At 35.2% G+C, this 144,179-nt stretch overlaps 1 protein-coding gene across 3 annotated transcripts; it reads right to left on the bottom strand.

Annotated features, from left to right (window-relative positions):
- Window positions 1–29,812: 29,812 nt before the first annotated feature.
- NCKAP1 (NCK associated protein 1) lies at window positions 29,813–124,669 on the bottom strand. Of its 3 annotated transcripts, XM_082397510.1 has the most exons (32): window positions 123,913–124,651; window positions 109,545–109,562; window positions 108,385–108,495; window positions 89,835–89,927; window positions 89,578–89,634; window positions 88,705–88,847; window positions 88,527–88,617; window positions 85,802–85,939; window positions 84,928–84,976; window positions 80,934–81,090; window positions 78,236–78,292; window positions 75,366–75,462; window positions 74,874–74,980; window positions 73,994–74,126; window positions 71,468–71,549; window positions 69,771–69,829; window positions 63,773–63,918; window positions 61,579–61,711; window positions 56,971–57,090; window positions 56,186–56,325; window positions 55,188–55,319; window positions 52,648–52,866; window positions 52,328–52,458; window positions 52,001–52,098; window positions 44,454–44,547; window positions 38,877–38,959; window positions 38,344–38,424; window positions 36,241–36,334; window positions 33,652–33,768; window positions 32,952–33,061; window positions 31,771–31,860; window positions 29,813–30,736 (listed from the first exon to the last, which is right to left on the bottom strand). In XM_082397510.1, exons 1-32 carry the CDS (start codon window positions 124,018–124,020, stop codon window positions 30,620–30,622), a joined length of 3,405 nt encoding a protein of 1,134 aa, XP_082253636.1. In that variant the 5' UTR covers window positions 124,021–124,651; the 3' UTR covers window positions 29,813–30,619. The 3 variants fall into 3 exon arrangements, with proteins under 3 accessions (XP_082253636.1, XP_082253638.1, XP_082253637.1); XM_082397512.1 differs by lacking the exon at window positions 55,188–55,319 and having other exon boundaries at window positions 123,913–124,669; XM_082397511.1 differs by lacking the exon at window positions 109,545–109,562 and having other exon boundaries at window positions 123,913–124,644.
- Window positions 124,670–144,179: the final 19,510 nt, after the last annotated feature.

Genomic DNA, 144,179 nt, shown 5'->3' with positions numbered 1-144,179 from the left:
AAAAAAAAAAAAAAAGTGAGCAGATATCTGATGCCCTTCCACTCCCAGACCTACTCTCTCCACAGTGAAAACTGAGTAAATTCATAGCAGGCCCTAGAATCCCTCCACAACATACCTCTTTCCCTTCCTTCTTCCTTGTTTTCCTCCTTGTCTCCTTTCCTCCCTTCTTCCCTTCTTTTCATGTTCTCTCCTTGACTTTCCTCCTCATCAGTGCTGTTTTTTGCTCTACCTTACTAAACACCACACTAATAACTTTAATAACTTGCCCCTCATTCTACTTTTTTTCCAGCCAGTTCTAAATGGAACAGACTTTTTCAGCTCTAGTGTAAATACCTGAGCTGATGAGCTCTGCCCAGGTAGGGTGTAGGTGGCATGGGGTGGGGCTGCCCTTGCATCCTAGAGATGTTGGTCTTCAATAAACACTATGAGATTACAGTTTACTAAGTTAATAAATATCATTCATTTTCCTCCTTCCTTTCAACGAAGGTGAAATACAGCAATATCTCAGGCAACATCAGGAAAAGAAGAAGAGGTGTCAAATCCCTGGTTTTTGCAGATGATAAAGATTAATCTTTGAGTTCTAAGAATTATGTAAATGTCCTCTTTCATATAAAATGTCCTAAACTGTGTTAGGCCTGAGGTTGATAGGGTACTTACAAGATTTTTTAAATGCCAAAGGCATCCAAAGCTGTCCAAAAACGGCTCAGCTGGACACAAGGATGAAAAGAGAACCACCCCCCACCCCGCCTCCTCAACACCCATCCAGCCCCCTGCTGCTGCACATCGCATACAGATACACCCATCCACACAGACTCACACAACCAGACATGTGCACACACACTGCAAACCTTGTAGACCACTTGTTCCCACACAGGTCTCTTTAGCACCTATACTGCTGGGAGCTGAGCCGCAGTGAGGCATTCGCAGAATGCCCTCTGCAGGTGGGCTCAGCGAGGGCAGACTGGTGGTCTCTCTGCATAATCATCTTCACCTCTTCCACTCCTTCTGTGAGAGAAGGATTAAATTAAAACTCTCCACGCTACCTTTAAAAAAATTGCTGGGGGCTTCCCTGGTGGCACAGTGGTTAAGAATCCACCTGCCAATGCACGGAACACGGGTTCGAGCCCTGGTTTGGGAAGATCCCACATGCCGCGGAGCAACGAAGCCTGTGCGCCACAACTACAGAGCCTGCGCTCTAGAGCCCGCGAGCCACAACTACTGAAGCCCAAGCGCCTAGAGCCCATGCTCCACAGCAGGAGAAGCCACAGCAATAAGAAGCCTGCACACTGCAAAGAAGAGTAGCCCCAGCTCGCCACAACTAGAGAAAGCCTGCGCGCAGCAACAAGGACCCAATGCAGCCAAAAAAAAAAAAAAAAAAAATAGAAACAAAAAAAATTGCTGGCTCTTTTTAAAAATACTTTTCTTGGGCTTCTCTGGTGGCGCAGTGGTTAAGAATCCGCCTGCCAATGCAGGGGACACGGGTTCGACCCCTGGTCCGGGAAGATCCCACATGCCACGGAGCAACTGGGCCCATGGGCCACAATTACTGAGCCTGCGAGCCACAACTACTGAGCTCGTGTGCCACAACTACTGAAGCCCGTGCACTGCAATAAGAGAAGCCACTGCAATGAGAAGCCCGCGCACCGCAACAGAGACTCAGTGCAGCCAAAAATAAATTAAAAATAAATAAATTAAAAAAATACTTTTCTTCCTTGGAATTGAATATACTCAATATTGTTCCATCTATTATTCAATCAGCTATCGTTTTTAAAACAAAAGGTCTCACATATTTATTGCTGAACCAACCTATTAGTGCAGAAGCATAAAGAAAAAAAATATTTTCCCAATAAAATATGTCCAACTGGACAGGTAGTGGCAATTTTTCAGCTTGATAGGGTAAAATGCTAGTGACCTTTATACAGCATAAATGTGAGCCTCGGATGTGCGATTCCTTATAGACACAGCCTGGTTCCTTGCCAGTGTCTCCTCTTGGAGCTGTACCTGACTGTTTTGTGAATTTTCATTTGAAGTCTTTGGGGAATGAAACGACTGCTTTTGTTTCTTAGCCAGAAATCACCTGATCCTGAAAGTCTTGTAGAAGACATGACAAGGAAAGGAGTCAACCGCACATAACACGATGGTGGAGAAAGGAGTCGATCAGTTATTATTTATTACACCCACTACATGAAAGTCTCTGGGTCAAATCAAAATGTGTCAGACACAATCTTGCCATCAAAGACTATACACTCTTGTACAAAGATAAGAAACACTATTGGGTCAATAAATAAACCGGGTAGTTCGTAGGTATAAATTGTTTAAAGAAACAGGGATTAATCTGATCTCAGTATGAGATACATCTGCAACCTACCTCCCTAAATAAATTTATATGCTTAAAATATATAAGCAGTAGGGGAAAAAGCTGCCAACACGTTTTATCTTAACAGCTAGCAGCAGAATTCTCCTTAGAAAGGAAACTATCTCAGTTTAGGAAATGTTTTCATAAACACCTTGGATGAATGCCAGAGCTAAAGGTCAGCAGCCGCCAAGACAACAAACAGAAATGTGGGTGGCAGAAGAAAGAGAAGAGATAAAGAAGGGAGGGGAGCACCAGGTCACATAGCAGCAGGGCAGATAACAATAAGAGCGATAATGATAGTAAGAGTAGACGGAATGGCTAACCACTTCATGCCAGGCATTGTTCTAAGTGTTTTTCATGGTTTACATTATTCAACCCTCACAACAATCCTATGACTTAGGTATTGCTATTTATCATCATTTTATAGAAACTAGAGCCCTCTTTTCAAAAATAGCCAAGGCACTTTCAAAATCAAGAATATCCAACATTTAATTTGTAAGTTAACATGTCTGTAAAATAAATTCCTCTACCTGAAACTTCAGTCAAGTTTTCTACATACAAATAAATATCTTTTGTGAGTACTTTTTGTGTATGTATGCAAAATAAAATCACTGGGTGACATGCCAGGGTCAAAGTGGCACAAAACATGGACACATTCATGGCATGGTGAGACAGTCCCTTAACAAATAATTTGGCAGAAGCAGGAGACGGGAGCCATAGGTGACCATGACCATAAGCTCCTCAGGAATTCATGGATATTTGTTGGGAAAACACTGGATTTTCTGCAGTTAGTGGAATGGTGTTCAACACTTAAGAGGGCAAAGTAACCCCCAGTAACACCTAGTGGAGCCAACATACTTTAATAGAGTCCCAAATGATTGTTTATCTCACCTCCTAAAAAATGTTTTTCTGTAGGCCAAGCTTGTGCTAAATGCTGGAGCTACGTTATCTCATTTAATCCTAAGACACTGTGAGTTTTTAGGTCAGTCCAATAGCAAAGAGCTGGTGAGTAGTAGATTTGGATTTGAACCCAGGGCTTTCAGACCCCTGACCCAGTGCATTTAATATCACCAATTCCAGGACAGTATTCTCTTTTTACCACCTATAGCTGAAGGATGATGCTGCAGGCTAAATGGTACTAAGGGTCCATTCCATTATATGTTTACCTGTTTTATATTAGAGAAACACGCAGGGATGTTCCATTGGAGATAAAGGGAGTCAATATAAAGAATCACAATTAGAAGCAGATTCTCTCTTTTTCCTCTACTGGACAAGGCTATGGAAACCTTGATAACATAAAATAAAAGGAGAATATAAAAGAGCAAGAAAAGATTGAAATATATAGAAAAGGGGAAATAAAAGAAAGAAGTCAGAGATGAGTGTGAAAGAAGACAAAGTGAATAGAGATAGGTGCATATGGGAAAATGGCAGATGCTACACAGGGGCAGTAGAGTCTTGGGACACCTACCTCTACCCAGACCGTGCCTACCTCTATCATTAAATACTTTCTTCCCAAACTGCATTTTCATGTGTTTTTGTTGATATTCTACATGAATCCAATGCAGATTATCCCATTTTACAGTAACTCCTAGAGTACATTTATCCTTAAGTATGCAGCATTGGTATTATACATTTTATATAGCAGCCCCTTAGAGCTAGTTCCTCTTAGTTTGTGAAGATGCTCTTAAATGTCACAGGTTAATATTTGAAAATGCAACAAAAACTAGGGTTGAATAAATTCTGACATATTGTAGACTTCGCAAAATCTTCTTTTTCAAATATTTTGTTTTAGCAAAATGTATTTTCCAACCAGTATAATTTTCTTAAGTCAATGAGTATTGTCAGAAATTTAATCTATTTTTTAAATTTATACTTTACTCACCAATTCTATTTAAAGGATATTTTGATATCCAGGAATTTTAGTTTCTTTTTACAAGTCTCTTTTGTTTTTTAGGAACCCTAAACACATTTTATTAATTGTTTTTTTAACATTTTTATTGGAGTATAATTGCTTTACAATGTTGTGTTAGTTTCTGCTGTATAAGAAAGTGAATCAGCTATATGTATACATATATCCCCATATCCCTCCCTCCTGCGTCTCCCTCCCACCCTCCCTATCCCACCCCTCTAGGTGGTCACAAAGCACAGAGCTGATCTCCCTTTTACAGATCTCTTTAAAACCTATTTTGTCCTGAAGTTGCCCTGAATTAAACTCTCACATATTAGAATTCATTTTGAAACTCTGAACTGAAAAAAATTTATTACTATTACAAAATGAACCATGCCACTCAACTAAAATAACAGTTCTTTGAACATATAGTTAAATGAAATTCTGGCAATATATCTAAAAAAAAGAAATATAACTGGGAACTCAGCTGACCAGGAGTCTGTTCTTGGTCTTTGCTTGACCTAATCTTAGTTTCCTACTTCAGCCAAATATTGAATGTTTTTCACTAAACCAAGTATAACAACCCTTTTCACTCCCCTGCCTAGTAGAGAAGAAATTGTTAAGTGGATGTCTGCGTGACACTTTGAGCTGTTCTGATAAAGAATACCCTATAAGAGTTTAAAGTAATGTTTGGTAATGAGGCAGGGAAGCAGGCCCTCTCAAACCCTGCAGGTGGAAGTAGAAATAGGAACAGACCATCTGGAAGACAGTGATGTTGAATAGCAGAAGCCTTACAATTTTGGCTCATAATTCTACTTCTACGAATGTATCTTAATAAACAATAGGGGACTGGTAAAAGTATGGCACATGGAATACTATGCATTAAACCATTAAAAAATGATTTAGTAGACTATACTGTAGTAGAAGAAAATGACACGGAAAAATGCTCATGATATACGTTAAGTTTTAAAAAGTTATCAAACAGTGGGTACTGTATGATCTCAAGTAAGTGTATATAGATATAGATGCTGAAATAGATAAGTAGATCAATAGATCAATAGACAGATGTACGGGGTAGATGTAGATATAAATGTAAATATAGAAATGCATATAGCTCTAGAATGTATATATGTATGTATGTATACATATCTATATTTATAGATATATCTAGATATATATCTTTTTTTGTTTTGATTGTTTTTCAAAGAATGATTTTTTTTTTCAAGATTTACAAGAACTGGTATTTATTACCATGAGGTTCAAAGTATATACCTTTATAACTCATTAGTTATCTCTTTTATACATAGTATCAATAGTGTATGTATGTCAATCTCAATCTCTATAGATACCTTTTTACCTGTATCTAGATAAAATGTTAATAAAGATGGGATTTGGGGTGATTTAACATTTGTGTTTTTTCCTTGTCTGTATTTTTCCTGAAAAAACATGGATTTTCTTCAGTAAATATATGTTTCCTTCAATAAACAAGTATTACTTTATAAAATGGAAAAATTATTTAAGTGGATGACACTAGAAGAAAAAATCATATATTAACCAATTAAAAGACTACATCATACTCAAAGAAAAAAAAATGCATATTTTTATGTGTTTACACTTTCCAAGCCCAAATTCTATCAATGTAGTCTCATGCCCTTTAGGCTTTGTGGCAGGCAGAGCTGATCTCCTGTGCTGTAGGGCCTGGTGACATGGGAACCAAGTCACAGTTGCCATCCCAGGCCTTGGGTTGGGAACACTTGCACTGACAGCTTTTGAACTCCTAGGACCTCCTGAGGCAACTGACTTTTCACACAAATTTGAGGGCAGTGAGCCTCCCATAATCTGAAACATGATAAAAGGGCATTTAATGGTTGCTTAATGTACTCTAAATTCATCTGGGAAACATCTTCAGATTTTTGAAGTGAAGATGAACCTAATTCCACACAGTACCTTTACATGGCAAGCAAAATGGTAGCTAACCTGTCAACCTAAGTACTGATGGCTGGCGAATACAGGGAAAATTGTTTCAGCATCCAATTCCTTCTTGGTTTATCCATCTAAGACTGCCTCCCCAGTTTAATAACAAAGGAAGAAATGTGGTTACCTCCACAAGGAAATATCACCTTAGAGTCGAGTAGTCCTAGTATAATATCCTCTCTGTAGAATGCCGGCTCTTAAGATGAATGCATTAAAGAAATAAATATGGAAATGTTATTTTTCAGCTACAGAAGATTGGGATTCAATCTGATGATGACAGAGGCCTAGGTGTTGTACACGTAAAATATGGGAATCATTAGTGAATCCATTTTTGCATTATTATTTAAGCTATGGTACACTCCAGAAAATAGCACATAGAGTAGAAATGAATTTATCCTAAAAGGTTCAGTGTAAAGGTCTCATGGAAGGAGATTCTTTATTTTTTAATTTTCTTGAATGTGGTTTATAGGTTTTCCCCCCTCTTTTATGGGGCCCTCTTTAATCTATTCCTAATGTATCTAGCCACAAGGTAGCACTTCTTCGACACTCAGGAGAAATGCATTTCACTTAAGTCTGAAGCCTTTAGTTAATAGTCCTGCAGCTTCTGTACTTTGTAGTCTGTTCTCTGACTCACAAACATGCCTTGCTAGAATTGTAGCCACAATCACAATATTCAGAACAAGGACCATGAATAAAAACAGATGCAGATTGTTAAAAGGTTGAATCTGAGTTTCAATGCATTTGATACTGAAATTCTGAATTTCCACTTGCCCGTCAACCCCTTTTCAGATGAATGCATCCTATGACAGAATTAGTCTTCTATTTGTATGAAGAAATGTCTCTTTTCCTTCAGAAAAAGTCTGGTGGCAGTGAGACTGATTACTACTACCACTATGAAACCTTACACTCGAGATACACGGAGCCCAGACACCTCAAGAATTCAAAGGAGTTAAACTGGAATCTTGCACCTTACAAGTCTCATCTCAATTACATCCACTCTTGCTGAGGTCACAGGTTGGAGATGCAAAGTCAGTCGGGAGTGGTGCTGCAGGTATCCTGGAACACCACCAAATTTGGATCTGAGGTGCATAGACTTACTTGAACAAAAAGTTTGGTTCAAACCCACATATATGGTGACTCCAGCATAGGCTTTCCAAATGAACTGGACTCAAAAAAATACAATTGTTTCTCCTTTTCTTTCTTTTTTAAAGGTTAGTTTTCTGGTGACAGTAATTAAAGAATAACTATGTTGAACTTCTCTTGAATGGGCTAAAAGAAAGGGCGTGGGTATCATTCAGGTTCATAAATAATGACTCCTTGAAAAAATATATTGAGCCAATAAACCATGTGCTTGACATATTTCCTAGTTTTTAAGTCACCTTTTTTCTATTCAAACTAATAAAATGTAGTATAACTTTTTTGGTCTAATTTTTAAAATTAATTAATTATTTATTTTTGTCTGCGTTGAGTCTTCACTGCTGCACACGGGCTTCCTCTAGTTGCGGCGAGTCGGGGCTACTCTTCATTGCGGTGCGCAGGCTTCTCATTGCGGTGGCTTCTCTTGTTGCGGAGCACAGGCTCTAGGCGCGGGGGTTTCAGTAGTTGTGGCTCGCAGGCTTAGCTGCTCTGTGGCATATGGGATCTTCCCGGACCAGGGCTCAAACCTGTGTCCCTTGCACTGGCAGGCGGATTCTTAACCATTGTGCCGCCAGGGAAGTCCTTGGTCTAATTTGCTCATGGGAAATGCCATTACATATAACCTTTCACAAACCCAGCGTCAAATGCCTCTTTTCTCTTCATTTCAATATCACAGTTGATTATGTGCTACCTACAGTGAAGACACAAGCTACTATTACAAAGAGGTGGCAAATATACAAAACAGGTTATTATTCAGCAGAGGCTATTTAGCAATACATAACTTACAATGTAATTTACTTGTTTCGCCCACAAAGTTACATGACTATTGCGAACACCATAAACTATGTTCAAGTCAGTCATAAAAGGAGGATTTATTGTATGTTTTCCGCTTCAGCTGAGATCTTATTATACCTCCCACAGGTAGTCAAAACACAAGAGAATTTTAACTTCCTTCAATAATTGCTCAAACTTGAATGTAGCTAATATGGAAGGAAATAAGAATGGGCTATAAGTCTATCGTATCCTCTGGGTATTTGAGAATCTCTGGTTTGTATTTCTAAATTGATATGTACTCATTTTGTCTTTTTAAAAAATTAATTTTAAGAGTTTTTTCCTTAAGAAAAAAAGTCAACTAGCTTGTTAAATTTTACATAGTATATTAGACTATATCATCAATGCTAGATTTCCTCAGCCACATTTTAGGCGCTTCCTCAGCAATATACACTTGCTTCTTAAAAAATAATAAATAATAAAAATCATTTTCCCAAGCACCTCAGTCTAAAGTTACAGCTGTATCTGGTTACTCTTTGGATGGGAAATAGGCCGGTTGCTTTTCTTCTTGGTCCTCCAAGCCTTGCTCCTGAATCCTTTCCACACACACGACTCTTATTTCAAAGAGAAACCCCACTGGGAGGGTGGAAGACCTGACTGTGAGAGAAGGAAGTTATGCTAATTTCCCACCCCAAAGACGCCACTGAGCATTTCAAATACTTGCAGTTTAGGAGGGAAAAAAGGTTTCATTCTAGATCAATTCAAAGTTAGGTGATCACAACTGCACGTTTTCAGGCTATGCCATCTCCTCCCCTACCTCTCACCAGTGCCGTCCTCAGCCCAAGAAACAGCGTTGCAGCCTGAGGAACTGAGCCAGGCAGAATGGGATGCGGTGTCCCCATGAGAGCCGGGCCCTGTGCTAATTGAAGACATGGACGGCTGTGTTGTTTCTGGCTGCACCACAGCCAGGACTTTATATTTGGAGGAACAAATGGCTCCCAAGTGTTTGGGCCACAACTTGTCTGTGTAGCTTCTCTGACATTCAGGAGTACTTTGCCTCTCAACTATGAAAGATTCCAGAAAAGGGGAGCAGGGAACTCTGGGAAAGGAAACAATTTTTTTTAAATGTTTACTCATTTACCTTTGTTAGTTGAGGAGTTTCTAAAGGAGATACTGTTCAAGAAGAAATGGTACATATTAAAAGAAATCTTTCAAGAAGAAATACAGTCCAATGCAAGCATTCATGTAACAAATATTTTATATATGTCATATGGTGCAATTATTCTTAACCTTTTCCCTAGCCTCTTTGAAAATCTGATGAACAATATGAATTATTTCCCTAGGAAAAAGCATACACATACGTAAGTACAGAGCCTTTGTCACAAACTCCCTGAAGTGGAGGCAGGAGTGATATTACCAAAACAGTGATGGAGAAAACCCTGCCCTCCATCCCCCAGTAAAGATCAGCAATTAGACAGCTCTCCATGAATAAGAACAACTCTGGAGAGCTCTCGAGTCCACTTAAGAAACTTCAGCAACACAGTGGAACAAAAATCTGAGAATAACCTCATGAGAAGAGAAGGAAGAAAGCTTCATTTTGCCTGCATTATCCCATTCCTCAAGCCAGCACTGCTCAGGGTCAAGAGAGAACTTCCCAGCTAGAAAGAGCTCCCCTAGCCAGGAAAGGAGGAGTGGATGGAGTGAGCAACCAGCTTCCCCAGCCTTTGGGGCACCATATGAAGGTCCCATTACAGTTTCACCCCACCCAGAGACTGGCAAAGCTGAGACACATAGAGACAGAAACAAGGAAGAAAAGCAGGAGTTACCAATAACAATCATGGTTTGTAGTGACTTGTGACTTGCTCTGCAGACAAATCCAGAAGATTTTGCCACTGAAAAAACTAACACCAGCACAGCTGCCAAAGACCCCCTGGGGATTTCACCAGCTTTTGCCCCACAGGTATTTGTATTTACTGACACCAGCCACCTGAGTCCTTCCCTGCTACCTCCTTCTTCACCCATGCCACAGCCCAGGAACTGCACTGGTGGCCAGCCCAGTCCTCTGTGGCTACATGAGTGCTAGATGCCAGCCTAGACCCCCACAGCTGACATCCACTTCCTAGTGTGTACTTGACATAACCCCTCCAGATGTGCATTTGCATGCCGCTAGCCTGATACCTGCCACCAGTGTCCACTGCAGTGTGCACACCCAGGGGAAGATAATACAGCCACTGAAGAGCATGCTGACAGCCAAGGTCTCCATAACTGCCTGTGGGCTTGGATCAGGCCTTGTCTTCTGTCACTGGCTTGCACCACTGCACCACACTACCTGCAATTAAGCCCTCCAGCTGTGCACCTGCATACTCCTGGCCTGACCCCCATTACTGGCCTCCCCTGCAGTGCGCACACAGAGGGAGATGATGCAGTCATAGGAGAGCACACCAACAGCCAGGGCCCCCACAGCTGCCTGTGAGCCCACAACTGGCCCAGCCCTTACTGCCTACCCTGGCCCCCACCACTGTGTATGTGTCTGCAGCTGATCCAAGCTACCACACAGGCACCTGCAGCAGGCCCCATGGCCAAGTGTATGTACACTACTGGCTCTAGCCACCATCATTGTCTGGCCTGGTCACTAGTTGCTGGACTTAGAGGCATAACTGAGGACCCCAATAGCCCTTACAGCCACTGTAGACCCCCACAGTGCTCCCAAGGACCACACAGTTGTTGATGTTGTGGACCTCAGCAGCATGAGCCAAAGAGACATCATGCACCCCTGGACCCAGTGCCACCACATGTCCCCACACTTGGTACCTTCCTCCACTAGAACCAGGGTCACAGCACATTCCAGCATGTCCCAAACCACAGGTGAAAGTCTTTCCTTGCTGAGATCAGTCCATGAAGTCCAGAAGAGGTGACTAGTTATTTAAATGTAGAGACATCTATGCAAGGCTACAAGGGATCATGAAGAACCAGGGAATCATGACTCTCCTGAAGGAATACAGTAAGCCTTCAGTAATGATCCCCAAAGAAATGGAGATGCAGGAATTGCCCAACAAAGTGTTCAAAATAATTGTTCTAAAGATGCTCAGAGAACTACAAAGAACACAGATAAATAATTTAACAATATTAGGAACACAACAGAAAAACAAAATGAGAAGTTCAACAGAAAGATAGAAAACATAAAAATGAACCAAACAAATTCTGGAGCTGAGGAATATACTGAGTGAACTGAAGAATTCAATAGAGAAATACATAACAAAGAAACCTCCATAAGGCTAAGAGCAAATTCTCAGCACAGACCTTACAGATCAGGAGAGAATGAAATGATATATCCAAAGTACTAAAAGAAACAAACTGCCAATCAAGAATAATTTACCCAGAAAAACTGCCCTTCAGAAGTGAAGGTGAGACAGTTTCCCTAACAAACAAAAGCTGAGGGTGTTCTTCACCACTATACCTACTTTACAAGATATGCTGAAAGGAATTCTTCAAGCTGAAATGAAAGGATGATAATTAGTAACATGAAACATATGAAAATATATATCACACTGGTTAAATTTGGCATATAGTCAAATTCAGAATACTCTAATACTGTAATATAGTGGTATGTTAACTACTTAACCTTAGTATAAAAGTTAAAGGACAAAAGTATTTTTAAAAAGCTATAGCTACAATAATTTCTTAATGGATACACAAAATAAAAAGATGTAAATTGTGACATCAAAAATATAAAAGGGGGAGTAAAAGGTAGAGTTTTTGTAGGTAATCGAAGTTAAATTGTTATCAATGTAAAGTAGATTGTTGTATGTATAAGATGTTTTATGTAAGCCTCATGATAGCCACAAAGCAAAAACCCACAGCAGATTCACAAAAGATAGAGGGGGGAGTTCCCTGGTGGCCTAGTGGTTAGGATTCTGGGCTTTCACTGCCGTGGCCTGGGTTAAATCCCTGGTCAGGGAACTGAGATCCTGCAAACCACATGGTGCAGCCAAAAAAAAAAAAAGAAAAAGAAAAAGAAGGGAATCAAAGCATACCCACTATGGAAAATAGCTAATTTACAACAGAAGACAGCAAGAGAGAGGAAGAAAGGAACAAGGGAACTACAAAACAGCCAGAAAACAATTCATAAGGTAGCATTAGTAAAGCCTTACAATAATTAATCTAAATGTAAACAGATTGAACTCTCCAATCAAAAGACATGGAGTGGCTGGATGGATTAAAAAAAAATAAGACCTGACTACATGCTGCCTACAAGAGGTTCACTTCAGCTTTAAGGACACAGGAAGGCTCAAAGTGAAGGGATGAAAAAATATATTCCATGCAAGGTAGAAACCAAAAGAGAGAAAGGGTAGCTATACTTGTATCAGATAAAATAGACTTTAAGCCAAAAATGGTAACAAGAGAAAAATAAGGTCATTATATAATGATAAAGCAGTAGATTCATCAAAAAGATATAACAGGGGCTTCCCTGGTGGCGCAGTGGTTGAGAATCTGCCTGCCAATGCAGGGGACACGGGTTCGAGCCCTGGTCTGGGAAGATCCCACATGCTGTGGAGCAGCTGGGCCCGTGAGCCACAATTACTGAGCCTGCGCATCTGGAGCCTGTGCTCTGCAACAAGAGAGGCCGCGATAGTTAGAGGCCCGCGCACCGCGATGAAGAGTGGCCCCCGCTTGCCACAACTAGAGAAAGCCCTCGCACAGAAACGAAGACCCAACACAGCCATAAATAAATAAATAAATAATAAATTAAAAAAAAAAAGAAAGGCCATGAAAGTGAGAGGCCCGCGCACTGTGATGAAGAGTGGTCCCCACTTGCCACAATTAGAGAAAGCCCTCGCACAGAAACGAAGACCCAACACAGCCATAAATAAATAAATAAATATTAAAAAAAAAAAGATATAACAGTTATAAATATATATGCACCCAACACTGAGGCACTTATAGTAAGCAAATACTAACAGATGTAAAGGGAGAAATAGACAATACAGTAAGTCCCTTACATACGAACCTTCAAGTTGCGAACTTTCAAAGATTCGAACTTGCTTTTGCATGTCCAATCACATAAGTTAGTTCACGTGTCTGGCATATATTGTCACGTGTGTGCATCCTCTACAAGTGGTTGTGCAGGAAATGGCAAGGGGATTTTCTTTATTTGAGGACGCAGTGTTAGTTTTTGAGGCACAGGACCCAAATGCAGAATGGTACACAAAGGGTGCAGCAGCAATTCAGAATGCAATCTAGTGCTACCATGTCATCTATGATGAGAAAAGAAGAGCTACTACCCAGACATCACTGGATCCTTTTTTTAAGAGGGTAGATAGAATTGAATCCAGTAAGGAACCAGAACCTGTGCCATCAATGTCAGGTGTGAGTGAAATTGCAGCTTGCCTTCCATCGCCTATCGCTGACAATCCTTCGGCTCTACTATCTCCCACCTCCTTTCCCTCCTCCAGTCAGTAACTCTTCTTGCCTGTTCACTCAATGCCAGCCCCTGTATGCCAGCTGTTGTACTGTACTACTGTACTTTTCAAAGTACTGTACTGTAAGTTAAAAAATGTTTTATTTTTTGTTGTTTGTTTTTTATGTATTACTTGTGTGAAAAGTATTATAAACCTATTACAGTACAGTACTATATAGCCGATTGTGTTAGTTGGATACCTAGGCTAACTCTGACTTATGAACAAATTGGACTTACGAACGCACACTCAGAACCGAACTTGTTTGTTTGTAGGGGACTTACTGTACAATACTAGACTTCAAAACCCTACTTTCAACAATAGATCATCCAGACAGAAAATTAACAAGGAAACGTGGGATTTGGCACATACTTCAAACCAAATGGACCTAACAGACATGCAGAAAAGATTCCATCCAACATCAACAGAATATATATTATTCTCAAGTGCACAGAAAGCATTCTCCAGGACAGATCATATGATAGGTCATGAAACAAGTCTTAGCAAATGTAAGAAGACTGAAATCATACCAAGTATCTTTTCTAACCACAATGGTATGAAACTAGAAATCAATAATAGGAGGAAAGCTGGAAATTTCACAAATAGCGGAAATTAAACAACACACTTCAGAACAACCAGTGGGTCACAGAATTAATCAAAAGGGAAAAAATTATCTTGAAACAAATGAAAATGGAAACACAACAATATAAAAGCCATGGGATGCTGCAAAAGCAGTTCTAAGAGGGAAGTGTATAGTGATAAACACCTACACTAAGAAAAAAGATTTCAAATAACCAGCTTTATACCTAAAGAAACTAGAAAAAGAAGAACAAACTAAGCCCAAAATTAGGAGAAGAAAGGAAATAACAAAGATCAGAGCAGAAATACATGAAATAGAGTCCAGAAAAACACTAGAAAAGATTAATGTAAATAAGAGCTAGTTTTTTGGAAAGATAAACAAAATTGACAAAACTTTAGCTAGACTAAGAAAAAAGAGAGAAGACTCAAATAAGAGATTACTGTGAATAATTATATGCCAACAAATTGACTAACCTAGAAGAAATGGATAAATTTTTAGAAACATACGTCTACCAAGACTGAATTGTAAAAAAATAGAAAATCTAAACAGACCCATAATTGCTAAGAAGATTGAACCAGTAGTCATACACCTCCCAATAAAGAAAAGCCTAGGACCAGATGGTTTCACTGTGAATTCTACCAAACATTTAAAGAAGGCTTAAGACCAAGCTTTCTCTCAAATTCTTCTAAAACACTGAAGAGGACGGGAGACTCCTAAACTCATTTTACAAGTCCAGCATTACTCTGACACCAAAGCCAGATAAGGATACTATAATAAAAGAAAACTACAGACCATATCCCCAATGAATGTAGATGCAAAAATCCTCAACAAAATACTAGCAAACCGAATTGAACACATTAAAAGCATCATACACCATAATCAAGTGGGATTTACCCCTTGGATGCAAGGATGGTTCACATATGAAAGTCAATAAATGTGATACACATTAATAGAATAAAAGATAAAAATCATATGATCATCTCAATAGATGCAGAAAAAGAATTTGACAAAATACTATAATCCTTTCACAATAAAAATGCTCAACGAATTGGATACAGAAGGAAAATACCTCAACATAGTAAAGGCCATATGTAGCAAGCACACAGCTAACAGCAGACTCAGTGGTGAAAGTTTGAAAGCTTTTTCTCTAAGATCAAGAACAAGACAAGGATGCCCACTCTTGCAATATATTTGACACAGATAGTACTGGAAGTCTTAGCCAGAGTAATCAGGCAAGAAAAAAAAGTAAAAGACATCCAAATTGGCAAGAAAAAAATTAAAATTGCCTCTGTTTGCTGATGTAGAAAATCCCAAAGACTCTACCAAAAAACTTCCAGAATTAATCAATGGATTCAGTACAATTGCAGGATACAAAATCAACACACAGAAATCAGCTACATTTCTGTATACTAACAATGAAAAACAAAGAAAACAATATCATTCACAATAGAATCAAAACCAATAAAATACTTAGGAATAAATTTAACCAAGAAGGTGAAAGATCTGTACACTGAAAACCATAAGACATTGATGAAATTAAAGAAAATGCAAATAAATGGAAAGATATCCTGTGTTTATGCATTGGAAGAATTAAAATTAACTTGTTCATACCACCCACGGTCATCTATAGATTCAATGCAATCCTTATTAAACTTCCAATGGCATTTTTCACAGAAATAGAAAAACAATCCTAAAATTTGAATGGAACTACAAAAGATGTCAAATGGCCAAAGCACCAATTAAAAGAAGAACAAAGCTGGAGGCATCACACTTCCTGATTTCAAACTATACTACAAAGCTATTATAATCAAAACAGTATGTATTGACATAAATTCCAATGGAACAGATTCCACTGGAATCTGTTCCAATGGAACAGAAGAGCACAAAAATAAACCCATGTGTATATGGTCAGCTAATATTTGACAAGGGAGCCAAAAACACTCAATGAGGAAAAAATAGTCTCTTCAATAATGGTGCTGGGAAGACTGCATAACCACACGAAGAATGGAACTGGACCCCTATCTTATGCCATTCACAAATACAGGAGACCTGAAACCATAAAAGTTCTGGAAGAAAACAAGGAGAAAGCTCCTTGACATTGATCTTTGCAATGATTTTTTTGGATATGATACCTAAAGCACAATCAACAAAAATAAAAATTAGTAAGTGGGACTATATCAAGCTAAAAAGCTTCTGCACAGCAAAAGAGACAATCAACAAAATGAAAAAGCAATCTACAGAATGGGAGAAAATATTTGCAAATCTTATATCTGATATGTAATTAATATCCAAAATATATAAAGAACTCATACAACTCAACAGCAAAAAAAAAAAAAAACCAAAACCAAAACCAAAACCAAAACCCCACACAATCCAATTAAAAATGAGCTAAGAAAATGACATTTTTCTAAAGAAGACAGACAAATGGCCAACAGGTGCATGAAAAAGTGCTCTACACTACTAATCATCAGGGAAATGCAAATCAAAATGACAATGACATATTACCTCATACCTGTTGGAAGGGCTATTGTCAAAAAGATGAGGGAAACAAGTGTAGGTGAGGATGTAGAGAAAAGGGAACTTTTGTGCACTGTTGTTGGGAATAGATATGGGTACAGCCACTATGGAACAGTATGAAGGTATCTTAAAACTTAAAAATAGAACTACCATATGATCCAGCAATCCCACTTCTGGATATATATCCAAAGGAAATGAAAACAGGATCTGGAAGCGATATCTGCACTCCCATGTTCACTGCAGCATATTCACAATAGCCAAGATAGGGAAACAACTAAATGTCCATCAACAGATAAATAGATGTGGTATATGTGTACAATGGAATATTATTCAGCCCTGAGAAAGAAGAAAGTTCTGCCATTTGTGACAACATGGATGAAGTTTGAGGGCATTATGCTAAGTAAAACACGTCAGACAAAGAAAGACAAATACTGTACATAACTTACATGTGGAATCTAAAAAAGCCAAAGTCATAGACACAGAGACTAGAATAGTGATTACCAGGCAATGGTGGGGGTGGGGGAAATGGGAGATGTTGATCAAATGGTACAAACTTGCAGTTATAAGATGAATAAATTCTGGGGATCAAATGATTATAGTTAATAATGCTGTATTACATACTTGGAAGTTGCTAAGAGAGTAGGTCTTAAATGTTCTCGCCACAAAAAAGAAGTAGTAATTATGTGACATGATGGAGGTGTTAGCTAATGTGCTGGTGGTAATCATTTTGCAATATATATATTTGCAATATATAAGTGTATCAAACCAATACTTTGTATACCTTAAACTTACATGTTATGTCAACTATACCTCAATAAAGCTGGGGAAAAAGACTTCATTAAATTAAAAAAACATTTTAGGGGAAACCTTCCCTTATGTACTCTTTTATAACTGCCTTGACAAATTTGAGATGGTTATACTTTTTTCAATTTAAGTTTTTCATAATTGTATTAGAAAGCAATAACTGCTTTTGTACCCTTTCTGATAGCCCACCTGAGGATGACTTTTGCGATATTTATGTATTTTTCACAATAGACTTTTCATGTCTTTGAATTCTTTTAGCTGGAGTAGGAAATGCAAACAAATCAACAAATGCATTTAGCCCTTGAAAGCTGGAGTCCAGCTGAGTAGTTACAATATCAATTACATCATGAACAATTCCTTTTACCTAAAAAACTGCTAAAACTCAGAGGGTTGCAGTATTATTTCTCAACATAGGACCAACTGGAAAAGAAAATGTAGACCTCTTTTAAATATCTCTGAATGTTGGCAAACCTGGGGAATTTTTTGATATGAGAAAAATATGCATTTGCTTTTAAGGCAACATATTGCCTATTATGTATTAATCAACTGACTTCAACAAAGACTATCTTATCTGTTGCTAAAAATCGACCAACAGCCACTAGAGTGCTATCATTGCCAGTGCCAAAAAGATTTCCAAATCTTTTCAGCTAAAAAGCCAGCAAAGATCAAAAAGAAGTTTCACATGAGCTCTCTACGTGCCAATGAGATACAAGTGCCATTTTTAGCACATTATAATAATCCTGTTGTACAGCATTCTTTTCCAGTGACCTGTAAAAATTATATATTTGAGAGAGGTACTTTTTTTTCAGCATAAGAAAGTATGAATTAGGAAAGGTACATTTAATAAGTTCAATGATCTATTGCTACAAGTCAATACACTTTTTCCCCATTCTATGGAGTTACAAATTCTTGGCCAATTAGCCATAACAGAGATGAAACTTGACTGCTACAGTGCAACTTGACAAAATGATTTATTACTCCTTAGTCACTGGAATAAATACGTGCTCTCTAACATTTATAGCTTTTCACTTATTTTGTTATGCACGCCTTCCACCAAATTAAAATATGTGCACTAGCATAATATTGTAGCCAGATTTCAAAAAGAAAGGAAGAGAGAGAGAAAGGAAAGAAGGAAGAAAGGAAGGAAGGAAAGAAGGGAGGGAAGGAGGGAGGGAGGGAGAGACGGAAGCCCAGTCCAGGTTGAATTCTAGTTAAGTGCAATTTATTTTATTTGCTAATGATATCACACTAATTTTCTAATGCATTCACATATCCATAATCACAGAAGAAGGGAGCCCCCATTAGGAATATCTCTCCAAGATGAAGCTGTGAGTAGGACAAGTCACCATAGACTAGTTAAACTGTATTTTTAGTTTTATCATTCTGCCCCTAGTATCTGGCACATAGTAGGTAAAGAACATTTGTTGAACTGCTGCTAGGATATGACATAATACACTGTTTCTTTTAATTTTAGAATTATGTGGCATTGAGAAGGAAAATGGAGGGAGATGAAATAATAGTTGCTGAGGTTTGGGACTCTGGAAAGATATATAATGCTCCAAGGAGGAGTAGAATTAAAGCTGGAAATTTGTTTCTTTAATTTCCTGACTCAAGCATTACTTTTAAAATGAAAACTCTTATCAAATTAATCTTTGAAAAATCAATTAAAACAGCTAACACAGAAAACGAGACTCTCAGAAACCCGTTGTCCACAATAACCATTGTTGACGATACTGCACATTTAAAAAGTGCCACAGTATTCTCTCTTTTCTGATTCTCTTTAGAACTTAAGCTACTTAGAATTACAAGAAGGGCTCTATTAATTTCAAGATTGAAAAGATAAGGAAACAAACCCCTCTAATAAATTTCTCTCTCAGAAAATACGCTGTGAGGCGGAAAAGGCTGATGGCTAGACAAATGTTACGGAAATCCGCTGGTAAAGATGCCCTTTGCTTCATGTTGGGAGCAAGTAGTTATGTCAGAGCATGTGCTGAGCACCTCTACCTGGGTGCTCCCCAAGAACACAGGTGCTCTCACGGTGTCCTCCTTCTCACACGCAGAGAGAGTTAAACTCATTATTTTAACAGGGTTCACCCTGTGTACACTTTTTTAGGAATCTCTACCTCAATGGTACAATGAGGTTAATATATGAAGCAAAGCAAAATTCCTATGATAGGTTTACATAGGGTGGCCTGAGGGATTCATAAGCTGTTCTTGAAACACCACACCTATCTATCTTCCAACTGTCACAGGCTGTATAGAATCAATATGCAGACTGCTTTTCTAGAAGCCTGGATGGCTTAGGGCTGAAGAGAATATAGTTGAGTTGTGTGGTCTTTCAGACGGAAGTCATGGTATTGGTCCACTTGCCAGCAACCCTTGGACTTGGGCTTGGATATGACAGGAATAGCAGAACTCACTAGAGAGGTCATCAGCTGCTTCCTCTAATCACTTTCTGGGTGCCGTGACCTCCAGTGGCAGAGGCATTTATTCTTCAAGGGTGTTCGGCTGTCTTGGAAGCCTATGAGCCTGGTCGGTCCTCACTGTGTGATCAGCTGCCAAGGGAAGTAATTGCCAGTGCAATCTTGAGAATAAATGTGAAGTTATACTGATAGGATAACATTTCAAAGTCTGCTAATCCTTGTGCCTAGTGACATGAGAAGACCATCAAACCTGCTTGAGTATGGGAGGTATTTCTGCAAAGGGATAAGATTACAATTAAGTGTCTCAAAGCTCCTGCCTCTTTTATGAAGTACAGACTCTAGCTAGAGGTAAGTCACCAGAATGAAAGGATCATTCCTCTATTTCAGAACAGTGACCTGAGCAGTCACTCTGCAATTTCTCTGATGGTCCTTCTTCTTTGCCCTTGGCATTTCACTTAATTTCCAAATTAAAAAAATCATTTTCCTATAACATGGAATACCTTTTTGATCTCCTGCCAATGCTCCCATCCTTATGCCTATTTATCGATATATAAGAAGCTCAGATCCCTCATCTTTTCCCCCAAATACTCCAGACATGTGAATCACCTCATCAGGAGAAATCACAGAAACCACTTCTTTGTATCACCAATGAGCTACGCCCATTCCAGGTGCTAGAAACCCCACCTACCTGTAACTAATAATGCCCTGCTCCTCTACAAGAACAAAGAGAAAAATAACCACTTGTTCCCATCATGAAGCAATGGGTATCATTAGCAATGGAGTTCTATAGTATCTGTCTAGCCATCAGTCTTTTCCACCTCACAGCATATTTTCTGAGGGCTGTGCAGGGTTGGGGGGATGACTAAACTGAAAGGCAAAATAAACATGAACCCTGACCTTAAGGCATTCCCAGACTTGAAGAAGACACAGACACGTAACAAATACACTGTGCTTCAGTAAGTACTATAATAAAGCTACCTAAAAGGTTCAAAAGAAACAGGATGATGTGCTAAGGAAAAGGGAGGTGATGATTTGCCAGCCAGAATATAAAAGAACATTCTATTTCCAGAGGTAGGAAACAAGAGGAAAAGTACAGAGGCTTCCAATGAGGAATTGTTGAAACTGTTCTGGATGTTGCAATGATATCTGAAAATACAAGCTTTACCTCTGTTGTATGTAGTATATAAAAATCAGTATAAAGTAATACAGTATAGAGCAGTCTTTAAAAAAAAAACTTCCACATTTAAGACAACGTAATGACTTTCAAACCAGAGCTAGAATATAGACTGACACGAAGATGTTCCATTCTCACGAATGTAAACTGTGATGTTATACTATTCATAAAAACATGATGGAACTCTCAGAAGGCAATTTTATAAGCAAAACCAAATAGCTGAATAATATCAGAAAAACAACCACCATTAACTGAATGCCATGTGGCAGGCCCCAATCTCACTGATTTATATACATAATCTCCTTTACTTTAATTCTCACAATAGTCCTTGAGGTAGGTATTATCCCTATTCTACACTTAAGGAAATAAACTCTGAAGAGTCAAGCAAATCATCCCTAAGTGACAGAGTTGGATTCAAATCCCAGATTAATTTGATGACATGGCATCATACCTCACATCCACCCCCGAAATCCTACCAAGAACCAGTGAAAGCTCATTATGATTAAGACTTTATGACTATGTAACTACAAGCATATATGCAGCAGCATTGCACAGCACAAAGAGCACTATACCAAGAATCATGAAGACAGTATTCTAATCCCATAGTCTTTTTCTAAGTAACTTTGGTTTAATTACTTAACCCTTGAGTAAGGTGAAGTAGATAATTCCTAAGGCTCTATCCAGCTGTAAAAGACTAAAATGTTCCTTTATTACAATCACTGCTGCATAATGGGTTTTTCATTCAAGTATTAGCCATTATCTTAAAAATAAGGTCATCTTTCAAAAACGCAGAATCATTTAATCAGTCATGTTTACAGAGCTCCCTACACTAAGTCTAATGCTAGGCCAAGTGTTGAATATTCCAAAGTAGGATCTCACTTCAACAGCTGGGTTAGCTTTGGGACTTCCCTGGTGGCGTAGTGGTTAAGAATCTGCCTGCCAATGCAGGGGACACAGTTTCAAGCCCTGGTCCAGGAAGATCCCACATGCTGCGGAGTGACTAAGCCCGTGCGCCACAACTACTGAGCCTGTGCTCTAGAGCGCTTGTGCCTAGAACCTGTGCTCCACAACAGGAGAAGCCACCGCAATGAGAAGCCCGCGTACCACAACAAAGAGCTGCCCCCACTCGCCACAATTAGAGAAAGCCCGCGTGCAGCAATGAAGACCCAACGCAGCCAAAAAAAAAACCCCAAAAAAACAGCTGGGTTAGCTTCTCACTGTTATTTACCCAGGGAATGTTTTTCAGTGTTTTGGGAAAGAGCACAATACAGTAGTAGTATGGGCTAGAAATCCAACAGCTGTAGATTTTAACCTCAGTGCTGTCACTCAATAATTCTGTGACACTGGGGCAAGGGATTTAAGGCTGTAAATCAGTTTCCCATTCACTTATGAAAATTGAAAAAATAATCCTTACTAAGTAATTTGGTTTAAGAGATTAAATGAGATAAGGGACATGAAAATGCCTAGTACCGAGAGTGGCACAATATAAGCACTGAGTAAGGGTTATTCTTCTGCTCCTTGAGCTGCAGTTAAATTAGTGCAAAGCAGCTTTAAATACTATTGGATTAAAAAAAAGCCTACATTCATATCTGAGAGACAAAGTACTGTTAAAAGTACAGTTCTAGGCCAGATTTAAATCTTGGCCCTGCTACTTCCTCGCAGTGTGAGTCTGAACAGATTACTTACCTTCCCTGAGTTTCTGTTTCCACATTGGTAATGAGGATAACCATCACACACAGTTATTGTGAGAACGAAATGAGCAATAGAGAATTAAATTAGATAAAACTTACCTTATACCACAGTGAACTCTCAATAAACATTAGCTCTCATTATTACTCTAGCCAACATTTTCAGTTTGGACAAAACCCCTATTAACAGTCAAGGTCAAATTTTCTCTTCGTTGCCACCTCAAGTTCTGCCAGCTGGGCCTTGCTTCATGCTGCATACAAGGATCCTTGTACGTTTTGGCTGAAGGTAAGAACTAGGAATGAACTGAAGTTCAGCTTCAGCCTGGGAACTTGTACATTATCTGCTCCTCAACTTCAGCCTTTGCAAGGTTTAACAGTTGAATGCCTACTTCAGATTGCTTTCTGGCACCCATAGCTTGTGTATAATCAATGACTATGTGATTACATAGGTTATGGTCATACCTAATTAGTATGGCATCTTGATTTATAATTAATCATTGAATGTTCACTTTCAAATAAACATTTTAGATGTAACTTGGGAGTGAAAATCTCCCTATGTGCTTTACATGTTGAATTCTATCCACCAGTTTAAGTGTGAATGTGCCTTTAGAATGCAAGTATTTCTTACATGATGCTTGCTGTAAAGATTCTCCTTCTACTGCAGGGAAGATGCTGAAATTGGTGTGCATACACGCAACTAAAGATGATATGCAACTTGAAATTCAGAAGCAATATTTTTATCTTGAGAGCCAGTCACATCACTCCAGTGCCAGATTTCTAGAACCAACATTTACTGACAATTGTTTTCTCAAGCAAATGTGTGATGCAGTAAATCCCTGCAAAAAACATTAGAAAAAAAAATAAGGGCAACATATCTTAGGTTTCTGAAAACTTTATCCAATTGTGCATAAAGTTTCAGTTTGTGAGAATACTTTAATAAAATTGTATCATCACCACTGACCCCCAAAACTTTAAATCCAGGAGTTAAAGAGGAAATACCTTTTAACTTACTAATGGAGAAAAAGCAAATAATAATTTGATAGAAACTTCATCATGAGTTGGTCTCTGCTCTACACTTGAAAGTAACTATTTAGTACCTGAAATAAGTAGTTTAACATGAGTGTGGGAGCAATTGAGCAGCTGACAAAAGTGAGAAATTAATGATTCTGAACTACATTAAAAGTTTAAAATATAATTGATGTAATAAAATTATAATTTTTGAATAAAATTTATTCATGTATTTTAGAACTTGTATACTATGATGGTACTTTTCAACTTAGGCCTTGGCCAAATATTAATTTCAAGAATCAACCATTGTCTACAGTATGCTAACACATATATATGGAATCTAAGGGAAAAAAAAGGTCATGAAGAACCTAGTGGCAAGACGGGAATAAAGACACAGACCTACTAGAGAATGGACTTGAGGATATGGGGAGGGGGAGGGGTAAGATGTGACAGGGTGAGAGAGTGTGTCATGCACATACATACACTACCAAATGTAAAATAGATAGCTAGTGGGAAGCAGCCGCATAGCACAGGGAGATCAGCTCAGTGCTTTGTGACCACCTAGAGGGGTGGGATAGGGAGGGTGGGAGGGAGGGAGATGCAAGAGGGAAGAGATATGGGAACATATGTATATGTATAACTGATTCACTTTGTTATAAAGCAGAAACTAACACACCATTGTAAAGCAATTATACTCCAATAAAGATGTTTAAAAAAAAAAAAAAGAATCAACCATTGAGCATTTGGTCAATATGTGCACTATAAATGTGACTCAGCCATATACCACAGTCAAGACATGGCAGTCAGCAAGGTTGTATATCCTATCTCCAGCTCACCCACTTTCCAGGTTTGTGAACCTCATGTAAGAGGCTGACCAGAACCTACACCAAGACTTGTCCATCCATCTTACTTCCGAAGAGAAAGAAGTAGAAAGGTAAGGGTCAAGTGGGTGCACTTAACCAGAAATGAGATATGGCCCTCTATGGCTAGGTTCCTGACTTTAGATTGCTAATTTATCTTATTTTGTTATTTTCAGGTCAAAATGAAATGAAAACTTTTCTTGGAAATGAAACATTTCAGTTAGGCATGCTTGAAATGTTAACTACAGCAACGTGTATGGAAAGTTCGGTTCATACAAGAAAGAATGCAATTTTAATACATTTAAAGCAATTTTCCACTCTGAAAATAACACCAGAGCAGAGTCGATAAATATTTTTCCTTTCAACAGAACCAAATAACTCAAAAATCATTTCTCACTAAAGATTAAAACATTTAAAATTTCAAACCGATTCTTTTCCCAAAGACAGAAGTCATGGTATACCTTTAGAAAAAGAGGGCAAGTTGTCTATCTGGAAATTCAGGCCAAGACCATCAAATGAAATGATGGTTCATGCTCAAGTGGCTATAAAAGAGATGAAGAACAGATACAAGGAGTTACACTACTTTAAGGATTATTCATTCACAAGTCTTTACAAATAGCACAGCTGAAATCTCCCAAAGGCAAGTCATTATAATAGAAGGGTGGGCATGATTTCATGTAAATTAACCAGAAGGTTAAGGTTCACTGCCTGACAGAACTTGGGCTTGGTTTAGAAAACCTGATGGTGTGTAATAGACCTTACCATTCTCAGATCAATGCCACAGCATCAGTGAATTCAGTTCATTTCCTTCTTTATAACCAACCTACCTTGACTGGATCTGTGAACTCTTAATATACAATCAAAGAACAAAGGAAGACAGGCAAACCAGAAAAAGGAAAAGCGCTAGCTAGCCAAATGAGGCTCTGTCAAGTGCTCCTTCTGACAGAAATGCTAATTTGTGTTCTTCTACTTCTCATATATGCCAAGTATGTTTTTGTCTTCTGGGCCTTTACCTTCACTGTTCTGTCCATTTCTGGTTCCTTCTCATCCTTCATGTTTCTCTTACAGAGGCCTTCCCAGATGACACTTTCTGAAGTACCACCCCCAAGCAACTCTCTCTTCCACTTCTCAGTTCATCATCCTGGATATTTCCCCATCACTATCAGAAGTTTGCTCCTTTACTGTCTACCATCATTAAAATGTGAACTTAAGTGTAAAGGGGAACCTTCTTTATTTTGCTCACCCTTATACCCAAGCATCTATAAGTATTTGTTGAATCAATGAATGAAGGGAAAAGAAGAAAATGATTAGTAAGAGTGACAATGACTATAACTCGAAGATCCAGAATGGAAGTCATGGGAAGCACGTGTGTCAAGTTCCATGGTTACCTCTGGAAAAGAGGATGGAAAAATTAAGAGATAAGTTGGAGAAACAAAAGGAATGAGAGTCTAGCAGAAAGGAAGGAACAACTCATTTTTAACTCTTGAGGTACTGTTTTAGTAACTGGGGAAACACAAAGACTTGGTAGGGGTATTGCTAGCTTAAACTACATTGATCTCACCCAGCCAATACTTGCACAACTGCATCTCACAGCTATCAGCACAGCACTGTGCCAATTATAACCCATAAAGCTAAGCTCTGAGTTTTTTTTCTGGACTCAACCTTCTCTTGCCTCTAAGTTCCCAACTGTCTTTTCTCCTGAATAGATACCAGAGCCCTAGTCCTATGGCAGTGAACTTCTAATATTTTCCTATGGGGGGGGGTGGGCGGGGGGGGGGTAGTTTAAGAAACTGGCAACACTGGCACAACAGAATAAACAGCAGACTAAATTATGACTTAAAACAGTACAAAGCTCACTCTAAGCTCCAGGAAGGCAGGGGCAAGATCTTACACATCTTTTTCATCCCCAACAGTTCAGACATCTGCTCTCAAATTGACTGAACAGAGGACACTTTGTGACCAGAGATCCTGCATTAGTTCAATCTATTAAATAGGTAATGATTACAGTAAATGAAGATGGATTAATGACCAGTAGGGCAGTGATTTCCTTTCTTAATTACATTTAAAATAATATATGGTATAGATTTCTATTTCCTCTGTATATTTAATAACAAAAAGGCAACTTTACCTAGGTTCCAAAACATTTTGTAAAATGGGAAAACTTTCCAAAAAATGAAGTCTGGGCTGGAATGAGTAATAGAAACGTAATTTTAGCAAGCATATTAAAATATAAAGAGTTTTACAAATTAACTTTAGAGGGTGTAATTTAACTGGCTATTTTATTGGTAATTTAAAAGGTTAGTATTAATTACATCAATTTAGGGGGAAAATGATTTTTTTCTTTTTTGAAAATTATGTATACCAGGCTATTAGTATGAAAGGCAAGGAAAGCCTTACAACTTTTTACCTTCTGATTGGTAGATGTTTTTACTTGAGAAAGATAAAGCTTTCAAAATGATATCTCTGAGAAATGAGGTTAAAATTGGTATATAGTTTCCTACATACAGTATCTAAACACACAAAGAGCAGCTTTTGGAATTAGCTTATTATGTCATTTACAACACACTTATTTAACAGTATAAATTTAGAATTAAGGAATTAGGAGTTTGGTATAATTTCAAACTACTCTGTAGTTCATATATTTAAACTGGACATCTTTTCAGTCTTTAACAGGTATATACCCTTTTTATATCAATGCTGTTCTTAACTTGGATTTGGAAATAAATGTTTTATACCTCTAAAAGTCAATTAAAATTCAGTAATCAAAGTAGCTGTGTACTAACTTTAATTACTATGCACTGTTAGTATATTTTAATAGTCATATCACTATACTCAACATTGTATGGGGGTGTTTTCAATCCTAAATACATGCACTAAAAAATCTTATACATGCAAATGTGTTCAATTAGTATTTTAAGAGAAAATCTTTTGACCACTCCACTTGAAAACAACAAAAAGAATGAAAATGAATAATTCACTAAATAAAAACCAGTAAACATAAAAAAAGATATTCCACTTTACTAATAAGCAAATGTATGCAAATTAAAACAAGATTTATGTTTCATCTTTTAAGGAGGAAAAGATGCATCAACAATAGTAAAATTGGTATATAGTTTACTTATAGGAGGAAATTATCCTCACACAATTGCAGGACTAAAACTGATATAATCTTATTGGAGGGAAATTTAATAGGTATCAAAGTTTAAAATGTATATACCCTTCCACCAAGCAATTTTACTGGTGAGAAATTATCCTAAGGAGATAATTATCCAAGTTCACTAAGATACAATATATTTATAATACAAGAATATTTCATTTTATTGCGCTTCGCTGTACTGCACTTCACAAATACTGCGTTTTTTGTATATTGAATGCTGGTAGCAACGCCGCATTATCAGATGATGGTTAGCATTATTTTAGCAATGAAACATTTTAAATTTAGGTATGTACATTTTTTAAGACATAAGACTATTTCACAGTTAACGTACTACAGTACAGTGTAAACATAACTTTTATATGCACGAGGAAACCAAAAAATTCATGTGACTTGCTTTATTGTGGTATGCACTTTATTGTAGTGGTCTGGAACTGAATCCACAATATCTCCAAGGTATGCCTGTAATGAAAAAGAAGAAATCTGTCTAAATGTTCATCCAGATGAATCTGTTAAAACTAGTTATGGTATATATGAAGGCTTTAAAAAGAATATAAATATCAAAGACCCTTTTCTACTTGAGTGAAATAAGTAGATTACAGGCAAGCATACATGGTATGATGACATCACTGTTAAGAAAACAATAAAAACAGTATGTTGTAGTATAAATTCAGAAGAAAATAAGTTAAGAAAAACAAGATGTTAAAAATAGTAGTCAATTTACTTTTAACTTTATTTTTTAAAATGTTAAATTTATTTTTTGGAGGTAGAAAGGCTCTGCAAAAAGCAATCACACAGGACACCAGTCAGTCAGCCAGTTTGAATATATGAGAAAAAACTGGGGCAAGGTAAACTTCACACGACTATAAAAGAACGATTTTTTTCTTGGCCTGAAGAGGGGTAAATTATGTCTTATGTACATCCTTATACCCTTCAACATATCACCCCAATCAAAGTGTACATACTCAAATGCCTACTATACCTCCGAGGATATCATTACCGACAAGTTATTACCACTCTAGGATCCTAATATTTCAAAGCAAACAGCACTTAATCTTAGTTTCAACTGTTACCTGTGTATTTAGGCTATTTCAAGTTTAAAACGTTCCATTTAAAAATTCCTTCCCTTTTAGAAAATCCTCATGGAACCACTGGAAATTTTCAACAGATAGTGACAACTATTCCCTGCTTTAAATACAGACTGGAGAAATCATACACAAAATAGAAATATGATAATCTTGTGGCACTTCAATTTCATCCCAGTATCTGAACAACAGAAAATTGTAACTAAGTTCACAGGAGTTTTCTTTTATCTTAACACGAGTTACCAGGGCGTATACAGAAGAAGCTGTGAACAACAGAAGCTCTATACGATATCCAGATACACAGCTGTTGAGAAACAGTCTTTACAATGCCAATCAAAGAGCAAAACATCTGGTTAGTTTTCAAACTAAATGAGCTGCTCTGCCCTCCGTGACAACTGCCAAGGAATAGGCCCTTTATGTCTTTCCCATTCATTACTGACTGATGCAGTAGTTCTCAACATTTTCACTAATTCTATGATCATTCCATTTTTTCCCCCAATCTTTCAAATATATCTGTCCACTTGCTCACACATAAAATTAGCAAGTTGATGGCACACAAGTTTCCTTTTAGCTCTTAATTTTTAAAAAATGTTATGGAAGGACTTCCCTGGCAGTCCAGTGGTTGGGACTCCACACTTCCACTGCAGGGGGCGCGGGTTTGATCCCTGGCCAGAGAACTAAGATCTGGGGAGCGCACCCGCACCCCCCACAAAAAAAAAGCTATGGAATTTTATTTTCTAATTTTAACATTTTTTCTAGAGGAATGTTTTTCAAAACATTTAAACAAATCTTATAATAGGTGACCTGGTATCAACATGCTACTTAGACATTCCTAGAATAAATTAAAGTTTATTTTAAACTAAGTTTAAATGAAAACTTTCATATTACTGAGTAAATTTCTGAGGATCCCAAATTAAAGAAATCATTCAAAATGTGATACAGTCTAGTGTTTATTTTATGTTATGGCAGGTACACTTGAATTTCAAAAATTTAAAACATATAAAAAGTGGTTAGGGACTAACATTTGTATCAACAGTTGATAAATGTCTAAGATTGTTTATTATACAGCAGGGTTCAATGGTAGTGCTAATGCCAACAGGGCACCATGGAAATTAGTCTAAAAATTATCATTAGGCTTTATACAAGCAACAACATTTGCTGCTGTTTTAGAATTTTGGGACACAGTCTGCTTCTAATGCTAAGCAGTCCTTTAACATTTTTAATGTTATACAGTGTTATAGTAATTAGTTTGGCAAATGTTTCAAAATAAAGTAGAAATGTATTCATAACATCACAGAAATGCACATCCAGTTTTGTTTTCAATAAGAACCATAATAGGTACAGGTCAGAACTCTCCCCTATATGAAATAATTTACACACAGATGAATGCTATATCACTATCTAAAATAATCACTAAATACAATTCTTTTTCAGAAATAAACAAGCAAAGGTTTTTTTTTCCATTATCAAATATCAAAAACATAGAGAATGCATGTTTTTCAAACAAATGATACTCTAAATTGAAATAATTTCAGTGAATTCAGTGAATGTGCAACCTAAATCAACCAAGTATACTGAAGTACAACGATATTAAGAAACCAATGATCAGAAAACACAACTGTATGAAAGAAATTTATAATAATCCACGAAACTGTTTTTCAGGCCTTAAGGTAAAATAGTTCCACAGTTTACAGGTAAAACCGAGGCAACAAAAATGCGTGCTTGTCTTCAATAAGTAGATATCTTATGCAGAAGATGTAACACTTTGCTTGTAGACAGCATGGTATGCATTTCTCAGCAAGACATAAGGAAAACAAGATTCCAAAAGATCCATTGTCAGGAATGGGGATTCCTGCACAATCTGAAAAATTCCAAAAATGCATCAATTCAACTTACTTATAATGGTAACATTTACTGACAACTAGTAAAGCATAATTTTATATTGCCGTTATTGGGAATAGACATAAATTTTCCTTTCACTTTAAAATCTGAAATGCGAATGTGCCACAGTGTATGCTATCAAAACATTTTAAATCACTACTTTTCAATTAAATCAATTAATCAACAGGAAATACTGAGCACTTGCATTGCCCTCAACAATATATCACATTTAAAATGTGGTCCATATCATCAAGTCTAACTGGAACCCAACACTAAGCTAAAAAGCCAAATCAAACATGAGACCATCTACGATTAAGTGGAAAGCTGTTAAGTTCCAGAGAGTTCAAAAGAGAAGAAAAATTAACATAGGCCAAAGTAATCAAGAAAGTCTATCTGAAAAAAGATTCGAGCTACGAGGTACGCTGAATCATTATTAGGATAGACACAGACCTCTGCAGATAAAGGAAATTATTCTAAGTGAGGAAAGAATCACATGGTAGAAACAAGCACAGGTGGTTTCATGGCAGTAAAGAGAAGGCACTAAAGAGGCATAGAAAATTACAGGAAATGTTATTAGATGGGTGGGATGAAGTAAAAAAACAGAAAATTCGGAAAAGAGTTCAAACTGATACACTAGGAAAATATAAAGCCTGAGTGTTTCCCAATAGGTTGAAAAACTATTCATAAAAGAATACTCTATAGGTAATGGTGATCTTTTATTCTGTTGTTTTCTGATATGATTACCATATGGTAAAATACAAGTGATATCAGTCTATTTAGCAATTATTAGAAAGTGTGTGGCTTGGGTGGAGTGAATATAAATGGTCAAAAAAATACATCATTGTTATAAAGCAGAAACTAACATACCATTGTAAAGCAATTATACCCCAATAAAGATGTTTAAAAAAATATATATCAGCTCTTATTATAATTTAATGACTGAAACATCAAGAAAAGACTATCAGGAATGACTGGAACTTTTTTGTTGTTAGCAAAAATTAAAATAAGACTTACCATATCTAGCAGTAAATAAACAGATTCTCTATTTCTTGTTGTTGTTTTATCTGTCTCCTGGCCAATTTTCAGTAGACTGGAGGATGCAAGCTTAAAAGTACACATACATTTTAAATAAATAAGTTTTTTAAAATAAAATGTTCACCACTTATTTTCAGTATGCTTCAACTTGCAACACATTTCCATCATAAGGTGAGCTTAGGTTCTTTACATTCAAGCAACAATTTAAGAGCTATTAAGGTATAAACAGATACAAAGATAATAAATATAATCAAATATTCTTATTGGTCTTTAAAACTGATTTTTTTCAGAACAGGTCGTTTTTTAAAAAATGATTTAAATTGCTTTTTCTCTTCCCAGTAACTGTATTAACTATATTTTTTAATTCCCAAATAAGAAGAAAATTTCACATTGAGTTTGAATTAATAGGACCACAATGAGATTAAGACATTAAGTCTTAAATAAAGGAAATAAAGAAAATGAAAAGAAAAATTTTAACTCTTAATACTGTTTTCTTTGAAATAGATGTTATTTTGTCCTCAAGTTAGTTTGCTAGTACGTTTACTTTAAAAATAAAAAAAATATATTTTTAAAGCTAACAGGATTTATAACTTAAAAAGAAGCAAATATTCTAGTGTTCTTTATATCACAGTGCATCTTTCTTTTAATTAAAATATGAAAAAGGTAAGTTGATAAAGGGAAGAAAGAGCTACACTACCATAGAAACTAAAAGCTATACTTCATGAGGCTGGAGTTAGCACTACTACCCTCTTTTGGCAGTGAATAGTATTCTTACTTTTGAGTTTGTTTCCATTAACAGTCTTTCTCCAAATAAATGGAAATAAGTAAAATACATCCTTTTAGAGGGATACATTCATCCTTTGCCTCAATTTTCCTTTGTTTTGTTTTTTCCTCTTTCAAACTCTAGGCAAAATTCTAGGGCAGTCCAACCATCAGCTTAGAAAAAAAAGTCACATTGCAGAGCTCTAGAAATGAGAGACTTCTAAGTCAAAGGAAAAAATGCTAAACTAACTGCTCCTTGACTTTAATGCCCTATCTTTACCTATTCCTTATTCCAAAAATAAATTAATTAATTAAGAGAATTTACTTTGTTACACTTCATAGTTACGATTTTTTATTTTCTCTAAAAATTGTCATGAGTTTTGTTTGATTATACACACCGCCAGAAATTCTTTAAGCCGATCTTCAATGCTTCCCTTGTGAATTGTAAACAAAGCTGCAGCGATCTGGTTGATGGCTTTGGCCAAGCAGTGTATGTTGTTGCAGTGCCCTGAGAAAGCGCAAATAGGGTTTGTAGTTTCTGTGTGATCCCAAAATATCAAATCTTTAATGACTTCATAATCTACATAAATAGTGGCATGATTAAAAACAGAGCTGAAGCATAACCTGCCTTGCTTGCTCTCCCTTCACTTTCATGAGAACTAGTGCTTTTAAAAACAGTGTAGAAGAGAACAACAAATAATTATATCTGTATTAAACAGGCACATTTTCAAAAACTCCTAAAAGAAACCATATATCAGTTTTATATTGTCTTGGAAACTTAAAAAATAAGTGCTTAGCTGCTTTACAAACATTTCCTCATTCAATCCTTAAAATAATCCTAAGAGTTGGATACTCCCTTCACTATCCCCTTCCACACACACATTCAGGCACCCACAGGCTCACATATACACATTCCATATGTGTATACGAAACTGGGGCTTAGAAAAAGAAAAACTGACTATTCAAGGTTATACAACTAGTAAGCAGCAGAACTTAACCCACTTTTTATTATTAAAAAAATCAATTAATTGAAAAGTACCTACTATGTCAAAACTCATTAACTTTTCCAGTGCCAAAACAATTTTAAACCACTATTACCTTCTATAGCAGGGCTATACTGAGACATCACATTACTGGCCAGTGTTGGCAAAGAAACTGCCACAAAGACCATGAGGAGGCAGGCAATTTTATATTCTTCTTCTGGACTTATGTTTTCTAAGGGATAAAAATTAAAAATAAAGTCAAGGTATTTCTGTCAAGATTAGTTAAGAGTTGATCATCTAAACCAGAAAAAGCACATTTTAATTTTTGTGTATTTTACTGAGTCTCTATAGAACTGATTACAATTTTGTTACAAGAAATACAGAATGAATAGAAATAAAACACATTACTATTGGCTATTATCAAGTCCTCAGGCATATTTCAAGGACCTCTAATAAAACAATGAAGCAAAAAAAAATTTTTTTAAACTGTAAGGTTTAAAAATATTAGTCCTGTAACTAAATACAGTTTTAGCTACAGGACTAAAAATACGTTTAGAATAACTGGAATCCTAAAATTTCCTAATTGAAAACTAATAATAAATTACTTTATAGGAAAATTCTATGTTTCAGTATAGAAAATTATGTCATAACTTACTCTGCAAAATCATCCAAAAAACTCTTAAGTTTTTTTTCTAAAATAGATATAAGTGAAATGTACTATTAAGAAGAGATAAATGTGGAAAGACTGGATTTCTCACCTCTCTATTTTAGAAGACAGGAGAAACCAGTCATAAATGAATATAACTAGTATTGTCCTAAGGTTTTAAATATTTATTGTAAAATAATTTATCTAAAATATTTATTGTATCCATATACTAAAATTGTGGGTTATCTATGTACTTCACTTATCTGGTACCTGGGAACGTCTAGTCACCTTACTATTTATCAACACATATAACTAAGAATTGAACATAAAAAAAGAGCCAGAATATATTTTAAAAATCTGGCTGGTCATGACTATTCACAATAGCTAAAACATGGAAACAACCTAAATGTCCATCAACAGATAATGGATAAAGAAGATGTGGTACATATATACAATGGAATACTACTCAGCCTTAAAAAAGAATGAAATAATGCCACTTGCAACAACACGGATGTAACTAGAGATTATACTAAGTGAAGTCAGTCAGGAAGAGAAAGACAAATACCTTATGATATCACTTATATGTGGAATCTAAAATATGGCACAAATCAACCTATCCACAAAACAGAAATAGACTCACAGACATAGAAAACAGACTTCCGGTTGCCAAGGGGGAGGTGGGTGGGGAAGGGAAGGACTGGGAGTGTGGGATTAGCAGATGTAAACTATTATATACAGGATGGATGAACAACAAGGTCCTACTGTATAACACAGGGAACTATATTCAATGTCCTGTGATAAACCATAATGGAAAAGAATATAAAAAAAAGAATGTCTGTATGTATATAACTGAGTCACTTTGCTGTACAGCAGAGATTGGCACAACACTATAAATCAACTATATTTCAGGAAAAAAAAATCTGGCTGATTATGAAAAATATAGCTGTGGCAAATCAAGTAATTATAGTAATTATCCATGTGACTATAATTAACATACTGCATGAATGATGAAACAAAAGTAATGTCAAATCAAAAAAGAACTGATGAACTCAGTCAAACACCATGTTACATCCAAGGAAGTAGGGGAAGGTATTTTAGTACCAGAAGCAGATGAAATGTTTTTACTTTGTAGAAAAATCTAGAAATATCTAGAGAATTCTGTGTACCACATTTCAAAGGGCTGATTTTAAAATATTTTGAATGTTTAATATTACATAATAATGCACAGACTCTTTATGGTAGGTAGCTCTAGTCCAATTAATATAGGACACCCTTTTCTATTTTTCTATACATTTTATTTATTTGTTTGTTTGGCTGCATAGCAGCTTGTGGGATCTTAGTTTCCCAAGCAGGGATTGAACCCTGGCCCTGGCAGTGAAACAGCTGAGTCCTAACCACTAGACTGCCAGGGAATTCCCAGGACACCCTTTTCTAGATAACAATGCTTCTATCTATTAGACCATCTCCATCAGCATACAAATGCTATTATTTCCCCATCTGAAAAATATCCTTCTCTTGATTTTACTCTTGCCTCCCGCTACTATAATTTTATTTCTTCGCTCCCCTTTTTACAGTAAAACTCTGTGAGAGAGTTGTTTTATACTCATTATCTCTAATTTGTTTTCTCCTAAGCCCTCTTTAATGAGCCTTTTGCCTCTAAGACTCCACTGACACTGCTCTTGTCACACGTATTAATTCTAAATAGCTGATCATTCCCTTTCCACTCTCCTCGAAGCGATTCTTTCCTGGTTTTTCTTCTCCTTCACAGATCCTTCCCTTCTCAAGTTTCTCTTTTAGTAGTTCTTCCTCTTCTCCCTGAACTCTTAAACTTGAGAGTGTACCAGGACTCAGACTCTGATCCTCTTCATTTCTGCACACTAAATGGGCTTAATAACCTCATACAGTCTTGTGACTTAAATATCTAATCTGTATGTACAACAAACAAAGAAAACCCTTGATATAAAGCAGGAAGTTGAACAAATAGATAAGTATCACACCTATATCTGTGTTGTCCTGGTTATTTACTAAGACTACTACATAATTACTAATGCATTTTACCTGATTTTTGTGAGGAAAGAGCTACCACCAAGGCAGGATCAATCTCACAAGGTAATCCAGCAGCTGATGACAATTCATATACATTCATTGCAACCTAAAAAAATAAGAATTATAGAGTAAGAAATATTCTAACAAATTTCTGAGAAATCTCACTTTAGTAAGAAAAGGTATAGTGTTTAAATTAGAGTCTGCCTACAAGAACACTGGAGAATTTCAGAAAATTGGCTGTAGAAGGGAACTACAGCACAACTAACTTCATTGAACAAGCTGATTTAGTATTTTGTGTGTGTGCACTGCTGATTATAACTTGACACTACTAAGCCAAACAAAACTTGTATACTTTCTATGGGAATTCCAACAGAATCATTCTAAAGCTATTATTTTTCTTGGAAGCATAAGTGTAAGATCAAGATCAAACCAACAGATATGAAAAAATGAACAAAAGTGAATCAAAATTACTGGCCTTACGTTTTATGTCCATACTTGTTTAATTAAAAATTACAGTGGCTCTATGCCTAATCATATTGTATCTATAAATACAGTAAATTACTTATTATAATATATTTTTAAAGGAGTACTAATTTAAAACCTGATAAAGCAATTTCAAATGATTAATTTTTTTTGGTATCATATATGGATTTCACGGATACTCTGCTCAATAACTCAGTTAAAAACTACCTACATGGGACTTCCCTGGTGGCACAGTGGTTAAGAATCCACCTGCCAATGCAGGGGACACAGGTTTGATCCCTGGTCTGGGAAGATCCCACGTGCCGCAGAGCAACTAAGCCGGTGCACCACAACTACTGAAGCCCGTGCGCCTAGAGCCCGTGCTCCGCAACAAGAGAAGCCACTGCAGTGAGAAGCTCGTGCACTGCAACGAAGAGTAGCCCCTGCTCACCGCAATCAGAGAAAGCCCGCACACAGCAACGAAGACCCAACACAGCCAAAACTTAAAAAAAAAAACAACAAAAAACAACCTACATAATTGGTTAGCCTTGATATTACAACAACAAAAGTTTACAATCTAGTATAAATTTAAGTGTAAAAACACAACTATAATACAAGGCAGAATATATTTAATTCTACAATGAACAAACAAAAAGTTCTCTGATAATACTAAAAAAAAAGAAGAAAGAAGAGATGAAATGATCACTTGGGGATCCAGCAATATTTCTTAGAAGATGGCAATTGAATCAGGCATTAACAGATGAGCAGGATTTCAAAAGGCAAAAATAGAAGCCAGGATTTTCAGGAAGAATAAATTACAGAACAAAGTAGAAAATGTGAGAATGCACACAACAAGATTTGGTCATCTTACAGGACCCAATGGAAGAGAGGGATAGAGTAAGAAAGTGAAGAGAGCGAGAGAAGGATGGAACAAGTAATGGAAGATAAGCCTCAAAAATAAATTTGAGACTTGAACGCCATACAAAAAGTTTAGAAATAACTTTTTCAAGTCAGAGCTTTTCAAAATATGCAAAACAGAAAATAATCTTTCCAAGAAACATGAAAGTTTAGAAAATATAGATATGATAGGTCAATTACTAGATGTGTAACCACTGGTAAATCTTTGCTGGGATTAAATCAGTGGCTGTATTTCATGATCAATAAATTTACAAAACAAACAAAACCTGTGGACTCTGGTAAGGCTACCAACCTTCTTATATTTATTTGTTTAAAACAGGATACTAATTTTAAAAATTATAGCCTATAATTAACATCCTTTTATAAGACTTTTTAACATCAATTTTTAAAAACTGAAATTAGCTTTATTTAAAACAAAACAACTCTCATTTCACTGGCTTATCTTTTTCATTCTGCTTATGACCATGTATAAATAGCTATCAGTTTAAGGAAAAGGTGATTGATATTAACCCATTTTACATTGCTATAGGTGATCAAGGAAGATTGACTTTCAAAATGCCTATATAGTATTTTGGTGCTGAGCTCTCTAAGATGCATTTTCAAAGGCAAGCATGCTAACCCATCACTCTAAAATATAAACTTTATAGTAGCTTAGGATTTATTAAGTTTTACTTCATATGTAAGTTAAATATGTCATTTTTAGAAACTGTAAAATCCAAATAGAAGTTTTATTACCTTCATATCAGTTTCCCTTGGAATGTGATCCTTGAAATCTTCAATTGAACTGACAAGAAAAGGAATGTGGTAGGACAAGACCTAGGCAGGAAAACAAATTAAGAATGCAGAATTATTTTTAAAAAGCAACCTCTAAACTTATGAGATATTATCATTCAATTACTTCTAGTTTGCATAAAATTATTTTACTTTATCTATTTTCAAGTGATTTTCTAAAGTACTACAATACACATAAACAGAATGTATTTGATGCCAAACCAAGTATAGTCAAAATGGAAAATGCTCTAATGAAGAAAAAGGTTGAAAAAGTAGCACAATATTCAGGCAAGTTTTATCCCCTAAATTTCAATACCAAAACAAAAAATGAGTTTAAGTAACTATAATTTTTATATGCTTTATTTCATATAAACTATGAAAACTGGAATTTTAATTATATTACTGCCAACTATAAATTTTTAAAGTTACTTTTAAATTTCTGGGAAATTAAAAAGGATTATTTGGCTATAGGATATGTACTCATAATGGTTTCTTACATCTCTAAGTGCTTCTTGTGCCAATGATCGGAAGGATAAAATTACACCAATTATTGTCATCCTCTTCAAGACACTGTCAACAGCTAAATTTGAAGGAAGGGGAGAAAAGAAGAGAGTGAATGGGATTCTTTCTTAACCATGGAGAAAACTCTTAGTCATAAAATCCCCATGATAAAAGGCACAATTAAAAACAATTTGATTACAACCAATGATTAAAGAGGCAAGGGTACTGAAAACTGATATTAAAATTAGGAAATTATAGTTTACTTCCAGTGGAGTACACTCTGTTCTTTAAAATGGTTTAGATGGTTCATCAGAATCCTGAAACAATCACGCAAGTAGCCACCTGTATAATCCTATCACATTAATGGTAGTGATAGGAGGAAGGAGAGAGAGACTAGGGGAAAAAGAAGAAGCTGATCAGAGTGGATCCTCAAAAATCAACTGGCGGGACTTCCCTGGTGGTCCAGTGGTAGAGAATCCACCTTCCAATGCAGGGGATGAGGGCTCAATCCTTGGTCGGGGAACTAAGATCCCACACGCCTCCGGGCAACTAAGCCCGTGCACCACAACTACTGAGCTCACACACCTCAATGAAAGAGCCCGCACGCCACAAACTACACAGCCCGCGTGCTCTGCAGACCACGTGCCACAACTAGAGAGAAAAAACCTGCATGCCACAACTAGAGAGAAGCCCACGCAACACAATGAGGAGCCAGCGCACCGCAACAAAAGATGCCACATGACTCAACGAAGATCCCGTGTGCCGCAACTAAGACCCGATGCAGCCAAAAAAAAAAAAAAAAATCAACTGGCCCTGGAACTTGGAGATGCTAAATTAAGTTGTTGAGGTCTAGAGAGTCCAGAAACAAAAAATGACTATTGAGATCATAAGCAGTAAGACCAGGTTTCTGAAGATTATGAATGGATTTGATCACTTACATTTTGGTTAGAGAACATTGTTCTGAAATTTATTGCTATTATATTCAATATCAAAACTTGGTGAAATAAAATCAAGAGAGATTAGAATTAGAAGGATCAATACCTTCGTAGTTTAAAAAGCCAAAATTTATTGAATTACTCCCTATATACAAGTCATTGTACTATATAATAAGAAAGCAAACATAAACAAAATAATAGTCTAGACCTTAATAACAGTCTAAATGGACGGTCAAGAAAACTAAGAAAATATGATCTTATTTATATGAGAGAAGGTATATATGTATACACATATATACAGACACACACATATTTGTATATACATAATAAATTTCTCGACAGATGTATAGAAAACTGTTAACTGTAGTTACACCTTTGAGAAGTAGGAATGGAGAGAATTTTGTTTTGACCTTCTACCTCCTGTGTGGTTTGTTTAAACCTTTACCATAAGCATCTTTTATTAATACACATGGAAAGGCATAAATATAAGCCAAAATGTGATGAGAATTAAAACAGAGTGTTAACAAAACGATGTAAGGCACAAATATGTTATAAATTCCACAGGCGCAAAGTCTTATTAATCTTTTTATCTATCTATGGCACTCAGCAGAGTGCTTAAGACCCAGAAGACTAGAAGATGTTCAATAAAATGGTTATTCAAGAAATGAGACTAGAAAGTAGTTACTATCCAGATAAGGAGAGAAGAAATGAGGGTAAAAGAAAATATTTCTCTGAGAATATGTCATCCAATTTATGGGCATAAAGGAGGAGTGAGAACAAAAGGGCATTCCAGTCCAAAAAACAAGACAGCAAACCCAGAAAAAAGAATGCAGAGAATAAGGTGAACAATCAGAAAATAAGTAGTGTGATATAATCATATACTTCCCAAAGGATGTTACTCAGAATTTAATGAAGTTTGCAAAGACTGTATCTATAACCTCCTCTTGAATATGCACAATAACAATATATTAAAAGTTCTGAGAAACTTCACATTAAGAAATCTTGTTTAACTTATTGTTTTAATAAATAAAATAAATTTGCTCAAGTCACATAGTCAGAAATTCCAAAAAATTAAAAGTTAATTTCAGATTGTCTCCCAATTCAGAGCTACTTTTCTTTTTTTTTTGGCCGCACCACGTGGCTTGCAAGATCTTAGTTCCCCAAGCAGGGATTGAATCCGGGCCATGGCAGTGAAAGTACCTAACTACTGGACCTCCAGGGAATTCCCCAGAGCTACTTTTAATAAATTATATTGCTTTCTCTTTTTTAGGGTATTTAAAAGAATGTGTTTGTTGACTATGAAAATCAAACTGCTACAAAAGTAAATCAATTTCTGTATGTGGGATAAAGGCAGCACAAAGGTAAAGAAGAGATCAGAGACAAAAGAGAGTATTCTGGAAAACAGTTCAACTCAAAGCGTAGCTTTCTCTATTCCCCTAAATAAGTCAGTCTCAAGCAGATCTTTTCTTTTTCCAAATCACAAAAAAGATTTTGTTTCAAATCCACGAGTAGAAGAGTTAAAGTAACAGTAAACATGCATTGAACACTGCAGTGGATTAGCTGCTTCTAACCAGATGACACAGTCAAAATGTTGTTTATTAGCATGAAATTAAGTAGGGTTAAGGCCAGTTCGGTGATCAAATGAGTATTTAAAAATTAAAGAAATGTGAAAAATAATAAAAAAAATAATAAAGTAAAACATACTAGAAAACATAAGTATATAGTATAACAATGAACAGAAGATTGCCAACAAACACATGAAAGGATGCTCAACATCACTAATCATCAGAGAAATGCAAATCAAAACTACAATGAGGTTATCACCTCACACCAGTCAGAATGGCCATCATCAAAAAGTCTACAAACAATAAATGCTGGAGAGGGTGTGAAGAAAAGGGAGCCCTCCTGTACTGCTGGTGGGAATGTAAATTGATACAGCCACTATGGAGAACAGTATGGAGGTTCCTTAAAAAACTAAAAATAGAACTACCATACACCCAGCAATCCCACTACTGGGCATATACTCTGAGAAAACCATAATTCAAAAAGAGTCATGTACCACAATGTTCATTGCAGAACTATTTACAATAGCCAGGACATGGAAGCAACCTAAGTGTCCATCGACAGATGAATGGATAAAGAAGATGTGGTACATATATACAATGGAATATTACTGAGCCATAAAAAGAAATAAAATTGTGTTATTTGTAGTGAGGTGGATGGACCTAGAGTCTGTCATACAGAGTGAAGTAAGTCAGAAAGAGAAAAACAAATACCCGTATGCTAACACATATATAAGGAATCCAAAAAAAAAAAGGAAAAAAAATGGTTCTGAAGAACCTAGGGGCAGGACAGGAATAAAGACGCAGACGTAGAGAATGAACTCGAGGACACCGGGAGGGGGAAGGGTAATAAGATGGGATGAAGTGAGAGAGTGGCATGGACATATATACACTACCAAATGTAAAACAGACAGCTAGTGGGAAGCAGCCGCATAGCACAGGGAGATCAGCTTGGTGCTTTGTGACCACCTAGAGGGGTGGGATAGGGAGGGTGGGAGGGAGACGCAAGAGGGAGGGGATATGGGGATATATGTATATGTATAGCTGATTCACTTTGTTATAAAGCAGAAACTAACACACCATTGTAAAGCAATTATACTCCAATAAAGATGTTAAAAAGAAAAACAATGAACAAAAGAGATCAGATAGGGATTTAAAAAATAATATCCTACTAAGATTTGAAAAAAAATTTTTTTAATTTATTTTTGGCTGCGTTGGGTCTTCGTTGCCGTGCACGGGCTTTCTCTAGTTGCGGTGCACAGGCTTCTTATTGCGGTGGCTTCTCTTGTTGCAGAGCATGGGCTCTAGGCACACAGGCTTCAGCAGTTGCAGCACGCGGGCTCAGTAGTTGCAGCACGCGGGCTTCAGTAGTTGTGGTGTACAGGCTCAGTAGCTGTGGTGCACGGGCTTAGTTGATCCGCGGCATGTGGGATCTTCCTGGACCAGGGATCGAACCTGGGTTCCCTGCATTGGCAGGTGGATTCCTAAGCGCCACCAGGGAAGTCCCCTTACTAAGTATTTATTCACACTCCTCCTCCCTATAATGCTACCAAGTCAATCTTTCCTTTTTCATTTTTTAAATTTCATTTTATAAAGTTCCATACAGTAAACTTGACTTTTCCCCCTTTCAGTGTAATTTTTATTAAATAATTTTGTATTTTTTTATTCATTTATTTTTTGGCTGCGTTGGGTCATTGTTGCTGCGTGTGGGCTTTCTCTAGTTGCGGCGCACAGTCTTCAGTAGTTGTGGCACAAGGGCTCAGTAGTTGTGGCTCATGGGCTCTAGAGTGCAGGCTCAGTATTTGTGGCACACAGACTTGCTCCATGTCATGTGGAATCTTCCCGGACCAGGGCTCAAACCCGTGTCCTCTGCATTGGCAGGCGGATTCTTAACCACTGTGCCACCAGGAAAGTCCCAAAGTTTGTATTTTTAAAAGCAGGATAAGATAGCCTAATAAAGTGATTCTCTAAATCATTTTATAGTTTTATAAAATTTGATATAGCTGCAAAACATTTAAAAGAAAAACATCAAAGGGGAAGTATATAAAATACATGCATCTTTAATTTACTTCAGGGTTATTTTTTATTTGGGAAAATAAACTCTGGTTTTCTCAAATACAGAGAATATTTAATTTAGAATTTCACTAAATTTTTAATGTTGTAAAGGCTTTTGAATGAATCAGTAAGTATGACTTTAAAATAATTTTTAATTATAACTTTGAGTTCAAGGACAAAAATCAAATGAAATTAATTCAAGTACATCTAAAATAGGTACTTGGCTAAACATACTTTAATAAACACTTAAGATTCACTGCTATTTCACATATCTCCCACAAAGAATCAGTATCAAGAAGACATTTTTTTAAGTTGTAGGCTCAGGTTTTCATGCAATGAATACTAGTTAGCAATACAAAGGAACAAACTACTGATTCACTTAACACAGAGGGGTGAATCTCAACAATATATACGAAAGAGTATATACTCTGTGATTCTGTTTATATGAAGTTTTAGAACAGGCAAATTTAATCTACAGTGATAGAAATCAGAGCAGTCACTGTCTAGGGGTGTGAAACTGACTACAAAGAGTCATGAGAAGCTTTCTGAGGTGATGGGACTGCTCTACCTCTTGACTGTGGTAATGGTTATGTGGATGTATACAACATTTGTCAAAATCCATCACACCATTCACTTAAATGTGTGCATTTTACTTACATAAGCAATACCTCGATAAAGTTGATTTTCAGAAAATTACAGACTCAAAAGTTAAATCTCCTTTAGTCTAAATTAATATAGATTTATTGTATTTAATTTAATGGGTTCATGAACTAATTGATAATGATATCAAATATTTGACACATGGTACTAAGAGTATGGAAAAGAAAAAAAAATTATGAAACAGGTAAGCCATTCACTTAAAAGATCCTTTGACTGCAAAAATTTTCCAGTTCTCCTCATTACTGAAGAGTACTTTTCATAACTTACTACTTATATTTATATTTATAAAATTTGAGCAAAAGCTAAATACTGAGTGTCAAGGTGTTCGTAATGCTTATAAAAAGTATCATGAGTTACCCACACGATAATCTTTTAAAGAGTGCAGCCATCTGGTCGGGTTTGTCAAAGCTGGTCCTCATTTGTGTTAGCACATCAACATTCTCCACCACAAGTTTCTAAAGAAAAGAAAAGAAAGATCCTAGGTCAGGCATAGACCTCCTTATGTTGATGAGATAAGAACATGCTTGGAAATTACAATCTAGCAAGTAGGAAAAATAATACATGAAATCTAGATGCTCTATGCTGTTTTTGTTATTGTTTTCATAAAAGAATTTTAAAATTATTTACATAAAATTAATGTTTTCCTTCAGTTTGCAAATTCAAGAAGGGAGGAGTTCAGGAAAAAGCAATAAAGATAAGTAGTAGGATAAAGGATTATCTTCTGCTTAGACACAGAACAGCACCAATAATAAAAAGCAGACACTGAAGTGGATATAGAGAGCAATAAATTCCAACTAAAACAAAAAGAACTTGCTAAAGTTAAAGCTGGCTAAAGATAGCCTAGAATTCATCATTGGATATATATATATATATATATATATATATATAAAATCAGAGGGAGAAAAACTTGTAGGGATATGGTACCACTTCACAGAGAACAGAGCAATGTTTCCTAGCACAAAATGGAAATGTCAACTATCAACCTCCTCTTTCAGGGACCAGTGAGAAAAGGGAAGAGAAGAGAGGGAAGAGAGTGAAGGATAGCTAATTAAGAAAAGTATAACTCATTAAACAATGCTTTTCTTAAAAGGAATACTGGAAAAGTAATTTCATTTAAAAATTATAACTCAAACAAATATAATTAATTTTATTCTGACAGAGATAGTGGGTATATGTATTTGGAAAGCCTGGATATCTCAATTCAGCAGGTCTGGGTGTGGAGATGTTATGTAGCAAGCATATTGTTAAAGTGCCATAGTGGTTGTGTTACAAGCCAAAGGCTGATGACAACTGATTTAAGGGGAGCATGGAAAACTACATGGAAAATCTATAAAAGTAATTTTTCCTATACTAGTATGAATTTTGCTTATGTTCCACTTGAGATCATTTCTGTTTATGCTCTCATTCAGATGTTCAGCTCCAGTCACGTTTATTTGCTAAATTCAACTTCTACAGTGTCTAATTAGACTACCTGCTCTCTCTGAGACCAATTCAATACTTGTTCCATCAATCAATATACACTCAAATATATGCTCAATCTTGACTGTGCTCATGCACCTTGAACATAATATCATGTTATCAGTGAATCAAAGACAGCAATGAATTTTAAATGCACCATTATCTAATGTGCCATTAAGAAAAAAACTCGGGCTTCCCTGGTGGCACAGTGGTTAAGAATCCACCTGCCAATGCAGGGGACATGGGTTCGAGCCCTGGTCCGGGAAGATCCCACATGCCGCGAAGCAACTAAGCCAGTGCACCACAACTACTGAGCCTGCACTCTAGAGCCCACAAGCCACGACTACTGAGCCCGCGTGTTGCAACTACTGAAGCCCGCACGCTGCAACTACTGAAGCCCGTGCGCGTAGAGCCTGTGCTCCGCAAGAAGAGAAGCTACTGCAATGAGAAGCCAGCGCACCGCAATGAAGAGTAGCCCCCGCTCGCCGCAACTAGAGAAAGCCTGCGCACAGCAACGAAGACCCAATGCAACCAAAAATAAATAAATAAAATAAATAAATTAAAAAAGAAAAAAGAAAAAAACTCTACCAATTAAAACTAACACAATGTTTTCTAATCATATAAGACGTATAATTTCAGAAATGCTAATATAGGATAATTGTTTTAGAATCAATAAATTATTGTATATATTTAATAGTAAGATTCTGTAATCATTCTTAAGCTCCTCTACTAGGCAATTTACAAACAATCCCATTTACCCTGATCCAAATGAGGGAGGTGACAGTCCAATTTTACAACTGAGAAAACTAAGGCTCAGAGAAGTTAGATAACTTGCCCAAAGTTATAGATATTAAACAGTGGAATTTGGAATTTGAATTCAGGTATGCCTGATTTTAAAATCCACGCTCTTAATCCCTAAAGAAATGGTTGTTAATCTTCAGTGTGCATCAGAATGATCTGGAGGACTTGCTGGGCTCTAGCTCCACAGGTTCTGATTCAGCATGTCTTAGGCAGAACCAAAACTGGTGCATTTTTATTAAGATCCAAGGCAAGGCTGCCACTGCTGACCTGGGGACCATGCTTTAAGAACGATTACCCCGAAGTATCTGTTTGCACATTACTCTTAAAAAAAAGTTAATGATGTCTCCTCTTAAAAGTACAGTTTATATACATTTCTTTTCTCCCTCAATTGCACCCTGAAACAGAGCTTTCTATACATTTAAAGCCATTGATTAATATCTCTGACAAATGGCCCAAATGCTGGAACTAGGAATTGTAACTAAATAGTCTGGAACAAACTGAGACTAATCAAGTGAAACGAATCAAGACTACTAAAAAAAATGTTGGTTTTCTGTTAGAAAGTGTTAAATTCTTGGCACAATTCATATTTAAATTTCTTACTTCATCCTTCTAGGACTCTGAAGAACTAGAAGAACTGAAAGAACTGGCAAGACTGGAAGAAGTTGACTCGATGGGCACAACTCCAAATGAAACACCCCAAGAATTTTAGTAGGAATGGAGACACTGGTTGTTTTCTTCTCCAGAAAGTAATAAGCACGTTTTATCATTATTACATGTGCATAGTGTTGACTATGTCTGACACCCAATTTACTCACAACCATTAAATATAAAGAAGCTTTCGTTTTTTTTAATTGGCCCACAGATTTACTCTGAAATAAAAAGGTCCTCAGCTAAAACAGGAACTGAAACAATCAATTAAGGTAATCTTTAAGATAAAAAGAAGATGCAGCCACATAATATTTAGTTTATGTCAGTTTAGATTAAATATAAAAAATAAAAAGAGAAAATTAAAAGCTAAGATCTTACAGAACTATCTTAAATATATTATAATTCCCCCCAAAACACTGTATTCACTAATTTCATAAAGATTAAAATGCTATATCGGCATCATCATGCTCTAATATGGAGAGTGTGAGTTATAATCTTTACTGAGGGATATTTGACAATATCAGAAAAAAATGTAAATGTACATATTCTTTGATCCACTTTCAGAAATTTGTCCTGTAGAAATGTTCAAACAAGTATGTAGACTACATGGAAGTGCTGGCTAAATGTAGAGTACTCTATATGCATGTCTAAACTCTGCTTCTTCCAGAAATACCCTGAAGTGATAGGAAAAAAATAAAAAGGCATAAATCTTTGGTAACAAAGGAAACAACAGAAGAAAGAAGACCTAATGAGAGATGCCAACAAAATTCTAGAAGATGAAAACTGGAGCAAAGAATAAGTGGAGAAGAGAAATTTGAGCAGTTAAGTTCCTGCAGGGGAGATACTATGCAGAAGGCAAGCTAATGGAAGCCTCAGGGCCTAGGTAGGATTCAGAAATTGTAGGCAGTGGCATAGAAAGGAAGACTTGGGCTTGATAACAAGAGGGTTATTACATGTCTGTAAGGTGCGGGGGGGGGGGGGGTCATTACACACCCAACTTCTCCTCACCGTCTTAAGAAGTGATGCTGACAAGGAGGACTCTACTTTCAGGAACATCAGGAACAGAAGGTGGCCGGAGAGAAAGGGAGAACGACCTAAGAATCACTGTAGCCAGCCAGATGTATTAGACCTCGTCCCTCCTCCCTCCCCTAATCTCCAACAGACTTCCACTCTTCAGCTGGAGCTGACTGCATGTGAAAAATTATTTGCAGGAATCATTTGAATCCTAGGATGAAGATACCTTTCTCCAGAGAGGATTTTTATTGGCTTCTGCCAAGCACCTTGGGGCACTACTAATCTAGGACCACTTTTAATCCACATTCAAGACTTGAGATTCAAGACAAAGAGAGTAACACAAACAGGGCTGCAAATCCTGGGGGGTGGGGGGTGAATCGTTTCCAGTTCACTGTTACCCTGAAGGTATAACTCTTTGGGGTATCTATGTAAAGAGGGCGAAAGGGAATTTAAGCAGAATTCCTTTCCACTCCTACTTTGGGCAGTCTTTGGGTTTTGATTACGGAGCCCCTTGCTCCCCACAAGACCACCAAGACTCAGCTGAATCTTAACAAATGTTACTTCTGGATCAGCGAATGTCCTCACATCAGCAAAGTGGCTTCCAGTGCTTTCCTTGATTTTAGCCTAGAAATAAACACCTCACTGCCTTTTTAGCTCTTCTTTAGAAAATTTTTTCGTTATATACATATATATATACATTTCAAAAAAAGTTGTCCTTAAGCGAAAAGTTGATCTAAATAACCTAGCCTACCAGTATTGGAAGCAGCAATCTGTATGTTATTTTACTTCTGTAATTTCATAAATTTGATTATTCTAAGGAAAGTAATTTTATAGGACACTGAAAAATGCAAAGCAATTAGAATCAGCACCGATAGACAAGTACTTCTGGAGATTTATCTCAATGAGATATAAAACACACTGAACAGTATAAAACACACTGAAGTTGTCTATATGAAACACCATTATATTATGATCGTAAGATTTCTTATGGAATAAATTATCAGAATACACGTTGAAGTATGCCTCAGTACACAGAGGCTGAGAATACAAAGTCATAAATAACACTTCCAGTTCTTAATAATATACAAATAGTTAAATTCAGAGGGACTTCCCTGGTGGCTCAGTGGTTAAGAATCTGCCTGCCAATGCAGGGGACATGGGTTCGATCCCTGGTCAGGAAAGATCCCACATGCCGCGGAGCAACTAAGCCCGCGAGCCACAACTACTGAAGCCTGCGTGCCTAGAGCCCATGCTCTGCAATAAGAGAAGCCACGACAATGAGAAGCCCGTGCACTGCAACAAAGAGTAGCCCACGCACTGCAATGAAGAGTAGCCCCCGCTCTCCACAACTAGAGAAAGCCCACGCGTAGCAATGAAGATCCAACGCAGCCAAAATAAATAAATTAATTAATTTTAAAAAAATAAAATAAATTCAGAGAAATCTGAACTACAACTTGGGATTATTAAGAAGGATATCTAAGAAAACCACTGTAAAGCACTGCAATTCCAGAAAACTAAATCCTCAGGGCTAGCTTTGTTTTGCAGAAATCTAAATGATAATGGGCACAATGCTAGAAATGTAAAGCTTTCATATTTATCGTTGACCACATGAAGAAGCCTTCTGAAAAATACTCAACTAAATCAGGATTTAGTGTTTGAGAAGCAAAAAAATAAAAATAAAAAGCCCCTAAATACCAAAACATAATCATGTGATTTTCTAAAAGTCTTACAAGTAACATTAAATCATTAATAAAATAGGCAAGTTTTTATGAAGGTAAAAAGAAAAGTTAAGTAAGGAAAATCACACAGATTACTAAAATCAAAAGTTTTAGAGAAAAAAAAGTTTTAGTATCCTAAACCATCTTGGTTTTGGGGTATACTACATTCAATGAGAAACCCAAGCTAATTCACACCCATATATCTCCAAAGATAATAAATCTAAGCTCCTACACAAAAAGTTTCTTTTGTCTAGCTTTTTAACTCAGGTTTAATACTACCAAATATTTGAAAAAGAATCCAGCCAAGAAATAACACTAGAGTCAGAAAAGTCATAGTATTAAAAAAGAAGTCAACACTATACTATTATCACATCAACTTTAAATTAAATTTTAATATCTGAGAAAGAAAATATGGTCACTCCAAGATACAAAAGAGAAATGTTAAAACATAAGCTCCTTCCATTTCTTTTAAAGAACAGGAATGTATTTGATAACATTGATACTAAAGGACATAGCTAAGACAGTTAAGTTTATAGAAGGATTACTGAAAGACTATAACAAAATCTGAACTAAAAAAATATCCAGAAATAATGAACAATATCTAACAAGATAAATTATTAAAGGAACAACAATAAAGGTCTAAAAAACGAAATCACACAAAATATAAGATGTAGAAAGCCTGGTTCAAGTCTGTATATGAAAACAAAAGAGGGGAGGGGAAGAAGGAAGGGGAAAGGGGGAAAGGAGGAAAGGAGAAGGAGGAAGGGGGAAGGGAAAAAAAGGCACCTGATTCCAAGTTGAAAACAGCATGGTATAGCTATGTAAAGTGCTGATGCTACCTTAAACTGTATCAGTAAGTATGGTGTCCAGGGTAAGTAGGTACACCCTCACTACTCAGATCTCTAGCTGAAGTTTATTCTCAGTTCAGGGCACCAGCCTCTAAAAGTGACACCAACAAGATAGAATTTGTAACAGAATTTGTAATAGAATTTGTAACAGAAGTGACACCAACAAGATAGAATTTGTAACAGAATTTGTAAATATGAATATACTTCACCTAGGGAAGAGAAAGGTAATACCAACGAAAGTTTTTAAATATGTGAAGGGTCATCTTGTTAGAGGCAGTCTCTACCTCTTGATGTAAGAATGAGGACCAATCAAAAATTACTATTTAGATATTAACATAACTAGAGATATGCAGTAATTGATAAGACTGTCTCATTTTCAAGAAGACCAAATCATCCACCTAGAAAAATGTGTATTCCGGCATCAGATAAGGGTGGGTTAGCTGACTGCTAAGATCTCTTGCATTTCTCAAGACAGTGTAGTAGGGTACTAGTATAAGCTCTGGAGCCAGATAGACTATACAGATTCAAATTAAAAGTTTCACTACTTATTAGCATGTGAGCCTGGACAAGTTACTTAACCTTTCCTGGTCTCACTTTTCTAATTTGTAAAATAGGGACAATACCAGTCTTAAGGATTTAAAGGAGTTAATAAAAAATATATAAAGAGCTTAGAAAAGTCCTAGAACAAAGTAAAGAGTAAGGAAAGCTACCTATTTTTATTTTTGAATCCAACAGATATTTACCAAGCACTACTATGTGCTGGACACTAATTTAGCACCAAGGTTTTAAGAGAGTTTATAATTGAGTTTTTATTCTTGTGAGTGACATAAGATGCATGATATGGAAGGTCACCAGTAAAATACAAATAAAGCTGGATAAAAAGAATAAAAAGTAATGGTTGCTATTTTTAAAAGTGTGGTCAAGGAGGGATATTCTGATAATTGAAAATACATGAATGTCATGAGAAGACAAGCTAAGACAGTATCTTAGTGAAGAGTATTTTGAGATGACACAATAGCAAGTAGGCCAGCCAGGATGGAGGAGTGTAAAAGGTGAGAAAAAGTGGAAGGCCAGATCCTCTAGGGGCCTTGCAGCACTGTTAAGGACATCAGATACCTTGAATTCTCATAGATATGAATAGACTAGTTTTTATTATCACATCATAGTACTCAACCCACCATATTAAATGGCAAAGAAGCACTAAAAATACAAACAGTTCTAGAAGAATATGCTTATTCAGTCTGAAATAAAAAATAGTTGGCAAAAACTAAATTACTGGACCATAACTCTTCTATTATCTCTTACTGAAAGGAACACAAGAAAGTAAATTAAAGATGAGAAATTTGTTCCCTGAGGCTTCTAGGCTTGCTGCTCATATTCTTGAAATGTTTTAAAGCTAAAATCAATAAAGACTATATTACCTTAAGTTCAGCAACTTGTGATGAAATATGCCACATAAGGCTTTCACTTAGGAACTTCATACCATATGGGCCTAGCAGTTCTGATAACGACCTCATTTCTGAAAGGAAATGGAATTAATTTTATACTTTGACAGAGCAAACATTTTAAGAAGCAAATTATTAATGGAAAACCCTAAGAAAAGTCAGTAGAATAAATAAGAACACAAATGCAAAGCTAAGTCTAAGATACAATGTATGATTATCCATATAATTGAATGAAAATAGTAATAACAGAATCAAAACCAAAAGAATTCTTCATTCTCTAAAACATGTCAGAGTATTATTCACCTGATATGTCAGAATATTCCTCTGCATTAAATGTTAATTCATTTTCCGTAGGTAAGTTCACAAATGCTTTCATTGCAGGGAAATAAGCTATATGACCATTGCTGACTTGTCTTAACAAAGTTTCCAGATACCTAAGGTGAAAAGTAAATTTACAAATGGAGAAATTAATTCAAAATTTATTATGGTATACATTCCTGCATATAATTTTAAAGTTGACTAATAATATGAATGAGCAATTATCCATTAAAAAAAAAACTTTCATAACTCATTCATTACAAAGAAACTTTATATCACTCCGAATTTCTAAATATGTTCCTTACCAATTTGTGTACAGACTTGTAATGGTTGGCTCTCCATGACTGTCTAAATGTTGTGTTTGTTGAAGAAGCACATTATTAAATACTCTTGTAATATCAATTTGCACATAGTTTTCTATTGACTGGAGTACAGTCATGTATGCTCTTACGCTTGTTAGAAGCTCTGATGGTTTTGCAATTTCCTGTGTGGCTTGATTATACATAGTCATTCCAACAATTGACCTGGGGGCGGGGGCGGGTAAAAAACGAATTAAAAAGTTCTAATTGTTGTATCTATATAAACAGGCCATTCAATCTACTGATCTCTAATATTAAATAAGCAATGAAATTTTAAATACACTTTGTTACAAATTCATGAAATTACTACTACGTTTATCTCACAGAAACAACTTTAAAAAAGAATATATACCTAAAAGGTATAATGAAATGGGAATGCAAGTGATTAAAAAAAAATACTAAGGGCATCAGTAATAAAAATGATTTAAGAATAAAGAGGTTTAAAAAATTCCTTTAACATGATATGTTGTCTCCAGCAAGTACAGTGGACTATTTAGTCCATAGCCTGAATTCCTTTGGCACTGTTATGTGCCAGTAGTTTTTTAGGCTTTATATATATTACCTACAGTCTTCATATTTAATAACCCTACTATGCAGTTATCACCACCATTGCATAGAGGGGGAAAAAAAAAAACTAAGGTGCAGAATTCAAGTAAACTGCTCAAGGTCACTTTGTTTGGAAGTGGTGGGTCTAGGATTTGACCCCACATCTGCCTGACTTAGTGCTACCTCTCAACAAAATGCATGACAATCAAAGCATGGCAACAACAACAAAGGCTTTATTGTACAATAATCACTCACACCACATAAAACACAGATCTGTTTGGTTTATATCCCAAGAAACTGTATAAGCCTAAAAGGAAACAAATGTTGAAAATACTTTCCTAAACGATCTTTTCCCACATTAGCCACCTTCTTTAAAACTCCTTGAGCATTAGATTTACAAAGATCTTAGACTTGTATTTGTAAGGATGAATCCTTAAAGACACCAGACAAACCCCATCACTAGTAACAGTCCCAGAAGAACAACTCAAGACAAAAACTGCTATCCTTGTACACAGCCCCTAAGTCCTAAGATTGTGCTCAAGTGATCAGCAAAAATCAACAAACTAATACTCACAAGCTATTTGTCCTGGCATAAAAATCTTTCCCAGGTAAACAAGTTTATATAGCCTTGCCTTGATCCTGATCACTAAGTAGATGTTTGGTAAAAAGAACATCTGCTTCTCCTTGGATTAACGGACCAGACTGTTTACAGAAGGAAAACAAGGGAGCTGTAAACTGAACCCTACCTTCCACCCACCACTCCCTACCCCACCCAGTTGAGAGCCATAAATACCAGAAGGCGTAATGTCCCTCCGGTCTAAATACTGGAGCAGTCTGGGTTTCACTCTCAGGATGCCTACCTTACTAAAGAAGAGCAAAAGGTAGTCTTTGCTCAACACCGGACTCTTCTCAGCTGATGACTTAACACTCAATTTACTGCCCATTTAAATATTCTATTTTGTTCTATAATTGTCGAAGCTCTAAGCTTTATACCGTTTCATTACTACTCATAGTACTTAACAAACACAATGTTATGCATATGGCACAAACACTTGTTAGTGACTACAACCTTTTGCCAAACTTTTTGAAAAACCTTTGGCAAAATTTTGTTTCATAAATTGCCTTAAGGCCTTCAAGAAAAACATGTTGAATCAATATTTTCTTTAATAAATAAGTGTGTAATTTTAGAAAAAGGCTGAAGCAATATTTACAAAATTAAAAGATTTCTGACTTGTTACATAAAATATCATTTCAAGAAACATATATATAACTTATAAAAGTAATTAGAATTGAGCGCCTCAAGAGTCTATAATTCTACTGGCATAACAGCATACGTTGGAATTCACAAGACTTAAGTGTTCATCTAGTCCTGAGGTTTTCACACATTTGACTGTGATCCACTATAAGATATGTATCTAGCATCACAACACACTACACACATACATAAACAGTTTCATGAAGCAGTATTTCTACTTACTACATGCAATGCACTGATTTTTTTCCTATTTCTTCTTCCTTCTTTACTTCCCTCCCTCTTCTTTCTTCCTTCAAATATTGATTACAACCTTCTAAACTGATTTCATGATCCTACTGGGATGCCACCTGCCCGCTGAAGTACACCTATTTGCTCCAATCTTCTCCCTTTTTCTTACAAGGAAGTTAAGACTCACAGAGATTAACTGGCTTGTCCAGTGTTGCAACTAGTTAATAAATATGGGATAAGAATCTGGGTAATTTAAGTAATTCCCAGTTCACTATTCTTTGTACTTCCCAGTTCATTATTTTTTGTACTACCGTTTCTACTAATTTATATACCATTTATATACGATTTCTACTAATGCTTTCCCTCATAAAAGTAAACATTGCATAGATATGAAGAATAAATATAACAAACTCATTAACTAAACCAACAAACAAAAACAGTTTATACTCTTTCTTACTTAGTAAAGCGGATTTCCAGATGAGAAGTCAAATATTCTCGTGGGGTAAAGGTATGTTCCCAAACCACCATGTTTGGTACATAATTTATAGAGAAACACAACTCAGAAAGTGCAGTGTGCAATTTATCAAGGCTGAAAAAATATTATTGAACAGTAAATTAAAAATTTTCTTTAGCATTTCATCACAGCAATACAAAATTAATTTTATACACATATCAGACTTTATTTGGGAATAATAACTGCAAAATTGATTTTTTCTCTCTTAAGATCTGAACTGACAAGTTCAAAATCTCTAAGGGTATCACTAACCTTTGAGAGCAATTTCCTAAAGATAGCATCATTCATTTGTTTCTTCATTCAGATGATGACTATATTGACTTAATATACAAGAAAGAGCTTATTCTGCACTCATAAAGAATCATTTCCAACTCCTGCTGTACTTTCTGTTCTGGAGGAAGAAAGCTGTCTACAAAATGGCCAATAGCTTGCTCAACATAGGAAGCAAGGAAGTAGGCAATTACTTTAAACAAAAAATATTCACCTATTATTGCTCATCTATACCTCCCCTACAAACAAACAGCACTGAATGCTATCTAGTCTAATATACCCATTAAAAAAGAAGGACATCAAGTATTTTCTAATATATGACAAGATGCCAAAGTAGTGTCAGACATCTGATTTTAAATAAACTGAAAATCATAGACTGCTTATAGTATACCCCCCCAAATCTTTAGACAGATTCTTGGCCTTCAATATTCAACATATAAAGACAAATGACATCTATTACATGTATTTTCTTCAAAAATCCAAAATATGTATTTTGAGATGAAATTAAGCACTAACTGGCTAATCAAGTTCACAAAGGTCAAAAAAATTAACAACTGGGAAATGAAGAATTTACAATTACCAGCATTTCCTCAGTACTAATGCCATACAAAAAATGAAAAAAAAACTCCTCTACCTATAACAAAAAGATACAATAATAGTGGATGGCTTACTTGGTCACTACCAGCCTGTTTTTCCTCATGCTCTCAACTCCTGGTTTTTCCCTTTCAGGTTCCCCTTTCTTACCAGTCTGTTTTTTTGACTTCTTATTCACTGCTTGACTGATGGTTTTGGCACAATGCTTGGGCAGCAACTGAATTTAAAAAGAAACGAAATCATACAAACCAATTACTTTGAAAACATTAACTACTGAAACAAACCTTAGCTAAATCCAGACTATGTGGCAAATATCATGCTAGCACTAAGAAGAGAGGTAATAAGTGAGATGTAGAGTTTACCTAGCCAGCTTGGAGAGCCCACTCAGCTTGGTGAAAAACAGAAACAGGTAAATCTTGTGTGAAGAAACACTTCATAGAGGTAGTTATAATCAAAGCTACAGTTAAAGGACAAGTTAAAAAATACCAGGCAAATGAGGAATAAGAAAGAACATTTTACTGAAAGGAAAATGGCCTATGAAGACCAAGACTATGATAGGACATGATGTGTTCAGAATCTAGTTAGAATGACTAGGTAGTGGAGTATAAAGTACAGGTTAGAGCGGTTTGAGCTACCTTAGGAAGGGACTTGAATGCCAAGCTAGAAGCTTAATTTTAAACTGTAATCCTAAGGACGGAGGGAATTTTTAAAAAACCTAATAATGGAGCTTCACAACGTAATGAGATTTACTGAGAGTGTGAGAATAAAATTAAAAAAAGGAAAAAAAAAAACTAGCTAAGAGATCATTTTCTTGCCTTCCTACACAATTTTCCTATCTGTAAGGAAACATTTAAATTATCACCTGGTCACTAAGAGTACACTGTTCCGTGCAAATATCAGTGATGAGATTTCTAGCTTGTTTGGCCATTTCATCGAGGAACATATTACATAAGGAAAGACTGCGATCTCCAATATGATGTCTCTGTTAAAGCAAAACAGTAACAACAATAATAAAAACTATAAGAAAGTAGTTTGAATTAAAACACTTTTTAAATAAACATGGAAAATAAGGTTCAAGTCTATTCTACAATAAGGAGTGAGGATGGGAGATGTTATAGATTTCTTTTATCTCTTTTAACAACTAACCTACCATATTGTATTTGCACACGACTGACATAAAATAAGTACCTGGTGATTATACAATTATGATTGCAAGGAATCTGAAAGGACCAGTGTCTTCCTTAACATGAAAAACTGTTAATTTTCAAATTCCAATGTCCTATATCCAGTTCTTAAATAATAAAATATCAAACACACAATATGAAAGATCAGATTTAGAGTTATATTTTCTGATCTCACCTGATTATACGCACACACGTGTGTGTGTGTGTGTGTGTGTGTGTATATATATATATACATAAAAATCTTGAAAACATAGAATTTTGTAGTGTATAAACAGAAAAGAAATGTTAAAATATTTAAATAAAATCATTAGAAATCAACTCAGTAAAACAAACAAATTCACAAGGCATTCAACTCTCTAAAATCAAACTCCCTATCCCAGAAGAGAAAAAAAAGCTGACCACGAATGCATTTTCTGAACACAACAGGGGAAAAAAAGAATATTATATCTAACGTTTAGGAGATTATATACATATATGTAGATACATACACTCACTCAAATCAATCTATCTCTAGCTACAGAATTCTGTATCATTTTAGTTTTGGTGGGTGTTGCAATAGTTTAATGGGTTTTCCTTGTCAATGGTAACTGGAATGTTGAGTATATAATGCTGTACAACTTTGCACTATACATTTGCAATACTTACAAAGAGACAGCTTTTTAAAAAATTTCTATTGGAGTATAGTTGATTTAAAATGTTGTGTTAGTTTCTGGAGACAGATTTTTATAAGTGTTCTTTCCCTGATCTTCCATAATTATATAACAAACATATGCAGACATTACAAACATTATTTCTATGCTGAAATAAATGTAAGATAATATAAAAGAATATAAAAATACTTAAACATGTAAAATAACTGTTTCTAGATGTACCATGCTACCTTATAATGTATTTTATTTAAAATGCCCTTTAAAACTTGAATAGGAAGCAAAACCTAAAGGGATCTACAGACCAGATACAATTAAATAATGGTTCACTTTATTTAAGGAAAAATTTCAAATTATAAACATTTGTGTTTTATTTAACCAGACTCTGACTCCTGAAAGATAAAACATATCCCTTGCTATCCCTTCTTCCGGAAAAAAAGAACACTGAACTAGCATTGCTTCAAACTTACTAGACTAACTTATTTAAAATACAGATCTGATTTCACTACTTCTCTTCAATGGCTCAAAAATGCTAAGACTGGAAAGAAAACAGTACTAAGATTTCTTAACTCTGGCTCTGTGCTGAGAACAGAGGATAATGGCAGAAGCAAAGAGACCACTTAGGAGACAATAACAATCATCCAGGCAAAAGATGATGTGGCTTGTTCAAGGGTGAGAGGAGGCAGGAGTCTGAATATATAAACATATATAAAGGCAGAGCCAAAAACAGAAAGGCTTCAAGTTGGGGTGGATGTGGAAAATCAGTAAGTCTATTCTGGACATGTTACACTTCAGATGGTTAAAAATACCTAAGTTGCAGCAGGATACAGAGAAAATCCAACTCGAAGGGAAAGGTGTGGGCTGCAGATATAGATTTAGGAGACATTAGCATATGGAAGATTTTTAAACAATGAAACTGGAAAAGATGAGTGAACTACTCTACTGGATGGTACAGTTATAGCAACATGATAATTAGTTTCTCATTAGTACTGGCTACCATTATCTGGGAATCCTGCTGACCCAGGAGGGTGTGAATTTCAAATCTAGTTCAAAAGGTACCATCTTTCTTCAAATTCACTGTAAGAACTACAGCTTAAAATAAAGCCTCAGCATTAAGAAGTTGTTCTAGAGGCCTTTTCTATAACCTTTCTGATCTAAATGAGATGAATGGCTAAAACTAAAATTACAAAGCAAGATTGCACTGAGAACTATTAACTGTGCACACCAACTTACTCTATCCTCACCCTTAGGTGAATTCCCTCATCACCCTTAGATGAATTCCCTCAACGTTCCCAGAGTGCCCCATGTATATTTCTACCACAACACAGATCATCAGATCACGGATTTGTCTAGGGTAAAGACTGTGTCTTTGCATCCTTTCAATCACAGGTTTAAGAAGGCACAGCTGGAATATAACAGGCTTTAACAAGTTAGCTAAATGAAAAACAGAATAGTACCACTTACTAGCTATATGAATATAGGGAGAAAAAAAACATCAGTCCACCAGAAATTATCAGTAGTTCTGACTATGCTGTTACTTTGTTGTAATAATCAAATGCAACAAAAGATGAGAAATGCTGTATAAATTCTATGGTTCTATATAAATATAAACACACTATTAATTACCTGTTGTAATTATTTGGTAAGAACTGAGTCTTACCCCATTAGGGAACCATAACTTTACCAACAAAATGAGGTAGAAACATTAAAATAAATGCTACGGGTTAGATGACGATAGATAAAATAATGATGAAAGTGCCATGAAAATATGGTAATGGAGGGACAGATTTTAACTGGAGCAATGCTGAAAACCTTTTTGGAGGAGGTGGATTTAAGCTGATCATTGAAGAAAAAGTAAGAGTACGACAGGTAGAGGTGTAGTGAAATGAATTTTATGTATGAGGAAAAAGCCTCTAAGATGCCAAAAAGTAGACTAGTAAATTAGTACAGTTTACCTAAGGTGGAATAGTTACAGTAGGGAGTGGAAAGTAGAAGACTGTGAGTATATAGTGGATAAACAAAATGTGATATATACATACAATGGATTATTATCATTCATAAAAAGAAAGTTCTGATATATCTATAACACGGATGAGCCTTGAAACAGTACATTAAATGAAATAGGCCAGACACAAAGGGACAAACACTGTATGATTCCACTTATATGAACTCTCTAGAAGAGGCAAATTCATAGAGACAGAAAGCAGACTGGAGTATACCATTCCAATGGAATGCTGAAGGATGGGGAGCTATTGCTTAAGGGTATACAGAGTCTCTGGTTGGGGTGATGAAAGTTTTAGAAATGAACAGTGGTGAGGTTGCACAACACTGTAAAGGTAATTAATGTCACTGAACTATACATTTTAAAATACTTAAAATGACATTTTTATGTTTATATATGTATTTTTCTTAAAGACAAAAAAACAAAAGAAAAAAAATGAATGGGGGTAGAGATCAAATTGTTGACGATTTTAAATTTTTACTTTCTCCATATGCAATGGAGAACCACTGATGGTTCTTTAAGAAGGAAAGAGGCACTCTGGTGGCATTGTGTTAGTCTTTAAGGCAGATATTGAAGGAAGAAAAATTATTTAGCAGTACAGATGAAAAACATTGAAAAGCTGAACTACAATATACCACACAAATAAAATTAAGAGGACTTGATGGGTAATTAATGGGAAGGATGATGGTGAGGAAAAACTGACAGTATATCTTAGGTGTCATGATTGGGGGGAAAAAATCTTTTAATTGTAAAAAATCTACAAATCTATTAAAATTGGTGGTATTATATCCTCACAGGTATTAATCTTAAAAGCACTCCCTAATAAACTTCCTGCAGGCGAATTTCTGTCTGAGTCTGCTTCCAATGGAATGCTGAAAAACAATCTGCAATAGATACTACCTAATGCTTAAAGATAATAATAATGCTGCTATTTGTAAGTTTCTTTTCTACAAGTTCTGCAGCTCTAAGTAAAGGCATTCAAGACTAAGTTAAATTATTTTTTAAAATACTATTTAATTTTAATATATATTCTTACCATACTCACAAAGTGATATTTCTTCTTGAAAGATTAGAAGAAATACTGAGTAAATTTTTGATAGATACTGGGTATCTGTAAAACTGAGTAGTTCAATTACTCAGTAACTGTGTGTGCCTATATGTGAATATATTACAAATACCAGCAAATCTGGATTTTGCTTACTGTATCAATTATATTGACAAGTCAGTGAAATTCCTCTTTGAAATGTTTATGTTTAGTCAGTAATCTCTACAACTTTCAAGTCTTTTCAATTAGCGTTTCAGAGGAAAACTAAGCATTCAAAAATCAATCACTATATAACTTTACCATAAATATTAATACCTGACTCACTATTTATTTTAATAAAGGTAATTCCAAGTGACTTTATGATATGTTCTTATAAACATGTATGTATATTTATCTGATCATTCAAATAGATATTATGTCTATATCATATATCTATTCAAGCATTCTTCTGATTCTGCATAGAGATGCATTAAGTGGGCAGCTAGATTAGATAATTAGAACTTTGTGAGTCTTTGTGAACATTTGGTCAGCTTTATGTTTAGAGTAGTTTATTCTGCATACCATATAAATTGCAATACTACTCTGAAATTACCTCTTCTGGACACAGTTCATGTGTGCAACTCATAAAATGAGTGCAAAGTAGTGGGAATGCAATTGAGTATCTTGACTGAGAGGGTAATTCCAAACATTGTTGAAACATCTTCTCAAAAGCACGACTATAAAAACTATAAGGAAACAAAAATTAGAATCACAATTTTTATAGTTAAAATTAAAATTTTATGAAACAGTACCTTATAATTAATTTAATTTGATTCAAGTGAGCAAAAATTACCAACTGTAGCATTTATTCTCTTAGGAAGAGAAAAGTTATTTTTCCAAAGAGTTATCTCTTACACACCAATAATCATTTCAGAGTAATAAAAATATTATTTATATAACATTAACACATTTTTAAATAAAAAAATTAAAAGAGAAGATAAACCATATCTATGGCATATGAATATACGATATTCAAATCTTACATCATCAAATTTTATCAAAGCTAAGTCACTATCAATTGTAAGAAACACCATTATTTTATGTACCACTAAGAAAGAAAAACATTGTCAATTAAACAATGACACATCATCAATTTTAAATTACTTCCGGATTTAAGAGATGTTAAATCTAAAAGAATGTGAGGTGATAAAATATAGTACATCTTGGAATAATGAAGACAAACAGAAGTAGTAAACATGTCTTTATCTTGGATATGACAAAGTAAGAATGTGGTTAAGAGAAAATATGGATAAAAATTAATTAAATGACTGAAAATTTGCAAATTTTAAACATTATTCAAAGTGCCTTTATTTCCCAGAAAGAGAAGAGGAATTTCTGATTGCTGTATCCTTCTTTTGCAATAGGAACCTTTCTGTAGCTCAAAAATACCTAAACGTAAAATGTTCCGTTTTCTTTCCAAGGTAGCCTTTGGGTCAGACAATAGGATAGGGTACCAAATAATCCTTAAAATTCTTACAAACTTGTTATGTGATAATTGTGCTTCATGAGTTGCATTAAGAGATCCCTATGTCTTCCCCACCTGGCGATTTGGATTTCTTCTGTAACACTGCTAATTAAAGCCATACTACAAACTGCAAAAATCATTGTAGATTGATTTTTTTCCCCAAAAATAAAAGCAACGAGAAGCTTTTCATAATGATCGTTATTCAATACAAAGAAACTATCACTATCCACTGAGACTATCTCAGCATTTTAGAATTAAAGGAATCTACTAGACTATTCCCATCAGCTTCCCTAAAGGAAAAAAGGTTAGGAAGCAGAAACAGAGTTGTTACTGTACAGCTCTGAAGTAAGAATACTTAAGTTTGAGTCCTGACACTACTGTTTATTAATTTTATTACAATCAAGCTCACTTATTCATTTAAATATTTATTAAGTACCTACTATATTAGACATGAAGGAAACAAAAACATGACCATCTTCAAGAACCATATTATGGGGCTTCCCTGGTGGCGCAGTGGTTAAGAATCCACCTGCCAATGCTGGGGACACGGGTTCGAGCCCTGGTCTGGGAGGATCCCACATGCTGCGGAGCAACTAAGCCCATGCGCCACAACTACTGAAGCCCGCGCACCCAGAGTGCGTGCTCCGCAACAAGAGAAGCCACCGCAATGGAAAGCCCACGCACCACAACGAAGAGTAGCCCCTGCTCGCCCCAACTAGAGAAAGCCCGTGCACAGCAACAAAGACCCAATGCAGCCAAAAATAAATAAATAAATTTTAAAAAGAACCATATTATGTGGGGGAGAAAAAGAGTTGTAAAGTACTAAGTATAACAAAAGAGCTATATGATAGAAGCAAAGGAGAGTGGAGCACAATGGAGGCAATAGTCACCACATCATCATAATACTAATGTCTTAACTTAATACTGCAGAGTGAAATTATGTGCTATTTAATATCCAATGTTTGCTCTATTTGACCCTGATCCAAAACTTTTTTCCTTTAGTCTAATGACACAATCTGAAGTGACTGTTTTTCACCTCCTCAAAGAAAGTGTAAAAAATAAATTCACATCAGTAAGAGTTGCTCTTATAGAGAATTAAAAATAGACACAAAATCCCAACTTGGTAAACTTCATTCTATTGGCAAGTTGTCCACTATTCCGTTTATTCTTAAGAGTCTACTACTGAACTGTACTAAGCACCACACTAACATAAAATAATCAAGAAACATACCTTTGGATAATAAAAATTTCAAATTCTGATTTAAAGAAAATTACAACATACCAAAATATGGAGAGATCTGATGTTTCCACCAACATTTCCACCAAGGAATCTACCATTTTTGTGTGAAAAATTATTGTATTCATCATCTTTCCAAGTTCTCTGTGATCTGAAAGACTAAGTGAAGCCTTAGAGACACTAGTATATGCCTGTAAAAGTAAAGCAAAAAACAAAAGTAGTTTAGGTAATGACTTTAGGTATAGAGCAAGTCTACAGGGGGGAAAGAAAAAAAAAAAAAACACCCACTACTGAAAAATACTTAAAGTTTATTATGAGCAACATCACCTTTTAAAAATTGTCTACAGTGACCCAAACTTGAAATTCCTATCAAGAATTTATTTAAATAAACTGAAATTCTGTCCATAAAACAGAATCTAATACATGGGTCATTCATCTTGAATGCCCAAAATAAGTGAAGTTACAATATCAAAAGTATAAAACAACGAATTGTCATGGTGTTCCTACCAAAAGAGGTTTTCAATCTATTTCAAGAGAAAACATACATAGGAAACAGTAAGATGAAAGTAGGTATTGCACATGTTGATTCAGGGAGGTTTTAGATTATACTGAATCATTAAAAACTGGATAACATAACACACTGTATTAACTGATGGATTCTAGAAAACCACTGTGAAGATGGTAAAAATTAGTGTAGGTTGACCAAAAAGGTGATAGGTCTTAACCAAAACCATCAGGATAGGTTGTGAGGAAAAGAAATTCCACTAAAGAGGTACCAACTCACAGAAAGCGAAACCTGCCCACGGACGGTGGACATTTCAGAAGGGTGGAGAACAAGAATAGGAGGGCTGCCTACAGAACAAAACACTGCTCACTATGGCCGCGGTTAGAGTGCAGAGAAGAGAAAGGAAATGGTGAAAGAAGAGATTCAACCAGATCCTGCAGATCCTTGAATATCATGTTAAAGAATTTAAACTTTTCGGTGAACCACCGAAGGTTCTGTGTGATGGCTAATTATTGTTTAGAAAGATTATTCTTTGTGGAGGGGGAAACAGAGAGGGGTGGGCAGAAAGGGAACAGAAGGCAGAGATCTTTTAGGAGGAAGTGGTGGCAATAATCCACACAGGATTATGCTATGGTCTAGGGTCGTACAGTTCAAAAGTGTTTAATCTGGGAATGACTAGATGTGATAGGCAACAGAGAATTATGGATGGTGGCCAGGGTTCTGGCTTTTGGGAGACATTCCTTCATAAATCTCATATGTGTGCCTACACACCCTGCTGGATATGCCAAAAACGCAAGGCCCAGACCACTCACTATCCAGGCCATTTCTGGGGGTTATATTTGCATCTACCAAACTTGAGAAATAAAGAAATGTGTCCCTCTGGAACAAAGAGCAAGTATGCTTACTGTTGATGACAAAACAGAGAGTTCCTCAAACTCAGTCCTCCTTAGCTGCAAGATATGACCAATGCATAGCATTCATCTGGGTCTCTCTGTACTACCCACACGAGACAAGGAAACAAGGGAAAAATGATGTGTATATACTGATGTTCATGCCACTTCCTGTGCAGTGAATTAAGTCCTTTGTCTCTGATCCAAGACCCCCATGTCTTCTGCTAGTACCCATGAAACATTAAGAGACTAAATAATTATTGCCTTTTAAGTAGGATAAAAATCAAACCTCAGCTTCTACAATGGGAAATCTCAGCTTCTACATGGAGGAAAGTACCATTCACTGAGGCAGGCACATCACAAAGCAGAGTTTTATATTTTGTTGTTTGTGTCTGCCAGTAAAGGGAGGAGAAAGAGGAATATAATGGCAATACTCTAATGGCAAGATATATTCTGGATATTCATCACAAACTAAGTCTAATGGAAGTTTAATTTACCTTTCATCAGATTTAAAGTATAAAGAGAAACCAGTAGTGGCCATGAGTTCAATAAAGACTTCCATTAACTGAGCCTCATTTTAAAAATTCTGAATTAAAATATCACTGTGAAAATAAATTCAGATGAAATAGATGGTGACAAAATGAGATAATTTGATTTAAAACACTCATTTGAAATGCGTGACAACAATGGAAGAAGAAACATACATTACTAAAAAAGAATTGGTTTAAATAAAAGTCTAAGATTTGAACAAACCAAGTAAATTAGAAGGCAGAAGAGAAGAAGCTAAATGAAAGAGTGACTGAAGATGCTTAGGGGACTAATGAGACACAGTGGAATGAGATGCCTTAGGAAGCAGAAAAAAATGGCAGAGAATACATGTAGAGAAGGAGAACTCTTCTTTTAAGACTACAAAGACTCCAGTGAAGGCACAAAGCATATTATAACATTCTCCCAAATGTTTATCCTTCTAGCCCTGCTCCACTCAAGAAGTGATATCTGCAGAGCTCTACATCTCTCTCTGGCCATATGCTTATACCTAATAACTCTTGTCCTTCTACCAGATCACTGATCAAACTCAGATCATTCATATCTTTTGTGAAGATATTGATATTTTCCTTCTTGTAGTAATACTTTACACTAAAGAGTTTCTTTACTTGCCCTTTCCTGTGTAAGCTATTTTCCTATTCAAATTCTACCTATCTTTCAATGTCTGGGTTAAAACGTTGCTTTCTCTATAAAGCCATTACTAGCAACTCCAACTTGAAAAAAACTTTCTCCTTCCTAAGAAAACTATAATTAATTGTTAATCATACTCTGTCGGTGGCATATTTTAACGTAAGCTTTTAGATTTTTAAACTGCTATTTAATTTTTCATGTTTTGTGCCTTGTCTTCATAGCCAGATTTATAAAATACCCAAAAGAGGATTTGTACTCTTCTACAGATTATATAATACTACCGTCAATATTTTATCTCCTGCATCCTATGGTCTAGTCTGTAGTCTTAGAACCCTCACTGTTGACCTGCTCTTAATAATCTCTGCAAACCTCCTACATTCTGGACACTGCCTCCCACCTCACACTTCTGCCCCCTTTTCCTAGTTAAGACTTCTCTGGCTTAGTTTTATGTCCCATTATTTCCTTCCTTGGTATGTTCTGACTTATTATCACTAAAAAATAAGAATCTATTATGCAATAGAAAGGGGTTGAGTGACTGTATGTCACAATCCTGGTTAAGAGCAATGTTACGGGTTGAATTATGTCCCCCAAAATTATAATTCTTAATACCTCAGAATGTAAAGAGTCTTTATAGAGGTAATCAAGTTAAAATGAGGTCATTAAAGTGGACCCTAATCCAATATGATCAGTGTCCTTATAAAAAGAAGAAATTTGGATACAGAGATAAACAAAGAAGGAAGACTATGTGAAGAGAGATAGCAATGTCATTACAGTGTTGCATTTATAAGCTAAGGAAAATTTTAAAATCTCACAGAGGGATATATCAATTCTATATCTCTAATGCTCACTCAAATGCTTTATATTCTGCTGTATGACTGCACTGGACAAAGGTACAATTCTCAAGTAAATTTTTCAAATGAATAAGTTTAAGAATCCTGGAAGTATTTAATAAGGGTAAATTTGAAATGCACCTAAATCTCTAAAATTCTCTGAACCTAAATGTTGGTTTAGGCACTCCCACAAACTAAGAGTAAGAGACTGAAAGCAGTTCAAACTTTGTGACAATGACTCTTTAAATTTTTGATGTGTATATCCTTTGGCAGAGTAATTCCACTTCTATTTTCATTCATTCTATAAGCACTGCTTATGTATTGCTTCATAGCACTTTTTAAAACAAGAAAATGTTAATTTCTAAACTTTATTTTTAACTGGAAGAAAATAACCTATAATATATACACATTAAACATTTTGGGATGGTGGTATCTCAAGTATTCTTTCCCTGATCTCCCACTAACCAGCTCTACAATCTCAGGCAAGTTACTTAAAACTGTGGCTTAATTTATAAAATCTTAATTTCTAAAAATATGCTGCTGTAGAACACAGAGCAAGAGACAGAAAAGTGCCTATATATTTTGACATTGGAAGGAAAGAACCTAACAAAAGCAAAAGCACCTCAGGGAACTAAGCAGACTGCCAGAAAAGTACGCTCTTTCTGTGAGTCCTTCCTGAGACTGTATTCATCTAAAAATCTCTTCCTCAAACACATAGTGGTTATATTTTCACTTTTAATTAAAACACTTTTAAATTTTTTTATGTTGCAGAACAGTATACAGTATAACCTCATCTATAGGTTTGAACACCTAAAAGGATACTGCATAGGCCAATTATTAGAAGTTAATATTTCTGGGGAATGAAACTGGGAAAAGCGTGAATTTTCCTTTTCTACGTTACCTCTGGATACTTTGACTTTTTATAATGAGAACATATTATTATTATTTTTAAATATACAGTTATTGAAAATACCATGCCACAGTTTCCCCATAATTACTAGAAATATTTAAGGGGCAATTAAATTCTATCATTAAATTTACAGTACATACAAAAATTTCAGGCTTGAATTTTAAAAAGTCCTTAAAAACTATTTATGTGATGGTTATATATTGAATAAAAACTTTTTAAGTCTAATATCATTTATTTCTGCATTTCAGAAAAATTAAGCTTTTAGCACTAGATCAGGGGATGGTAAACTATGGTCTGTGAGCCAGCTGCTTGCTTTTATAAATAGTTTTATTGAAACACAACTATGCCCATTTGTTTACATATTAAATGAAGCTGCTCTCACACTACAATGGCAGAGTAGTTCTAACAAAGACTACGTGGCCCAAAAACCTAGTTATGTAAAAATTATGATACTGTATTCAAAAACTTTTATATTGGTATAAGTGAGAAATATATTTATCCAAATTTAACAACTAGTACAAAATGTGTCTTCTATATATACAACTCAATAGCAAAAAACCAAACAAATCAATTAAAAATGTGCAGAGGATCTGAACAGATCTTTTCCCAAAGAAGACATACAGATGGCCAACAGGTACATAAAAAGATGTTCAACATTACTAATCATCAACTCACACCTGTTACAATGGCTATTATCAAAAAGACAATAAATAACAAGTGTTGGTGAGGATGTGGAGAAAAGGAAATCCGTGTGCATCACTGGTAGGAATGGAAATGGGTGCAGCCATTATAGAAAACAGTATGGAGGTTCCTGAAAAAATTGAAAATAGAACTAACATATGATCTAGCAATTCCATGTCTGGGTATTTACCTGAAGAAAATGAAAACACTACTGCAAAAAGATATCTACACCCCTTTGTTCACTGAAGCATCATTTACAATAGCCACAACATGGAAACAACCTAAGTGTCCACTGATGGATGAATGGATAAAAAAGTTGTGGGGGACACACACACACACACACACACACAGTGGAATATTATTCAGCCATGAGAAAAGGAAGGAAATCCTGCTATTTGTGACAACATGGATGGACCTTGAAGGCACTGTGCTAAGTGAAAGAAGTGAGACAGAGAAAGACAAATACCATATGATCTCACTTACATGTGGAATCTAAAATAACAAAAAACAAAACAAAATGAACCAAAAAAACCCCAAACTCACAGATACAGACAACAGATTGGTGGTTGCCAGAGGCAGGGAGTCAGGAGTAGGTGAAATGGGTGAAGGTAGTCAAAAGATATAAACTTCCAGTTACAAAATAAATAAGTCCTGGGTATGTAATGTATAGGATGGTGGCTATAGTTAATAACACTGTATTATATATTTGAAAGTTGCTATGAGAGTAAATCCTAAAAGTTCTCATCACAAGAAAAAATAAACTTTGTAACTACATGTGGTAATGGATATTAACTAGACTTACTGTGATCATTTCAAAATACACTTATATATTGAATCATTATGTTGTATACCTGAAACTAACAGAACGCTTCATGTCAATTATATCTCAATATAAAAGTTTCTTCCATGAAGTAAAGACTATGTTAGTTATACGAAAGAAGTCTTTTCAATAGGTGTACAATAATGAATATTTTTTTCATACTAAGTTATGTTTTCATGTTAACTAAGGTATTCAATAACAAAACAGAATGACAATGAAAATTATTCTTACCTGTAATCTAAACCAGTCTAATCTCATTCCTCTGAAATCAAATACTTCCCCGTCTTCAACTACAATAGGAAAAAGATTACAAAGCAAATTAATCTAATTAATTTGTAATTAATATAATTTGTAATAATGTAATTATACATACCTATAATCACATTTTAAAATTTAAGAGCTAAGACAATTCCACTTCTGGACATATATACAAAAGAATAAAGGCAGGGTCTGGAAGATATGTGTACACCAATGTTTACAGCAGCATTATTCACAAAGCCAAAAGGTGGAAGTACCAAAAAGTCCATCAACAGATGAATGGATAAACAAAATGTGATATAAACACAAAAATGGCACATTATTTAGCCTTAAAAAGGGAACAAATTCTGTCACATACTACAACATGGATCACATGTTGAGGACATTATGCTAAGTAAAATAAGTTAGTGACAAAAAAAGACAAATACTGTACAATTCAGTTATGTGAAGTATCTAGAATAGTCGAACTCATAGAAACATAAAGTAGAATAGTGGATCCAGGGGCTGGAGGGAAAGGAAAATGGGGAATTGTTATTTTACAGAGTTTTAGTTTTGCAAGATGAAAGGTTCTGAATATTTATTGCACAACTATGTGAGTATACTTAACACTACTGAACTGTACACTTAAAAATGATAAGGTAGTAAATTTCATACTATGTTTATTTTACTACAATTTAAAAATAAAAATAATTTAATAGGTAAGAGCGAAATAATTTTCATATCCTATAAAGATGATGATAAAGGAGGCAGTTATGCTAAGAGAAGTGTAAAGTACAGACTTCTCTCCTAAACCCTGTGACTCTCATTTTGCTTACATGTCAATTTAAAGGACCTAAAATAGAGCATGAGGAATCCTGTGAATAGAAACTTTGGATAGCATGCTGCAGTTCCACAAAATAACTTTATATAAACCAAACACCACCAGGCAAGGTTACAGTAGATTCATTACTTAAGTGTGATAACTATAAAGATTAATAAAACTAAAATAAATTTATTACTCAGAAATTTTCAAGGTTTCTGATAACTTTTACTTAAATATTATAAAACTAAACATCATATCAGTCTACTGGAATAGAGTATTCAACTAATGGAGAGGCAGACATCAAGTTTTGAGATGGACAGACCTGAACTTAAGATCCTACTGTACTATTTAACATCTGTTAGAGTGTGGGCAAACCATGTTAAATAATTGAGAGGTTAACCCTCAAACCTTAAGTTTCCAAATCTGTCAAATAAAAGTAATAACAGCTTTTTAACACTGATGAGGATTAAATAGGATAATACATATAAAGTGCCTGCCCAGATTAACCATTTTATTAATGGTATCCATTATTGTCATAGGTAATGCTTGGACCAAATATGCACTTTGTTACGATGTGGGGTGCTCATTTTTCTTTATTTTTTTTTTTATATTACAAAATGCTTTTTCCCCCCTGCTGAATAATAAGAAATGTTAAGCTGTATGTCTCATGATTTTTATAATCATCACACATCCATTTTGGAAACCTTTGCTTCAGTACGAACAAAGTTAAAACAAAAGAGAACAGGTTAAACATGCCCAAAAATAAGGTAAGTAATTCTGTAAAAACTAACTGCTAAATCCTCTCTTTAATAATCGAATTTGAAACCTGATTACAAGAAAATATGTTTTTATTTAAAAGACTTATTACCTTGTTTTACACTTAGAGAAGTCATAGTGTTCACAAAAGAGGACATGATGATTGATTCATCTTCAGGGCAAACAGAAAGATTCTGAAAAACAAAAAATAATGATAAAAACATCCAGCTGGGAAAAAAACTCATAGGTCCATCAACTGGTAGATGGATAAACAAACTGGCATATCCATAGTATGGAATATTTTTCTGCAAAAAACATTCCTTTCTGGAATGGAAGGTTGATACACACAATAACATGGATGAATCTCAAAAACATTATGCTAATTGAAAGAAATGAAAAACAAAAAATTATATCATGACAATTTCATTTATAGGTAAAACTTTTTTAAAAGGCAAAAGGTGACAAAAAGCAGACAAGGGGTTGCTGGGGGTCTAGAGAGGGAATCAACTACAAAGGTGCAGAAGAAAACTTGCAGTGTTGGAAATGCTCTACATCTTGACTGGTGATGGTACATGAATGAATACAGTTGCCCAAATTCAAACAGTACACTAAAAATGGATGATTTTTATCATATATAAATTTTACCTCAACAAAATTAGGGCCAAAAAAAAGCCCTCTCAAACTGGCTAAAAAAAGTGAATATTTGATAACTGCATGTAAAGTAGATGCTAAATGATAAACTTTTTAAAAAGTGGATGCTTAACTCACAAAAAGCATAAACAATTTTCAAAACATTAAGACTTATACAACAATGTAAACGTACACAATGTCCTATACTGTACACTTAAAAATGGTTAAAATGGTAACTTTTATGTTATGTATATTTTACCACAATTAAAAAAAAACTAATACCTAATACAATGAATTATTTTAACAGGTTAATCTTAGTTCTAAATTTAAATCGTAACAAATGGTTAAAAACACTATGCATATACTTTACAACAGAAGTGGGTGGTAAAAAGCTCAGACATTTGAGTTAAGACTTGAGTTCAAATAGTGGCTCTATTACTCATGAACTGTGCAATACTGATCAAGTTACATAAGGTCTTTTTTCTTCACTATACCTACCGTCACAGAGTTGTTGTACAGAAGTAATATACTATCAATAAATTTGCCAATTATTAATATTAGTATTATTAGTGCTGCTGCTACTACTACTATTACTATAATCCCAGAAAAAATAAAAAATTAATTTTCTCAGTATTGTTAAAATCCAGTTTATATAAAAGACACCAAAAGACATGGAGTGACTTAAAAATTCTAACACTTTAACATAAATCTGTAAAATTTATTAATAAATATCCAACTAGTCATAGTAAGTTTCAAAATGCCATGAAACCAGGAGTCTGGTTTACTTTTTAGATTGTGATAGCACAGTAGCCTTTGGTTTATCTGGTAAGTAATAACTATTCAAAAAAAAACTGCAGCAAAGCAATAACACTCTAAGGATAAAATCAGCTTTTCTATTCCCCCTTTTAATAGCCATTATTAAAGGAAGCATATGAGCTCCATCTAGTGGATAAAAGAAATAAAGTAGTTTAGGATAGTAAACTATAAGCTGTATAAAATCCAGGGCAAACAATTACATGAACAATTTTTTTTTTATTTGCATTTTTAGGTAAGTTTGAAAGAAAATTCGGATTTCAAAGTACGGTTATTTATGTGGAAAATGAGTAGTTTTAGAGTAGTCTTAATGTAAAGAGAATTCGTGCTGCTCTTCCTCTCTTAGCTTACATATGTTAGCTTATAGTAGTTTATAGACATCTGTGATTTTTTTAAAATGAAAACACTGAAATATTATTTTCCTTACAGTCAATTTATTTGGAATAAAAATAAAAAGAAATCTATATTAAGATTAAAAAGACTGAATCAAGAAATTATGGAAAGCAAAAAAATGAAAAAAAGCTAAGACTAAAAATCAATAGAGGAAAATCCAAATTGAAAATAAAATTAGGACATTTTATTAAACTATGATATCTAGATGAATTTTTTTTTACTGGCCATTCTCTAACACACTATGCAAAAAGATTTATCTTCTGTTTTCCTCTAATACTTAATTATCAATTATAATGTCTCCATCAACTCTTCTTTATCTCCATAGCCACTGCCCAAGTTCAGGCTCCCAATAGCTCTCACTTAGCCTACTATAGTAATTTTTCTTCTGATCTCTCTGCATCCTCACTTGGCCCCCAGCAATCTATCGCCAACACTGAGTCAGGGTGATCTTCCTAAGTATTAAATCTGATTTATGACTAACCTCCTCTTTTGCAAGACCCTCTATAATTTGGTTACCATACACCTCCACCCCCAAGATAAAGAATTATTCCTTGCATGTGTTCACTATGAGCTTTATACACACGTAAGTAAGCATAATGCCCATCACACTGTACTACAACAAAATGTTTTTGCCCCTCTAGACGATGATCCCCTTGACAAAATATGACCATGACTTATTTACATTTGTATCTTCACCACTTGGTAAAAGATTAATTTCGTAAATGTTTACTGAGCAAACAAATCAGTTATTAGAGAGGCGGGAAATAAGGAACAAAAGGGAGAATATGACATAATTTTTTACCTGCACAAGTTCATTGAGGACAACAGCATCAAAGCCAGAAAGGTACTGCACGTAATACCTCTGCATTACAGGTCCATATTTCCTTACATGTGCTCTAAGCTCTTCCATGTAAAATATTAATTCAGCAATGTGCCTTTTTAAAAAAATTCAAGAAAAATATTGCAAAAATTAAATTCACTGTCATCAAGGAAAATATGAAATGCCTTTGATATTGCTACATTAAGTTTTTTCCTTAGAAAAAGCATTGTTAAATATTTAATGTCAACTAATTTCTTTTTATATTATTTCATATAAATAAAGAAATCATGGAAAGCAAAAAAAAAGCTAAGAATAAAAAACTGATAAAGGAAAATACAAAATAAAAATAAAATGAGGACATCTCATAAATACATCATTAAAAAATCATAAATGAAAGAAGATTACAGTATTAGGGAGAAGTAAGATTTTTCTGTATGCTCTTATTTCTCTGATTCATTTATCTAACTTGTATTGAGGGACCGTGGACTAAAATGAGAGAAAGATATTACAAACGACACAGTTCCAACTCTGTTAGGATTCTTATTCAAATTTCTGTGTAGTACATAATTTTGAAACATGAATTCCATAAGAAATACTATACTATAGCAAGAAAACAAACAAGATGTCTATGACCACCTAGAGTACTAAAGAGAAAACATTTAAAGCCCTAATTCTAAGCTAAAGTTGACTTTGCACTGTAATTCATACCACCTAACGATATATTATAAATATTCCTCCATTATGACAAATATGAAAAGCCTTAAAAAAAGTTTTTAAAAATAATGTCACTTTAGTCCCCAAATTCTATAGCCCATAAATCAAAATATACAAAAAATATTTTTTTTAAATGCTGCTAACTTACTTATCTATAAAGTCATCTGCACTCTTCTTTGGCATGTTATCTGCATGACGAAGTAGCCAGATAATTTCATCACGGGCAAAGGATAATGCCATAAAAACAAAAAGTGCCTGATAGATATTAAAAAAATAATAATAACATTATTTACTCTCATGCAACAATTAAAAACAAAACGTATTCATAATCTTTCTCCAAGTGAAAAGTCATTAGCAAAACTGATAATACCAACTTTAAAAGACAGAAATGAGAAAACAGAAGAAAACTTCAAAGTATGTATCAGGGAAAGCATGCACATAAGCAGGATGTGAGGAAAATGCAGGAAGGTCTGATTTACGAGTGCCAAGTCAGCAAATCCACTCTCAGCTAAATATAAAATCCTCTTATGTAGCCCCTGACTCAAAGTTTAGTAAAATTTCACAGAGAGAGAAGAAAAAATTTTTTTAAATTTTAATATGAGACACTTGTTGTAGCTGAAATAAGAATTAAATCAATTACCTTGGGACCTAGCAAGCCAGGTTGATCAGAGAGGACAGTAGCCAATTCTTTCAGTGCAGACCTTAAAAACTTGCGTCTTTCTCTGTGCATTGAACCACTACAGGGAAAGACACCCACCATTACAGTTTATCTGTTTCTAGTAAACTTATTATTGGCAATTAAATAACATCATTTCAGGGTCAACTTCCAAAGTTTTCTTAGGAAACAGAAGCCCTTACAAATATCTTCTATGTGTTTGTCATTAAGTGACTTTCCAATCTCATCTTTATCTCTGCCTTACTTGTGCTGCTTTTTTAACTATGTTTATTTTCTTCTCTCTAGCTATCAAAATCCTACCCAAACTTCAAGACCAGTCCTTCAAGAAGTATTTCCCAATATACAGATGTCTATTTCTGAATAATTTCTGCCAGTTTAGTACCATAGAGACTAGCACTCTATAAACTAGACTGTGAAATCCTCAAAAGTAAGCACTGTTCTACTGTATACATTTGTCACCCCCACATAGAGTCAATAAATATAACTTAATAAATATCTGACAATCTATATCCTCCTTTATTAAGTATATTCCTATTAAATATATAAAACTGACTAAATAAAAGCTATATTCAATTAAGGTATTGGGATGAAATCTATTTGGTGCTACTGTTCAAAAACAGAAAGATGAGGAAAGGATAATTATAAATATTCATGTACTAGGTATCTTAAAAATAAAATACAAATTAGAAAAATTTATTCTCACACACTAACAAGGAAAAAAAAATCATAGAATATTCTAAAAATTCCAACTCCTCATACTATTCAAAATATACACCATTCCAAAAAAGTTTTAAAATTTAGATAGTTGCAAAAAATAAATGGCCACACACACACCATATGCCAACAAACTAAGTATTGATAGAAGAAATATGCAACACCAGAAATTAAGCTGTGACACAACAGATTAATTTTAGAAGACACATTAAAACCCAATCTTTGCCTATGTGACCTTAGGTTCCACCTCTCTAAGTTTCAGCTTCTCATCTATAAAGCAGGGATGATGACAGCTGACTCAAAAAATACATCTTTCATGATGCCTAATATATAGTACCTTTACAATGTCAGTATAATTCTAACGACAAGCTCTCTTTTAACTGACAATAATAAACTCATCTGGTGTAATATCTAAGAAGAAAGTGGGCAAATGTTTTGATTATTTTACTACACAGGGTCGCTGCAAGGAATATTAACATCGAGAGAAAATATGGAGTACTATGGCACGTGTTAATGAAGGATAAGAATTACTACTCCTTACTATTTATAACTGTTTTATATAATAAATAAAGGGAATAAAAATGCCTTACTTTTTTTTTTTTTAAACATCTTTATTGAAGTATAATTGCTTTACAATGGTGTGTTAGTTTCTGCTTTATAACGAAGTGAATCAGTTATACATATACATATGTTCCCATATCTCTTCCCTCTTGCATCTCCCTCCCTCCCACCCCTCTAGGTGGTCACAAAGCACCGAGCTGATCTCCCTGTGCTATGAGGCTGCTTCCCACTAGCTATCTATTTTACATTTAGTAGTGTATATATGTCCATGACACTCTCTCACCCTGTCACATTTCACCCCTCCCCCTCCCCATATCCTCAAGTCCATTCTCTAGTAGGTCTGTGTCTTTATTCCCGTCTTGCCACTAGGTTCTTCATGACCTTTATTTTTTTTCCCTTAGATTCCATATATATGTGTTAGCATACTGTATTTGTTTTTCTCTTTCTGACTTACTTCACTCTCTATGACAGACTCTAACTCCATCCACCTCATTACAAATACCTCCATTTCATTTCTTTTTATGGCTGCGTAATATTCCATCGTATATATATGAGCCACATCTTCTTTATCCAAAATGTCTTACTTTTAAAAGATCTTTATAAAAGATAGCTGAGACACCATATATCTGCCTAGGGTCTAACACATGAATAAATCATAATCATATTTTATGTAGGTCAGGAAAGAAATTCTAACACGCTCCAAAGTATGTTATTTGTACTAGAGAATGATTTTATAATAATATAAGCACTTTATTCAAGTGAAAAAAATGCACGGGAAATAATATACTACAGTTAGCAATGAATAAAGATGATTTAAATTCCCAATATCCATTTTACAGCCTAAACCTAAATTCTAAAACTTCTTGTGGTTTTATATTTTTACCTGTGACTAATGGTGCTTATCTTTTCTCTGCCTTATAGAAATACTGATGGATCAGATGTTATCTCTACATTACCTAGACTTACAGGAGAAACTATTCTATATAAGTATATCATATATAACAATTAAATGAAATATCAAATTATTCATGAGAAAATTGAAAAGTTGTTCAAACATCTTAAATACATTAATTTCTAATTTAAGTTATCTATATATTTACTAATAAAATATATTTACTAAAATTTGGGAAAGGTATGGGATTAACATACTTTGAAAAGTAAATATTATTTGGGAGAGTGTAAAGATATGTCAATTTTCATGAAGTATCATAAAAATCATCATAACTTGCAAAATACTGGCACCAAAGCATAGTGGCAATAAGAGAACTGAATGATACCAAAATAAAGTCCTCTGTATGGTATTCCTTAGAGCATTTTTAAAAACAATTCAAAAATATTTAAAATCTGTCTGCATTAACACCAATACAGAGGTGTTGGTGTTAATACACTGTACTCTGGTACAGATACAGAGGTTATAAACTTATTCCTCATTGGTTGAAAGTCCTTCACTTCTATGACCATATCTTACACACCATTAATCTGCACTCACTTCAACAAAATAATGCTTTAATAAAGGAATTCCTGATTAAAAGTTCCACAGGTAAGTTAGAACTACTTACGCATGTGACACGGCTGCCTCTTTGCATTCTCTTATGTCATTAATACGCTTATTATAGCTATGAGCAAAAAAAAAAAAAAAAAAGGAAATATGTTAATCTTAATTTGGTCAATAACAGTAAAAATAAGTTAGTCAGATACTAGTCAATTAAAAATGTCTTATTATCAACAAGAAAAACTGGCCTTCAAACTGGAAATACATGGAAGAAGTCTATCCACATCCTTTTCTAGCACCTTAAGTATCCAATCAACTCTTCCTAGAAAAATAAATCTCATATTATATTAAAATCCAGTAATAAAATTAAAATTTACCATACAGATTTTTATTTTATTAAATACACTTCCTTAAACCCCCAATAGAGACATTAAAATTATACTTCTGATATAATTAGCAGTGATTTCCAAAAATTGGAAGTGCTGACAAAGCTATTACTTCTGGCTTTTTATCACTTCTGACTTTTTATGCCATCTCGTAACCATAAAAAAATTTCTCAAAGGACATATACTAGTGATCAATACTAGTGACTGTTTGGGAATACGGCTTTTGTGGTGGAGAAAACTGGGGCAGGAAAGCATTTGACTACTTTAAATCATTTTAAGGAACAGAATTATGGGTGATTTTTACTCACCATTTTTAAAAAAACACTTTTTTTTTCAAATTAAAAACATTTAAATAAAAGGAACCGAACACCAACATCAAACAGTTTAAAGGTGCCATCTGAAAAATAAACGCTAATAAATACATGTTAATTTCCTTACTAGTAAACGCAAAAACTCAAAATTCCTAAAATGTTAAAGAAAAATTATCTTCCTGACCACCTGGCTAAAACCACTTAGACCAAGAACTTCAACTTCAAAATTAAGTACGCTAAGATTTCTGTGTTCTTTAGGGAAATGTCCAAAATACACTAATTCTGTAATCACTGACCTGTATAAATAATGAGCTTTTATACTTGTGGTCTGACTTGTAATTACTATAATAATTCACATTTTAAGTTGGATCGATCACTCACGATTTAATAAAAAATTAAAACTTTTCAACTTTAAATACAGAGATTCTTAAATGGTAAATTTAACAAAAATTTGCGTAACAAGGGAATTCCCGGGCAGTCCAGTGGTTAGGACGCAGTGCTTTCACTGCCGTGGGCCCAGGTTCAATCCCTGGTCAGGAAACTAAGATCCTGAAAGCCGTGTGGCATGGACAAAAAAAAAGGCGTAACAAAAAGACAATCAGTTTCATGATGCCATTAAACTTATCTGTACCATATATACCATCTGCTCACTCAATATATGGAGACTGTCTGGTTCTAAATGTTTACATATATTTAAATATAATTCCACAGAGAGGATGTCAGTATGCTAAGACATCACATAAGTTTCAGGATTTTTGAACTGAATCAATCAGAAAATGACAAAGCCCACAACGACACAGGATATTTCCAGGTACTCCACCATATAAAATAAAAGGTGAACTAAGAGTTGAAAAATACAGAGGGTACTGTTTCTCGTACTATGACTGAGAGACTACCTGCACGAGAATGTCAGAATCACTTATGGTGACAGAAATCAAAACAGTGATCACTTGAGAAGGCTAGAGGGAGAGGGATCAGGGGTGGCAGTACTGATCAGAAAGAGGCACAAGAGAATTTTCTGGGGATAATGGAAATACTCTGTATCTTCATCTAAGTGGTCACCAAGAGTATTCATATGCAAACTTGTTGAGCTGTACACCTAAAATTTATGCATTCTTCTGTTCATAAATTTACCTCAATAAACTACTGGGGGGGGAGGAAGGGCATTTCTTTAATCTCTCTAAGATACAGATAAAGGAGATATAGAACATTAGAGGTGATGCCCAGGAACCTGGATTTTAATTCGCATCCCAGGGTACTTCACATGCACACTAAAATTTGAGACAGTATAGTGGCTTAAACTGTCAGTACTAGACATAGCTTTACATTTTAATAACTAATAGATTTTTTAAAATCTCAATTTCTTTAGGACATTACTGAATTGGATATGAAATAAATGTAGGTAAATTTCACTTCTATGAAGCTGACAAACCCAACACAATTATTCAATATTTTCAGGTTCGGGGGACCCCAGGATATTTTAGATGCTCCTAATTTCAAAGCATTTTATAACCAAGTCTGAGTTCAACAAATGCAGGCATTAAAAATTCCAAGAAAACAAATTTGAGGATCATTTGTGTTACAGGGAATGAATCACTTAGAATACTTCCTTATTATAAGGAAACATGATTTCCTTTTTGCAGTGTCTGACTTCTGTACTTGTTATAATTAATTTAATGACGTGTCTTTGATTGATTCATATACTTTTCTAAATGCAAGATATTCTAAAATACACTTCTAAAATAGCACTTCTAAAAATTTCAACTCTTAAAATGTACATTGTGCTTTTAGTAATGTCTAAAACCATATTACAATATGCAAAACAGTACATATTTTCTTTCTCCTAGAATGTACATTTTGAAAGGGCAGGAACACTAGATTTTTTAAGCTGTGAAATTACCTGTAAAAAATATCAGGATCATTGCTAAAAACAACTTGGTGTGACTGGTAAGTTGGTACAGGCTATATCTTCTTGTGTAATATGATCCTTCTCTATCCCCAAAACTTTAATAGATATTCCACTCACTACTCTTCTCCAAAAAAGACAAAATAATTGAAAATGCCATACCCTCGTATGTTTACGAATAAGTCTTCCGCAGCTTTGTGAATGTGGAAAACTTCATCCCGAAAGAGAGAGAGGCAAGAGCTACTTTGAAGAGCTAGCTTCCAAAGGTTCAGTGCTGTTGCATCAGTATTTAGGATCCCATGGCACAAAATAAAGCCAACTTTAAACAAATGAAAAAGAAGTGCAAATATAAAAGTATTCCAAAGTTAGATTATTTCAGTTACAGGGTAGCTTTTTAAAAGTAAAGAAACATTAACAAATCACTAAACCGAGGCTTTTAAGTGACAGTTAATAATACATATACACATAAGATGCCAGCAATATTTCTCTTTTTCAATAATAATTTTCTGTACTCTGCAAAACCAGTGCTTTGAACCTATACTGATGAAATGGGGAAAAATGTCACTTCTGGGTTGAGAAGGAAGTGGTTTTAAAAAATGAGTAAAAGATACTTTAAGCCAGAGATCAGAAGCTACCAATTTACACGTAATACAGTAATCATTACAGTTGTTACAAAAACTGATAAAGAAAGCTAATCTACTCTTCTAAATCTCTAGAAGAAATTAAATAGCATCTCACATTTTCATAGCAAATTATAGTTTTTACTAAATAAGTTCTTTGACATGATTATCCTATAGTGTAGAAAGAACCAGTGGTATCCTTTTCTTATAATTGAAGAAATGAAGGTCAATGACTTGCCTAAAGTTATACTAATAAAGTATTAGAGCTAGACTTTGCTTCAAGCAGTTACCCTTAAAGTCCAATATTCTTTCAATATATTACGCTGCTCTCTATCATATGAATTTGAGTATCTTTTACCTTCTGTCATCTAATTTAGAAATCCTACACAAATGTGTAATCCTGTATGTTTGTTGATGTCTTCCCTAGCGCTCTATATTCTAGGCCATAAAACCTCATCTTTCATTCCTTCAACATTTACTGAGTGCATATTATAAAGTAGGTACCGTACTGGCCAGTTACAAATTCAATCCTATTTTCTGTGAGATTTCCCTCTGATTCTCAATCGTCACTCCCATCTTTAAACTCCTGAATCGTTAACATTGAACTTGCCACTTGTCTTTTATTCTTAGCTCAACCTTCCTTTTAAAGGGTCACTATACAAGCAAGCTAACTCTTAAGCATATATTGAGAGTCCTACATACAGAAGTACATTGAACTTCCTTAAATTTCCTGAAATATATTAAGATGTTTTTCATACAACAGGGTCCCTAAATGCAAGCCTAATTATTTGATCTAGTACGTAACCAAAGAAATAGAACATACTGTATGAAAGTTTTAAAAATCCTCAAGAAAAGCTTTGTAAAAATTTTTGCCTCGTGTACTGACTTTTTTTAAAAAATAAATTTATGTATTTATTTTTGGCTGTGTTGGGTCTTCATTGCTGTGCACGGGCTTTCTCTAGTTGCAGCGAGCGGGGGGCTACTCTTCGTCGCGGTGCGTGGGCTTCTCACTGCAGTGGCTTCTCTTATTGCAGAGCATGGACTCTAGGCACACAGGCTTCAGTAGTTGCGGCACGCGGGCTCAGAAGTTGTGGCTCAAGGGCTCTAGAGCGCAGGCTCAGTAGTTGTGGCGCACGGGCTTAGTTGCTCCGTGGCATGTGGGAATCTTCCTGGACCAGGGCTCGAACCCACGTCCCCTGCATTAGCAGGCGGATTCTTAACCACTGTACCACCAGGGAAGTCCCATGTACTGACTTTTTATACTCTAATCCCCTTAGTACAATGAAATTTCACTTAGTGCCTTGTACCTCAATGTATACTTAGATTCACAAGATTGTTGTTGATAATAAAATTTCTCTGAGAATATTATCAGTTTCATTATGGGTTACTGTATATTTTACTTTTTTAAGATATGGGTCACATTATACATTAAGATATATTCATTTGTTTATGATAAGATCAATAAAAGGTAAATTAATTTAAAATAGCCCAAGATTAGGAAGACAATTTATTAATTGAAGCACACATTAACCTCCTTTCCCCACTAAGGTCCCAAAAAAAGGACAGAAAAAAAAATTGTTTTAAGCAATAAAAATATTAGAAAACAAGATAGAAGACCAATACTAGACAAGAAAGTTGGAGAAAATCTTTGAAGAAAGAAAGACTGTACTATCAATTTTAAAAGAGGTCTTTCCCAAGGAGTCCTCTTAGTGTAATTAATAGAGTAAGAACAGACCCTGAAAAGAATATCAGGATAAGTTATGGTGTAACTGCATTCAAAAGAGCGGGGTCCTCAACATTCCAGACCCTCAACAATGCTTGGTTCTAGGCTATAATCTAGACCAGTGACTCTGAAACTTTAGCTTTCTAGCAGGATCACTGGGAAGGCGTATTAAATCACAGGTTGCTGGGATCCATTCAGAGTTTCTCATTCAGTAGGTCTAGGGTAGAGATCAATATTCTGCATATCTAACAAGTTCCTAGGTGATGCTGCTAGCCTTTGAACTAATGTAGAGCAAAGCTCTAAAGAAAGTAGACCATCTTCTATAGAAAGTCCTAGTGTGGGAATTGGTGTCAAAAAGAGAAGTGCACAGTTTGACCTAATTCTATTAATTCTACTCAAGGCTCAAATAAATGAAAGCAGCAAAACTGAGTAAACATTCCTTACTTTTGGCAATTGTGGTTATCCCAAATCTGTTTGCCTTTTCCATGCCCAGGTATCCTCCCCTTAGGGTAGTCTGCCTTCTGACTCACATCCCTGCTCATTACACAAAGCCTGCATTCAGCATTCCCTTTTAAGGTAAAGACTGGGGGGAAACAGTCCTATTTAACGCTAGAGGTCACTCATGCCACCTAACTCTACTAATCACACTAGTTCTTTATCCACACATCCATAAACATAAAACAGTCAAGGATCACCACACTTTTGAGCAAAATCAATACTCTGAAAGTTGTGTTTTTAAATCAACAAAGCACGAAAACCTTAACTACCATTATAAAAGAAAATATAAACATCCAAACCTGATCAACATAAAAATTATAATTAATAAAAATGGCTAAGGGCAGGGAGTGTGTGCTAAATTCTTCCTCTTTCATACTAATAACAGTGCTACTCAAACTGCCAGTGCATATTGAGATTAAGTAGAGAACTGAGAGTATTTAGAAACTTTCATTTAGAAAACTTTTCATTGACAGCAATTTATAAGTAGAAACCTAATAACAATCAAATTGTTAGATTAAATTGAATCTAATAATTAAAATGTGGGCTTTTATTTTGTCTTTGCTTATTACTTTATTTCTGATAATTCCAATAATTCAGTTCCACTGTATTTTATAAAAGTATCAATCTAAAAATCACTAAAAAAGAAAAATTGGTCCTTCACCAGTTTTAGAAACAGTATAATAAAAAGTCATCAAATAGTACCTAAATATTAATAAATTAAGAGACAAATTTATTTTATTAAAATCTTATTTTATAAGAACTAAAAAGCACAAACTGCTCAAAATTATTCCCCTCTGCCAGTGGACCTGGGGTGGTAGAAAAAATTATATTATAGCAATTCTCATTTATATTATATCTGTGTGTCTATTTCTCCCATAGTTTGTGGACTTCCTAGGAGTGCAAACAAGTAAATTTATCTCCCATGCAAACATATGAGTCATCTATTACATATACTAAAGTAAATTAAGACCAAAAACCTTAACTGAATAAATGCAATATGAAGAAAATCATTAAAAATAAAATAAAAATTTAGTTTGGATGGCCGTGTTGAGAGGGAATATAACGTAGACCATCAGCCTTGGATTTAGTGTGGGTTCTTTGTCTTTGTCACTTACTAGCTGTGTGGACTAAACTTTAGATTCCTCATCTGTAAAAAAGACCATCTACCCTAACAGGGTGAGTATAAGGATTGAATAAGGTAATGTACATAGAAGGCTTAGCACAGTGCTTGGCACAAAAGTAATACATGTTATTTGTTATTTTTCTCTAAAATGTAAACGTGAGGGGTAATCAAAAACTAACCAATTTTACTTACAGATAATCCATTTTTCCATGGCATCCAAAGAGAGATATTCGCAAGGCATCTTAAAAAGAGAAAATATAAATTTGTGGCTTAAAGAAATTCTTAAAAAAATATTCTGTACTGAGTTACTCCTCCTTCTCTTCCTCCTGAGAAGTCTGACTACTCAACTCTTGGTTCATATACCACCACAACATATTTGAAAAGTTGGATGAAAGTTTTATAACCTATATTTATACTTGCAGTCCATAAAGGACAATGAAAGCTGTGCCTCTTTCACATTTACACACCCTGAAACCTCTCTTCAAAAAACACTGTTGCTAAATTGTGTTCAATCTGGTAAATGACTACTTCCAAATTTCCCAAGTCTATTGCAGAGTTTGCAGTATTCCAAAGGATAAAATTTTAGTCAAGTTAAAGAAAAGATTTATGTACCTCGATGTTCACTGTCTCACCCAAATCAGTAATTATGTGTGTGTATTCTCCATATGCATAACATCTATGTTCATATACACAGAAAAAAGCTTGAAAAGAAATGTAACAGAATACAATAGCGATTTTCTCTAGTTGGTGAGATTTGGGATGATTTTTGTTTTCTTCTTTATAATTTTCTGAATCTTCCAAATTTTCTACCATAATAAGGCAAAGCAAATTTTTAAATCTTAAAATAAAATACTCATACTACTAATTTTACTAACTTAGCATCAGAATCTAGAAATACAAAAACTAAATGGTATGATTTAAATACTGAGCATTTTACAATAAATAAACTTCACTGACAGGCTAATACTAATTAGAAGAAAAACTGCAATAGCACTGCTTAACTGACATTTTTTTAAAAAAATCAACTTTACTATTTTCATTCAAAAAAGAAAATACAGAACCATACAGTGTCAGACTGTGCAGGGTTAAGCATTGTACTGGGTGCACTGATGAGACTCAATAATTGAGCATTTCTCCACTGGTCAGCTGAAAGATTCCTTCGTGGATACACCATCTGAAGAGAAATCAGTGCATCTGAAAGAGACTAATTAAATAGAAAAAAAGAAAGTTGAGGAATAAAATGGTTTTTTTTTCAATTTCCATTTAAATTCCAGCTACAACTGCTGTGTGTTTCTAACTGTATCATCGTAAAACAACAAGAGCCTAATTACAACTACGCTCCGTATAATATTTGAGGTGGGTTCCAGTTATCCTCCTCTAGATTTTTTTTTTTTTAACTTCATGAAGCTACATAGATTCTGCATTCCTCAGCAAAAGCTTAGCTCAAGAAATCATGTTACTTTCTTAAGGTGAAAATGTTTGGCAATCTTGAGATCTTTATTTCAAAAAGGGTAGAGAGTCTAGGGTCATCATTTTGTGCATCACTTTCTACTCAATAGCTCTCACTGAAAGAAAAAGACATTAAGGTTACATGACTAAGTGTTAATACAGCTCAACATGTTTCATATTTCTTCAAAGAATGCCTTCTAAAAATAACCCATTGTACTTTATCTTAATAAATTACTTAACTTCTATTTGTCATTTGGTCTATTAATTACAGCTTTATCATCAAGGTATTTAATTTTTCATCTCATCTGATTCTTGCTTGCTTTTAACTATTCTTTGCTATTCATCCCTCCTTCCTAAAAATTCTGTACGAGTGGTTCTTTAATCTGGCTGCATATAAATTGCCAGGGAAGTTTGTTCAGAAAAAGAGAATCCAGGGCTCTGCCTGAACCAGAACCTCTGGGAGTAAAGCCCAGGAATCTGTTCTTATCACACTCCACCAAGTTATTCAGAATAGCTTTTTAAATTAAATTAACTGAATTTTAACAAATCCTAGCAAATACATGATGGCCTTTCTATCAAAACCCTGAGATATCACAGAACATTGGAAAAATCAAGATTAGGAGAAAACTGGTCTAATCCAAATGGACAATTCTCCTCAAGTAATTATTAATTGTCTAATATATGCTAATGGCTATGGAGAACTTAAATAGAGATCCAACAGCCTTTAAAAGAAATTTTCATCATCTAACTGGGAAAAGAACCAAATTTGAAGTGGCTAACTAAAAACAAGGCCATACATGATTGGCAAGAAGTTAGAAACAGATCCAGAGAAAAGATAGGAAAGGAGTAGGGAAGACATTTCTAGGTGAGGAAAAAGGACTATCAAAATCAGAGAGACAGACAACAATGATCTGCTCAGCACTTTGAGGAATCCTGACACTTTCATCTACAATGCTGATTTTTACTTCAAAACTGATGTCATCTACTAGCCTCTTTCAAACTAATGATTCAACTAACTCCAAGACATTAAACCTACAAAAATTTGTAGGTATAATACAGCTATGCAAAGAAATTAAACCGGAAATGCATCTTCAGAATTTTCATGGGAGTAAGAAAACTGAAGGAAAATTCTTGCTGTCAGCTGTATGTCAAAAAAAAAAAGCATAGATTCATAAAAAATACTGTATTACTAAGAAGTCTGACTCCGGGCTTCCCTGGTGGCACAATGGTTAAGAATCCTCCTGCCAAGACAGGGGACATGGGTTCGAGCCCTGGTCCAGGAAGATCCCACATGCCATGGAACAACTAAGCCCGTGCGCCACAACTACTGAGCATGTGCTCTAGAGCCCGCGAGCCACAACTACTGAGCCTGCGTGCCACAACTACTGAAGCCCGTGTGCCTAGAGCCCGTGCTCCGCAACAAGAGAAGCCACCACAATGAGAAGCCTGCACACCGCAACGAAGAGTAGCCCCCACTCGCCGCAACTAGAGAAAGCCCGCGCACAGCAACAAAGACCCAGTGCAGCCAAAAATAAAACAAATAAATAAATTAAAAAAAAAAAAGTCTAACTCTCATCATTCAAAGAGAACAATGGGCCAAGATTCTAATATCCTGGGTTTTAGCTCTAGTTTTGCCACTATTGCTACCAAATAGCTTACTTCATCATATCACTTCTCCAGCCCTCAATTTCCTTATCTATAAATAATGAGGATACCTGTAAATTTCCTTGATGTGCTTAGGAACTAGCCCTCCCTCAGAGAAGCCATAAAGGCAAGACTCTAAACCAAAACTATTTCATTAAGAACTATTTTTTTAATATACCATAAAAGACAGACATGCCAAATTATCACAAAACTCCTGTAATATTTCTCTCATTAAGAGGCTATATTATAATAATATAGCTAAAATTTATTAAATACTATGTACCTAAATACTCTTTACAAAGTAACTCATTTAATACTGTACTTTTACAGGTAAGAAAACTGAGGTACACTGAAGTTGGTTAAGTAACTTGCCCAATATTACACTGTAATTGGCAGAGTTGGGATTAGAACCCAAGCAATCTGATACGAGTATAGACATTCTCAAATACTAAACTTCACTATCTCTATACACTATACTGAACCTAAAAACTACAATGGATCAATATATTCCTGAGTCTCTATTCACTATTCTGAACCTAATTAATGAGTTCTCTGGTTCACAATTAGATAAAACCATGCATAACTATTATTCACATCTCATTATAATTTTCTTTCTTAAAAGTAGTTTATCACTCTAACTATCCACCCTTAAGCTATCTCATATGCCTTTTGAAGCACCCCTAAAAACCAGCTCTTACCTTGCTATGGGGTACAAATTCTTCCATCATCTTCTTTAAAGGGTTTTCATAATCCACAATCATCTGACCAAGACGTGGGTATTCTCGGTCACTTAAAACAGACATATCAAATATCACTGAGTTGTAAGCCATAAAATTAACTGGGAATTTCACATACATTTTTATAATGCAGGTTTACCTTGCTCCATGGGTCATTTCATGAGCGTAGTTGTATAATCCAATGATTGCCTTCCTTTCTTCAATTCGAGACAGCAGTATCATTAGTGTTGTATATGTTATGATCAAATCTAAGTAGTTCTTTGTTAAATCAAAGTTTACAGTCTAGGAAAAAAAAAAAACATTAAGTTCAACTCCTTCCTATTTCACAAACTTTTAAGCACACACACAAAAATCTTCATGGCAGCTACTGAAAGCTAATAATTTTCTATAGTTGTTTGTTTTATCCCCATTTCTGAAATTCTATCTAAGTCCTTTCACCAAAAACATGCCTAAAATTTGGGAGTTATAGATAATAGTTTTGTGTCTGTGACACAATTTTATGGATGAAAAAGAGTCTGTGATCACCCTATTCAAACTACTAACAGTTTAAAAGAATAACCAAAACCAGAAAAATAATAAACATGAAAGCAAATCTCACCAAGCAAGAAAAAAGGAGTATTAAATAGATAAATAGGTTCACCATTAAGTCAGTGGAGACGTTTTTCACTTTGACTTCCTATATCTAGAAATTGACTTAAGAAAGATTTTATCAAGTATGCTTTTTAGAGAGAAAAGGATTACTTGTGCAACCTTTTAAAATTGGGCCTATTAAAATAAATACTAAAATTAACAACTATTTCCGAATATGTACAAGATTTATATTCAATGACAATCAAATAAACAAGTGAAAATACAGTATAACTCCTTACCTTAAAAAATACAAGCCAAATTAACAATGCTGAAACTTTATATACTAATCATTTATATTTTCTCTAAAGAAAAGCATTTGATCCCCTTGGTTCTACTAGAAACAGACAGAAAAATTGGAAATTTTTCTGAAAATAATACTTACAATATCAAAGAAGACTTGGCAAACATCAATAGTATTCAGCAATTCACAAACATGGTCCTGAAAATAAAAGTTTATTTAAACCTTTTACCTATACGAATACTACTAAATTCAGAAAACACACACAAATAAAATGTATTTTGAATTTTTGTTCTAGAAGAATTCTAATTTTATTATCTATAAGTGACAGAACAATTTATATGATTAACAAATATCAATCTATCTCTGAAATGTTAAATTCTATACATTAAAATACATACCTTAAATTCCATAACATCTACAAATGTGAAGTAATATAATGCCAGATTTTTCAGAATCTCTGATTTTTCTTTCTGTAGTTGTGCAAGCTGTTGCTGCGAAAACAAAATTAGAATGCATTGTTTACTGAGAACAAAATTATTTAGTTTTACTACAAACTATCTTCTTTTATGATTGCTAAATGGAAGCACAAGCGTTTAGGACAATATTTCTAGATGATTAAGGCTCTTTTAAAAAACCAATATACTTGAGACAGCAACTGCTAATAGGGACCAGCAACTGACATTGTGAGGCTATAAAACGAATCAAAGCAGATTAGTACCAAAGTGCACTACTATTAAGGAAAATTGGAAAGTGTTAGGAAAAAATAATTATCAAATGAACTCTTTAAAAAAACTAAAAACAACTCATGAGCATGACCACACTACTAGAAGTGGTAGAAAAGAAGGTGAAAAACACTGTAACTTACACTACAAAAAACAATATGCTTTATAAATTTGGAACTTACCAAAAAGAACATCCAGGCAAAGCCACGTTACGCATGCAAAATAAAATGTAGATACAAACATAAAATACAGTAACGGTTCCCTGACCAGATCCACAAAACACAATAATACATTAAAGAAAAGCAAAAACCAAAACAACAAAAAAGAAATGAGAAAGAAGCAAAACTAGAGTTAAGACACTGGTAAACGTATGAAGAAGGAAATGTGAATAAAAAAGACAAATATTGTTTCAATCAACTGTATTATTAAATTTACAAAAGTCCTAAGTTTTCTCTTTAAAACAGCTATTAATATAATTTCTGAAAGAATCCAGCCATATTTAACATCATCTGCCAGAATTCCAGAAAAACATCTAGAACCTATCTGATACTCTGAATGTAGTCTACAGAATAGAAACTTCCACTTCTGTTAGAAGAGGAGAATCTCAGGCCCACCTCAAACCTACCAAATCAGAATCTGCCATTTAACAAGATACCCAGGTGATCTGAATGCACATTAAATATAAAATAATTCACCTAGAACATGAGAAAACCAGAAAATATGAGGAAGTGCTTCAAAATATCAAACTTGCTATCAAAGCCCATACAGTTTTGAGGCCCTCAATCAGTTCGTACTTACACCTACACAGGAGTGTTGGGGGAGAGGTGCCTCTACACATAATTGTATTGAACTATTATGATAAGTCAGAAAATTTATAATAGTGAGCATAACATCAGGAGATTAAAAAAACTATTAAAAGACTATTTAAAAAACAGCAAGCACAGCATTCTGGTAGACCCAACTATTATAAAGTGCCCTAGACACGGCAGTCCCTGAGGACATTAAAAAAAGCATAAACGAAGTATCTCTACTTCCCCTATATGCCAGGCAAACTGAGATATATACTTATAGTGACGTATGTAACTGTTCTAGCTTTATCTGTGGGAGTAGGTGACTTTATTTTGAACAATATATGTTTCAAAACAATTCTATGTTTATATGCACACTTTTAATCATTACCACTCACAACATCAAGCAGACACATTTTTAAATGATTCTGTTTCCTCAGATTATACTACCTTTACCCTGTTCAATAACATTAGATATTTACAATTGATGTCTTAATCCTTTCCCCTACTTTTCAGTACTTTAAATTTGAACTTTGCAAGGTAACAGGTGAAAGTAAACTCATAATATAATAGGATAAAAAGCAAAAGTATAATTTGGTTGCTACTGGGTTAATTATTAATAGCGCCTCCTTTCAATTTCAGTGTCCTAGTTTGGATAAAAAAATGACACAGTCACCATCTTATTATGGGCCTTAAGGATCTTTTATACAAATTCTTATTTTGCGGGACTTCCCTGGTGGCGCAGTGGTTAAGAATCTGCCTGCCAATGCAGGGGACACGGGTTCGAGCCCTGGTCCGGGAAGATCCCACATGCCACGGAGCAACTAAGCCCATGCGCCACAACTACTGAGCCCGCGTGCCTAGAGCCTGTATTCCGCAACAAGAGAAGCCACCGCAATGAGAAGCCCGCGCACCGCAACGAAGAGTAGCCACCGCTCACGGCAACTAGAGAAAGCCCACACTCAGCAACAAAGACCCAACGCAGCCAAAAACAAATAAATAAAATTTTAAAAAAAAATTCTCATTTTGCATATTAAGAAGCTAATGCTCACAGAACTTAAAAGAATCTTCCCAAGGTTATATAACTACTTAACATGACAAAGCCAGGATTAGAAATTTCATATCCATGCTCCTAATAAAGTGTTCTTTCTACCATTCCACATGCCCCCCATCTTCCTTTTTAATAGTAAAATCTCATTATGGTCTCAATTTCTCATTCAATTTTATTTCCCCCCAAATTGTATGTAACTAGCCTCTACACTGGATAAAACAAATTTACTGAACTAATGGATATCTGAATTCAAAATAACTACTCAAGTTTTTAAGACCCTACATAATTTGGTCCTAATTTACCATTCCAATCTAAATTTCCCCTACATCCATTCACACACTACACACAGTACCCAAAACAAACTATTCACTATTTTCTATACACATCTCATGTTTTCTTTACTGTTTCTTCTCTTGAGATGTCCAAATTCCACCACTCATGTATGTCCAAATCCTACTACTCCTAAACTACTCAATTTAAATGTTGACTTTCAAGAAAACATCCCTGATTGAACTTTTTCCCTCAATGCAAATAACATCTCCCTCCTCTAAATGTGTATAATTTATAATAATATCACTTTCTACTTTATATCAGTTACCTCCAACACTATGAGACAGTGTATCAAACTCCACAGCCCATATCATACAGCTCTGCACATAAAGAAGTACACAATATAAACATCTATCAGATGAGTGATTAGGACAATTTTAAAAGACCTTTACATGTCAGCATCAGATGACATGTTTTAGCAAGTGACACCCACCTCTTACTGTGAAATCACGGCTAAATGACTCAACCTCTCAGAGTCTAATACCCTCATTATCAAACTGGGAGCTAATGTGGGCAGTTTAGCCAAGATAATATACATGAGAACACTTTACAGTGCCTGGCACCCAGAAGCTGCTCATTAAATATTAAGTGAATAACAGAAGATGCTCACAGACCACTTCTCCAAAATAAGCAAAAATAAAGCTGTTTTAAATAATCCCAATACTACTCATAGTACTTCTAATAAGAGCTGATATTAACTGAGCATGCTCTCTTTGCCAGGCAGTGTTCCAAATAACATACAAGTATTTCACAAAATCCCCTCAACGTCTCTACATATAGTTACAATTATGTTTCCTATTTAATGAAAATAAATTCCATAAAGCTCTGCATGAAAGTTCAACTATAACAACAAAGAATAAAAGTGTCTACAACTCCTGGGCTTCAACTGCAAAAAATGCTCCATTTTAGTTTTTAAAGTGAAGTAGAGCAGACACTACCAAAAAGTATTTAACTTCTAGGTTCAACATCCAGAACAAGTTTTTTTTCCCCATTATCTCTTTGTTTTATAGTAAATAAAAAGTAGGAAATGGTTTAAGAATACAGATCAGTAATAGGTTGTTTGATGCTATAGAACAGAACATTAGAAAAGTACAATTTTGAGAAATGATTCTATCAATATTCGCTAACACTTTAAAAGCATATAATGGATACATGGGTTAACTATATGAGCAAAATATCTGTACAATGCTTTCATTGAAGCTTCTAACTGTGGATCATTATTCTTAAAATTTAAGTAAAATGTGTAGAAACAAAATAAACAGGATAAATAGCCATGCAGATCACAAAATAAGATCATATCTTTGCAATGAAAAATCTTGGTAATTAATCTCTGTACAATTAAGAAGCATTTTCTACACAAAATGTTAAGTATCTAAAAAAACTGATTGAAATTTAGTATTTACTAGCTTTCATTCTTTCAAAGAAAAGATACTAGCAAATTACAGTAAAGAACCAATGACTAAGAGAGCTAACTCACAGATTTTCAACATAAAGGAAAGTGACTGAAGTCCTTTATTCACCCATTTCAAATATTCTTTCATCATCGAAACTGCTTATGCATAATAAATTATTTTTCTTGACCTAAACTATGCTAGTATTTTGTTCCTCTTAAAAAACAACCAAGTACAGAAGTTTGGCTCAGGGAAGGCTTTGTTCAATTTCTTAGTATGATATTCTAAATCAGGCTTTTCTTTCTTTTTTTTTTTTAATTTTATTATTATTTATTTATTTATTTTGGGGGGGCTAAGTTGGGTCTTCATTGCTGCACGCAGGCTTTCCCTAGCTGCAGCGAGCAGGGGCTACTCTTTGTTGTGGTGCGCAGGCTTCTCATTGTGGTGGCTTCTCTTGTTGCGGAGCACGGGCTCTAGGCCTGCGGGCTTCAGCAATTGCAGTGCAAGGGCTCAGTAGTTGTGGCTTGCGTGCTCTAGAGTGCAGGCTCAGTAGTCGTGGCACATGGTCTTAGTTGCTCCACGGCATGTGGGATCCTCCCGGACCAGGGCTTGAACCCGTGTCCCCTGCATTGGCAGGCGGATTCCCAACCACTGCGCCACCAGGGAAGTCCCTAAACCAGGCTTTTTAAAATAAGAGTGCTGAGAGGCTATTTGCATAAACCTCTTTTAAGGAACTGTCCAGTCACTACTCTACTCATCAACACTCATGTGGAATACTATAGTATAGAAGCCTCCTAACTGATCTCTGTACTTCTGCTCTTGCCTCTTCAGTCTTCTCCATATAGTAGCAGGAGAGTGGACATTATAAGGTAACACACTACCCTGAAGAGATGATTCCAATGAAGGTTATACAAGATATTAACGCTGGGTGAAGAGTATACGTGAACTCACTGTATTATTTTTGTTTAAGTCTAATATTATTTCAAAATAAACGGTTTTAAAAAAAATTTTAATAGTTTCCCATCACACTTAAAATACAAAGTCCTTACCAATGTCTCAGAATAAAATCTGAATAGGACCCCTGCCTGTCTCTACAACTTCATCTCCCCTCATGCTCCTCCAGCCTCTCTCAGTAGTTGTCATACTGGTCTGCGTGCTATGTTCATCAAATAAATTCACCAAGGTTGGTCCCACCTCTGAGCCTTTGCACTTGCTCTTTATCATGTCTGGAATGCTCTTCTCTACTTCTTCACATAGCTCAATCCTTCACTTCTCTTCAGAGAAGCCACTGTTGTGCACTTACCTAAAATAGTCTTCTCACCCACGTTACTCTCTTACTCCTCATCCTGCTTTCTATTTCTTCCTACCACTTATCTCCAAATAAAAGTACGTATTTATTCACTTCAGTTGTTTGTTGTCTAACATCCTAATTTGAATTGAAATTCCACAGAGGCAAGGAGGTTTGTATTATTTCATGCTATTATTGTATCCAAGGTCTAGAATACTAGCACACAGTAGATGCACTTTAAATGAATAAATAAATGATCTTCAAGTTTCTCAACGTAAGTCATAGAATCAACTTTTAAATTGCACTAATTATCAATGAATGCAATATCAGGTATCAATTCATGTCTCAAATGAGTTTATGTATCCTAACACAGAGTGGTGATTTAATCCCCTGAATAAATCCCTGTTGGGTAAAATACTTCATTATGTCCTTACAGGATAAGAAATGAGAAACATTTAAAGAGAATGACATATTCATATCAAATATAAGCAAATCTCCTAAGATTATATGAAAATCCAAATTAACACAAAGATTAGTCATTTTAAAAAAGGTTCATGGGACCTTGTCGAACTTTCATTTTATTATATACAAATGATTCCATTGGCATTCAATATTTCATAAATGCACTTTTCTGAGCAAAAGGTAGTAAATAAATTTTAGGGAAAGTTATCCTAACACTTGCCTAGTAAATAAGCATTACTGAGTGTTTAATATTTGTTACTAAACTTAATCCTCATAACAACTTTGCAAGGTTCATTTTTTAAATTGTGGTAAAACGTAACAAAGTCTACCACTATAGCCATACTTTATAAGTGTGCAGTTCACACTTACAAATATATCTGCATTGCTGTGCAACCATCACCCCACCTATCTCCAGAATTTTTTTCATCTTCCCAGTCATGGTATATATTTATCCTCATTTTCCAGATATAGAAACAGACTAGAAAAGGGTAAGATGTTAATCCAGGTCAATCAGATTTCAAAGTTCAAAACACCTCTTCAATACACTTTAAAATTCAAGTTGCCATACCATGACAAAAGTAGTATAGGGATAAGCAAAGCTAAGGCTATTTTCTTCTCAGAAAATACTCCTATTTAATTTGTAGCTTCATCAATCTCACAGATTGAAGCTTCTAAGAACTCTAATTCAACCTCTTCATTTTATATACTAAAGTGATCTTTTTCAAGTTTATATTGCTGTCATCTGTTTAAATTAATTCTGAAAATCAAAGAGTTTCGTTTTTTAAAGAACAGAAAGGCAAAAAAAATTAAAGGTTTTATGCATGCCTCTTTGCAATAGGACTTTACTGTTCCTCTCATCAAGAGATGTAGTTTATTTTCCCACCCTTACAATCTCAGCTGGCCTTGTGACTTGCTTTGACCAAGAGAAAGCAGCGGAAGTGATACTCTTAACTTACAAGGCCTTATAGCTTCACATTTTGTTCTTTTTTGGAACACTGTCCTAAAGTGTCATGTGTGGGAAAGCTAACATATCCCACGGAAAGAAAGGTTCCACATCCTCTATCCCAACAGGCCCCATGCCCCAACCACCCACCAGATGAACACAGCTGTGACCTAAGGCTGGTGAGACCAGCAGAGGAACTGCCCAATCAACCCCAGAATATGAAATAAGTTGTCGTTGTTTTAAGTCCATTAAGATTTGGGGTGGTCTGTTATGCAGCACTAGGTAACTGAAACAAAGATTAATATAAAGTTCAATAAAAGAAATTAAAATAACCTCTATTTCACCACCTGAGCACATTAACTTGCACCAGGAAGAATCTTGGAAGTTTAAGATTTCTGGTCACAAGATGGTTAAATTAATGCAAACTGATGAAACTAATTTTATCATTAGTACTAGAAAAGCACTAAATATATGCCCCAGTATAGTGTGGTCGGTCAGATCTAACATCTTTGTATAAAAGATACCACACTGTGTTAATGAAAAATACAATTTACCTCATATAATGGTACCATTTTCCATTATGAATGAAAACGTAATTGAAGCTAGTCCCTTTACACTCAATTTTAATAATATTTTTTAAAAGTCTTTCAAATATGTGATTAGCTTGCTTTCACAACCTGGGTACAGAGAAATAAGTCAGGCTTTTCTTACTGATTAGATATCATAATTGTAATCAATAATTATACTGAGCTAATTAAGTCAAGATGGCCTCAGGTGCTACTGACATGTGCAAGGTAACATGCCAACACTAAACAGTCCTTGCTGGCTATACTTTTTAGTTTTTAAAGTTTTTATTTCTCTTCCTATCAATTATCATTTGCTCCTGATGAGAATACCCTTTAAGGTACAATGCATTGGAAAATATACGTGTTACAATTTTACCTAAGCAAACTCAACAAGCTTGGGCAGAGTGAGAACCAAAAAGCTTATTTCTGAATAAACTTCATTTTTTATAAACTACCATTTCTGGTTGCTCAAAATCGTTTTTTACAGGTTTACTGAGGTATAATTTATATATCATAAAATTCATCCATCGTAAGTGAACAATTAAATAATTTTAGTAAATTTACAGAGTTGTGCAACCACCAACCCTACCCGGTTTTAGAACATTTCCATTATCCCAAAAAGTTCCCTTGTGCCTATTTGCAGTTAATCCCATTCTTACCCCCATCCCTAATAATTACTGATTTGCTTTCTGCCTCGATAAATTTGCTTTTTCCAGACATTCCCTATAAAATGAAATCAAATAATATATAAGCTTTCTACATCTAGCTTCTTTCATTTAGCCTAATGTTTCTGGAGTTCATCCATGCTGTAACATGTATTGGTAGCTTGTTTCTTTTAATTGCTAAATAGTACTCCATTAAATGCATATACCACCAATTTACTTTATTCATCAGTTGATGGGCATTTGAATTATTTCCAGTTTTAAGCTATTATGAACAATGAATGCTGCTATAAACATATCTATATGTGGACATGTAATGTACTTTCACTTTTCTTGAGCAGATTCCGACGAGTGGTATTGCTTCCTAGTTCCCAGATGTGATTCAGAGAGGCTTGTGATATGAAAAGTAATCTCTAATAAGAGACAAGTTACTGTAATAATATTATTCATTCATTTAGTTAACAATTATTTAGTTAACAATTATATTATTCATTTAGTCAACAAATACCCCAACCTGATATTATATTGTCAGACACTGCTGGAAGAGCTGGGGATAAAACTATGAATAAAATGATGACACTGCCCCTAAATGAGTATACAATCTAGTGAGGACTGTATATCTAGATATACAGGTAACTCTCACTTTTTTTAGATAAATATCCAGTTTTAGAATCTGGTTACACCACACTAACTTCTAAGTGTAAGGTTCAAAGATGGTGAAAAACTACAATGATTAATTCCCACCTTCCCTTCAAGACAAAGACCCTCACCAATTTGTAATAACATGAAAGAGGTTTATAAAAAAAAAACAAAAAACCCACACACAAAATAGTATGAGAAAGACAATAACAAGAAAGGTCAGAGCTTCTAAGGGTGGTGAAGATGAGAAACAAGATGGGGAAAATTAGAGGGCCTAAAACTCAGAGAACACTCAGGGATTATTTCTGTTAATTGATTACATACTGACAAGAGAGTGGTGGCTCATATTAAATTGCCTCAATCAGTAGGCCTGTAAAGAGGAATAAAGTTTATGCTTAAGCTGTCTTGACTTCTTTCTGGCCTTTTTGGACATCTGTTGTTCTTGGGAGATTTGGAGATAAGGTGAAGTGGCATCAATGGAAGAATACTTCCCACTTGATATCTCTAATACCCTCTTAATACCCTACCTTCATCAATTCTTTGAGCTCGGAGGGAGCTCCTATTCATTCACCGTACTATCTTTTTATCGCAACACACCCTCTCGTGTTCGGTTTCCTCTTTTATCCATCTTAAGATTAAATGGCCCATCATTATATTACTCCCTTGTCCCTCTTTCCCTCTATTATAATTACCTGATAAAACCCACAGCAGGAGAAAGCCTATGTCTATGCTGACTCCATCTCAACCTGAATTCACGATCATTAAACGTAACTGAGTAGCAACATTATGCCATTTTCACCATCAATTCACTCTCCCACTCTCCTCAGTGATTATTCCACTCCTCCTCTCTCAATAATTCCTCTTCAACTTGATTCTCAGCTTAATGCTAGCCTGAGCCCTAGGCTTATATATACAATTGGCTACTCAACATCTCCACTCAGACTTCTAGTAGGCCTCTCAAACTTAACATATCTAATATCAAGCTACTGAGTACTATCCCTTCTATACTCCCACCCCAAACCAGTTCCTCTTGCTTCTTCACTCCAGTAAATCTTGATATTTCCTCAATCCAAAAACCTTGGGGTCTTAAATTTCTCATTGTCTTATATACCCCATACCCAATACATTGGCAAATACCGTAGGCTCTGTCTTCAAAACATCCAGAATCTGAACATTTCTCACCTCTACCACCCTAGACCAAGCGACTATCAGCTCTCCTCTCAATGACTGCAAATTTCCTAACCAGTTTGTTTTTACTTCTGTTCCCCTGCAGACTATTTCTCAACCCAGCAACCACAGTGATCATAGGTATATCATTTCATTCCTCTACCACTCTTATCCAATAACATCTCAACTCAAGAGTAATTAGCCAAAGTCCTTACTATGTCCTAGAAAGCCCTATCTCATCTGTCTACCCCTTCAATCACTGTCCTATCTCCTACCACTATCTCCCAGCCCCTTTCCCCAATCACTCTGGTCTATTCATAATGGCCTACTTCCTGTTCCATGAACAAGACAGGCATGCTCCCACCTGAGCCTTTGCCACTGCTGCCCCCTCACCACAGAAGCCTCCTCCCCCAGCTCACCTCACTCCCTCCTATCTTTAAATCTTTTGCTATACTGCCTCCTCCTCAGTAAGGCCTTCCCCAGGTCAAGTAAATTAGCATCTTCCCACTATCACTCTTTGTTCTTTTTAGAACTCAAGTCTACGTGGCATTATGTGTTTTTTCGTTTGTTTGTTTGGGTTTTTTTTTGGTCTATCTCTGTCCAGCAGAATGTAAGCTCTACAAAGCCCAGTGACTTGTTTATTTACTGCTGGATTCCCTCTCCCAGAACAGGACTTAGCTAATAGAAGGCACCCAGTAAATGTTTTAAATAAATAAATGAATAATAGAGAGGACTATGAGAACATACACAAGCAGCACTTAACCTAATTTGAAAGAGTTAGAAAAAGCTTCTCTGGAATGGTGACATCTAAGGATAGACCTGAAAGACAAGTAGAAATTATCCTAGTGAAAGAATATGGGAGAGAAAGATCGTTCTAGATAGTAGAAACAGCATAAACAAAAGACCCAGAGGCAAGAGAAAGAATGGCCATTTGTGCCATGAAAGTGTATACTCTCCCAAAATAAAATATTTCTTTAAAAAATAAAGCAATTAAATCTATTTCCCCATTTTCTACAGTCTATCCTACACCAGACAATGAGGACTAACACAGTATACTATCCTATATGTTCTTGGCCAAAGACCATTACTGTACATATTTAAAACATTTTTAGCCAAGATGAGTGAGTGCTAGGAAGAACAAAAGAAAATAAGTATTTTACAACATCTGTTATTCATTCCCTTATAGTTTCCTTTGCTGTCTTCGATTTTGGATCTTGGCAAATAACTTTTGATTTGACAACAGGTAAAAATGGACTGGCCATGAAAAACAATAATAAGATACCATGTCAAAGGTACTCAAAGGATACCAGGTTAAAAGTGGCTAAAGGCCCCTTCAAAGAAATGACCAAGAAAACAAAACCTAAAGATCAACAGGTGATTAGGTACTGGTAACATCCTTTGCTATTATGAAGGAAATCATAATCACCATTGCAGCCAAAGGGATTGGCTAACAACATTTGGAAGATAGCTGAAAAACTGGCAAGATATAACTTCAGGAAATTTGAAGAAAATGGATAAATGATTGCAAATGGCAGGAATGCATCTCCTTGGGGACTATGCTATGAAACCCCAGTATAATGCTCATTGGTCATTTCATTTGCAGAAAAACTGACAGCATCCTTGAGCTGAAGAAGGTATTACTGCAGTTTAGTATGATTAGAATATAGAGTGGGCAAGATTCACAACATAAGGTGATTTTAAAACAGATGTGTTTTGGGATCATAAGAACCACCCTTGGGAACATGACAAAAGCTGAAAAATACATTCACACAAGAACTCCATACACAATTTCAGAGGATTTCCAAACTCTATGAAACTCAGTGTGAAAGTTCAGGTGAAAACCATTACACTCAGGACAATAAAGAGAAATATGTCCCAGGACGAGAGCTATGCAGCAGGCTTATGCAAATTGTCCAGAGGGAAGTTAGAAGACAGAGGGTTATAGGAAAGTGGGCCCCAGGAAAAAAAAAAAGCTTACAGAAAGGTGGTACGATTATTAGACTGGATAAATTTTAAAATTCTATAAAGGCACTTAACTAATTCAAGAAAGTCAATGTATCTATGCAACAAATTTAACTGTGAAATATTCTGGAAGAGAGAATCCATTTCACTTTGATAATAAATATATGACATTATGTATATAAAAATACATATAATGTAAACATATTATATTATTTGGACTTATAAGAAAGTGCAAAGTGTGATAATGGAGTGCAGCAATGCAAACCGAACACTCAGGTCTTTATTAATCTTAATTTTTAGAATCAGCATATAATTCAATCTCAGAACACTTTATGGTTACAGAACCAAAGGAAAGCATTAACAATTTTGACAACATAAAAGTATAAATGACCAAGGGTAAGGGTACAAATATAAAGAACTATACTATTTAAAATTTAAAAAGGAAGTAACCAATGATCCAAAAATGTTAACAAAAAAACTATCAAACATCAGGAAGAGGGGAGAGGGTAAATGAGGGGAGGAAACTTAATGAGCTAAATCTTCATATTTTGTAGCAAAGAATTAATAGATCCTGTCTAGAGTTGGCAAATGAATATATAAAAGAATTAGCATATTCCTTATAATTCTGGAGGTAACCTCCAGATATACTAAAAGCAGAAGTTCCCCCTGAGAAATATGAGCAGGGTGGGAGAGAGTTGGGTAGGATTACATACACTCGCTTTTCATCCTAAATTCTTCTAGACTATTCGATTCACTATCATGTATTCATGTTAGCATGGTAAAAATTAAAAATAAAAATAAAAAGATTTAAACCAGTTTAGGTAGGTCATTAGTGCTGATGCAATTCCCTGCCATCACTTGACCTATTTCAAATACTTTTCAAATATATCAAAGCAAGGCTTAGTTGTTTCTTCTAATGAGGGGTTCATTCTTATATTTACTTTCTTTATTCAAGCCAGAATTAAAGACTATTACATGTAGAAGAGATATTAACTAAATGTTGAAGATATATTTTTAAAAGAATATTGACACAAGTTAGTTCTCACTGTATTAGAATTCTTTGAATTTTGGTAAAGTTTAATTGGTCAAAACCAATATTTCTTTAAGTTGCCATTAGGATACACACACATACTTCTTCACAAAAGTACATCATCAAAACTCTGTTACAGGGCTTTGCTGGTGGTGCAGTGGTTAAGAATCCACCTGCCAGTGCAGGGGACACGGGTTCAAGCCCTGGTCCGGGAAGATCCCACATGCTGCGGAGCAACTAAGCCCACACGCCACAACAACCGAGGCCACGTGCCTACAGCCTGTGCTCCACAACAAGAGAAGCCACTGCAATGAGAAGCCCACGCACTGCAATGAAGAGTAGCCCCCACTTGCCGCAACTAGAGAAGGCCCACGCGCAGCAACAAAGACCCAACGCAGCCAAAAATACATTAAATAAAATAAAATAAATTTATATTAAAAAAAGTGAAAGGGGTTTCCGAAGGTTCTAGTTTAGGTAACCAAGTGAATGGTGATGGCTCAAAACAGAGAACACGGAAGAGAAACAAAATGGAGGATAATCATGTATTCAACACTGGATACAATGTTTGATATTTAGCTTGAGGAGCTGTCCAAACGGTAACTACAGATAGTACATTACTGGATAGTATAGTATCTAGTATATTACTTAGTTGATAGTATATTACTTAGTTGAAGCCATGGAAGTAAAATGTTTTCATACATATATACTGCAGGGTGTGGGAAAAAAAGGTCATTTAGAAATACCCACATTGAAAGAGCTGCTAGAAGAAAGGCCAGTAAAATAGACCAAAAAGTCAGAGAAGTAATATAACAGCTTCCATTTTTCAAAAGCAATTTGTTACACAAATCTGCTAAGTGCTTTAGGAGATATTAAACTGCTTCTTAAGATTGGAATTATCACCATTTATTTATTTATTATTTTTAATCTATTTTTTAATTAAATTAAATTAATTAATCAATTTATTTAATTTTTGGATGCGTTGGGTCTTCGTTGCTGAGTGCGGGGGCTACTCTTCGTTGCGGTGCGCAGGCTTCTCATTGCGGTGGCTTCTCTTGTTGCAGAGCACGGGCTCTAGGCACACGGGCTTCAGTAGTTGTGGCATGTGGGCTCAGTAGTTGTGGCTCACAGGCTCTAGAGCGCAAGGTCAGTCATTCTGGCGCACGGGCTTAGTTGCTCCGCGGCATGTGGGATCTTCTTATACCAGGACTCGAACCCGTGTCCCCTGCATTGGCAGGCAGATTCTTAACCACTGTCCACCAGGAAAGTCCCTATCACCACTTTAGAGATAAGAACAAAGAGACTTTAAGATGTTGAATGATCTGCCCAAAATTATTCAGCTAATAAGTGGAAAGACCAAAATTCAAATTCTGGTTTGTTGTCCATCCTCTTAACTAGTATACCACCATCATAATGGAAGCCATGATAAGACAAGTAATGCCCATTTAGAGACTAGGAACGAGCAAGTTTTCTTACCCTTTCCTTCTAACTCCTGACTAAACCACAGTGCATGTGTCAAGAGCCTCCCCATCCCCATCCCCAATACCACCACCCCACCCCCAGAACACATTTATGTTTTCAGGAAGCTGGGACTCCACTAAAAATAAAAAGTACAGTTATTTTTATAGCTAATAACATAATGAAGTTTTTTTTAAAAGTGTTGGTAAGTTTGAATCCTGACATAGTTCTAAGACAATGTTTGAATAAATGAAAGCTAGCTAAATTAAAGCATATCAGTTAGGTTCATTCACTCATCGTTATTTAGTGCCTCTTATCTGCCAAGCACTAGGGATAAAATGGTGTCTAAAAACAGACTCTAATGCTGTATCTCTGAACAAACCTTACTGCAATGACGACACCTTTAGAGTTGCTTTATTTTGTCTTGCCTTGAGTGACATTTGTAAGCTACTTAAATAAAAAATATAATTTATTACATAGTATCTTGTAATACTGTGCTCCTTGAGAGAGGAAATAAACAATATCTATAACACAAAATATTCCTCTAAGTCTGAAAGCTTAATTTCAAATTATTTCAATAATGGCCTGTATCTAAGTCTAGAATCCCTATATTATTATTGTGCCACTCTACTCACAATGTCTTCATTCTTAGGGTGTTAAGATCTAATTTAATATATACAGGACAGTATATCATTTCCCCCTTAATTTGGGAATCAAGTCCAAAACTTTGTACTAAAATGGACAACAAAGAGGAAAATCCCATAACGACACTTTTGTGCCAGATGCTTTTACTGTTTTAAAAACACAAACTAGCTTTTCAATGTAAATACAACATAGGAAGAAAGGGGAAGGGGGATTAAGTTTCTTAAATTTTAGAAAAAAAAATTTCTTAAGAAAAGTTTTAACATACACCTGAACATTAGCTTTTAGGATTTCTTGGGCAAAACAATTTTTACCTGTTGATAAAATAAGGAGTTTCTACTATTTTCTCCATCCAGGGAAATAACAGATTTCCCTCTATATACTCATAAGAAACCTATGAGAAACAAATCATAAATCCATTTGACAGTTACACTTTCAAAATAATGGAAGATATCATGTTATAGACAAATTAAATAATCTCTCAGCTCAGAAATGCTTTCCTTAATCTAAACTAAATAAGAAAATCTATAAAGTCTATTAAAATATATAGCCTGGCACATATTAGACCCTCAATTAAGTGTCTGTTATAATTATAAAACTGGATGGCTTTCATTCATATGAATTTTACTTAATCAACCTGCTTTGAAGCATATAGGGCATTTAGTTCAACACCATGACCCAGGAAAAAAGCAAAATCACATTCCTTGGTACAGACTCTCCCTAAGTCCAGAATTGGGGGGAAAAGTCTGTAAGTTTATAACTGGTCACAAAGGGGCCTAAGCAAGACAGTAAAAGTGACTCAACAGAGTCCAACATCATCACTTATTGAAGCCATGTTAGGAACCAATTCTGCTATTAGTTGGCACTGCCTTCCTTCATTGTATACTAGATATCTATGTGCTCCCAGCTTCTACTGGATTTAAAAGTATAGGAGCTGGAAGCAGGAGCAGTTACTAAAGAAACAATCAAAAATCAACAATTTTTTGGCTGCAAAATAAGACTGGCTTTTTTGTAAGAATCTATTTTAGAAACTTGAAAGCAAAAATTTTGCTGAATTTTTCACTGAAACAATCTTAATTTTCGTGACTGCCTTTTCTGGAATTGGGGACAAGTGGTGCTTGTATAACATAAATCAAAACAAAAAAGTGCTAACCAGTAATCTCCTTCATCCCTGAGATAAAGTAAGCATGGTCTGAAGCATGTATTTATACAATGGCCCAAAGAATAAGAAAAGAGTAAGGAATAAGAAAGAAAAAAACCAACTGTGATATCATTGATATCATGCCATTTCTTCAGTGTGCTTTAGTAGCCAGAAATCTGCAAGCTCCTATCAATACAAGATGCTACTGTCATTCCCTGTCCTTAAGCTTCTATTAACTATTTCTCTAGAATTAAAAGTAACAATAAAACTAAACTCCTCACTTCTCATTTCCTAACCCAAACTGGCTAGGAACTTCTCAAAGGATTTTAGCAGTCCCAAATCAAAACTAAGATCACAAAACTTCACAAATACTCAAAAACTACACAGTACTTCAGCAGGTTAAAAAAAAAAAAAAAAGAATAGCATTACATAGAATAGTTGTAAAGACCATATGACAGAACTCAGACTTTGCAAACAAAACAACCAGAGTACATTCTACAAGTAGTCATAACATTCAACAACGATGTATAATTGATTTTATAGGTTAAACATAGAATTATCACATAACCCAGCAATTCCACTCCTAGGTATATATCCAAGAGAAATAAAAAACATATGTCCACATAACTTTTACACAAATATTCACAGCAGCATTATTCATAACAGTCAAAAAAGCAGAAACAACTCAAGCATCCATCAACTGATGAATGGATAAATAAAATGTGATATACCCACACAATGGAATATTTTTTGGCAAGAAAAAGAAATGAAGTACTGATACAAGCTACAACTTGAATAAACTGAAAACATTACACTAAGTGAAAGAAGACAGTCAAAAAAGACATGTTATTTGACTCTATATAAAATCTCCAGGATAGGCAGGCATACAGAAAGCAGATTCGTGTTTGCCTAGGGTTGGAGGCGGGGGAGGGTGGATGTTGGCAGGAGTGACTGCTATTGGGTCTGGGCTTTCTTTGGGGGATGATGAAAATGTTCTAAAATTGATTGTGGCATTGGATGCACAACTCTGTGGAGGTACTAAAAACCACTGAATTGTATACTTTAAATGGGTGAACTGCGTGCTATGTAAATCATATTGCAATAAAGCTGTTATTTAAAAAATCAATTTTGTACTGCAAAAGTTGAAAAGGCAAGTAAAACTATTAAAAAACAAACAAGCAAAAAAAAACCCAACAGCATTATTGTAAACAGCTTGCCCAGCAAATCAAGAACAAAGATTCTCCATTTATTCTTTAACAAAAAATTTTACTGTTATGAAACAGTGAATATATATTTAATCAGATCTTGCTAATTCTCTAAGAAAATGCTCATTCTCACACAGAAATTTACATATATATGTATACAAATTAAACTGAAAAGATTCTCTGAAGAGCTCATATCACAGAGATTTTGAGCCATGAGAAAGAGAAGTGTATATGAAATTAAATGTAAGACAGATTTTATTATAAAATCTCTTTAATTTAGAGTGAGTATATAATCTCTCAGATGAGTTAGCTAATTAACGTCAATAACTAAAAAAAGAGTTCTCCACACAAATAACAGTGTTCTTAAGGATGTGTGCTTTGAATCACTCACTTGTAATCAGGAACTAACTGTGATACCTTAATATACCAATGATAAAACACAATCTTCTGTGAAACAAAGAAAGACTTCTAATAACCCATACTCACAAAAAACATAAAAACTTTAAAATTAATTCTTTAAAAAGCACTTTATCAGATGTATTTTGTTAATTCTGACTGGTATTTTTCCTCTACATTAAAATATTTTTAAGTGAAAGATGAATCAACAGGCTAATACAAATCTTCAATGAACATACACGATTTGAGGAAACCAAAAGATGACAAAATATTTCTTAAGCAGAGCTTCTTAAAAGTAGGGAAATCACATGTAAGAGGAAATTTCTAGACTAAGTTTGTACATTAAGAAAAAGAGATAGCAAGAATTATAAGACCATCAAAGAAAAAAATAAAGAAAAAGAGAAGACATGCAGAAAGATTCCAAGTCAACAAAATTTAAATGAAAAGGCCACAGCAAGGTGAAAAATAACCCCGATTTCCTAAAATTAGTTATTCATAGCAGTTATTATAAGTAATTACCAAAAGATATGTGAACATATTGGGAAGACTCTAAATATTTCAATAGAGTACTATGAAAAATTTTCCCATCTGAGAAAAGTAATATGGGATAATAAAGATCCTTAACACCATCAGCTTGTTATATTATTTTTCAAAAATGTTTTTCTCAATTATAGAAAAAACTAGAGAAACAAATACATTTTAAAGCTAAATACAGCTAATTACTAAAAACAATACAAGCCCTATGAAGACATTTTCTAACTTCAAGACAAAGTTAAGTCTGTGACTATAAGAAAAACTCCCCAACTAGTCATGCAAATATTTGAAATACACATGTATCTATTACCTTACTCTTTGTTGCAATTTGAAAGGTAATAAGTGTATATAAGAAATTAAGATCATATGTTTTCTATAATAAAATGGCAATGTAGCTCAGTCATTTTTTTTTCCAGTTTCAGAGATAAGAATATTATCTCTAAAAGCCCTTAATCAATGTATGCAATTTGTATGTCTAAATATAAAGAAGCAGATAAATAACAGCTACTTCAAGCATTATACTGACCACTACAGATGGCTAAAATCAAGTAATATAAAAATTTAAATGACTTACATTGTTGTTGCGGGTTTCTACAGCAGGGAATTTTCTGACTATGAATTTCACAGCAGATTCCAGGTTTTTGTCAATAAGGTAGGATGGTTTTGCCTTGGGGTCTCCACAAGCCTATAAAACAACAGTAATAAAAGTGAAATGCATCCTTCTTCTAAAACCAAGGAATAATAGCAAATCTGTAATCAGAAATTAAGGAGATATTTGTTTTTGGTGAGCAGGTGACAAAATGAATAGGCAAAGTGCAGGGACTGTCACAGCTGAAATATGCAATGGGAGACAGTACAGAGATGTTCTTCTACTGAAAAAAATGCATGGAAAGTTTCAAAGCAGTTAGCGCAGAACAGCAGTGAAGGAAAAAGCTCAAACCTAAAAAAAAAGAAAAAGAAAAAAAAAATTCTTGGTTTGAGGTAGGACTGTATTCATTTGAAGCTATTAAAATATTACAAAATTAAATATTCAGTAGAGTACTGGAAATGTTTCTTTCTACGTGTTATATAATAAAAGCTTATGTTTAAATGTCTCTTCCAAAATGTTTTCCTCATTCACTTTAAACATTTTAATACAAGAGCCCTAGTTCAAAAGAAGTGGAAGCTGCTAAAATTGTCTTTACAGCACTAAAGCTGTGTTGCCTGTTCCTCCGAACATCTGAGTTACATTGTTTTCCATCATACCAGCAGCACTTCAAACAATGAAATCTACATCTATTCTATATCTCTTAAGCACAGAACAAATGGAAATGTTTACATTTTGACCACATCAGCAGTACAGCATTCTCTCTAGTAAACTGTAAAGCATTGTACAAATGTAAGGTATTATTATTAGAAAGAACTTTTTATCTCAACTATTAGCAATACAGAATAATCTTCAATACTGTTCAGTTTCATTCTGTGACATTTAATTAACTGCTTTCTAGTGAGATGCTATTTCTTAGGGAATTACTAAAATTATAACATTCTTACTTAACTTCTTTTTATTGCATTTTAAAGAGGATGTGTCCTTTGAAAAGTTAACTATTGTGTGAAGAAATACAGTTTTGCAATTTAATGTTTTTTATCATTTACTATGGCTATGTTGTGGATTGCAGAAAGAGAAGTTATGAAACATGAAACTGATCTGAAAGCGGGCAAGCGGGCAGAGGGAAGGTGAAAAGCTTTGCAAACCTTCCAAACTTGTCCTTGCTGGGGAAGCATTGTAATAAAAAGAGAGAAAATTACTTGTAAACAATGATTGTCAAACTATGACATACGTTTCAGTAGAGAACTTATGCACTGCAGACTATGAATAACAAAACAAGATGAGAACTATATGGTGCTATAATTTTAAAGGTATTTTAAGTAGCAAGTTTTAGTATACAATAGATTTATAAAGTTTATATTATTTATATATATTTAAATACTACTGTGTAGGTGTACAACCATGTCAGTTTCTTGGTGCTCTTTCTAAATCAACTTAAAATAATACTAGAAGGAAAAATAAAGACTACATGCAACTATAAAAACAGGAGCAAAACCATCAGTGAAATTTTACATACCTTAAAAAGAAACGGTAGCCAAGAATAAAAATAAATCGTTATTGGATGACTTTTGCACTTCAGCTCAAATTAAAACTATTTTTCAAATATCAACTAACTCCTTTCCAAGCCAAAGTATAAAAATCAATGCAAACATTCCTATATTTTCCAAATGGAAATAGGAATGCAATAAGAATTATCTTAATTCTCAAACATAATTAGATAAGAAATTTAGAACTTTGTAATCCTTCACCACACCGATAAAAGGCTATTTTGTAAATTCCATTTCAACATCATAAATATTAAAATATATCTGACTTTTCCTCAGAGTAGACTATCATTTGCTTAAAATATTATTTCTCATAAATTAATCTTCCAATTAATCTACTTCCCCCAAAATATTATACTATAAAATAAGAATAACTAAGAACCACATAACTAAGAATTTGTCCCAATAGAAATAGTTACATATTAGCATTTCCTTATATCAATGATAAAATGAAAAGCAAGTTTCATAAACATGCCTGAGGCAGTGCAGAATCCCAAAGTGATGCCAAATTCTTTTTAAATGATATGTATTATCTTTCATACTCTAATTACTTAAAAATTCAGTTATCCATCCTAACAGTATTAGTGCAATCAACAAATGAAAATATGATAGACTATCATACCCATTTCCAATGATCACAAATTTTATTATGTAAGAATTTAATCAAGTAATTAAACATATATCTATATATGAATGGCTCTTATTACACTGAAAACATAAAGAATGGAATTTCATTTCAGTGGAAAAATAAATGGTTATATTGTCTTTCCTTGGAATTAATTTATCTTTTTCCACACTACTCAGTGGGCCATATCTAAACAAACTACACTGGGAGGCAGTATGCCATAAAGATTAAGAATACAGACTCTGGAATAAGACTGGCTGAATTTCAATTTTCATCACTTACTATCCATCGAACCTTGACTATATTACATAACATCTCCTAATCTCAGTTTCTTCATGTGTAAATGGGGAAATCAGTACTTACCTCATAGAGTAATTATGAGGATTAGAAGAAAGATAGATAAGCCATGTACAGTATTTAGCAAAAGGACTGGCACATAGTGCTCTAAAAATGTTAACTGTTGTGAACAATAGCTATAATTATAATTACCTAAAAGTCTCACATGAATAGTAACCACAGAATAGTCTTTATCAGAGTATACAGAACTAGTAATAATGACTACAACTCCTTCCCCCAATCACTTATTTCTTCATTTACTCCAAGTCTAGACATACCAAGTTTGTTTTACTTATAGAAAAAGATTAGCCTAGTAGTTAAAAACATGGATATAGGCTGTCCATGTTCAAATCCTGGCTCCTAACTGTAACATAACCAAGTGATTTTCTGTGCCTCAGGTTCTTCATCTGTTAATTAGGTGATAATAATTACAATGTACCCAAAAAGGTTTTCAGCCCATTACATGAGTGTCTGTATGTGTGTACATGAGCAGAATTCTTAAAGGTATCTGGTATACCAGAAGCATTCAAAAAATGCCAATAAAAAATATAAGGTTAATAGACACTATACAGAAGTGTGAAGAAGTTATGAAACTTCTTTTTTATAGGTTTTATTTTTTTCTGAAATCAACCTACTTGATTTATTTACTTAACACCAATACAGACACTTGCAAATACTCAGGCCAAGAAAAAAAAAAAAGTGCAAGAAAAAAGTAAAACCTAACTAAAAGTACCTAGGTAATAATAGTATCCTCAGTTTTTGGGTTAGAGTACTGAGGCTTAGGTTAAGCAACTTGCCTAAGGTCATCTAGGTAAGTACATCTTGGCAAAGAGCCATACTGAATAATTCAGTTAAGAAGAATGTCCTACTATACTGAAAGAGTACAGCAAAATTCCAACTAACCAGATGTCTCATTTTATAAAGATTAATCTTCTTTCCCACTCTAACTCAAAAATTTCATTTTGATGACATTGAGGACAAAGGAATCATAAGATAACAACTTATATTTTAAGAACACAGCCTGCAGTTGATACACCTAAAACCCTATCCTACTGCAGTAACAATATTACACAAAATTAATCTTTCATTCTTAAAAGTATCGCCCTTTGAAATACCACATTTAAGAAAATGATATAGACTACTATATTTAGTTATCAATACATTTTAGACTAATACATTCCAGAAACGCTACCAAAAAGATTGAATCAAAAGGTTTAACAAATTACCAATTCAATTCAATAAAACTCTTCAGTACTTCTAACCTGCAAACCGCCACCCCCGCCCCCCAAAAAAAGAAAAGGTGAGTAGAGGGCAAAACTGTGTCTAAACCCCTGAATCTTAAAAGCCCTACAATAAAAGGTTTTTTGCATAATTGGCTAAAAGGGCTATTTCACCAGACAAAAAGGAAACTATATCTGAACTACAGAATTTTTTTTAAAAGCACCACACTAAAACCTTATGTTTTACTTTATCTTGACTCAGCATGATTTCATAATGCATAAAATACTATAATTTAAAATCCCAGAAGATCTAAGCAAATTTAAATATTTATATACTTAAATTTCCAGTTTTCAGAATTGGAACTTTATTTCCCATGAATATTCTAATTATCTTTAAATTCAACAAAGTTAAGACTAATGTGGCAGATAAAATTACACAAATGTTAAAGGAAATACTGTTAAACATAATAATTAACAATTCTTGTCTCTAAGTGGATCACAGCCCATATGACCTTAGGCAAGTTGCTTAACCTAAGCCTCAGTACTCTAACCCATAAACTGAGGATACTATTATTACCTACTTCATAGGGTAGATTGTTCAGATTTTTAAAAGACAAAATGCACATAAAGTGCTTATTTCAGGTGCCTGGCACACAAGTACTTATAAGTTTTAAACAATTACCTTCTATTTTTTTAAATAAAACTTTTCAAAACACCTGGATATCTATAGTGAGTTCCCAATTATCAAAATAAGATTTTCCATTTAACCAATTCAATGTCAGTATTGTCAATTCAGTATTTCCTAATTCGTTTTTTCACAAAACACAAATATAACGTTATTATCCAAAATAAAGAACAAAGATGTTTCAGAAAACCACATAATATTTTATTCAGGGCACAAAATAAACATCTTTGATTAGAAACCTCAAAATCAGATTTCATGTAATTTTAAATATGACTTTAAAACAAATCTTTCTGCCAATCTACCACCAAAATTCCTTCCCAAGGCCTTTCCTCAGTTGTCACAATATAGATTACGTACCACAGCTTAACTTCATATGGTTAATGTTACGTATTTTTTCAAGAACTGCCTTACCACAATGTTAAAAAAATATAGAGATAGAAATAGTCCTCTCTCTATTCATAAGAGATTAAACAACAATCATGAAAAAGGAAAACAATAAAAACACAAGAGTAGAGAGTAAAAGGAACATTTACTGGGCAGCTGTTGCGTGCAAAACACCTTTGTTTAGAAATTATCTAAACCATCACTCAACAGAGAGGAAAGGAGCATCCGAAATTCAGTGACTTGCTCAGGGTTTTACAGTTACTAACTTTGAGTACCCAAAGATTCCAAAACACTAAAAACACTTATTTAAAAACATATGCTCCAACTTCCCTGGTGGCGCAGTGGTTAAGAATCCGCCTGCCAATGCAGGGGACACGGGTTCAAACCCTGGTCCGGAAGATCCCACATGCCGCAGAGCAACTAAGCCCGTGCGCCACAGCTACTGAGCCCGTGCACCACAACTACTGAAGCCGCACACCTAGAGCCCGTGCTCCGCAACAAGAGAAGCCACCACAATGAGAAGCCCACGCACCGCAACGAAGAGCAGTCCCTGCTCGCCGCAACTAGAGAAAGCCCACGCACAGCAACGAAGATCCAACGTGGCCAAAGATATAAATAAATAAATAAATAAATAAATAAAATTTTCAAGAAATAAAAATAAAAACATATGCTCCCAGCTCAATATCAAAAAAACAAACCCCAATCAAAAAATGGGCAGGAGATCGAAATAGACATTTCTCCAAAGAAGACATACAGATGGCCAAAAAGCACAGGAAAAGATGCTCAACATCACTAATTATTAGAGAAACGCAAATCAAAACTACAATGAGGTATCACCTCACACCGGTCAGAATGGCCACCATCAAAAAATCTACAAACAATAAATGCTGGAGAGGGTGTGGAGAAAAGGGAACCCTCCTACACTGTTGGTGGGAATGTCAATTGGTAAAGCCACTATGGAGAACAGTATGCAGGTTCCTTAAAAACCTAAAAACAGAGCTACCATATGAACTAGCAATCCCACTCCTGTGCATATATCCGGAGAAAACCATAATTCAAAAAGATACATGTACCTCAATGTTCACTGCAGCACTACTCACAATAGCCAAGGCATGGAAGCAACCTAAATGTCCATCAACAGAGGAATGGATAAAGAAGAAGTGGTACATATATATGATGGAATATTACTCAGTCATAAAAAAGAACAAAATAATGCCATTTGCAGTGACATGGATGGACCTAGAGACTGTCATACTGAGTGAAGTAAGACAAAGGTATGATATCATATCATATGATATCAAATATCGTATGATATCGCTTATATGTGGAATCTAAAAAAATGGTACAAATGAACCTATTTACAAAACAGAAATAAAGTCACAGATGTAGAAAACAAACTTATGGTTACCAAGGGGGAAGGGAGGGAGGGATAAATTGGGAGACTGGGATTGACATATATACACTACTATATATAAAATAAATAACTAAAAAGAACCTACTGTATAGCACAGGGAACTTTACTCAATACTCTGCAATAACCTATATGGGAAAAGAATCTAAAAAAGAGTGGATATATGTGTATGTAAAACTGATTCACTTTGCTGTACAGCAGAAACTAACACAATATTGTAAATCAACTATACTCCAATAAAATTAATTAAAAATACATAAGTAAATTTAAAAAATAAAAATATATGCTCCCAAAAATGTATATAAAAATAGTTCCATTCTTTCAATACCTCAGCTGCTCAAAACTTTTATTGGAGTAATCACTATTAAAGGAAAATTCCGATTATTTCGATAAGTTTTATTTTTTAATTTCTAGTCTAACTCAGCAATAAAACACATTCCTTTGCCAAAATACTATAGAACAAAACGATTTCTTTTAATACAATAACTTAATTGAAAAGACCATGAACAAAATCCCAGGGATCAGAGTGAGAATGCTATTTTTGAGAGCACAGGAAAGAAATCAACCTCATCTGAATATCAGGAAAGAGGAGAAAAATACAAAATGTGACCAATTTATGCTAGAAAGAGGAATTTAACTTTTACTCAATAAACAAGAAATAATAAACCTGTTTTAAAGCAGGTTTTGCAAAACTGAAGTCATAAAGGGACAAAGATTCTCCCTTGAGTCTTCAGCAAATTGAAATTAATGCCTAGAGGAAAAATGGACATCACCCAATAAGATCATGGACCGTAAAAGGAACTTGTGTATAATTCTTTTATTTTCTAATTTTAAAAATAATGAAATACAGTGTGAAATTTTCCAGTAAGTATTGGAAAATCTATCAAGACCAAAACAAGCTTCAAATTCTATTATTACTGATTAATTTTCCATTTTTTCCCCTCATTCGCATCACCTATACTTTGGCCAACCAATTTGCTTTCAGTTTCTCCCTTGAGCTGGGGTAGGTGGAAAAAAAAAAGGAAGGAAAAAAAAGTAACCCACTTCTACAGTTTGGATTAAGAAGCTTGATAGGAAAGTATACTGAAATTATTAGAAATGCTTTAAAATTAATGTAATTTTATACATTACCTCTTAATTAGAGTCAACAGTAGCAGATTTAAAGGTATATAAATTATGATTACTGTTTCCTAAGCACAGGTTCTGGGAAAACCATAAACTTAAGAAATATTTCAATGCATTATATATTTCAAAATTCATTGTTAAAAATTTTAATGACTCAAATAAAAGTTACTAATTACCATTCAATTCTCAAGAAGATGTCTATGTCCTTGTTGTTCTCATTTTTCAGCTTCTCATATACAGAAACATTTCAGTTTATAAAACAAAGGCATTCTGTTACAGTTTTTTTAAAGTGTTACATGTGGTCACATTTTTACTACTCTAAAGAAGTTGCTCTTTAAAGGACTGCTGAGAAACATACTTCTGAAGTACAAATAGTTATTTTGTATTAGCAGTAAGTAGATATCAAACTATAATATCAGACAGTAAAAAGGAATAATTAAGAAATGTTTCCTAAAGGTGGTCTTGAGCTGGATTAATAGGAAAAAATGAACATTTAGTAAATGTCCACTATGTTTCAAGCCCCAGAAATAGAACTAATAGCTAACATTTATTCACTTCTTACTCTTGTGCCAGGCACTACAACTAGCACTTTATGTGAATTAACTCATTTAATTGTCAACCTTATAAGGCTAATTAAAGAGTATTCCACAAATGTGGGAAAACTGGAATATCTATCTAAGATTTCAAGAATTAGAATCAATAAGACTAATACGGCTTAGAAAACCAAAAAATATAACTTGAAGCATAAGAGAAGCTGAGAGCAAATAAGTACCCTATAGATGGTTTTGCTAGTATAGGGTCTACGTGCAGCTTAGCATTACAGAAATTGTTATCCCCAAAAACCAAAATTAAATCATTATAGCGAACGATTATAAGAAAAAGAAATCAGAAGTATTAAGAAGTTACACTTTACTTATTTTAGTGGTTCTTAACATCAGAACCACTTCAGGGGCTTTTTCTTATTCAGTAGGTTTGGGTCATGACCCAGATGTATGTATTTTTAAAAACCTTCTAAAATGATTATATTGTGTATCCCTGACTAAGAACCACTGGTCCCCTCAATTTCTAAATAAAGAAACCCTAATTCAGTTCAGAAAGACTAAACAACTTGTCCAAAGTAAAAAAAAAAAAAAAAAAAAAAAAAAGGATCAGAGCTTTACCTAGAATCTAGCCCTCTCAACCCACAGAATATGCTACAAGTATGAGAAAATAACAGAGAAGTTTAGAGGCTATATGCCAACAAGAAGGACATTAGATATTACCAGGGAATTTTATAACTTTATATTTTGTATCTTTATATACTCCACTGAAAAAATGTCTGAAATCTTGAATAATGACTGGCTGGCTACTCCTTGTCACTGCCCAGCTAAAGTTCCTATTCATACTTCAAAACCAAGCACAAAAGTCACTAACTCTTGTTCCCATCTCTCCCAGACAGGAATCTTTAACTCCCTTCTCAAGACACCCACAACCACACTTAAACACTGCATTTTAGTTAGTTATCTATACATCTCTCTCACCCACTACAATATGAATTTCTTGGCCTTGGAAACTGTATCTTAACGTATCTGTTTCCCCAGTGTCCAGGAAGACATTCAATAAATGAAGAGTAAATGAATGAATGAAAAGGAAACTCTCAGTTTTTGGTACTAACTAAAAGAATAGTTCATGTGACTTATAAAATAGTTTTAAAGACACAGGTTTATTACTGTCAAGTACCTAAAATAATCAACTATGCAATAAGAAAGTATTTTCCAGTACAGGCTCTTTTACTTAAAACAAGAGATTCCTTCGAAACCTTTAACCCATTATACATTTCAAAATTCATTATTAAAAATGTTAAAGATTCAAATAAAAGTTACTAATTACCATTCAATTCTCAAGAAGATGTTTATGTCGCTGCAAATGGAGTTGAACAACATAGACAAACTAACAATTCAAGAGCTTATTAAGTTTAACTTATTTAAGTAAAACATTTCAGTACAATAGTGTGCGACAAAATGATTAAGGAGGAGATTCTCTCATCACTGTCAGATTAAGTAAATCAAAATCTAATAATTACAGTACTGCAAACTCCTAATAGGATCAAAATTAAGAAGATTTTACTACATTTACTAATAAAGACAATACTAAAAACAGTCAACAGAAAAACATGCCTTGGGAATAGAAAAGAATATTGCTATTTTTGTAAACTCCAAGACAGAAAGAAACACACTTACTGGTTACACTTTCTTAATCGCATTTCTTATAATTCATGCAGGGTTTTTCAATGAAAAAAGTGTTACCATTTGACTTCAGGAATCAAAATGTAAAATGAAAAAAGTATATTTAAAATCTCAAAATTAAAGATAGAATATCTTCAGTGAGGAAATGATTGTATGCGTCCTTAAAATTAAGGAAGATAAATGCTATTTCACTGTTTCTTTGAGTTTACACCTTCCTTCCTGCTTTATATATATTCTACCCCCAGTTTAAAGCAAAATTTCCTGTTAGTTTTCTTAGTATTACTTGTATGGTCAGTTCTTTCAGTTTGTGTTTTTAATATGTCATGAACTAAATATTAGAAATAATCACAAAGGAAAAATGCATATAATATGAAAAGTAAATACAAAATACATGTCCTCAAAAATGCTAATAAACTGAATTTTAAATTTCCTAATTCTAAACTATTTCTCATTTTAATACATTACGAAGCTAAACAGAAGTCTTTAATAATCACTGGTATACTGATAATTATGATCTCAATGATCTTTTCATAACAAATCCGTACAAAGTTCATACAAAAGTAGTCTAAGAGGAAAATTATTTCTGTAATATAACTGCATATTTCTTTAAGGTTATTGTGTGTTAAAAATCTAATTATATCTACCATGAAAATTTCACTAATGACTATAAATCTAATGGCAAAAATAAATTAAGAGCTCAGACTTAGGGGTTAAGAAAGAAAGGTGCCAATCCAAATTCTTATTTTTTAAGAGTAAAGGTTGGGCAAATTTAATTCTCTAAATTCAATTGCTTTATCTATAGAATAGGTACCTACATCACAGATCTATGAAGAAATAAAAAAATTTTTTTTTAATTTAGCATATAATAGAGTCTCAATAAATAGCAGCTAGCATTACTTTTATTACACATTATTTTTGTTGAACAATAAAGAGATAAAACTATTTAGTTCTAACATAAAATGTACGTCTACTGAACGTGATCTGAAATTATTGTTAGAATTTTACTTAACAGTAACACTGCTAGTAAATTATCAAAGAATACAAATTAAATTTTTAATCATCCTAGCCAGTTAAGGACAAGAATTTTCAACACTGACACACTTTCTCATCTGGCTCCCCTCATTTTTAACATATTGGATGTAGCTAGCTAAATATGTCCATCCCTGTAATTTTCTTAAAATATAAGTATACAAGCAATAGATTAAGAACCCTAATTTCATTGATATATAAAACTGTACCATGCTACTTTTTCAATTTTACTTTTGGAAAGAACTTAATTTAATCATAATACAAAATATGCATGCACATATGTCAGCATTTGTACAGAAAATTGTTTAACTATATACAGCTTATTTTTAAAAGTGGGAGATGAGCAGGCAGAGAATTTCTGAAGTCATGTTTGAGTTTTTGATAATAAACATGTATTCCTTTTATAATCATTAAAAAAATTAATATTTAAGTTATCTAACAATTCCACAAAGGAAACACAGGATGGATAATCTACCACTGCCACTTAAAAAAATAAAAATAATTTTTTTTCCCATGCAATTTTTCAGTGACCTTAATCTCCTCAGCCTACCATCCAGCATAACAAGAAACAGAATTATCAAATCTTCATTTTTACAGGCAGCTTCCTTGAAAGTTACAAACAGATATAGTAGGATTTGTTTATGTAAATATATATATTATTTAAATACAGATTTATGAAGAGACTGTTTTCTTCTTAACACGTTTAAGGATCTTGATAACGAAATCTCCCTAGGGAAAAAAAAATCTTATGCATACTAACAATGTTTATTAGTCTACAACTTGCCAGAATCCCAATCTTTGGAACATGCTTCTGCTCCTGATCAACCAACACAGAAAATAAGGCCCTAAATGAAGAGAAACGTAACACTGAAAGGGAAGACTAAATCTGATTCCCCTTGCTTTACCTCGACTGCATCCTTCACATATATTTTTTTTTCCTCCATTAGATAAGCAGATACCAGCTAAAGACTTGCAATTTTACACTGCTATTCTATTAATTTCTTTCCTCATGAAATAGATTCATCCAAAATCACGGGGAAAAGACTGTGGGAAAAGAAGTACTCCTCAAATAAAGAAGTAAAAGTACACTGAAACCTGCAAAAATACTCCATTAAAAAGAAGTTTGCAATAGTAGGGTAGGTCTTTTCTCCTTTTCTATCCTTTAAAATTGAAGCAATAATTTAACAAGATGAAAAATATGAAAGTATTAACTGATACCTTTTGTTATCAGTTGTTATCAAGTTCATGTTGGTGATGGTGTAGGAAAAAATAGAAAAAACAAGAAAGAGTAAACAAGAAGAAAATATTTTTAAGGTCAGCTAAAACGTCTTCTGTTGGAATTTCGGCATATGTGTTTGCTAAGCAGCAGTAAAATTTCAGAAAAACAAATGTTGCCCCAAAAAGTTACTGAGACTCCTAAACAAATACTATCTTACATTCATAGAAGTTTTAAACTGTTTTCACATTATTATCTTTTATCTTCACAAAAACAATTCTGTGAAGTAGGCAGAGCACACATTACCATCCCTGTATTAAGGAAAACTAAACTGAGCTCAGTTACTGTTTAAAATAGGCCTTAACATCTACTTGTAAAGATAATATAATCAGAGCTGGAACAGACCTTAGTGTTCCTTTCACAGTTAATTTTCCCCCATTTTACAGATGAGGAAAAAGGAAGCTCAGGGAAGTCAAGACACCTACCCAATATTACAAAATCTCTCAGAGACAGACTGAAACATTGGAAGGCAGGTCTCCTAACTTCTGGCCCAGTACACTTTATTTCCACCACCACACTGCCTGCCATGCCACAGTAGCAGATATAAAAGTAGCCTGAAAATGTTAAAAATCACTATATAAGTGAGTAGCATTATTAGCTTCCAGAAAAGGGAAGACATATTTTTAATTTTTAAAAAATTAAGGAATTATGCAATAAATAAATTTAAATGTGAAACTACCTACCACCTTCACCTCTTTTCCCTAAAATCCTCCTTTATGTGTTCTTCCATCCCTGATTAGACTACAAATTCCTTAAAATTTTCATAACCTGTACATATAAGGATCTCAAAAATTTTTCAATTGATGAAATTTTATTTAAAAAAGCAAAACATTTTCCAGAAACCATGTTACATTCCCCTAATAAGCATTAAAGCCTATTACTCTTGATTACAGTAACTTAAAAAGTTATTTTACTTAGGTCACTGCAGTATTTTTCACTGTGTATGCTCACTAAAATATTGCCATTGCAGACTTTCAATTGAAACAGAGCAATCAGATCTGATAGACAATCTAATGCACACATGCATTAATAAAAATGTGATAATTGACTGGCAGGCACGTATTATGCGGTAGAAGTTTTTTTTGAGGTATAAGAGATAGAGATTGAAAAGATTATGTGGTTTATACTGTCATAAAAATGTAAACAGCAGGAACCTTATAAACACATGGTAAACAGATCTCACTCACTTTTTTGGCAAGATTTTTGAACAAATGTTTCAATCCTAGCCAGCCAGGAAGCTATGCCAGCCTTTACAGACAACTCTATACAGGCCAAAAGAGTCAAAATCCATCTGATGTATTTGTATGCAAAATCACACAAGGAGAGCAGAGCAAAAGCTATTATTATCAAAAATAGAGCAAGATTATACACATATTCATATATATGTTGCATATATATAAAATACACTATACATAATGTATTCATCCTTTTCAACAAGCCCTAACTGAAGGCCTCATGGACCAGGTAAGTACCTGGTACCAGTAATTCAAAAATAAGTACCAGTAATTCAAAAATAAGTAACACTGTCTCCACCTAGAGAGAACTCATAATCAATCAAGCGAGGTAGAAAAATATTTCTCAAGAAATTATAAATGCCGTTAAGTGCTGAAATATAACATTTCAATAATTCAAAATATTAGCCACTTGGATATAATGATCACATTCAACTCATTTTAAATTTTACTAGTTTAATAATACAAGAGCCTGGAGTTTCTCAAAACAGGAAGTGAAAAAAAATATGCTTTTGAGAAAAGGCAGTGAACTGGAATTATAAGCATTCAAATGCTTAGAATTTAGTCCAACCTTATTTCATTTATGAAGATGAAACATGTAAAGTCTGATTGTATTTATGCCATAAAAATGTTCAATGAATTCTTTAAAAAGAGGTATTTTGCCCAAATACCCAAATCACTTTTGATGTTACTCTCACTTCCTCTTCTGGAAACCATCATAACCATTTCCTTTAACCACAATACCACATGTCTAGAAACTTTTAGTAATGTTTGACTTGCTCGTTTTTTGCACAAAGGGCATATAGGAACCAATTTCCAAGTTTGTTAAGGAGCATAATTTCACAAAAAAGTTCAGGTCAATGAAACCTATAAGTAATACTATCTAAAATTAAATTATTCCTAATTTACATAAATTTATAACCAAGGCTCTTTCGTAAATGCAGAGGGCTTCTTTATAAAGACCCCGAGCTCCTGCCACATAAAATGTAACAAAGTGAACAGTCATGTTGCAGTTACTATCCAGATTGCACTGCGTATAAAGTCAACCAATCCTCACATCCAGGTAAGCGACTGGAACATAGCTATCTTTACACAAAATTTATCACTATTAAGCCAGGATAGTTTTCTCCTTTAGAATTCAGTGTCTACATCAAATTGTTCAAATAAGTCAGTTTTACACTGAACCCCATGATATGAATTTTTTTTAAATATTCTTTCTTCAGGAGTCCTAATTCACAAGGGCTACAACTCTACTGCTATGATTAAACTAAAAGGAAACATTCAGCATGCAATAAAAAGCCAACAAAAATAATTACGAAGATATAACATCAAATACACATTGGAAACTGTCAGGATCTAGATTGTAACAAAAAAAATCTTAACTTTCTCTTTATCAAATTATTTAAAACTTACTAACTTTGTCTTAAAAGAAAGAGGATTTTGGTCTTTCTTTCCTAAGATAAATTAATATTTGTTCTATCTTTACATCTATTTTTCTTAACTCCAACTCAGCCCCTCATTCCTTAATCTGCTGAAGCCACGTAAAGACTTTCAATAGGCCTATTAGCTAGAGCTACTCAAATTATCAGAATACGCGATAAAATCAGCAGTAATAGCAACATATTCACAGTTTTTATTTTGTATAGACACCGAACTTTAAGAAATGATGTTTTGGTATTATCAGACATGGCTGGAAAAACTAAGATGAGGAGGAGTAAAGAGGGAAGGGGAGAGAAGGTTGTTATTCCTGTTCTAGTGACTCACAACCCAGAAGTATTTCAGGAGAAAACTGGTTCCACCCTCACTTCCCCCTCCTCTCCACCTTCAAAATGAAATAATTCCAAATCGTCAACACGCTCTCAAATGGCTTTTATTTGGCAATCTAAAATAAAATGGCAAAAGTGGAGGGGATGTGGGGTTCATCCTGATTAGCCATTCCCTTCCCACATTCCCACACTTACAAACCCCAAACAGAAAACAACTGCTTCCATCTCCGCCAGGTTCCTACCATCCGACCTCAGTTATGGAACAGCCAAGTTTTCCTATCCCCCTCCTAGACTCTCGCCCACCGACCCTCTTCTCTTTCCCGTAGAGCTCGTTCCGGGAGCCGGGGCGCCGAGGAGGGGGCGCCAGCGGCGGCAGCGCCCCTCACCCCGCGCCGGGCCGGCCGGATCTGGCCGCTGGGAGCGGGGAAATGGCTCCTCTCCGCCCCTGGCCGGCCCGCGAGCCAGCGGGAGAGGCGCCGGGACTCCGCATTAGGCCGCGGCGCATCCCGGCGACCCCGGCCGGGCCTGCAGCCGCGAGGCGGTGATTTCTGTCCCGGGCGCCGCCCGCCGCCCCCACCGCCCGGGCCTCCCCCGCTCTCCATCCCTCCTCAGCCCGCCCGCCGCCCCCGCCGCGGCCTCGCCGGCCCGTGCGCACCTTCTTGATGTTGTAGAGGCGGGTGAGCATTCCGACGCCCCGGTCGTTGAGGATGGTGAGCTTCTCCGCCAGCTTCTGCTGACTGGGCTGCAGCACGGAGCGCGACATGGTGGAGGTGCTGGTGGTGCTGGTGGTGGTGCCGCCGCCGACGCCGGCCGCCTGGCGCCCAGTCACCGGCCCGCGGCCTCCGCAGCTACCTCTGTCGGGCCTCCTCCCCTCCCGCCCGCGACCTCCGCCTCAGGGGAGCTCGCCCATGGCCCTCGCGCCCTTAACCCGCGCCGGTGACAGAGCGAGCCGCGGCGGACACCTTGGGGTCCCTTTCCCCTCAGCAGCCCGCGCCCCGGCAACCTCCTGCTTTCCGCCCGCCGCCCTTCCGTCCCCACCCCCGGCGCTCTCCGCCCCAGCCCCCACCGAGCCGCCTTCCCGGGCTCCTCCACTAGGTGTGGCGGCGGCGGCGGCGGCGTCTCCGGCGGCTGAGAACGAGGCCGCTTCCCGCAGCCCGGGACGAGCGCTCGGTCACCTGATCGGCCGCGCCGGCGCCCCCGCGAGGCCGGACAGGGAACTGCGCCTGGGGGCCCTCGCCCGCCCCGCCCGGCTTCGCTGCTGCCGCCGCTCGGGACGCGGCCCCGGCCCAACACCCGTCCCGACCCGGCCTGGCCCGCCCACTGCCCCTGATCCCGGCAGCGGAGTCTAAGCCGGAACCCGATGAGGTCACGTTTCTCTGTTCGCCACACACCCCTCTCCTTCAAGTTCCCAAAAGTTGCCTTTCCGCACCACCTCCCTAAAGAAACCAGCAGAAGCCCGCGGGGAGGAGTGGGGCGGGAGCAGGGCGGGTGTTTTTCTGGCGAGTTTCTCCCGGGAGTGGGCTGGTGGCTCCATGCGCTTCTCCCTCCCACTGCTTGACAGACGTTCCCGGCTGAACACAGCAGATGTGCTCTGCGAGGCAGGCCTCGCCTCTCTTTCCCTCCCCATCCCATCCTGACTCCCCCGCCTCAAGGCAGTTCGTGAGAGAGGAGGTCGGAAGTGAGGGCAACTCAAGTTCCTGAGATAATCAGAATCTGGAATTTGTCGACGAGGATCACCCTTCCGGAGAAGACGCCAATAGAAGAGGCCCTGGCATGTGGGAGGCAGAAATAAATGTTTGTTCAATGAATGAAGGAACGGTCCCATTTTTTTTTCTGGCCTCCACCCCAAATCCCACCCCTTCTTGGCAACATTCTACTTTTCCATCTCTCTTTCTTTTCTTTTTCCTGATCAATTTCCTCCCAGTCACACCCGAAGGCTACTCCCTCTGGTCAAATATATTAGATATGGTTCCAAAAGTGAGCAAAATTAAGGATTTATGTCATTGACTGGGGTGAGGAATTCCAGCAAATAGGAGTCAAGCTGTTCTGATGGTTTTTTTCGCCCTAATTTCCTCTGATGTATTAATCTTTTATATTATATTCATTAATTTTAAGTGAATGACAAAATATTCTGCCACCTTCAATAAACGACATTGTAAGAGTAAATATCATTGTATTGATCAAAACACTTTAGGGAAAGGAAATTTTGACGAATATCTTTTGAAACATTTTTTAAGCTAGTATACGTACAGTTCCTACAGAAATCTTCGTTTTAATATGCCAAGGAGAGATAGGCCGTAGACGGACTGAATTTGATTTAAGAAGCTTTAAATAGAGTCCTAAGTCCACCAAAAAGTCCTACCTGCCTTTGTGCTTGGAATCCTGTACACAGAACTTAACTTGAATGAAGGTTTTTAATGCAAACACCTCAGAGAGATCACCTATTGAGCTATGATTAGTCATTAGCACGTTGGGGGGATTTAATCTATCTGGTTACATTCCAACCTGATAGTTTAAATATTAATTTAGAGGAGGTAAGAGTCTGGAGCCTGAGATAGTGAGAGCAGACCTGGGAAGGAGAGGGTCCAGGGAGGGGGTTGGAGAGTAAAGATGTGCTCTTTTCAGGGACCACAGACAAATTTAACCAGAGGCAGAATTACAGAATCACACCAAAGAAAGTTTATATCATTTTCTAGTTTTTCAAAATGCTGTATAGAGAGAACAAGAAAATGGTGCCATATTAAAATTTGAACACAATTATCACTCAAGAAAAGCCACTGTCATGTTTCCATATGAACTTGAACATTTGTAGCTGCTTATAACTCAGAGTACCCAATAGAGGGAGAACTCTGTGGATTCTAGTCTCATTATTGAATTTTTATTATAACCAACTTTTAGACATATTGGCCCTAGATTGAATGAAGCATGTCTATTCGAGTAAAAGATATTAGGTCTAGATGAAGTATTCACAATTCTTGCATTTCTCTACATTTTCCATCAAAAAGCATTTTGTTGTTAAGAGCCAACCCTTTGGAAGTTTGACTGTATGTGTAGTATAAACTATACTGTCAGTGCTAAGGTAATAATCATATATTTTCCCATGCATGTACGATTTTATGGCAAGTGTAACTAGTATGTGTCATTTTATATTTCCTCTCAGTTTTCATACCATGTGAATCAGTCTATAAAGTTATTAAAAGAATTGCCCCTCTTGTAGATTTTTTTCCTGCTATAGTTTTCTGGAAAAGCATAACATTTTAAGAGTGATTAGGAAAGTTAAAAAAAAGACATTAGGAAAGTAAGTTTTAAAAAGCATGATTGAAGATTTTATTTCCCTCATCGTATCAAGCACGCTCTTCACAGTTCCTTTGGTACTAAAGATTTTCAAATAGTTTCTCTTCAGTTAAGAGATTTCTGCTGTTTGTCTCAGAACATAAGCCTTCAGAGAGATTTAGAAAGTAGATGATAGCTTCATATTTGTAGTAATCATAGAAAGTTAGCTAGTATAGACCAGTATACCTTAAAAAATGTGAATTTTACTGTACATAAAGTATATCTTAATAAATCTGACTAAAAGTTATATATCTATGTTTGAAAATTTATTTTTTTATTGAGAGAAGTATAATGGTACCCACTCTAAGGAAAGTAAACATTTGAAAATCCTAATTGGAAAATGTTCAGTCATTCATAGTAACAATCCTGGATGGATTTAAAGAATATTTTTCTATTCTATATAATAATTAAACTTATGTGTTTGATTGAACAATAAATACTTAAATTGTGCAAAGTGCTGTTGTTCTAGGAGGAGATATAAAGATAAGATACTATAAGATATCTATAAGATATAGATTTTAAAATCTATATCATATAGATTTTAATCTCCTTGAGCTCTCATTCTCGGTGAGAATAGAAATATACGTAAGGAAATCTAATATAAGTCAGCCTGAGATACAGGGCTACAAGGGAAACCTAGGGAGAAGAGTTCCAACCTGAAGTTCCTAAGAGTTATTCTAAAACTTACATTTGGACTTTGAATGAGAAGTAAGTCTTGGACTTAAAAACTTATAGAAAAGGGCATTCTAAGCAGAAGGTTCAACTTTAATAAATGCAAAATAATTTTTTTTTAAGTGCAGGAAAGTAATAGGAATGCTCATTATGTACATGAAAGAAGCAATGGGAAATAAAGCTGGAGGTAGAACAGAAAATATGTAGGCCTATGATTGCTAAAGCAGGAGAAAAAAATGGAGAAGAAGAAATATCCAAAAAAAATGGGAGAACTAAAGGTAACTTTTGGGAACTTGAGGTTAATAAAGAAAATTTGAAATAGTTGCTGACTGTGACAAGGATTCCTAATTATCATTCAGTATATTTCTCTTTCTTCCTTAGAATAAAGACTACATCTCCCAGTCTCCCTTGCAGCCTAGTATGGCCATATGACTAATGTTCTGGCCGTTAGGATGTAAGCTTTCAGGAACCTTCCTTAAGAGACTGCTGTGCTCTCTTTTTGCCAGTCTTCCCTTCTTCGTTCTTCCACATGAAACAAGGATGCAATGACCACTATCTTAGACCATGAAGACAATGGCCACTCACTAAGGATGGCAGAACATAGAAATAGAAGGTATAAGCGGACTTCTTAGAGCAGAACTACCATACTAAACCTGCCCTTTCTACATCTGGATTTTGTTTGAAAGAGAAAGTTTTATTTAAGCTTCTTTTATCTGGGACTTTTTTTTTAATTACTCACAGCCAAACCTGATCCTAAATGATAACAGTTTTTGAGGTCAACATTATAGTATCACTACTAGGAATAAAACAAGGACTAATAATCAGATTTAATATTGACTAAGTGTTTTTGCACTGTGTCAGGTGCTACTATTTGAGTTTTCTCATCACCTCTCTCAACAATCCTTTGAGCTATTATCATCCTCATTTTATAGGTGAGGAAACTGAAATGCAGATAGTTTTTTCATTTTTAATTACTGAAGGTCACACTTATAGGAAGTGATAAATCTGTTACTAGATTCTTTATCAGTCTGACTCCAAAGTTCATGCATATTCTTAACCACTGTGATGTAACTGACAACAAGTTGGATGGCATAAATTTGGCATGCATAAGTGAACATGATTCTGTAGTTTCTGCTAGAGTTCCTTAACTCTGCCCAGACCTTCATAAACAGTCCCTTCATTAAATTTTTTTCAGTTAACAGCTAGACTCTGCCATATTCTTCCCAGACTGGTATACCAGTCTTTTATGTGGTTTTCTTTAGCTTTGCCTCCTCCAGAAACTAGAATGGGAATTATTTCTGTAACACTTTTTGCTAATCATGAAGTATATTTCAGTTTGCCTTTTTAAATCACCCAGCCTTCTGTTGCTTCCCTATTTAAGACAAAAAGAAAGAAAAATTGAGGAAGAGCTTCTTCCTGGGTTCTTAGGGTAAAGCCCTTTGATTAGGATATCTCCTGTCAAAGTTAATGTTCCACTAATTTTTTTTTTCCTCTTTCTCTCCACTAATTCTTTTTTTTTTTTTTAAAGGAATGTAGTTTATTTATTTATTTATGGCTGTGTTGGGTCCTCGTTTCTGTGCGAGGGCTTTCTCCAGTTGCGGCAAGCGAGGGCCACTCTTCATCGCGGTGGGCGGGCCTCTCACTATCGCGGCCTCTCTTGTTGCGGAGCACAGGCTCCAGACGCGCAGGCTCAGTAGTTGTGGCTCACGGGCCTAATCGCTCCGCCGCATGTGGGACCTTCCCAGACCAGGGCTCGAACCCGTGTCCCCTGCATTGGCAGGCAGATTCTCAACCACTGCGCCACCAGGGAAGCCCTCTCCACTAATTCTTAAAGACAAATGCAACATTTTCCCTCACATCAGACTTCAAACCAGGTAGCTATGTATGACTAGAAAAGTATGACGAAATTTCTCTGAAAAATAGCCTAGAAATAGTGCAGTAGACATATATTGGTTTTGTCTGTCCTCCATCCCTTCCTTTTGTGAAACTGCTACCTTCTGACAAAATTGAGTGCAGAAAGCAAAAAATGGGTCAGGCTGTGGGCAAAATGATCAGGCATATGTAAACAAGAAATCAATGGAGTGTTGCAAGGAATTTTTACTTTTTAAATTGTTTTGAAGACTGCATGGACTTCCCTGGTGGTGCAGTGGTTAAGAATCCACCTGCCAATGCAGGGGACACGGGTTTGATCCCTGGTCTGGGAAGATCCCACATGCCGCGGAGCCACTAAGCCCATGCGCCACAACTACTGAGCCTGCGCTCTGGAGCCCGTAGCCACGGCTACTGAGTCCATGTGCCACAACTACTGAAGCCTGCGCACCTAGAGCCTCTGCTCGGCAACAAGAGAAGCCACCACAATGAGAAGCACGCGCACCGCAATGAAGAGTAGCCCCTGCTCGCTGCAACTAGAAAAAGCCCACGCACAGAAATGAAGACCCAACGCAGCCAAAAATAAATGAATGAATGAATGAATGAATAAATAAATAAAATAAAAAATAAAGACTGCATATAGTTGGACCATACCGAAGACAGAGGAACCGACTTTGGGTGAAGAACTGTGGAAAAGGACAATAGGAGGTATCACTGTAGTTTAACTGTGGTCATAAAAAGGATACACAGTAAGATATATGCTAAATCCATACTTAAACTTCTGTTCTCCTACATATCCAAAGACCACAGGGTATGAAAATTTACTCAACTAAAAACGATTAAGAAAATGAATAGAGAAAAGATGGAGCAACGGTATCCCAGTATCTGTAGTAAATGAATAAGGAGTTAAGGCTTAGCCAGAGATTGCAACTTGGTATTGCAAAGGAGTAACCAAGACAGGTCTAAATGAAATATAAGATGTCTCCAGTAGTCAACAGAAGACATGCCAGAAATAGAACTGATCCAAAAAGTTCAAAAAGAAAACAATGAAAAATTCATTACAGCCTTGATCTTGACCATTCACATCCAATGAAATTCATCTTACAGCCTGCCAGATCTTGATAATGTACTTCACACATATTTATTTGCTTCTGCTCTGCAAACTGAAGATAGATTTATCTTTCCTTTTAAAGTCACTCAAAGAACTTCAGTTTTTTCTGTGGAAAAACTCTAATGTAATGAACAATTTCAGTTTATGATTGGTTTTAAACTTTCTTGGTTCTTTTCTCAGTACAAAGGACTTGTGAGTTTTGGGGTTTTTATTAAAGAAATTTATTGTGCTTAGACTTATACCTAAATAGTAGATGACGTATCAGTGTATACATACACTTATTGGTTGATCTTTGGAGTTTGATCTTAAGTATTTTTAAAATATTAGAATGCTACCTGTAAAATTGGCAAAAACAATGGTAGAAAAAAATTTGAGTTAGAATACAGGCTAAGCCTATGATGATAACCAACTTCCAGCTGAACATAAAATCCATTTATATTTTTACATTTAGTCTACCTTAAAGATGAACAGTTTTTCAAAAATTGGGAAGGATATTGAACATACTGAACTGGACCTCCAAGAAGAGCTCTAGACTAGAGATGTAAATTTAGGATCATCAGAATGTGGGTGGTATTTGGAATCATGGCAATAGATGAGATCACTTTTGGAGAGAGTATTTTAAAAAGGAAACTAGGGCCTAGTCCAAAGCCCTGAAGAACTCTGACTTTTAGGAATCAGATACAAGAAGAGTAGTCAGCAAATAAGACTGAACAGGAGTGTGAAGGGAACCAGAGACTAGGGCAATAGCTGGAGGGGTCAAGGGAGGGTTCTTTGTCTATTTTCAGTGGTAGTTGTCAGATTATCCTGTAGAGAGGGAGAGATGTATAACCCAGTACAGAGAGAAAGCATCATCAAAGGTACAGAAGCCTTGACAGAACAGGAAGGAAAGAGGTGAAGGGGAAGCAGATGATAAACAGCCAAACTAATGTTGACTGGGTGTTTCAGGAAAAGACAGGATAATGATACTAGCTAACATTTATTGAGTACTTGCAATGTGTCATGCTCTGTTCCAACTGTCTTGCATGTATTAATGTGTTTTTATCTTCATAACAAACTCTGAAATAGGAACACTAAATCATTCCTATTAAACAGATGAAGAAGTTGTACCTAAGGTCACAACTGGTAAGGGGAGGAGCTCAGGCTATTAACCACTTGATGTGTACACTGATGTAGGTCAATAGAACTGGTTTGTGGAAGATCAGAAAGTTTTCTCATATCTTGTATTTTCTCAATAAATTAGAAATAGTTCATCAGCCTAAACAGGAGGTCATGTGTCAGAAATTGTTGAATGTTCATTTGAGTTTGATGTTATATATTTAAATGGTTAACAGAGGTAAGCCTAGGCTCTGGGGTCAGACTAACAGGGTTGGAATCCTGGTTTTGCCACTTACAGTGGACCTTGGATATGTGACCAAAGCACTCTAAACCTCAGTTTTTCACCTTAAATGGAAATGATTGTACTTACCTCACTACATTGTTTGAGGAATGTATGGGATAATTTTTAGGACTGTACCTTGTGTAATTCAGTGAGTATAAATGTTTGTTGTTACTACTATTATGGTGATTATTATTACTGCCTCAGTCTGCCCAGTTGTGTGATTTTCTACATTGGTACATGGCACAAAAGAGATGGAGGGTTGTAGATTTTTCTTTTTTTAGTTGAGTGCCATGGAGAGAGAGAAATTTAAAAATTTAAATTTAAAAATTTAAAAACCTACCTAATTATATTAACGTTGCTTTGCTTGACAAATTCTATTTCAAAGTAAAAATTTAAATTTAAAAATTTAAAAACCTACCTAATTATATTAACATTGCTTTGCTTGACAAATTCTATTTCAAAGTAATAATTTCTGAAAACGACATTTTCTCTATTTCATGTTAGACACACAGCATAATCATTAAGCTTCTAAGTGTTGATTATGTGCAAATGTTAGGGACATTAAATAATTTCTTATTATAAAATATACATTATGCTAAAATATTATAAACTCATTATAAGATAATTTCCCTCCATTAAAACACCACTGAAGTCTAAATGTTTACAAGTCAAGTGTTCACTGATACTTAAATTCAACTTTCTATTCCCACTTAAATTCAAATCCAGTGTTACTTAACCACCATCATACAAAACTGCTACTGTTTCTCTGCTTTAAAACTATGAACATTCACTGTCCCACCCAGATTATTTGCATGTTACATTTTTACCGTTTCTTCCATTATTTCTAATTAGTTCAACTGATTACTCTTTTCCCAACAAAACTTTAGAATCAGAATTTATTCAAATTTTCCACAATTACTTTGTGAATTTCTCCCATTCCCAATGGTCTTTATTTGTGCTGTATTTGAACAGTTAACTTTCAGTTTGTGAAGAGAGGAAAGCCATGTTTCCCAGCTAGTATCAAATTTTTTACTTATTTCATATCATAGATTCCACATTTACAATATTAGGAGCATGTTAAAACAAACTTTAGCATATACATATATACGTATAAATAATTTCTTGTGTCAGCTTTTAATTATAGAATGGTTTGATATTTGTAAGTCGATTTAAATAGAAAATATTTATGTTATCTAATATATTAGCTTTAAAAATGGTAGTCATTCTGTTATCTAATAGATTAGCTAAAAATGTAACCACTAATTTACAAACTACAGTACTTCCAAACACCAGAAGGGAAGGTTGGTAGTCAATCAATTCTGGAAATAACAAAGTTAGCCTAGCTCACTCTCTTGTTTTAGGAGAGGGTGTGATAGACTTAAAGCTCATGAATTGAATCAGAAGAAAGGAATGAAGTGAACAACTCATCTTTACTCATTTCCCCCAAGGAGTTGGAGCAGAAACAAAAACAAAGCTGCAATCATTTTTTCCTTACATGTTGGTCTTTATAGGCCAAATTAATTCTTGGTTCTAACTAAGGTTCCTAATTAGCTTTGGCTCATGGACCTTATATAAGTCTAGTAAAACTAGACATCCTATCCATAAAAATATACAAAATTTTAGTGCAATTTTAAAGAGTTCATGGTCTCACTAAAGCCAATATAAAGACCCATGGACATAAGATTCAGAGCCATTCTGGATTGTAACGCGTCCATCCAAAAAGGTACAGTAGGAGCAATTGTATACCCAAAGTAATCATGTGTTAAATGTCCAGGTTTAACCTGACATAAATGCTGAAAAACAAATTTTTAGTCCATCATCCAGAGATGCAAAAAGTATCTCTTTCCTGATCAGTTCAATGCATTACAACCAACTCTATGGAAATCTTTCCACAGAAGTGATAGAGTAGACTTTGTAATCTACATTCTATCAGGACAAAATATCCCACCACAGTTAGATTACTCAAGTTCCCTCTTTATCTGCCTCGGTCTGGCTGCCAGACCTTTGTCACCTCCAACAGAAGGTAGGAAGGAGAGCCGAAAGCATGCAACCCAAGTTGTTTTATTTTCAATTGAATACCTTGACTAAACAGTTTAGTGCAAAGGAAACTGCTATTTAGCACTAAATTTTTGAATTGCATGCAAGTTATCATTTGCCTACGTAGCCCTTTCTCTTACTGCTATGTGTAATTCAGGGTTGGCTGCCTCCTTAATGAAACGTACAGTACTTTAAAGAGACTCTATGACTTCTGCACATTACATAAGCCATAGTTAGTCTGCCTCAGAATGACTGCAGAAAAAATTGTAAATTTAGTCTCAGAAGTCTGGTGCTAAAGCAGAGCCAGCCAGCTTTTCAGCTTTCAAAGCTGCTTTGTATAAAGCAGCACATTTGGAAATCTGTTGCTGGTACACTGTATTCATACTGGACTTACAACAAGTAAAACTTAACATGAAGAAGAAAGGGACATAGAATATATGAAAGGATCACAAAAATGCAAAAAGCAATAAATTCTAAGAAAATCCAGTACTGGTTAGGTTTTCAAATACCTAGACATTTATATGTCTTTGAATGTTGACAATATACTGTTGTTAGTGAAATGTCCCCCTCTCTTGACCTCGATGCCTGGTGGCAACTTCCCCCTTTACACTGTACAATATGCCCTAAGTTTCATACTGCTATTGCTTTTTCAGGTAGGCAAAAAGTAAATATATAGTAAAGACCACCACCATCATTTAACATTAAATAACTGTTTGACACAAAACAATGGACTTGACTACAATTATCAGTTAGGTGAGGTGGCTCAAATTCTTTGTGGAATGAGATCATGTGAAAAAGATAATCAAAAACTAGGATTAAGGGGTAGTTTTTCTTCCCTCCATGGGAGACAGATTAGTAATTTATGTGAAAGATTTCTTTTTCTTTTATGTCTCTTTTATTTCAAGAGGTGTTCCTACCTTTAGTGGGAAGATTTTTTTTATTTTAGCTTTTTGTTACAAATTGTTTCAAACATAAAAAAATAAAGAGTATAATGACCTCCCATGTACTCATTACTCAGCTTTGACACTTAACATTTTCCCAAACTTGACTGTAAAGTGTTTTAATGTGTCTGTAATCAAAACTAGAATTCTTTTATTTATGCAATAAATAATATATAATTAGAATATAAATAATATAAATGATAAATAATTAGAAACTCTTGGAAGAGATCATTTTGAATTATTTTAAAAAGACAACTATTGTTTCTTCAGAAAGGAACTGGACTTATTAGCAGAATTCTTAACAGAAGTTAATTTTATTTTCATGGTGCTTGATGGTAATTTTTAGAAACATTTTTAAAAGAGGAGACTGTAAGAATAAATATCAAAGTGACATGCTTAGCAATAGCCAAACCAAGTGGTCAAACTTATTAAGATCAGTTAAATACATATCTCTCTATCAAACTGAAGCTAAGCTAATAGCATGTGATACACCACTGTGTGAGTTGGGCTTCCTAAATCTTGATTATCTTCAAGAAGCAAATGAAGAATGCACTCAGTGTATTCATTGTGCTGAGTCACTGGATTGAAAGAGAGGAAGATAAACCACCTACTGAACAATCACATTTTTTTCTTCTAGGTGATTCACAATTCTTTGAAGACTGGCAGGCATGAAGCCACCAGGCATTGTGCTACCTGTCCTGTCTATAATAATACTCACCCAGTGCTTGTTTCATATATTTTGCTCTCAGGCAACTTTGATTATGGGAAGTTGATTATGTAAAAAGCTCTCTGACTGGTATGTAGGTGTAAACAGAAACAATTTTTAAAAGATTAGATAATTTCCAGAATCATAGTGTTTTATTTATTAAAACGTTTTTCAGCTAGTATTAAACATTTACTAGAAATTTGCACTAATTGACAAGAAAAATTACAAAATCATTTTGATTGATTCAGTCTAAGAATAGTTTATCCTTTTTTTATTTTCAAAGAATCATAGAAGAGCATTTTTGCTGGCAGTATTGGCTATATCTTTGGGATATTTAACTTATTATATTGATAAGCTTGATTAATATACTCTTCAATTAATTTTTGTTTATTAAATTTTAAATTAAGCCTAAGATCCATTGTAAGAAAAAAAGCTGTAATAAAATAGAGAAATATTAGTCTTTATAATTTTGTATTGTTTGTGATATCAAGTGCCTTTTTCTCTCTATAACGTACAAAAATCCAAACTGTATTTTCTTCATGAATTTACAATGTGGGAAAAAAAGAAGTCTCTAAAATTTAGAGCAGCAAGACTCCATACTTTGGACAACAAGAAAAAATAAGTTTAAAACTAAACTGGGGGCTTCCCTGGTGGCGCAGTGGTTGAGAATCTGCCTGCCAATGCAGGGGACACGGGTTCGAGCCCTGGTCTGGGAGGATCCCACATGCCACGGAGCGGCTGGGCCCATGAGCCACAACTACTGAGCCTGCGCGTCTGGAGCCTGTGCTCCGCAACAAGAGAGGCCGCGATAGTGAGAGGTCCGCGCACTGCGATGAAGAGTGGCCCCCACTTGCCGCAACTAGAGAAAGCCCTCGCACAGAAACGAAGACCCAACACAGCCATAAATAAATAAATAAATAAATAAATAAATAAATAAATAAATAAATAAATAAATAAAAGAAAAACACACTAGAAATCTTACTTAAAAAGAAAAACAAAAAAACTAAACTGCTTTTGTAGTGAAAAGAGCACTTTCAAACCCCATTGAAGATTAATCTGGGCATATGTATAAAGAACATTCAAAATATCCAGCCTTCTAAATATGAATACATACTAATATATTCAGCTCCTGAAATATTCCCTAAGGAAAAAAAATCCTAAATAAAATAAAATTGTGCACAAGGATATTTTTATAATAAAATAGATGAGACACAACCTAAATTCTCATGGTAAGGAATAGTTACAGGAGTTATAGAACATCCACACCAAGAAAATTCTAAGCAATTCCATGTCAATGAAAGAAAACATGGTTATCCATGTCTTAACCAAAACCTGTTGTAGATCTCCTGCTAGCTGGGGCTTTTGATAAAAGTTCCTGGTCTTCTATTAGCTTCTGAGAACTAAAAGTTATGTCTTTATAGGTAGAGTAGGCCCTGTACCGAAACCAAGTACATCACCAACTTGATGTGATATGAGTAACACAATAAGCTCTTGGTACTCAAGGTATTATAGTGGTACTTTTCCTCAGCTCAGATTCTACAGCAGAAGGGAGAAAGTGAGTGAAATACTAAACTATCTTTCAGTCCCCTTTAAAGGTCGTAATCCAAGATTAAGTTATTCAGACAAATAGGCCTTCAAATAAGGGAATCTGAAACCTTGGTAGTTTAACAAGGGGTCAGGACAAGGCAGGCACAGCAGCTTTAAGAGCCACTTGGACTTTGGACAATGGCTGATAGAGGTGGACTTCTGAAGCCTAAAATCCACTAACCTCTGGGGACCAAAATGAAGTTTGCACTCTGGATTCTTTGTATCTTCTGTGGTACCCACAAAGCCCAATGCCAAAACCATCCCTTTCATAGACTGAAAAGGCCATTGTCAAAACTCTCCCTTTCATAGGCATTCCATGGTGTTGCTCTACCCTTTTAAAATCCCCATCATCCTTTAGTTTAGCCCAAAAATGTAGCCGCACTGACCACAAAGAGCTGCCTTTAAAACGTACTTATATCAAAAGGTAAATGCAAATTCTCCAGTCCCTCTTTTTCCTTTGTGAAGCATGGATTAGGTCAGGAGGCAGCTTCATACTGAGGGTAAGACAGAAGAGAACGTAGTATATTTACTAAGGGGAAAAATGACAGTGATACTCTTGGTGGTCTGGCCAGATTGTGCTGTAAGGAGTCTGTCTTCCCTGATAAGAGAAAGAGGAAGTTTCCCTTCTCTAAAGAGAGTCAGCATTCAAGAATGCTGTGGGAGTAGATGTGGAACTCCAAAGGCAGGAAGCAATTTAAAAGGAATTTGCCTGTAGAGTTGGGCTTAAAGTAAGGACTGCTCTCAAAGGAAATGTGTGGTGCCCTAATTCTGCCTAAAGCTGCCTGAATAACGGTTTAGGACACCTGCCTCCTCCTTCTTCCTCTAAATCTTGGAGCATAGAGAATTTAGTGTCACTGGAGGTTGTGATGGGAGGGGAAGTAGTAGAGATACCAAAACCCAGGGAGTCAGCTTTCCATTTCCCTGGAACTGAAAAGAGTTGGGTAGAACCAACTCCTGCTTTTTACCATTCTCTCCATTGGCACAGGCTCTGGCCCAGCCTATCTGAGGATCATCAACACTCTCCCAATTCCTTGGAGGGCTCTGACTCTGAAACTCTATCAGAGGAGATGTGGAGGGGTGAGTGCAAAATGAGCATCTTTAAAGCTACAGAATATTCTAACGCAAAGAAAATGTAGCCAATTTTCATAGGAAAAGCAAGACTGAAATATTTAGGATTTGTAGGAATGGCAATCCAGTCATTATGGTAGTTTAAAAACTCTCCTTTATCTAACCTAGTAAGGGGAAAAGATCGCCTGACTTAGGTTTCAATTGTTTTTATTTCCTGAGCTCATGTTCTCATAATGGTTCAAATTGAGTAGAGAAATAAGAAAATCGTAAAATTTGAGAGCTAAATAGACCTGGGAGATCAGTTTTTCCTTTTCATTTTATAGCACAGAAATTTCAGAAAGGATAAATGGCTCAAATGTAGGAAGCCAAAAAGTTGCAAGAGAAGCAGTAAGTATAGATAATCCATAAAATGAAAATTAGACCAAATGAAATCTTGAGTAACTTCCTGGCAGAAAGAATAACTTCCCGGCAGAAATTGTCATTACACTTAAACATATTTTCTCTGCAGTTTGGGGTATATGTTTGTTGTCTCTCTTTTTGTTGGTTAGAAATGGAACAAAGTTTTTCAAAATTATTTTTTGCTGCTACGATGGAAATCTACAAAAATGGGTAATAGACTATTTTGGGACAATTGTTCAGAAGTGCATTTGTCTTAGAAATGGTTACCATGGAGATGAGCACATGTTGTATGACTCTATAGCTTTCCAGTTAGAGTCTTCTATGCTACTAAGACATAAATAGCCATATATACACATAGATGCACAGGAGCCCAGGCACACGTGCACACTGAAGTTACCTTGTCCCCCTCTTTTTGTAATATAATAATAATAAAATTCCATGCAGTGCTGATCTCCAGTGATGGAAGAACCTGTAAATTCTAGACATTTTAAAAAGTAATATTGTACAATTATATAAAAATTACTTTTTAAGAACATTGTAAAGTAGTCTAAACCAAGCTTAAAGACTAATAACATACTTAACTTGTAAAATAAACAGTGTGAATATACTTCTTAGATGTCACTGCTCTTTCAAGTGGAAATATAAAAATAAGAACATTAAAAAAAATCCAGAGTATATTACAGAAAGTTTCTTGAGTTACTTTCCCAAAGCTTTCAATAATACTAGGCAAAATTATTTGCCTAGTGTTTTTGTCTCCATCTTGTTGGCTATGTCATTTCTTTTTTTTTTTTTCTTTTGTTTCCTTTCCTTTTTTTGCCTTCTCTTTTCCTTCAATAAATATATATATATATATATATTTAAAAATAAATTTATTTATTTTTGGCTGTGTTGGGTCTTCGTTGCTGCACGCAGGCTTTCTCTAGTTGTGACGAGCGGGGGCTACTTTTTGTTGTGGTGCGCAGGCTTCTCATTGTGGTGGCTTCTCTTGCTGCAGAGCACAGTCTCTAGGCACACGGGCTTCAGAAGTTGTGGCACACAGGCTCAGTAGTTGTGGCCCGTGGGCTCTAGAGCGCAGGCTCAGCAGTTGTGGCACACGGACTTAGCTGCTCCGCAGCATGTGGGATCTTCCCGGACCAGGGTTTGAACCCATGTCCCCTGCATTGGAAGGCAGATTCTTAACCACTGTGCCACCAGGGAAACCCAATAAATATATTTTTTAAGATGCTTAAATTCCTGAAAGACTGACCACTTTCAGGGGATTACAAAGGCATATGTTTTGATTAAAAGTTTGGTTTTTTTTTACTTTTTTGTTTATTTTTTATAGTGGACATTTTCAAATTTTCAAACACACCCCCCCCCCATGTATCCATCACCCAGCTTCAATACCTGTAACCATTAGGCCAGTTGTGTTGGTTATCTGCTTTCCCCCATCATTTTAAATCTAATCCAAAACATCATGAAAGAGATTATTTTGAATAATTACAGTAGCCAATAAAAAACCTTTTTTTCCTCCATAATTTGGATTTTTTTCTACTTTTCTTGGAAATTTCAAAGGTTTCATTGTGTCTAGGGTGCAACATGAAGCACTAAATTCAGTAATGTAATAATGACTAGAGCTAGAATAATAACAATAATAATCTTGTTTCCTCAAACATTCAAGGAATTTAATACACTGATGATTTAGCCACATTTAGCTTTGAAGCTACACAGCATCATTTGTGTTTCTTTTCTTATAACAGAGTTAATTTTTTTCAAGGCTAATTAGTACATATGTATTTAGAAGTATATTTAAAGGAAGCCATGCACCTTGACTTGTTTTATAGAAACATAAGAAATGTACATCAAATAAACAAAATCAGTATATGTTTTTGCTTTTTTCCCCCAAGACAACTATTTTAACATATTTGATTTGTAAACAAATACTCTATAGTTGCTAAAAAGTACCAAAAAAATACAACTATAAAACAGCACATCATCCTTCACGGTCTTTTCATAAAAATAGTCATGTAAAGCTTCTTAATTTTTTTCAAAAAAATGCTGCCATTTTCCAACTGAAGCATCATGTAGTTTTAGAGCTGGGATAAATTCTTCAGCTGAAAAGCAACAAAATCAAAAACTGATATCAGCAAAAAAGCTGGTAATATAATCTTTATTCCCTTTCACTTTAGTGCTCTTCTCACACTGCTTTCTTGAATTTCAGTACTGAAAGATTTGTGAAATTTGTATTTTCCCCTCAAATTCATCAATTGAATATGCCTTACTGTTCTTGTTAAATACTTATTTAATAATGTATTTATATTAAATCCAAGTCTTTAAAAATCTAAAGTCTTTACATCTTGATCTTTTAAACCAAAAAGTAACAGGACTTAACTATCATAGAATGAGATACCTCTCCAAGATCAGAAAAAAATCCTTTCACTCTATGTAGTCTCATCCTAAAGTAATTAATATAATTTTGAATACACATTGTTTACAAAGAATGAGCGCTTTCTCCTATATGCATAGGTGTAGTGATTCTAGTTTCTACTATTCATCATCATAGAATATCTATAGGGATATTCCCAGAGAAATATTTATTCTTTTTTTATATAAATTGATTGATTGATTGATTTTTGGCTGCATTTGGTCTTCGTTGCTGCACGGGGGCTAATTGATTAGTGGCGAGCAGGGGCTACTCTTGGTTGCGGAGCTTCTCATTGCGGCGGCTTCTCTTCTTGCGGAGCACGGACTCTACGTGCATGGGCTTCAGTAGTTGTGGCACGTGGGCTCAGTAGTTGTGGCTTATGGGCTTAGTTGCTCTGCGGCATGTGGGATCATCCTGGACCAGGGTTCGAACCTGTGTCCCCTGCATTGGCAGGCGGATTCTTAACCACTGCGCCACCAGGGAAGTCACCAGAGAAATATTTATTCTTTAGCAGTATTTCTAGGGGAAAAAAAGTTATGTGGAACTCCTGACTCGATTGAGAGAGAATTGAAGATAAAAATATGACATGTCATTTTGTTTTGGACCAATTTGTCGTCCAGCTAAACGTTGACACTAAGATACATTTTGAGGGGAAGTACTATGGCTTTCTAATTCATCCATCTAAAAATCCAGAAAAATAGATGGTTTCCTTAATAAACTGGATCATGTAACGTAAGATCCAAATGTTTTATAAACTTCTTGACCATTTTTCTGTTGTTTGCTTATTCCGGTGCTTTAGACAACATATTCAGTTAGCTTTACCACTGATCATGATTTTTTGGTTGGCATAAAATTACTTATTTCATTTTATTTTATTTATTTACTTTTTTGGCCATGCTATGTGGCTTGTGGGATCTTAGTTCCCCTACCAGAGATCAAACCCAGGCCCTGGCAGTGAAAGCTCCAAGTCCTAACCACTGGACCACCAGGGAGTTCTCAAAGTTACTTCTTTCAAATTTCAAGATACACTCTTTAGTATTTTTATTTTTGCAAATATTTATTTATTTTATTATTTATTTCTTTAGGCTGCTCTGGGTCTTAGTTGCGACACGCAGGCTCTTAGTTGTGGCATGCAGGTGGGATCTAGCTCCCCGACCAGAGATGGAACCCGGGCCCCCTGCATTGGAAGCGCAGAGTCTTACCCACTGGACCACCAGGGAAGTCCCTTTAGTATTTGAAATGTTCTAGGATTTTATTAACTTAGTTGACATGATCCATATTATTCCTGATTTAAAATAATTTGGTCATATTTCTCAGTTTTTTATCATTTTAAATAAAATACCACATATATTTTATTTCCCCCCTTTTTTATAATTAATGTAATTAAAGATGTTTAAAGAAGAATAACTTCCTGACAGAAAGTGAGGAGGTCAACATTCCTTGAGGTTACACCCTGGAATGGAATTTTCTGTCATTGACAATCTAGCACTTTCTGAATATGACCTCTGTCTGCCCCCACTTCCAATCTATTAAATCCCTTTAATCTCTTTAATTTGACAGCTGTCCCTACCACTTTATTGAGGCTCTTCTATGTAAAATCATCAGTTGATTTCATTTTATTGTGTCAAGTTTCTCTTCTTGGTTCTCTGTATCCTGGCTTCTCTGTAGTTTTTTATACAACATTTTTTTAAACTCTATTTAGCCTTTGATTATATGGCCCAGGTTTTCTATAGGTTCCTTTAACTTCTCCTTATGTGTTTTTTTTTTTTTCATGTTTCACTTGCTTTTTAGGTCCCCAAGATTTGTCCCCCAGGATGTTGTCCTTGGCTGGGCTTTCTCTAAACTGACTCCTTTGAGAAATTCATTTCTTCTCTTTAAGCCATCACCTCTACATGAATGATCTCAACTCAACTCAGATATTCTGGCTTCACTCACTCACTCACTCATCCATCTGTGAAATATTTATTAAATTCTTACATTGTGGCAGGCACTAAGTAAATAAATTGTGTTCCTCAACACTCTGTAAAAATACAACTCATAACCCTCTAGAGAGGTTATGAGACTAACTAGAAACTGTGACTAGCTAGAAGACTAACTAGAAACTGTGAAGTCATCTTTGATGAGCCTCTTTCTTCAATTCCTATATTCATTCTTTCAATAACTTTCATTTATTTTTAAAAAGTACCTTTTGAGCGATCAGTTTTTCTTACGGGCTTCCACATAATCCAAGTTGCCACGTCCCTTATACCTTGGTTATTATCTTTGCTTCCTAATTGGTCCCCTATTTTCTTCAGCTTGTACAGTAATATTTCTTATTGTATCACTCTTACTGTTCATAAACATTACAAGCCCGAACATCTCCACCTGGTTTTTGAGGCTTACATAATCTAGACCTAGCATACCGTGTAAATTGTACTCCCAAGAAGCACCCTTCTTAAACAGCCAGAAAGTTTCCCCCCAAACATGTATTATTTTCACTTCCATGTTTTTGCTAATACTGGTTTTCTTATTCTGTGATTTATTTTTTTCTCTGTTGATGTTTTTCCCCTCCCAAATGGAACTATAAGCTCTTAGAAATCAGGATCTATTTTTAATTGTTATTGAATTTTATCTGTTCCAAAATGCACATTTTTTCATACTATTAACTTCCCTGAAGTCAAGATGCATCTTAATTAACATCAATCATGTCAAACATTGTAACAATGTAATTGGCAGTACTTCCCGTTTCCTGGTGTTACATAAAATAATGGTCTTATAATGGTGTCTTATAATCAATGGTATCTTAAATTTAATAAAATACCATTTTTTGGTAACTTCACAGCCGTTGGTGAAGTATTAAACTCATTGCAGATACTCCATAAATGGTTGTTGGTTAATTTAGTTCCTGGTTATGTGGTTTTGAACCACAGACGTGGCTGCAATAAAGATAACCTTCATATCCAGCGTGTTACTAATTTCAAAAATGAAAACAAAAATGGTGTTTTTTTTTTTGGAGTGGAGGTAGAAAATATAAAAAGGAATTAGACAAGTGTGTGGCACCTACTTTTTAAAAAATGTATATCACAAAAGATTGAACTTTGAATTTCTGAATTATATCCTAAGCTCTTTTGCTCCAGACTTTGGAAAAGACCTCACTTGTTTTGGGCTATATGAATCCTTAAATATCACCACAGACGTACAAATAATTAATATTTGGAAGGAAATACAGAAAATTCCTGCTTCTGTTTTGTTGTTTCTTTTGTATTATTACTATAACCATGCATTTATAAGCAAACTATGTTTTGTAATCAAAATGCTCCAGTAACAAATTCATATGAGGCATTGTATTCATAAAGAAAATTTGCATTCAAACTTTTTTCAACTGAGCTAATTTTTAAAAAAAAAATGTCTTTAAAAAGATTGCAAAGGGAGCAGTGT

The sequence above is a fragment of the Balaenoptera borealis genome, assembly GCF_965194805.1.
Source record: "Balaenoptera borealis genome assembly, chromosome: 6".
Taxonomy (NCBI): domain Eukaryota; kingdom Metazoa; phylum Chordata; class Mammalia; order Artiodactyla; family Balaenopteridae; genus Balaenoptera; species Balaenoptera borealis.
Note: the sequence above shows the minus strand (reverse complement) of the source record. Positions and strands in the feature narration are given on the sequence as shown.

Excerpts from the sequence above, each read along its gene's own strand:
- NCKAP1 (XM_082397510.1), bottom strand. The coding sequence starts at position 124,020 with ATGTCGCGCTCCGTGCTGCAGCCCAGTCAGCAGAAGCTGGCGGAGAAG. Across the intron at positions 71,550-73,993 it reads TCCTCAATGAACTTGTGCAG|AATCTTTCTGTTTGCCCTGA; the intron begins GTAAAAAATTAT and ends TTTGTTTTTCAG. Across the intron at positions 52,099-52,327 it reads GGAATATTCTGACATATCAG|AAATGAGGTCGTTATCAGAA; the intron begins GTGAATAATACT and ends ATTTCCTTTCAG.